Source organism: Protopterus annectens, chromosome 9.part0, assembly GCF_019279795.1.
Source record: "Protopterus annectens isolate FY-2018-M chromosome 9.part0, PAN1.0, whole genome shotgun sequence".
NCBI classification, from domain to species: Eukaryota; Metazoa; Chordata; order Ceratodontiformes; family Protopteridae; genus Protopterus; species Protopterus annectens.
This window is the reverse complement of record NC_056743.1, coordinates 1,639,396,627-1,639,540,805: the sequence shown is the minus strand read 5'-3', so window position 1 is coordinate 1,639,540,805 and position 144,179 is coordinate 1,639,396,627.

The window sequence follows — 144,179 nt, the reverse complement described above, 5'->3', positions numbered from 1 at the left end:
TATGATACACTCCTTGGCAGGAAAATCAGAACATCAAACAGATGCTTAACAAATGGAGAAAACACTGATGTGCTCCTTCTGCTGACGAGGCGACCACACCCCCTATATATTCAGGGGGCCAAATGTTGCCCCCATCCCATGTCTGAAACATCTGTGAACAATTCCTGATAGGGAAGAGGGGGATGAAAAGGAATCCCTGGATTCAGAAACAATTGTTGAATTCACTAGTGAAGTTCCTGTCTGAGTCGAGGAAGAAGAGGAACTACAAAGTCTACAGGATGTGCATGTTGGAGCCACATTGACTTCAGAAACCACTGAAACCTTCTCATCTGAAGTTTGGCCAGATGGAGCATCAAAATGGTGGATGTAATGAAACCCCAAGCTCTCAGAAACTCCCTGGTGGTAATGGAAGTCAGTGGAAAAAGATTGTGAAAGAAAGAAATGAGAGTTAAGGCCTTTGGAAGGGGCAGGGATGCAAGCATTGGCACCAACTGAATCTTGCAACCCAGAAAAACATGATCCTGAGAAGGAGCCAGAAAAGACTTTTTGAAATGTATAGTGAACCCCAGGCTCAGATGAAGGGAAATGACAAAATGAAGATTTTTGCAAAAGGGTCTCTGGATAGGATGCCTGACAACAGGGTATCTAAGTAAGGAAATATGTGGATTCCTCGAAGCCTGCAAAAAGCAATCACAGGAGCAAAGCATTTGGTGAACACCCATGGGGCAGTAGAAAGGGCAAAGCAGAGAACTGAAAATCCCAAGAAACAACAGAGAAACACAAAAATGCCCTGAAAAGATGATGGATCATAATATGAAGATAAGCATCTTTGAGATCCAGAGACATCATATAGGCCTGAGGGAGCAAGAGAGGAAACAGAACCTGAAGGGATAACATCTGTAAGGAAGGCACTTTTAGAAAAGTATTTAGATAACAAAGATCTTTAATAGGTCACCAAGTGCCCTCTTTTCTGGGCCCTAGAAACATTCTGGAGTAGAACCCTTTCCCTATTTGGGACACAGGCACCTCTTGAAAAGTACCCTGATTCAAAAGATTTTGAAAGACCTCTAGGAAAAAGGGAAGTAGTTCCAGAGAAGGCTGAGGAATGCCCATAAAAGGAGGATGGGATTTCCACACCATGAAGTGCCCCTGACGAATGATCAACAGAACCCAAGAAGTCTGAGTGATCTGAAGCCAAACAGAAAGAGAAAGAGAAGTGTGAAGAAAAAGAGCACTGTGGCTAGGAAGAGACAGATAGTCCCACAGCACCTGGTTTGTCTGGAAAGGAAGGCTTCGGAGTCCCTGAAAACTGGGCAGCCTTAGCAGGAGAATCTTGTTTGCCACTCTTTCTTCCTTTAGTAGAAGGGTGGGATTGTCTACAAACAAAAGCAGGTTTAGTGGGGTAATTTCTCTGAAATTTAGCAACAGGAAAAACAAACACATGTTTAAGCTCCCATAAGGCCTTACCCTTATCCTGAAAGGACTTAAACAATAGAGCAGCAGCTTCCTGAAACAAAAGTTTAGAATCCAGAGGAGCATTCATCAACTTAACTTTAATATTATCAGGTTGAGGCTGAAGCCTAAGCCAAGAATATCAACTAATTACTGAACCAAAAATAGCAGTCTTAGAAAAGGAATCTGCTGCATCATAACTACATTTAATAGAACGATGAACAACTTGAGAGGAAGTCCCTAGCAAGGAAACAACAGAAGTTTTATCCTCAGTCTGGAAAATCAGAAATAAGTTGACAGCCCTGAGAAAGAAGGGCCAACACAAACCTAGATCTGTGGGTCTGATAATTAATAGCCCTCAAAGCTAGGGCAGCAGAAGTATAAGCCTTCTTACCTGGCCTTTCCATAGTTCTGCTGTCCTTGTCGGAAGGCAATAACTTGGGTGAAGGAAGCGATTGAGACGATTTATCAGATGCCACAGACACTATAGAGGGGTCCATAGCAGGACATTTATATAGGAAAGAACAATCCTCAGGCACCCTATAAAACCAATCAGGCTTCTTAGGAGCAGGGAGCAAAGAATTGGGTGCATGAGAGGCATTGGAAAAAGCATCCAGCAAAGCAGCCAAAACAGGAGGAATAGCCACAGGTTTAGGAGATTCCAACTGCACCAACTCATAGTACTTCTTATGAATATCAGAGACCTGAGCACAATCCCATTTAAAAAAATCCGTCATCCTAGAAAGTGTGTCCTCAAAGAAAATTTCCTCAAAAGAAATATCTGGGCTAAAAGATTCCTCCTCCTCTGACCCAAAGTCCAAAGGAGAAGGAATTTGAGTAGAATAAGTCAGGGATTCATTATCAGAAATCGACTCATCCTCAGAAGAATCCTGTTCTCTAGGCCTTTTAAGGGGAGTAGAGTACCAAGAAAGAGCAGGAACCAAACCCCCTTGAGGAGGTTTTAAAAGCATTAAATCAGTAAATAGCCCCTGAGTGAAGGCCTGCCACTCACTTTGTGGATCCCTTTGAACAGAAGAAACATGTTTAATTTTTTGTTTTTTTTTAAAGGAACTTCTCCTTCAAAAAAAACGAAATGGCTCAGACCCAGGACAGCAGTCGAGAACTGTAGTAGGAATTTCTTTCCCTATTAAAGATTGAGGAACTCCCCTAGGCCCCTCAGAAAAAAATCAGCCATGGTTCCCCTGAGCATTTGAGATGGATGCCTGCAAAGCCTCTCTAGACGTGCTTCCAGCCAGACCCTTACTGCCTTCTGACTCGATCACTGTAGAGTAATCCAACAACTCAGCCGGGCAAGCCTTGGGGTTTGTAACAACCTCAGGAGAAACACCTGGCAGAGGCTGGACATTGGAAGATTCCAGTTGTACCTTTTTCACCTTCTTCTTCTTCCCTAATAGCTGACCCTCAGGGCGGGAGATTTCTTCCAGTGCATCTTTAGCAAGAAGCTTAAAATGCTGGCTCTCAAGATACAAGGAGAGGGAATAAAGTCTACTGAGAAGGGTTTTTGGAACAAATGCCTGACAAATAGAACAAGACATATGGTCATGAGAAGCTCCTATGCAAAACAGACACTTATCTTGATGGTCTTTATGGGGAATCTGTCTCTTACACTGGTGTTTACCCATCCTGGGTGACATTAACATCAAGGAGCACTAAAAAATAAGAAAAAATAAAAACCCAACAGGCCACTAATCTGCAACTACAAAGAAGTCAGCAAGCAGGTGTAGGTAGTCCCTGGAGAACAAAAATGCATTCAACTGGCAGAAACAGATGCAGGAAAACAGACTTACTGTGAAAAGATATGTTCAGAACTGGTGGCAAAGAAGTTCTGTTTATGGTAGCCCTGAACATTACCTTTATACCCCATGCTACACAAGGAGCATTTGGGTGACATTCGGCATACCTTTTAAAGGGTCTATATTACATCAACAAACAATTAAATGTTCGAATCTTTAAAGGTTGACCTTTACAGATCGAACATTGAAATGTTCAAAAATGTTTAAAAATAAAAAAAAAAAAAAAAAAAAAAAGTGACAAAAAAAAAACTAAAGGGTGTAAGCAGGAGGGCAAGCCTCCCTGCACCGCCCATACCCCCCCTACTTAAATATACCAACTCAAAGATCGCACTACAGTGTAGGAAATGGGAAATTTCCCATTTCCACACTGTAGTGCACTGATGTGCAATCTCGGAGTTGGTATATTTAAGTAGGGGGGTATGGGAGGTGCAGCCCCCCTGCTAAAACCCTTTTCTGTTACTTTTTTTTGTTTCATTTTATTTTATTACATCTTCGAACATTTAATTGTTCAATCTCTAAAGGTCGACCTTTAGAGATTCGAACATTTAATTGTTCGTTGATTTAATATAGACCCCTTTTAAACAAGCAGCAAGTAGTCTTTGGTAAACTGGCCAGACATTCAGGCTTCTGCAGCAGGGAATCCCATATGGTAAAGAATACTGCAGCACTGAATGCAAGGACACCATCCATTGATGTGAAAATGTAAGTTATTATGAAAGACTAAAATATCTTAACTTATACAATGTCTCTTATGGATATTTAAGAGGAGATCATATTCAGGTATATATGGCATTTAGAGACAACTATCTCTGGCAATATTTGGGGTTATCAAAAAGTAGTAAAGAATCATCGAACAACCTATGTAGAAGATTCTTTAGGAATGAAAAGTGTATTAACTGGTTCTCTGAGAGAGCACCTAATGCATGGAACAGACTACCAAACTACATTAAAACTAGTATTAAGTTAGATATGTTTAAGAACAGCCTGGACACATATTATGGGAATAACTGTTTTGTCATATTGGTAGGCCAGAAGGGCATTAATGCCCATGCTTGAAATATTTGTATGTATGTATGCATGTATATAGCTGTACTATTATCAATACAACTGTTGGAACATTTCTATTTTGTCTAGAGGAAGAAAGGCAATTCCCAAGAATGAGTCCAGCAAACATCCCAGGAAAATCATTCTGTGAGACAAGCTGTGAAAAGACTTTTTTTGTTTATTTACTTAGTCTTTATTATTTTACATTTGTTTACTGGGAAAGTCTGACTGGACAGAAAAGCCTATTTTTAGTGGAGGGCTGGGGAGAAAATGTCTGCTTAAATAAAACAAGCAATGCAATAAAAGTCCATACATATCAAAGTACAATATATAGCAATATGAAACAACAGGACTAGATAATGTAACAGACATAACATTTTTTTGTTAAGCTGTTAAAATGTCAGTTATTAACCTGGGACAGAAGAGGAGCACAACCATGTACTAGATAAGTAGGCTCTGAGAAGCTTTTTAAAGTCTGTTTTGCTATCTGTGGATCTAATGTTTACAGGCAAGGAATTACAGATTTTTTCAATTTTATTTGAGTAAAGGGAATCCATGGCAACATTTTTACTTTTGGTTATATTTCCTAATTATTTGTTACTGGAACGTAATAACCGGTTGTTTGAGTAATGACTTAGTATGTTTTGTAGAGATGGAATTCTTTCTGGTTGGTAAAGTATTTGATGGGCCATGGTAAGTTGGTTGAAGGTAAGCAGACTGAGTAATTCTAGCCAAGAGAGCTGCTTAAGGGCCAGGCAGTGATGGGATCTATAAGTTGAATCAATTGCAAACGTTGCAATTTTGTTATAACAGGTGTCAGGCTTACTTAGATCAGATTTCTTTAGGTTGACAAGAATGGGGGGCTGCATACAAGAGGGTAGAGACAAAATGGGTTCTTGCAATGATGGCCCTAGTATTATTGGTTAGGTATCTCTTACTCCTGTATATGGAACCAAGGTTCTTGTGTACTTTTTATTGTTTGTAAACAAAGCAAAGCTGTGACACCATAATGGAGGTTAAAAGCTAGTTTAATAGACTCAAGCAATAAAATCTATTAAAACTATGAAATCAGAGAGTAAAAATAAAGATAAAAAGAAAATAAGTACAGCTGAATAAGCGGTTTCAGCAGTTGCCGTCTTCAGATCTTATTTTCTTAGCAGAACTTATTGCTTTTAAAAGGTAATGATCTGTCAATCTCACAGTCATCTCAGAAGTCTCTGCCCCTTGAGCAAAGGTTTTAGGGACCATCCCATTCAGGCCATGCAATTTGTCAGCCTCTAAGTCAGCAATCCATCCAGTCTCAATAATTTCTGTTCTGTTGAACAGATCTCCTACTCTCAAACTTTCTTTAATAACTTCCAAACCATGAAAGAAAACTTGTGACCATGGTATTTGGTAGTATGTTGAGACAGAGCACTAGTTTTGTTGCATAATCTGATGTCACTCAAGTGATGCAGAATTTGTTCCTTGAAGGGTCTGTTGGTCTTGCCAACATAAAATCCATTACAAAGACAGCAGGTGGCAACATATATAACATTTTTAGTGTTACAGTCTGAAAACACTGTGAGCCTGCATGTTTTCAAGGTAATCGGATGCTTGAATAGATTGTCAGAATTAATCGAGCCGCAAGCTCTGCATTTTCTACAGAGAAATGTACCACATCTTGAAGTAATTGGTCTAACTCTAGATCCATGTTTATCCTGGCACAATAACCTCTTAAGGAAAGAGTAATCTGATTCCTTGGGCATGAGGGAAATCCCTGGGAAGGGGCAGGGACACCCATCATCAAGAATATCACCTTTTTGATTATATTTAGAATCCAGTTGTCTGAGACTGTCTTGTGACAAAAGAGAAGGTGATGCCTCAGGGATATGGACGATTTGCCAGGGGTGAGGGAGGTAGGGAACTTGAACAGATGGATAATCATGCTGACTGACAGGTCTGTCCTTGAACTTTGGAGGCTTTCCCTTTTCTTTTGGACCCTCCTTTCCACTATTTTTGAAATCCTAATTACTGTCTACTTGCTGCTTAATTAGTTTGTTGACAAAGCAGACTGAGGAAGAGGGGGAAGATATTATTTGAGCTGTAAAAGGAGGGTGGAAGAGTCATTCCTTGAATCAGTTTTCCTCATCACATTCTTAAGAACCTCAGTTGCAGAAGGCCAAAATGATTATCTAAAGAGAAGTTAAAATCTCAGATGTAACATTCTCAGGAAGAGTTTAAGAATGAAGCCAATCAAATTTCCTCGAAACTGATGTAGATGTAGTAGCTAAGACAGCAGCATCATAAGCATACTTTAAAGCATGCGTATAGTCACCTGAAAAACAGATGTCACAGAAGCATTTAATGAATTCTTTACCTCACAAGAAGGAAGGTTAGCAATTAATGTCTGTGTGTTCTCAAAAGACACAAACAAAACCTTTAACATTTAATGAAGTTTTTAGCTCACAAGAAGGAAGGTTACCAATTAATTTCTGCATGTTCTCAAAAGACACAAGCATTAACTTTAACATACAAGCTTCACATTTGAAAATCCTGAACATTAAAGTATAGAGAAATGCATTTTCCTCCCCAACTTATCCATTGCTTTCCCTTCTGTCAGAAAGACTGGGGTAGTAACTTGTTTAAGAGTAGCAGTTTTGAAAGAGAAATGATTGTGAGATCTGCTTCAGGACTAGAAAACACAAACTTGTGTTTTTCTAGCACATTGTATAACGTTAGATGTCTTAAGAATGGAAAATTGACAGGTAGGAAGACTTTATGTAATGAGAAAAATGTTCTCTAGAGCGGGCAAATCTGGGGGGAATAAGTGAATCTTTTGGCACATGTAGTTGTAACAAATCGTAATGCATTTTCTGTGCTATAAAAATTTCATTCTGGCCCCACTGAAAGACCTCTTTCATATTAGAAAAAATGTTTGTGAAAGAACTTTGTTCAGTGTGGAAATCTAAAGCCATACTTTCCTCAAAATCAGAATGTTCAGACTAAAAAGAAAGTCTTGAAGTACACCCTTCCTCAAGGACTGATTGCTCTTTTGACCTAAAATTCCTGTCAGAAAGAGAATGAACTATTTTCTTTTCTTGTCAGAGGCTTAAGAAGGTGAAAAAGCAATTTGTTCCTTGGTAAATCCCAGGAAATCTGTACAGTCTATTGAAACAGAAACAGGAGAATGGAAGTTTTTTCTACCAAGCACATTCTCCTGAAAAAAGCCTGCCCTTTAGACATGCTTGAATCAGTATCCCAGATCCCATCATGACCCAGTGAAGACACTTCACCTACTCTTTCCCCAGACAGAGGCAATTGCGGGTGTCCTTTGCCCACCACAGACATCCCTACAGCCACAAAGGATGCAACCAACCCCATCTTTGGTGGCTTCAAATTACACCAGGAGTGCCAGGAAAACAAGATGTGTTGTCTGAGGAACAAGTAGCCCCAGTAGAGTCACCCACAATGGCTGAGGTAAACAAGGAGACAGTCTAACCCTTAAAGACTTCTTGCAAAGTTTTTTTTTTTCTTTTTTGGTAGCAGGGAAGGTAGAAGTGCAGACACCACCTGCTTTTCTATCGAAAAGCCAGGAATGAAATGTGAAATGTGGGCAGCAGACATTAAATGAGTCAGTAAAGAGAACTGTGAAATGTGGGCAGCAAAACCTGAATGAGTCAGTAAGGAGAACAGAAGAGGACAACTTTTTCTGAGGTAGGTATACCACTCCTCACAAGCACCACATCCTGTCCCAAACACACCAAATCTTAAAAGCTGAAAAAGGTTTTGTCAAAAAATAAACTTTTTCTCACAATGAGTTTAGGCAGGCATCCACATTACAACTCTCTTCAGTACTTTAAGGCAATCGGCAAAATTTTGTTTCTTAGCAAAAGCACCATATAATGAAAGAAAAAAACACAAGTTTTTCTAAATAAAATTAATTTAAAATATGAAGACTTTCTTCACTGAGGACCACCTAATGGAGTGCTCATTTTGGCGACAAAGAAACTCTGAAGAAATTGGCAGCCCAACTGCCTTTTATATTATACAAATGATGGAGAAGGTATAGGTATCAGTGGTGAAATACAAAACAATACTGGAAATACTCATCAGATTATATGTCCTTTTGTTTGTACATATTCCAGTGATAGTCATATAGTGCAGGATATTGTTAAGAAAAACTGGGTTATTCTTATGCGTGAACAGGCTATGTTGGACACCTTTGGGGATCATCCTAATTTTGTATTTCGGAAAGGCAAGAATATTAAGAGTTTATTAGAAAAGTCCCTAGTCATTGAGGCTAAGGGGAATATGGCACCCTGTGGTACGTGCCACCAATGTAAGCACATGCTGAGAACATCAAGTATTAGTATTTGTGGTAAACAAAATTGTAGTTCAGGGGAAATACAATTGCCATACTCATGCGGTTGTTTACGTTGCTGTCTGTTCCCAGTGTTCAGCCTTTTATATAGGGAAGACACAGCGTAAACGTGCACAACGTATATATGAACATATTTACGAAATTTGTCAGCAGGATGTGAAAAATGCACTGTATAGACATTTAACGATGTTTCCAGACCATACTTTTAAATTTTTAGTGATCCAACAAGTGAAGTGTGAAGCTAGGGGGGGACCCTGGAAATTGCACCTTGAGGAGAAAGAAGCCTGGTGGCAAGTTTTTTTAAATGCTTATTCTCCACCAGGACTCAGTGATGCAACATGCATTTCTAGCAGGCTCAAATTAAAAGTCCTTGATAGATGAACTGAAGTTATTTATACAAGCATAATAATAAGGGTTTAGTATGTACACAAGTGTATATATAAATGTATATTTTTTTAAATGTATTTTTTTAAAAGGCATTCTATTTATATTTATATATAGATATATTTTTAATATGTTTTTATATGTCACTGTGGTTTAAATATGGTTGAACAGTATATGTTTCCTTAGTGTTCCTCAGTTTATAAGAGAAGTTTTTCTTCTTTAGGGCTGTTTTTCTTTAAATCTTTAAATATTTAATTGAATGTAATTTGTCTTTTAAATTATTTTATATGGGTATAAAAGTTTTAAAATGCATGGTTAATTTTGTCTGAAGAAGTCTGGTGATGCTCACCAGACAAAAGTACTTACCAGTAGTTAATACATTTGTTTTGGTGCTATTTCCTGATTTCCACCCTTGTGTGTTTTTTTGGACTGTTTAGCTTGTGGTATCATTTGAACTGTCTTCAATACTTTAAGGCAATCAGCAAAATTTTGTTTCTTAACAAAAGCACCATATAAAGAAAGAAAAAAACACAAGTTTTCTAAATAAAACTAATTTAAAATATAAAGACTTTCCCCACTGAGGACCACCTAATGGAGTGCTCACTTTGGCGACAAAGAAACTCTGAAGAAATGGGCAGTCCAACTGCCTTTTATATGGGGTCCTCCATGTGTTCCTAGCAATTGGAGCACCTGGAGGGGTCCCAAAGCTCTGTAAAGCTGGCAGGTGCAGCAGGGTAGGACCCTCATAGCTTAGGCTGCTGCATCAGTAATACTTGCGTTGAACATTGATAGTTCCTGTTTAACACTTCCTTGGCAAGAGCTTTTTACTGTTCGTGGAACCATTGAAGTGATCAAATATACGGTCTGCTAGAGTAGTTCTGAAACTCAGACTGTGAAGCAGGATTTGTTATAAATTTCCAAAGGGGATAATGGGGGGATTTCTAAAACATGGATTAGCTTACAGCAGCATACTATTACCAAGGTAATGATTTATTATGATGAAATATCTATCCTAGTCTCACACAGAAGTTGTAAGAGGAGCACAGGAAAAAAGGAATAGTGAGAATCAGTGGTAATATGTGCCAATGAATGTATAATTCAAAATCTAGTGTTAGAGAAAATAAACAGTTCTAGTTCACAGGAAAGCAGGGCACATGAGTGCATACATATTTTACCATTGCCAGGACTCAATTAACCAAATTGCTACATAAACTCACCAAACAAATACATGATAAAAAGATACCCCCTCCCCCACAAAGCATTATTAGTTATTAAAGCACTATGATGGAATGTGGTGCACATACATTCTAAAAATACAGAATACAAATTACACATCATTATTTAAAAATATAACCATTCTCACCTAGGAAAATAGATAACAGTAACAATGATCAAGACAAAATGTATTTGTATGAACTAAACACACTATACAAATGATGTGATACCATTCCTCCCATCCTTTAAAACCATTCTGAAAGACTTCTTAGCCAAAACCTGCTCTGTTCCTAATCAACACCAAGATAAAACTATAACCCTAAATGTGAATAAATACCAATTCATGTCTTACATCTCCTTACCCTACCTTCTTCACTCACTTCCTTACTTCTCGTAATTTTTCTCTTCTGGCTTTATTCACTCTAAATATACCATAAGCCTGCTTTTCTCTCACTTTGTATTGCAATTCCTGTTTGTATTATACTTAGTATCTTTAATTTATCTATAAACTAGCTAAAATGTATCTAGTTATTAAATCATTGTCATATAAGTTGTATCTATTCTTAACTAATGTTTTCATATTATATCTGACTTGGTATAATTATTTAAACCATATACTTTGGAGCTTTTCTTCCTGGGCCTCCACTGAAAAGGGGCTCTGATCCAGTCAGTCTTTCCCTATCATCAAATGTAAATAAATAAATGTGTGTATATGTGTCTGTGGTGTCTATATTAGAACACTGAAGTCGTGAAACTTCGAATGTTCTAATATCGACCCCTATTCAGCAAACACTGAAAATAGCGAAGCTGCAGAACACCAATTTTTTTCCTAGGGAAAGAATTTGGTTGGCCGTTTCTGTGGTTTCGCTATTTTCAGCACTGTGGTGGAAAGTTACGGGTCGGGTTCAGCTAAGTGTGTGATTGTGTGGACGTGAGGGTTAGGGCATGGGTTAGGTGAGTTAGGGTTAGGGTTAGGGCGTGGGTCAGGTAAGTGTGCAATTTGTATGGACGTTAGGGTTAGGGTGGGGTAGGTGAGTTAGGGTTAGGGCATGGGTGAGGTGAGTGTGCAATAGTGACAGACCTTAGGGTTAGGGCTTGGGTTAAGGTAAGCAGATAGATAGCAGTGTATGTATAGTTTAGTGTAGGGTTAGATGTAGGATTTTAAGTGTATGTGTGTGGATTGCTGTTTTTTAATGTGCTTGTGTTGTGTGTATGTATTTCGGAACAGCAAATTTTTTCCCTGGGAAAAAATTATCTGTTCTGCATATTCGATATTTTAAGCATTTGCTGAATAGGGGTCGATATTAGAACATTCGAAGTTTTAAAACGTCGGTGTTCTAATATAGACCCATGTGTGTGTGTGTGTGTGTGTGTGTGTGTGTGTGTGTGTGTGTGTGTTAGATTTTCAGTAACGGTGATAAGTACAGACCAGATGTCTTCAATCTGAAGATGTTGGATAAGCCTAAAATTATTTTCATTCTCTGCCATGGATAAGCAGTGTGATCAGTGGGTTAATTTTTTTGGTTTATTTTTTTCTAGCTGACTGACAAAGTGCTGGTTGTCATCCTTTGTTCTGAAAAAGACTGTTCAGCTGACACCTTTCAGCCAATCACGGCACAAAAATACCAAAGTCCATTTTATCATTTAAGTTACTATACTCTAATAAGCTTTCAGAAATAAAGTATTAGAAACACAATGTAAAAATAGAGTAAGGAGATTATCAGAAAAACATGACCTTAATTAACCCACTTTTATAAAAATACAAAGGCATAGTGCCTGTATGGACTTTGTCTGAGAGTAAGAAAGTTATAATCTATGGCGCAAAATAGTGAGGAAACTGAAAATTGTAAGCTAACATGGACAGTTTGTTTTCTTTTAGAGAGACTACCAGTTGAAATTTCAGATAAACCTGTCATACCATAAAATATCTAAGCAAATAATTATTTAAGAATAGTATAACCACTTCTACTTCAAGCATGAGCTAAGTACTGCTATCACACCTTCAGAAACCAGTTGGGAAACCTAAGATTTCTGAAGAAGAGCTGCACTAAAGGCTCATCATAGCTCTTGGAGCCCATTAGGTATCACGTTAACAATGGGAACTGCATATAAAACATATTAAATTTAATATATATGTACACATATAAATGTATATACAAAGGACATATGCACTTGAGACCAAATAAGTTTTGGCATAGAAGGAAGGATAACTGTAGCTCCATATTTTGGATATAAATCATTGAAAAAGGAAAATTATTTGTGGGTGCTATAGCATGAAATGAGCTTGGTGAATACATAAGAAATTTCTGTCTCCCTTCCTGTTGGGGATGGGAAACAACATGAAGGTTGATTTACAGTTCCTATCACAGTGCTGTTTTTTATGTGCTTAGATCAAATAATATTCTTAGTATAATATTTGTAATATATCAAAGTACAGTAGTTACTGTGTAAATGGGGCCCATATGAATTTATTAAACTGTTGATCTTTTTCTATTCATATGCACCTCTGCAATCCATTGTCCTACTACCCATGTATATTTCTGTGGACATACTAATTTCTTAGGTTGTAAAAATGATATTTATTTTGTGACCTTTCCATTTTTTGTCAGCCTTATATGTCTGGAGCTTTTTAGCCTTGCCACACAGCAGGCTAATGTAAGATAAGACAATGACCCTTTGTCTAGGTTTAAAATGTGCAGTTAAAGACAATACAATTCTCTTTCTATTTTTAAAGCATTGGCACTAATACACTAATTCCTGATTAATTTAACAGCTTCAGGGTCAGATTTTTTTAAGGAGGTGATGTGCAATCAGAATAATACTTTGCAGTTTGTTATTGCTCACTTTCTGAAGCATTGTTGGTTTAAAAAATAGTTTCATCCCCAGTTTTATTCCTCATGTTAAAGTTGCAAGTGATTTTGAGAATTATAGTATATAGTTTATTTTTAGTGGGCAGCCACGGTGGTGCAGTGGTTAGCATTGCTGCCTCACAGCAAGAGGTGTTCTGGTTCAATTCTCGGCTGAGGTGCCTTCCGTGTGGAGTCTGCATGTCCTCCCTGCAGTTGTGTGGGTTTCCTCCAGGTGCTCCAGTTCCTCCCACATCCCAAAGACATGCAGTAAGTGGATTGGACACTCTAAATTGGCCCTAGGCATGAGTGTGTGTGTGTGTGTGTGTGTGTGTGTGTGTGTGTGTGTGTGTGTGTGTGTGTGTGTGTGTGTGTGTGTGCCTTCTGTGGAAGGTTGGGTGCTGGGCTGGCAACCCAACACCATAAAACTCCACTGCCAATCATGAGCAGACAGGTGATCTGCTGTGGCAACCCCTAACTGGGAAAAAAACAAAAGAAGAAGTATATAGTTTATTTTTAGGTCTATTGTCTAATCAGTTTTTCTCTATAGCCATGCACACAAATATGATTTCATGATAAGCCTTGGACAATATTTTGCAAAATTATGTGAAGCATTCTGGGTAAGAAAAATCAATTTACACCTTCAGGACAGCAGATTTTTACATACGTTGTGGTTTCATTACTACGTCATTATTCATGTTGACAAGAATTTTAATATGCACTGTAAACTCATTTAAGGACCTGGGTATATGGATAGATCTCGCTATGAATTTTTCTAATCATATCAACCAGTTGGTTAATGATAGTTATAGAACTATAGTAAAGTGTAGGAAATCCAAACTTGAGTATGGAATAATAATAATATGGAAACCATATAAGAAAACAAGTATGAGTAAACTGGAAAGAGTACAGTGGAAATATATCAAGGACATCCATGGATGTGAACATTTAAGTTATTATGAAAGACTAAAATCTCTGAACTTATACAGTGCCTCTTACAGATATCTAAGAGGACACCTTATTCAGGTATATAGGACATTAAGAGACAACTACCTCTGAGAATGTTTTGGGTTATCAAAAAGTACTAGAGAATCATCAGACATCCTATGTAGAATATTCTATAGGAATGAGAAGTGTACTAATTGCTTCTCTGACAGAGCAGCTGATGCAAGGAACAGACTACCAAATTACATTAAAGCAAGTACTAGTTTAGATATTTTTAGGAACAGACGCGACAATTATTATGGGAACAAGTATTTTGTTATATTGGCAGGCTAGAAGGGCATTAATATCCATGCTTAAAATATTTGTATGTATGTATGCATGACTTAGATCACATCTTGTCTTTCTAGGGAGCAAAACTCCTACTGATTGATTTACCATGGCAAAATATATACATTCATTTAGGTAGTAAAGCATTGTAAGTTATGTCTTTCATGATGTCATGGCAGGAGTTTTAAGCACCAAAAAAACTTTAGGGTATAATCTTTGTCAAAAAATTGAATGCGAAAGCAACACGCATTTTGCTGTGTAAACTTCATAATGTTATACTCAAATTCATGTGTTTGTTACTTAGAATTTCTTCAAAAAGTTAGCAAAATATTTTAATCTAAAAAAAGCATGGACAGACGTAATATTAATTCACCAGGATGGAGAAACGTATATAATGTTGTTGTTTTTTTCCCAGTAAGGGGTCACCACAGCAGAACTCCAGTCCACTAATGATTGGCAGTTGATTTTTATGGTGCCAAGTTGCCAGCCTGACACCCAACCTTCAGCAAAGGCATGCCCATTCACACATGTCTTTTGGAGGCCACTCAACCACAGGGAGGACATGCAGACTCCACACAGAAGGCACTCCAGCCAAGAATCAAACAGGAGAACCTCTTGCTGTAAGGCATCAATCCTACCGCTGTACCACCACGGCTTTATATAATGCCCTTTGAAAAGTATTACACATAATCCCTTATATTACACACTGGATAGCCAGCTGGCTCACAAATAAGACCCAGGAACTTAGGACTGGTGAGACCTCTTCTAAGAGGCCACTCAACAGTGGAGACCTTCAAGGCTCTATGCTGGGCCCGCTCCTTTTTGGCATCTGTTTCTCAGACATCAAGGCTAATGCCAAAGGCCTCTTGTTGGACGAGTTTGCAGATGATTGATAATTGGCTGCAGTCATAGAATACCCCCAAGACACTAACATCTTACAAGAGGGCCTAGCACAGACAAATGACTGATGCTAAAGTAATAGCTTAAAACTCAATGCAAAGAAATATATTATAGCAGCATTTGGGAAGATGGCTACCCCACAGAACTACATTATCGATAAAATACCCCTAAGAGTTGACCCACTAGTCACGGATGTGGGAACACATGTAGACACTATTTGAAAATGTTAGAAAACAAATGGCAGGTTTTCCTTAGGCCAGATGTTTATCCTGGGTTAAACAAAACTATTTCTGTTAAGAGTTTATTAAAATACAAATATATATAATATGTTTGTTTTTGTTTTTCACATCATAATTGATAGTTATGGATTTACGATTCAAGTTTGCAAAGAATTTTCGCTTTATGGTTTTTAAGGAGTAAATTTGGAGCATTTGCACTTTAAATTGTTTGTAGTTTCTAATTAGATTATGATGTCATCAGTATTTAACTATGGAGATGGAATAGCAATGTATTTCTGAAGAAGTTCTGGAAGTAAAGGAATGAAAGCACTTAATCTGACTCCTGTTTTTATTACTTCAGCTGTGGACATTAGTGCTTTGTTTTAGTTTGTTGAGTTTATTATTGCTTTTGGTGTATTTTTGACATGTATCAGTAACCTGGCCTTCAAACAACATGTATCTAAGTTAGTAAGGAAATTTCTTCTATGTTGCTCAGCTTATAAGTAACTGCATAACATTTAGGTCCAGCAAGTCATTGTAGCACTATAATCAGCCCTCATCAGACCCATCATTAATTATAATGCTTCCTTTGGGATACACCTAACCAGACAAAAGCAGCAACTGGAATGTTTGCAAAGGTTGCTTACAAAAAGAATATAGGACATAAACATAATGTCCTATGCAGATCACTTCAAAGCCCTGCCTCTATACTCGGGTCTCCTACAGACTACACAGAGGTGATCTATGCCTGGCATACAAGGCATCCCTGAACCCCGCTCTGATGAACCTTTTGCACATCTGCAATAACAAAGAGCATCAAAACTACTAGGTCAAAATATCTAAATTTTGCTTGCAACATAAATAGGACATGCTGGAGAGACAGATATGTATCTTAGAGAATCCCCTTTCTGTGGAACAGGCTCCCCATTTATGTGAAATAAAGTCCCTCCATAACCCTATTTAAGCTTAACTTGGACCACTGCATGGTAAATTGAAAATTCCCCTCTGGTCTGGCACCTATGTCTTTGATGGAAAGAGGCAGTCAGCAAATCATGTTGGAACCAACAATGTCCCCTGTATAAAATTTTGAAATGCATAACTTGTGGGACACATTTTGGTTACAAGACTAGGCTTATTAAGGCCATAGTGATTGTTAGTCTGGCATACACCTATGAAGATTGCTCCCAGAACCCTAACTTCAACCATAAACCCCCCACCGGGTCTCTGTCTGTAACCTGATTGCTTATTCCCTGACCCCAACCTGATCATTCCCCTCCATCTCCCTAAACTTAAATTCCATGATCACTCCATAACCCTAAAACTCCCCTCCTCTCAATAACCCAAAGTTCCCCAATCTTTTCCTAAACCTAAAACTTCCTTCCCCTAAACATAAATTCCCTGATTGCTCACTAACCCTAAACCCTAACCCCTCTCCCTAAACTAAACTCAGTGATTGCTCCCTAACCTTAGAACTCCACTCTCTATCACTAAACTCAAATTACCCAATCAGTTTCTAAACTTATAACATCCTTCCCCTCCCTAAAACTATATTCACTGATTTCTCACTAATCCTAAAACTACACTCCCCTACCCTAATCAGAATTCCTCAGTCACTCCCAAACCTGATTGCTCTCTAACTTTAACTCTTCCCACTCCCTAAACCTAAACTCCCTGATTATCCCTAACCCTAAAACTCCAATCCACCTCCCTAAACCTGAATTCCCCAATAACTTTCTAAACCTAAAACTCCTCTCCGGCTCCCTAAACCTAAACTCCCTTCCAATTCCTAAACCTAAAACTCATCTCCTGCTCCCTAAACCTAAAGTCACAGATATCTCCCATAGCCGTAAATTCCCCTCCTGCTTCCTAAGCCTAAAATTCCTCTCCCACTCACTGGCTAACAACCCAAGCTCAACTTCTGCTACCTTCAACTGTCTTCCCACAGCTGCCATGCTTACATTTTTAAATGATGTGCCATTAACTAATCAGCTTTCTCCTAAGCTTATGTATCACAGTTCTTGGGATCACTTTGCAACACCCACATTCTCATATTGCCAGGTAATGCTCTTTTAAACCTGTCCACTGCTAGAATTTCTAACATTTTCATCTTAGTGTTTGTATCAGAATCTGACCTCAGCTTTATAATACATTTTAAATCATGCATCTGTGCTCTTACTGCATTGTCAACATTATCAGTCCAGTTGTTAAATCTGATAGCTCACACTTCAATACATTCCCTACCCTACATAATAGTTCCTTTCTCGTCAATGTAATCAGTCTTTTTATTGCCCATGAAGATTTTAATGCTGCCCCAGTCAGCTGTGAGGAAAGGGTATTAGCACTATTATCTCTCAACTGTCTAGATTTTGTAGAATGTCCAGATATTGTCCTTATATTTATGGACAGTTTATTATAAAATCTGTGGGTTTTTGGACCAAATTATTGAAGATTGAAATCTTTAAAAAATGGCAGAAATTAGACTTCTAGACTACATGTTAACTGGAAAAAGTTCGTTAATGCAAAACTTGTTATTCTAGCAACCTTCTAAATTTGTAAGAGCAATATTTAAAATTTGACCCGGATTTTGGGCTTTTGTCACTCTTCCATTATTTTTCTTTCAATAGAATTCATGGGCTAAGAGTTTGAGAGGTATCCATTCCACATTCTGATTTTTCCCAATTCTCCTTGGTGACATATTCTTCAAAACTGCTACAGATAGCTATCACAGAGCAATTCCCACCTTGTCTTGGGGGGGGGGGGCATCATCCAGACAGATGTTAAGGTGTTTGTTGGTCTCACAGGCATGTTAGCAATGAAGGCATTTTTTAATGAAAGACCTTATCCCACTTTCATCACCAAAGGGAACACCTATGCCTATTTGTCAGTTTGAGGTTTTACGCTCTGCATTATGCAGTCAAGAGAGGCTGCCATCTTGGGTGATCATACACAAATCGTCTGTAAACTGACCCCCACTTATGAAACCCATCTTGCCCCCGGGCAGTGACTGCAGGGGCAGCAGTAGCATGGCCCAACTAGGACCCAACAACTTCTCTAAGACTGGGAATTCCATCCTCCCAGCCTGTACCATCAGATGCCCAATCTACTAATCGAACTTGGGTCACCAGACCATAGTCTTGGCTTTATCCCTCTAAATCAATGGCGCAGGAGCTTTCACTATCTATCTACTTATCTGTTTACCTATCTATCACTATTTTGAAATGCAAAAAAGAAAAAAGAAAGTTAATCTCAGATTTTAGGACCAAAAATTTATCCTTCTTCTTCTTCTTTAAAACTGTAGCAAACTGCTTGATTCAGATTTTCAAATTTAACAAGTGACTTGTTACAGTTAAAATACCAGACACAAAGCACTTCAATGCTTCAGCCATGAGCACAAACATGGAACCGGCATTCAAAATGCTGATACTGTATTTGTAGTGCCAGCTAAAACTCCGAAATGCTTTGTGTGTACTACAACAAAATAGGAATCTGTCAGTTGTGCCACCTAACACCTTGCACCCAGGGAAGCTGCCCCCTTCAGTCCCACATAACTTTCGTAGTGCCAGCTAAAGCTCTGAAATGCTTTGTGTGTACTACCATAAAATAGGAATCTGCCAGTTGTACCACCTAACACCTTGCACCCAGGGAAGCTGCCCCCTTCAGTCCCACATAACTTTTGTAGTGCCAGCTAAAGCTCTGAAATGCTTTGTGTGTACTACCACAAAATGGGAATCTACCAGTTGTGCCACCTAACACCTTGCACCCAGGGAAGCTGCCCCCTTCAGTCCCACATAACTTTTGTAGTCCCAACTAAAGCTCAAAAATGCTTTGTGTGTACTACCACAAAATAGGAATCTGCCAGTTGTGCCACCTAACACCTTGACCCAGGAAAGCTGTCCCCTTCAGCCCCACATAACTTTTGTAGTCCCAGCTAAAGCTCCGAAATGCTTTGTGTGTACTACAACAAAATAGGAATCTGCCAGTTGTGCCACCTAACACCTTGCACCCAGGGAAGCTGCCCCTTTCAGTCCCACATAACTTTTGTAGTGCCAGCTAAAGCTCTGAAATGCTTTGTGTGTACTACAATAAAATAGGAATCTGCCAGTTGTACCACCTAACACCTTGCATCCAGGGAAGCTGCCCCCTTCAGTCCCACATAACTTTTGTAGTGCCAGCTAAAGCTCTGAAATGCTTTGTGTGTACTACCATAAAATAGGAATCTGCCAGTTGTGCCACCTAACACCTTGCACCCAGGGAAGCTGCCCCCTTCAGTCCCACATAACTTTTGTAGTCCCAGCTAAAGCTCCGAAATGCTTTGTGTGTACGAACAGAAAATGGGAATCTGCCAGTTGTGCCACCTAACACCTTGCACCCAGGGAAGCTGCCCCCTTCAGTCCCACATAACTTTTGTAGTCACAACTAAAGCTCAAAAATGCTTTGTGTGTACTACCACAAAATGGGAATCTGCCAGTTGTGCCACCTAACACCTTGCACCCAGGGAAGCTGCCCCCTTCAGCCCCACATAACTTTTGTAGTCCCAGCTAAAGCTCCGAAATGCTTTGTGTGTACTAGAACAAAATAGGAATCTGCCAGTTGTGCCACCTAACACCTTGCACCCAGGGAAGCTGCCCCCTTCAGTCCCACATAACTTTTGTAGTGCCAGCTAAAGCTCTGAAATGCTTTGTGTGTACTACCATAAAATAGGAATCTGCCAGTTGTACCACCTAACACCTTGCACCCAGGGAAGCTGCCCCCTTCAGTCCCACATAACTTTTGTAGTGCCAGCTAAAGCTCTGAAATGCTTTGTGTGTACTACCATAAAATAGGAATCTGCCAGTTGTACCACCTAACACCTTGCACCCAGGGAAGCTGCCCCCTTCAGTCCCACATAACTTTTGTAGTCCCAGCTAAAGCTCCAAAATGCTGTGTGTATACTACCACAAAATAGGAATCTGCCAGTTGTACCACCTAACACCTTGCACCCAGGATAGCTGCCCCTTCAGTCTCACATAACTTTTGTAGTCCCAGCTAAAGCTCTGAAATGCTTTGTGTGTACTACCATAAAATAGGAATCTGCCAGTTGTGCCACCTAACACCTTGCACCCAGGGAAGCTGCCCCTTTCAGTCCCGCTTAACTACCTCTCCATTTGTATTGTTGCAGTTATCTCTGGTTAAGTTTTAAGCTGGCAAAGTTTCAATGGATGAAAACAACAGCTGAGCCTTCAGTTTGATAAGAATTTTTTAAAAAGCATTTTTGAAAGAAGGTATTTCCCTCTTCAATGGAATGTGATGGACTTAATCCTGCATATGTATACCAACTCCACAGTCAAATAGATATGTGGAAAATGATAAAAAAATGAAGTTATTGCTGTTACAGATACAGAAACCATCTTATCAAAGATTTCCATTGCAAACATCATTATTAGCATATGGGAGGTAGGGAAGCCTCTATTTATTTGTTTTTCTGTTTGTTTGTCTATTCATTTGTTTATCTGTTATAGTTTGTAGGTTCATAGTCATATACAAGACTAATGACCAAAAGGGCATTTATAAACCTGACAATGCAATCCAACCCAGTTGTGTCCCTGTGTATCATGGGCATTTATTAGGAGGGGGTATGTTAGAAAGTTTCTACAGGTTATTTGGGGGGTATGCTAGTTTGGGCATTATTGTTTTTCTCTGTCAGAGACATGGGTGTCAGACCCAGGGTGAATTTCTGATTTCCCATCCACTGGTCAAGGTTACACATAAATAGTAATAGGGAAGGACTGTGCTTCAAATGAATGAAAAGCCTATTCCAGAGCAAGAGGATCTTCTAAGATGCAAATCTATTTCACCAAAATGTCTTATTAATGTTACCAGCAAAATTTAACTCCTTGGATCTAGTGGTTCTGATGCTGTTCACTTTGTGGATGTGTAAAAGGTCCATTAGAGCTGCAACCAAGTATGCTTTGTATGCCAGGCATAGATCGCCTCTCAGTAATCTGTAGGAGACAGAGTACAGAGGTAGTGCTTTAAGGTGATCCATATAGGACAATGTGATTATACACCGGATTCTCCTGGGAAGAAAGCATTGTGGGCATTCCAGCTGTTGCAGATGCTTGGTCAGGTATATGCTGAAGGGAATATTATACTCAATGATGGGTCTGCTAAGGGACAAAGAAAGTTGAATTATGACTTCCGCTGGCCTGGATGCTCTGCCTTTACTTATAAGTGGGTGATGCAGAATGATTTTCTTAATACCTTGGCCACATGTTGATCAATGGCCAGATTACAGTCTTCATATGTTCCCAGATCCCTAACTACTTTATGTGTCTTAACAATGGAATAGTTAGCCTGGGTGATAGTTTTTCCAAAGGCACTATGATGAATTTCTTGGCACTGATTTTAGTCCATGACTTTAGTGCCAATCATTTGTCTTTGTTAGACCATCATGAAAGATGTCTGTGTCATGGGGGGATTTTATGATAGCTCCCAAATTTTGATCATCTGCAGACTTAGTCAGCCAAAGGCCCTTGACATTAGCCTTTACCTCTGATAAGTAGATCTCAAATAGGAGTGGTCCCAACATGGAGCCCTGAGGTACCCCACTGGTGACCTGTCTCTTACTGGAGGTGGGCTCACCAGTCATGACTTCCTATGTCCTGTCTGTAAGCTAGCTGGAAATCCAGCAAATTATGTAGGGGTTTATCCCCAGTACAGTGAGTTTGTCAGGTATACCCAAGTGAGGCATTGTACTGAATGCCTTAGCCAGGTCCAGGTAGGCAGTATGTACCATTTTCCCCTCATCCATTTCCTTGATGATCTACTCAAATAAGTTCACCAGGTTTAGAAGGCATGATCTTCCATTGATAAAATCAAACTAGGCTGGGTCCAGTATCTGAAATTCGCCTGTACCTTTGTTGACGTTTCCATGATAATTCTTTTCATGGTTTTGCATATTGGGCTAGTCAGACTAATAGGTCTGTAGTTTCTGGGGTCAGTTGATGACCACCTTTGTGAAGTGGGATAACTATTTTGAGACTATGATTGAACATAACTCAAATGGTCCTATTAGGGAATGTTTTCAGCTATTAGGGAGGCGTGTCAAGATATTGCCATGACCCATTGAGGCTGTGTTTTTGGCCTTAACAAGCACCACCAGGACCTGCTAGTAGTCAGGGGGCCTATGCTAGTAGGTATTTCATGGAGGGAGGCAGGAGGAGAGTGGGGGTGAAATTTGAGCTGAATTTCTCATCCCACAAATCCATTATGTCACTCTGGTCAGTGAAGTTGGCACCATTGGCCATCTGTTCGGTATACTGATGTGTGTTACTTTTGAGATTTTGGACATCTCTGTAGAAGGACTTGTAGTTGTCTTAAGCTTGTGAGACTATCTTGACATCATAATTGGCTTTGTTGGACTTGATTAGTCCTTTTTGCTTCCTGTTTAGTTTAATTAGAGAACTCTCATCATTATAGAAGTTGTTCTTCCTGATTTAATTATGACTTTTTTCCTTTTGTTATATATCCTATTAAGGTTAGGATTCCACCAGTGCAGCTTGGTTTTAGAGTTTGTTTTGGGCTTACTTCCAATAGGTACAGCAACCTCTATACATCAATTTACATGATTGTACAGGGTGTCTGTAGACAATTCTGCATAGGTTGTTGTGAACTCATAGTTGGGAGGGGCATTGAATTTTGATAAACTATCACTTAATAGACTGCAATTTGCTTTAGAATATTTCCGAACTGTTACAGGGTTTGCTGGGGTTACAGAGTTGATTTTTATTTTGCTTTGTGCTCAGATCTCACCAGTGAGGGCATGACTGTGGGGAAGCACTCCCATATTGGTGAGTACCAGGTCTAGAATCTTTGAATCTGGTGGGTTTGTGCACTATCTGGTCAAGGGTATTTATGCTAATAAAGTCCAGTAATCACTGCACTTCCAAGTATGAAGCAATTTGTATTTCCCAGTCTTTAGAGGGGTAGTTAAAGTCTCCCATGAATAGAGCATTTTGTTTTTTTGTGAGTGACTCCAGGTCAAGGTATTAGCTATGGGAATATAAGGATATAGAGGGTGACTTACAGCTTGCTAGGATATAGTATGGGATTTTGCCTATGTAGAGTTATGCTTGTTGCTAATATAAATTGAAACATCTCTACCTTTTGTCTCTGGCAGTGCAACTGATGATCTAAATGTGTAGAAAGTACTGAAGACTTGCACTGCCAGAGTACTTTTTGTGGCTTTAAACCATGTCTCAGTAATGGCTCAGATATCTATATTCTCTAGAGTGGGGAGAGCTTGTAGGGTGTGGAGTTTCTTGCTTATGCTCCTAGCATTGTGCAGTAACACCATAAGGTTTGTTTGGGTTTTATTTGCTATGTTGGTAAGTAGTTATATACTTACTTACTTTGTACCCTAATATCCTAACAATGAGTATTACGTAAGTGTGCCAAAAATGTCTTCCGAGACTTTTAATCCATATTTTTATTTATTGCCACACTATGCATGACATCAATTGTCTATCACAGCTTTGTTTGTGTTATCAGTCACCACAGTTCATCCCGATTGATACACATAGCAAGAAAAACAGCACCCCACACACACACACACACACACACACACACACACGTGCGCATGCACGCATGCACACACACACACACACACACACACACACACACACACACACACACACACAAACTTTCAAGTTCTCTGGTCTCTGTTTGGATCCCGTGGATTAGTCACCACTGGCACTTATTTTGCCCAGCAAAGAGCTTCTCACAAGCTCAAGCTCCTCTTCTGTTCATAAGTCCATGGTCAGCAGGTACTTTTCAAATGGAGTAACAAACTACAACTGCCTTTATTGTGCAAAAGAATCACCATGAAGAACACATTAGATAGACAAAAAAAGGTGAAGCACTGCCTCAATATAGATCCCTTAGAGACGGACAATTTCAGAGGGGACAAAGACACAGAAGGTTCTAAGGTCAGCAGAGACTAAGCTGAAGACATGGACGTTGGCTGGAGTGAAACCACAAGAGTTGAAGAAAATATTCAGGGTTCTAGCACCTCAAGAAGAAGAGGAAATGGGTGGAGATGAAGAATGGCAATGCCTCAAAACAGTGTGTGTGAGGATTATAATAAATAATAAGAAACAAAAGAAGAAGGTACATAAGGAAAGCTGGTTTGGAATGCAGAAGTCCAGGAAGTCATCAAAAGAATGAAGAAGTGCAGGAAGTCATCAAAAGGATGAAGAAGTCAAGGAAAAGGTTGGTAATAGAAAAGATGGACCAGGCTACAAAGGCATACTTGTTGGCTAACAAAGGGGCTAAGACAACAGTTGCAATAACAAAGAACAAAGCATCAACAGCATTCTACCAGCTTCTGAAAAGTGACACAATAGATAGCAAAAAGAAACTCTATCAGGTTGCAAGGCAAAGACAGAAAGATAAATAATATAGTCATCAGGCACCATTCTTAAGGGATGTGAACAGCAACCTGCTTACCAGTCCACAAGACGTCAAATGCAGATGGAAGGACATGAAAGAAATGCTTCCAGCAGCTTCTGAATGAAAAAAGAAACTCAGAAGCTGTACTCCCCAGAAACAACCTATGATGAACAAAGAAGAGGAGCCCACTCTAAAAGAAGTAAGAACATCACTCAGGTAAAAAAAAAGTCAGGGAAGGCAGTAAGCTCAGATAAGGTTGCAGCAGATATGACCAAGATGTTGGGTGAGTAGGAAGAAATTTCTCATAGCAGTACAGAGAAAAAGGTGTATCTCAGATGACCTGGAGAATAAGCATAATAGTGCCAGTGTACAAGAACAAAGTGGGCATCCACAACTGTGAGAATTATGGAGGTATCAAACTTCTGCCGCACTGCATGAATGTTCTGTAGACAGTAACTGATCAATGAAAAGTCAGATCAGGATGCAGCACAACAACCTAATGTTTGCAGTACGCCAGCTAACTGAGAAGAAGATAGAGATGAGGAAAGAGTCCAATTGAGCATTCATAAACTTGGAGAAAGCATATGACAAGTTTTCTAGAAAGCTGATTTGGGCACTACTGTGATGGTTCAAGGTCCCAGAGACACTGGTAGAAGTAGTGCAGGCTATGTATAATGATCCAGTGAAAAATATACTGACAGTATTTGGACTAACATACAGAGTCCCAGTGGGAGTGGAAGTGCATTACAGTTCAAAGAGTCCACTCCTGTTCATATTGATGATGGGCTTCATCAGCAAACAGGTTTGAGTGGAGAGATCAATAAAGTTGCATATGGTGATGATGTAGCCTTACAGGCAGAATCTGAAAATAAATTCTGCAAAGGATATGGAATGGAATGCAAAACTGAAGGCACACAGGGTGACTCTGAGTACAGATAAAACAGTTATAATCATAGTGAATGGGGAAAATCATTAGAAGCCGAGAACTGAGGTAAAAAGTAAAATAGTGGAACAGGTTAACAACTTCAAGTATCTAAGACAGATGGTTGTGAAGAAGGTAGGCCTGAATGAGGAAGTCAAAAGGCATAATCAGAGGGGCTGCATCCACCAAGCACAGATATCAGGGGTAGTGTATGACAGAAAAATGCCAAAGAAGCTGAAAAGTAAGGTGTATAAAACAATGATTCAACCAGTACTGCTGTACAGTACAGAAACCTGGGCAGTGAAAGCAGAGCAGTTGAGAAAGTTAGAGGTAATGAAGATGGCATGCCTGAGATATGTAGTAGGATGCACCCTGTGGGAGAGACAAAGAAGTGAGGACATCAGAGCAGAAACCCAAGTAGCTCCAATTGCAAAGCAGAGAAAGTCAAAAGGAACAGATTACAGTGGTTTGAGGACCATGTGCAGGAAGACACAAGACAATCTGATGAAGAAGATTTGGGACAAAAATGAAAAATGCATGAGAAAAGAATGAACTCAAGCAAAGAGATGGCTGCAGTGCATGAGAGAAGACATGCAATAGTCAGGTATGACTGTCAAAGAAAGCAAGAGAGTGGCATTGAACAGAAACAGAGAAAGATGACAACAGTTGACAGAACACCACAACCCATGTAAAAAATGGGAATGAGGAGGTTGATGATAATGAGGGTAAAAGCAAGACAGTCATTCCCATGTCCAGACAGAGACCAGAGAAACCTATGATTCTGGAAAGGACATAACATGTATTTATCAGGTCCTGTCTGGACACTGGAACCACTGGGCTGAGTCCCTAGTTGAGTTATGGTGGCCTAATCCAACAAGCCTATGAGATGGGTCATGGTTTTAGGAAAGTACTCAGGCTATAAGTGTGCAACAATGACCACATAGCAGCCATTGCTAAGTCCTCTGATGGCAAGCTACATAAAAATGCATTAGATGTGGCCCAAGCCCTGAGTACACTTCCTGTTATGTGGCCAAAGTTCAACTTGCAGAAGTAAAACACTGTGTTATACAATCTGATAACCACTTTGATAAGTTAATCTATAAAATGTTATGACCATTCCTGAATGAGGAAAATTTCAAAAAGAGTTGACCATCTTCTTTAAATCTTTTTGAACAGTCAGGATTGAAATTTAGTTGTTTGTGTACATCCAGACAATGAAGCTGATATTCATCTTTATAAGTGTATCCTGGGGAAAAGACTGGTAAATGTAAAGGCAGGTTCAAATTAGTCCAAGTAGCCATCTGTGGTGTATGAATTAGAGAGGACAGAGCACAGAGGTTGAAATCCTTCTTTCTGAAGAAATTGCCACCAACAGAATAGGGTTTCATGATAAAAACTTGATAGAAACAGAACCTACTGGTTCAAAATTGATTCACAGCACAAAATTAAGATTTCAAGAAAGAGTCTGTTTCAATATTGCTAGGGGGGCTGGAATAAAAATTCATAGGCATGTATTAGGCTAATGGCCACTAGGGCCTTTTTAAGCCTAGATATGCATGCCAAATCTCTGACAAGTTCTGGTACCCTTGATAAGTGTAAGCAGGGGCATGGGAGATGAAACATTTACAAGCAGAGGCTTGGGAGATCAACCATTTACAGGCTGCCTATGTCCATTAAGGACACAGGTGCCAAAGCAGGGGTGAATTTCCTCTTCCCTATCCAATAGTCTAAGTTACAATTGAACTGGATTAGAGAGGAATTCTGCTTCACATGAATGGGGAGCCTGTTCCAGAAAAGGGGTATTCTCTGGGATTCCAGAAAAGGGGTAGTCTCTGGGAAGAGGCCTGTGAATTCCTTTGATAAATGAGTCACATGTTTTATGCAAAGCCAAAGAAAGAAGTATTTGTCTTATCAACCTGTCCATTATCACACTGGAATAGCATGGAATGTGTATTGCTAATAGAAAGCAGTGCATTGACTCAGCCCATTCCTATACTGTCATAGATTCTCTGCACATCTTCCTCCTTGCTTGTTTATGTACCATACCACTTCCATGTTGTCTGAGGATATGTCAACTGTACCCTGAAGAAGCAAGTTCTGAAATGCCTGCAACAATACAACTTCTCTCATCTCAAGAATGCTGATGTGCAAAAGGGACTTGTGTGAAGCCCATGTTCCATGGACCATCCTGTTTTGATAATGCCCCACAGACACACACTTCTGGATGGATGCATCCCTTGTCACTGTGGCATTCAGTTGTGGTTTTACAAATGGCACTTCTCCTGAAAGATCTTGTGGATTCATCCACCAAAGTAGACTCCTGCTGCAAGTTCTTGAAATGTTTATCCTGTAATCCATGGATTGCAATGCTTGATCCTTCTAGTTTTGAAGAGTCTATTGCAAAATCTACACATTTCAATAACTGTCAGGAAACATTTGAATTGAAAGCACTGTGAGTCTCAACAGTATGGCAGCTGTAGAAAACTGTGGTTCCTGTAATGGTTGCAATACTTCTCTGATCATTGACAAAATCTTTTCTTAGGGGTAATTTTGCTATCTGGTTCAGATTATCCAAATGTGGTCATATGAAGACTTAAGTGTTGAGAAAGATCTAGTTTGGACTAGGCCATGCTGACCATGATCCCCAAGGACAAACAATTTTGGAGCAAAGACTTGTCTTGTTAGTGGTAACCTCCCCATAGTGTGGTCTACTAGGAGACAATCATCTAGGTACAGAAAATTCCATACACCCAAAAGCCACGCTTGAGCTGTGACCGGGGCCATGCATTTGGTGAACACACAGGGTGCTGTGGAGTTCAAAAGGCACTGCCCAAACCTGATAATGATTGACTCCTACCTTGAAGTTGTGGTATTTTATGAAAATGTAGGTACCTTAAAGATCTAAAGAGCACAGCCAATCCCCTGATTGAAGACACAGCAGCATGGACTATGCCAAGGCCATCCAGAAAAACTCATTCTTCACAAATTGGTTCTGTTGACATAAGTCAAAAATTTTCCTAAGGTTCTGTCTTTTTGGGCACTAAAAAAAAACTGGAGCAAAACTTGGACACTCTCAGGTCTGGCAGAACCTGCAGATGACTCTTTTTATGGGAGTTTCTGGACCTCTTTTAAGGTCTCTTTCCTTTGTCAAGGTGGAATTGTTAGAGGGTTTAATGACAGCCTTGTGTGCACTTCCAAAAAGGGAATAAGTAGCCTCTAGCTATGATTGCCCATATTCATGTGTCCAAAATGATGTATAGCCATGCTGGAAGGTGTAGGGAGAGATGAGCCTTAACTGCTTCCAGACTGTGACAGTTTGGCAGCCCTACAGGATTCAATAGGGGGAAAATCTCCAAAAGGATCCTCTAAAATCATGGTGATTGCGATAACCTCTGCTACTCCATTGGCAGTTTGACTACAAGTCTCCTATGCTCTGGAAAACTCATGTTTTTCTGACCTGCTGTTGTCTATCCTGGGGTTATTGGGACTAATTAAACTGTAATTTCTTATCTACTTTCTGATTCCACTGCATTTTTGCTTAAGTGGGGAACTTCAACCCAACATCTGTGAGCATTTCCCCTCTTACTTATACTGCAACAGCTTCTCCTTAAACTGCTGTCCAAACAAGGTGGTGCCATCTAAAGGGGTATTGGCTAACAACATCATGAAGTTGGCCACAAAATTGTTAAGGTGCAGCTAGACTTATCTTCTTATCACTAGGCCTGAGCCCAGTGCCCTAGCTGCTTGTGGATTAGATGCATGGCTAGGAGATGGTAATTGTACTTGCTACTTAGGTTTCTAGTTGTGACCACTGGCCATGTGTTGGGAGCTGTTTGAGAGAGTTAACTGTTTTCTCTGCTATATCTCTCTGAAATCTCACCATGCACACCATGTAAAAATCATGGCAAAAATTAAGACGTGTAGCAACCAGGGGGATAAAGGTGCTCTCATCAACTAAACAAATAATGCAGAGTACAAATAAAATCTACCAAAGCCACATTTTAAGTAAATTTGGCCTCCTAGACCAAGGACACCACATAGCATTCTTTAGCTATGTTCATAGGTTCATAGGTAGTTACTAGGCTATCAGCCCTAGGGTCTATACAAGCCTAGCCAAAAAGTTACCCTGGCTTTCGCCACCCAAGAAAATTATTTTCTTGCGCCCATGTCAAGTAGAGCCACAGAGGTGATCCCGAGGAGAATTTCCTATTTCCCATCAAATCATCAAGATTTTTCTTGAAGAGTGCTAATGAGAAGCTTTGGTTGATATAGATAGGTAGTTTGTTCCAGAGTATGGGAAGTCACTGGGACAGGAATTTATCCCTCCAGCATGTTCTGTTTATTGTGGTGACAAGATTTTAGGTCCCTAGAGTGTGTAGCACAGAGGGATTGGAATTTCTTTAAGGGGAGCATGTCCAACAGCTCTGGGTTTGACATAGCTTTGTATGTTAGGCAGAGATTGCCTCTGAGTAGGCGATATGCGATGGACTAAAGCTGGAGATTTTTGAGACGGTCTGCGTAGGGCATCTGTTTGAGGCCAGTAACCCTCTTGGTGAGGTATTTTTGTGGCCTTTCCAGTTGTTGTAGATGTCTTGTGAGGTACATACCAAAAGGGGCATTGTATTCTATAATGTGTCTAATGAGTGACAAGTAGAGGGGAACAATGACCTCTTTTTTCCTGGATGAGAAACCTTTTGTGATGAGGTGCACCACATAGAAGAATTTCCTGACTACTGTGGCAATGTGATTATCAAAGGACAGACTACTGTCCACCAGTGTCCCAAGGTCTCTTATCACACTTTCGGTGTTAAGTAGGCTACCACCGATGTGGTAGCTCATGGGTACAGCGTTTTTACCAAAGGAGATGACAATGCACTTTTTGGCATTGAGCTTGAGGCCATGGTTTGATACCAAGCATCTGTCTCAGTGAGGCCCTTTTGTAGGATGTCCACATCATTAGGAGTTTCAATTATGGCTCCTACATTAGTCAAAAAGACCTTCTGTGCTAGCCTGTACTTCAGAAAAGTAGATACCAAACAGGAGAGGACACAGGACTGAACCCTGTGGTACTCCACTTGCCACTGGTCTGAAGTCAGATTTGGAGACTGCTACTTTTACAGTGTGGGTTCTGTCAGTGAGCCAGTTGGCAACCCATCTTGTGGAACTCTTATATCTGCCTGAATGCTTTATGTTTGAAAGCAGTTAAGGCAAGCTGAAGAAATAGTTTCAATTAAATATTTAACAATCAATTGGTTAATAGATTAATGAGTTTATGTGTTTGTATTTAAGGAGATGGGTTTGTTTGATGTATTGTCCCATTGAAGGCGAATTGCCGAGGTGCCAGGATATGTGAATTAAAGTGTTTGACTTTCCATCTCTGTGGTTGGCGTTCATTTTCTGCTACATGTTGGAGGTTTTTTTTGTGGCAAGTTTCTTCATTTTGGTGTTTTATTATGGCATAAGGATTTATACTTAGTATAGTGAGTTTATCTATAATTCCAGAGTGGGGGATGGTGCCAAAATCCTTGGCGAGATCTAGATAGGCTGTGTGAACCACCTTACTCTCATCTACGGCTTTGGTAACTGCTTCAAAGAAGTCAATCAGGTTTAGGAGACATGATCTGCCTTTTACAAACCCAAACTGGGTGGAGTCCAGAGTTTGGAGATTACCAATGTCTTTGTTTATAAGTTCCATGATGATACGTTCCATGGCCTTGCAGACCAGGCTCATTAGGCTAATGGGGTGGTAGTTCCTGGGGTCTGTGGTGGCTCCTCCTTTGTGGAGTGGGATAACCGTCGCTGTGCACCATTCAGTGGGCACAAAGTCTGAGGTGAGACTATGATTGAACATGGTGCTTAGGTGGGGTGCCAGTTCATTCTGTAGTTCATGTAGAACACAGCCTGGGATGTTGGCAGTTCCCATGGATGCTGTGTTCTTGGCTTTGGAGAGTGTGGTTTTTACCTGTACAACCATGATTACAGGAACTTTGCATTCTTCCAGTATAGAGATGGGCCCTTTAGGGGGTGAGTGGGGGTAAAGTTAGCACTGAACCTATCTGCCAGGATGTTGGCAATATCAGTTAGTTCTGTATATTTAGTGCCATTGTGCTGTAAATCAGAGCAGATCTGAGTGTTGCCATTGAGATTCTTGACGTAGCTATACAATACTTTGTGGTTGTCTTTAGAATCAGTGGTGATTTTGTTTTTATAACTGGCTTTGGAGGATTTTATGAGGGAACTCAGCTTCTTACTGAGGCTGACCAGGGAGTTCTTCAAGTCATGGGATTTTACTATTTTTTGTAACAGTTTCTTTCTTCTGTTGTAGAGTTTGTTTATGGCAGGGGACCACCAGATTGGCTTCCTTTTTTTTGGAGGATGGCATCTTGGTTCTATTAGGGATAGCATGAACCATGCACTCGTGTAAGTGCTTATAAAGTGCATTTGTGTAGGATTCAGCAGTCGTACCTCTATTGTCCATCTGCATGGGTGTCGTGAAGTTTGCCACTTCTGTCTTAAGAAGCGTGAAGTTGGCTTTGGAGAAAATTTTTACGGTGGTTTCCCTAATGGGGGATGGGGGTGGGATGTGGATGTCTAGGTTGATTAGCTTGTGATCGGATCTGGCCAATGAGGAATTGACCTCTGGTGTGGAACACCGGTTGCCCGTGTTGGTAATGAGCAGGTCTGGGATATTGCTGCCCCTGGTGTAGGTGTGGATAAGTTGATCCAAGGTGTTGGAATTCATGAATTTCGGAAAACGTTGAGCAAAAGAGTTGGTAGATGAGTAGTTTTCCCAGTTAAGGGTGGGGTAGTTGAAATCACCCATTATTAGGGTGTTGGGTTGTACTGTAATATTTTGCAGTGCATCAAGAAATGAGGAGTGGGAATCCTGGGGCATGGTGGGGGATCTGTAGCAAGTTACAATCTGGATTGCGGTCTTGCCCAGAGTTAGTTGCACATGGATAATCTCAGATGCATTTTGCTGAGCAACTAGCCTGGAAGGGTGGATATCCTTAATGAATATGGACACGCCTTCACCTTTAGTGTTTCGGTCCAGGTTGCATGGCCAAAAGGTGTGGTATGAATTATAGCCCGGTAATGCAGGGGTGCTCTCTGGAGCCTTGAACCAGGTCTCTGTCACTGCACAGATGTTGATGTTCTCCATTTTAAGGAGTGCCTCGAGTGAATCATTTTGAGGTTTAGATTTCTAGCATTGAGTAGTTTTACCATCAGATTTTGCTTGCTTGCACCTGTTACAGTGGTGAATTTGTCATTTGAACCTTGCCTAAAAAAGACACTATAGGGATGGCAAGAGCCTTAGCCAGTATCTGGAATCCCAAAGGCGACAGGTGCAGACCATCTCTGACAAAGTATTGTGGTCTGTCGATCATGTCATCCCTGGCAGACAGATACTGGATCCCCTTAGAATGACACCAGAAGCTTAGCCAGTTGTTGAAGTCAATCATTTTGTCCTTGTACTGTGGTACCATTCTGGGTGATGGCAGGATGCTACTCAGGGCTAGGGTCATACCTGCCTGGGTAACCTCAAAGGCAATACATAATTGTGTGCAGAGCTCATTGTTAATGGAGCCACATATACTGAAACAGAAGATATAGCAAACCTCCTGTCTGATAAACTCAGCTCCAACTTTACCCCTACTATCATTAGGGAACAGTTCCTCAATGTTCTCTCTTAGGCTAAGAACACTGCATCCATGTGCCCAGACAATATCCCAGGCTGCCTTCTGAATAGCATGAAACATGACCTATCAGACCCTCTGGAACTACAGTTTAACATAGCCTCCAAACAGGCTTCATGTATCATGAATGGAGAACAGCAACTATTATTCTTCTGCAAGTAGGTGGGCCATCTACAGACCCTGGACACTACAGACCCATAAGTCTCACTGGTCTCATACACAAAGCCATGAAAATAATTGTCATCGACATGATCAGTAATGATGTAGGAAATCTCTAAACATGGGACACAGCCCAGTTTGGATTCATCAAGGGGAGGCAATGCCTAATCAACCTGGTAGATTTCACTGAAAGGGTCACTTTAGCAATGGATGAGGGATAAATAGTTCACACTGCCTATCTTGACCTGATTAAGGCATTTGACACAATACCCAGCTCAGGCATTGTTAAACTCGAGAGATTAGAAATAAAATCTTATGTCATCCGATGGATAGCCAACTGGCTCACAGACAGGGTCCAGGAAGTTAGAATTGTGGAGTCCACCTCTATAAAGATGCCAGACACAAGTGGAGTCCCTCAGGCATCAGTCCTGGGACTGTGCTTCACAGTATTCTGTCTCCTACAGGCTGTTAAGGGGAGATATATGCCTGGCATACAAAGCATTGTGGGACCCCACCTTGATGGACTTCCTACATATCTGTAAAACAAACAGCACCAGAATTACCCATTCTAAAGACTTAAACCTTACCTGTGATATAAATAGGACCTGCTGGAGAGATGTATTTATCCCAGAGACAACCTCTTATCTGGAATAGGCTCCTTATTCATGTGAAGCAGAGTTCATTTCTATCCCAATTCAAGTGTAACATGAACAACTGGACAGTGAACAGGAAATTCATCCCTAATTTGGCACATATGTCTCTAATGAACACATGTAGCCTTTATATGTTTCTTTTACCAGACCCATGCTTGTAAATGTTTCATCTCCCAAGCCTTTACTTACACTTAACAAGAGTACCAGAACTTGTCAGCGATCTGGAATGCATGGGTAGGCTTAAAGGGCCCCAGTGGTCTTTAGCCTAGAACACACCTATGATCCTATGAGCCTGTATAGTATAGGACCCTCACAGAAAATGTACTGGATGTACACACTCACTTTGCTAGCCTATCCATTACCCTGGAGTATATGTTTGGTGGATGGATGGCCTGAAACATACCTCTCAACTCTACAGATTTTCAGAGAAGGTCCAGATTTTTGCCTCATATTTTTGATCTGTTGCTCATAAGATTTGTGATTTTCAAGATTTTAATGGCAAATCATTGAGGACTGAATTCACTAAATAATGACAGGCATTTGAGTTTCAGACATTGTATCCCTCTGAAATGTCATTATGACACAAGACCTTTTATTCTAGCAACTTTCTAAGTTTATAAGAGCAATATTTAAAATATGTCCCTATTTTTGGGGCTTTGTCAATTCATTATTTTTGGATTTGTCCAGATTATTTGTGATAAGAGGTTGAAAGCTATGACATTAGTATCCTCTATAACTTGTTTCTTGGTGGCTGCAACTACCACTAGGTAGCCCACAAGAGGACTATTCCTCCAGTGCACTCTGTTCTTGGGGGTCCACAACTGACTGTCTAGTTTCATGGGAATCAGTTCAGCCATTTCTGGTTCTTTCTAAGCCTGGAAACAAAACATATCTACCAACTTCTCTGACAGAGGAACTATCTAAACCTGAGAGGGGGAGAACTTGTGTAGGATATCTTCCTCTGGAGTTGTGAGATCTGCTAGCCAGGATCCCCCTTCTCTCATCTTTTCCAAGAAGTGCTAAATGAACCATCTTCTGAAGGGGACATATTTAAGCAAACCTATTATTTGTAGATATCCATTTGGCTGACATTCAAAACAGTTACTGAAAGATTGTTACTGTCCTATAATTACTGTTAGACTTGGAGAAGAAAAAAATTGAGTGCTGTGTTTTTGATCACTTTATCCCTTCCCTCTTGTCCGAATTTGTATGATCTCAGAGCTTGCATATAAGTAGTTTGAGGGTTGTCCTAGCATTGAGGGGTACAGGAGATTAACTCTGCAAAAAATAGAAACATCTGTTTCTTGTTTTGTAGCCTTGGGAGTGTTGCCCTTTTGATTTTGACCGTCACATGTTTTAGATGTTTTGATGTTGAATAATTGTGTGTCATTTAAATGAGATGCAATTGTTCACAATAAAACCAAATACTACTTCTGGCAGACAAAAAACAATAGGGGCTTTATCTTCTTGTCTCTCATAGCTTTTATGAGAGGCCAGCATTCTCTTCTCTTTACCAAAGTGTATGCAAATTAATCATTGTCTAACTGCATGTCTGATCTCATGTACAACACTGAAGGATTACACAAAACAGTTTTAATCCTTGTCTAAGTAAGATACAATCTGGGCAGGAAATGTTCTTGGTCTGTGTTTTGGTGGAGGTGGGAATGGAGGGCTTTGAACTGAGATTTCTGGGATCTCTTATCAAATCCATCTGAGAAAAACTGGAATAAATGAAGTACATCAGGCATTTAGGTAAGGCAGAAATTGAACATGTCCCTTTTTTCTCCTCCTTCGCATCACTATCTCATGTATTTGTAGAATGTACCTCATGACTCCGTCTTCTTGATATCCAAACCTGTCATAAAGTATCTGGACTTGCAGAAAATTAAATTATGAATTTTATTTTTTTTCAATTCTACTTTAGGCAGAGTGTTCTCAGCAATAACAACCTTGTCCTGCTGCACAACTACTCCATACGTTAGAACACAGAATACGGCTGTAAACTTGTCTACTTTTTCAGTGAGAGATGTACGACCAGCACAAGTGAATTAAAATATTTCTCATTGAGGTTTTGCTCATTATCTTTTTCTGAGAAGGGTTTCCTGTGCATTGCATTGTTGTAGTCAATTCCTCAAAATGGTTTCCTGGCAGGAAAGTTGACAAATTTCTAAGATATCACACAGCATTTCCCCGACTGAACATTCAGTGAGTTAGTAATCATAAACTTTCTAATAGATTTCTGAAAATTTCTATTTTATTTTCCAAAAACACAAAAACTGCTGAGAACTTGTGAAGTGTTTGGACTCTACAGCCATAGACATGCCCCTAGTTGTCAATGTTTCTAGTGGACTTTTCAATGTCTCTCTCCGTCTCTCTTTAATCCAGTTGTGTTTGACATGCGTATGTCAGTACTTTGACTACCAATAAAATAAAATTAAAACATAAAAATGATTTCTCTGTCTGTCCTTTAAAGCTCCTGTTTAGACTACTTGCACAATCTTTACCCCAGCAAGTAGTCACAACACATGCCATACCTAGTGCTACAGAGGAATGTTGAAACACAGTAGTCATTGTTCTTTGATATTAATCAAAGGCTACACCTTTATGGTCCAGTAACAAAGATAAGTAGCTGATTAGGTGTTTATTTCTCCCGTATAAAGAAAGGTATTTTTCAGCAACCTGTATAGCATCAGTAACTGAGGAAGCAAACCTCTAAATAACAAATCCCCGGCTTTACTAATCTTCTGTGCAGGACTAGCTTAGTCCTGCATTGAAGTGGCTGTTTAGGAGCAGGATGGCAGTGCGCCATGCATATTAATGAAGACGCACTGCCTGAGCCCCTAATCTTACACATAGCATGTAAAAGTGCAGGGGGTGTGTCTGAGAGCAGAGCTTTCAGAATATACATGCCCTTGCAATGAAGAACAGCAGAAAGGCCAGAGAAATGAGTGAGACCGCTCATAGGTGTCTGCATACCCCCAGCATCATCCCCCACATGTACAACAGCAATAGTAAATACAAACCAAACAAACCATTTTTTTTTTTATTATTAATCTGATTAAAGCTAACTGTAGGTGCACGGGTTTGTCCATCACTTAGCTACAGTTAATGCAGCTTAAATAGCTGAAGAGGATATATACAAATAGCAGTATAACAATACTGTAGTGGGCAGAGCATTTGCCTTATGAGCAGGCATTCCTGGTTCGAATCCCATTGCAACACATTGCATTTCCATGTCAGATCATGTTATGACCAATATTTTAGTTGCATACCCTATTAAAAACATATATTTGTGAACTGGAGTACTGCATTAATTGCAGATATGAGGTGCCAGTGTCAAAATCTTGCAAATTCCACAGATAATCACATGTGCCCCATACAGTATATGTACGCAGGAATCATGGATACAAATGGAAGGTAAAATGTGTAATGAATGATAACCCCATACAGCTTCCAAATCCCCCACCCTCCCAAGAACCATTAGATGGTACCATCTAAATCAGTGCAGTTGTAAGCGGGAGTAAGCACTAGTAAGCAAGTGTAAGCACCAATAAGCAGTAGTAAGCATATTGAAGCACCAGTAAGCGAGTTTAAACATGTTTACACGGGGGTAAGCAATGCACACACATGGTAAGCAATATTGAAACTAACTCTCTGTAAGCATCATTAACCGGAGGTTAGCAGTGCTTACCCTCGTGCAAATCCATGCAAACCTGCTTACAACTGCTCAACAGTGCCTTAATCACCCTGTATCCAACAGGCCTTGTTATACCCAGCAGCAAAATAAACATCCTTGCAGGTCTTCAACCCAGGACCCTATGCACTACAGTCACACTAGTTAACCACCAGACCATCACAGCAGTAGAAAAGAATGAGGTATCACAGAACAAATCCTCATTATAGTAAAGTCAATATGAACTTGTGAAAGGAATCAGTATACAGTCATATGTTCTATAACCCACTACATAACATAAATATGTGAACTGGAGTACAGCAGTAAGCCCAGATATGAGATGTAATTGTTATAGAGTGTTGAAGTCCCCAAAAAAACACAAGGACCCCTACAGTGTATGTACACATGAATCATGGCTATCAGACATATATATATATATATATATATATATATATATATATATATATATATATAAAAGATGTAATGAATAATAAATCAATGCTAAAAAGAAAATATAATGCAATGTCTATTGTAAGCAATGCTAAGCATTGCACAGGCCAGCTTAGGAGGTGTAAGCAATGTGTAGGCCTGCTAACTCAATGTGCCCAGTGGTATGCCCCTTTAAACAATGCCAGCCTTCAGTAAGCAGGTTTGCCCATAGCTTAGCCTTTTCAAAACCCGCCAATCATGGCAAAGTGTGGGAAATCAGCCCTACTTAAACCCAACAGGTGGGAATACATCTCATAACTGGTTGTAGCTTCCTCTTTCAGGCACCATGGCAGAAAGGGAAGAAGGTGGATGCTTCCGGGCACAGCGCTGGTGCAGCCAGGAGTCCAGAGTTATGGCAGGACTCCTTGTCAAAGACCATGAGCAGAGACTCTGCAGGGCCAGTAACAGGGTTCTCAATATAAGGTGGATGCCTGGGACCTTCTCGCCCGTGACCTCACCAGTGCCACTGGCATACCCCGAACTGGTGAGCAGGTCAGGCATCACTAAGCCGACCTAAAGTGGCGTAAGGGAGACCTCTTGGAGCAGTGGATCCAAGAGGCTAGAATGGCAGGGGCTGTCCCAGCTGTCTGTAAGTATCACTCCACTATGTGTGCAATAATTGCCAGCTCATGTGTATTATGGATAGGTATGGATTAATATCCATCTTATGTCCTCCACAACTATAAGTGAGTGGGCCAGGAACCAGGAGGCCTATGGATGTAGCCTAGAGAGGTTGTGATACAAGGCAGGTCAGGAATACTCTTGCATGTACTGTCATAGGAAATTAATGGAAAAGTATTAGTAAATTAATTGCCAGTATAAAACCTGTATTGTTTAAGGCAAGTACTACATACACTGGAGAATATGGCAGGAAGAGTCTCATATAGTTTGTATGTAAATAAAAGCATAATAGCCTAACAATAAAGGTCTAACTGCTGGACTGAATGTGTATACTCTGGTATCATATGGTAATGTAGATTTGCAATCACGTAATAGTACTGTTGTATTAAGCACAGTTACCCACACTGTGCACCATAAATAGAATGTATAGGAATGCTGGTATATGACTGGTGTAATCCCCAGTGGCCATTTAGCACAACTGAGAGACATATTGGCAGCCAACAAAATCTGAATAGCACATGCAACTGAGACGTGAACTGCTGTATTTTTAGCACACAAAGCCATGGTTCGAATCCCAGCAGTGGTAATAGTCTGCATACAGAATCATACCCCACAACTGTCCAGAATGTCCAGTAAAGTGGCCCATATCTGTTGCCTGTCCACCTGTCCTCCTGGGAAATCAGTGGGATGATCCCAGACATATAGGCAGCAAACAGGAAATACAACTGATTGACAGACATCTATGAGAACAAAGCTGGCACACTAGCAACTCCCCAAAACCTTATGAGACTAAGAAGCCACATATGTCACATTTACACCTCCATCTTGTAAAGCTGTGGCCAGAGTGTGTACAGTAACAGAGTGAGATGTATGTGCATAATAGTAATGTGGAATCTGGTACTGTGTGTGGCAACATTGAGGTAGTGCTAACAAACATTTCTCCCACAGGTCTGTCAGATACCAACAATGTGCCCAGTAATACAAGAATGATACCCTGTACTGGTACTGTTTACTCTGGTATTGCATGGCATTGTGACTGATGCAGTTACTCCGAATAATAAGGTATTACTCATCACTGTCACACCCTGTCCTACAAAATTTAACTGTCTAGGTAATCCTGTATAAGAGTGTTGTAATACAAGATCAAAATGCAAAACCACACGAGACCTATAAGACAGAAAGCAGATAGGAGATATACAGTAATATCTATATAGCACACACAACTTTAATGGACAGTGTTTTAGTTGTAACAGACACAGCCATGGTCTGAATCGTGGGAGTGGAAGTAGGCTGCATGCAGAATCATACCCCACAACTGTACAGATAAGACCAGAATGTCCAGTATATGGGCCCATATCTGCTGCCTGTCCCCCTAGGAAGTCTGTGGGATGATCCCAGATGTTTAGGCAGCAAACAGGGTATACAACTGATTATCACACATCTATGAGAACAAACCTGTCACTCTAGCAACTCTCAAAACTGTTATTAGAATAATAAGCCCAGTATGTCCTATCTACAGCCCCATGTTGTCAAGCTGTGACCAGAGTATTTACAGTAACAGAGTGAGATATATGTGCATAATACTAATGTGTAATCTGGCACTTTGTGTGGCAGCATTCAGGTAGTGCTAACAAACATTGCTCCCACAGGTGCGTCGGATACGAACACTGTGCCAAGAAATAAAACACTTGATACACTGTACTGGTACTGTTTACTCTGGTATTGTATGGAACTGTGATTGTTGCAGTTGCTCTGAATAATAAGGTATCACTGATCACTGTCACCCACACTGTGCTACACAATATAACTGAGTAGCAAAGCCTGTATAACAGTGTGGTAAGTCACTAAAGGTTGAAGAGGGCAATAGTGTAGGTATGTCCCGGTTCACCTGCATGCAGTCAAGACATGGCCAGAGTCTGTGCAGAACGAGATGGACAGGTATGTGCACAACAGCAACCTGGAATCTGGGAGTATGTGTAGAAACATTTAGTGTTAACAAACATTTCCTCCACAGGTATACCAGATAAGAGGTGTATACTGCAGGTAAAACCAGTTCATGTATAAAGATGACGACAGCCATATCACTGTCCAAACTAAGGCAATAGGGAAGTGTAGTAATACTTGTAAGGTACAGATAACACTGACTAGGAAAGTAATGTGAACTACAGGAATATACTAGATGTTAATTAATGTCTTTCTCCCCCCAACATATCTCTAACAATAAACTAAATACCCACCTCAACTGGTATGTAATGACTTCACTGTTCTGTTGGGATATATGTCCTCTTGGTTCATAATTATCTAAATCTGTTTCCATGCATGTGCTATGTTGAAATACTCTGACATTGGTGGCATGGTGCCATCCATGTACCTGCATGCTGTTGTTAATACCACTGTGTTCCCATATATGCATGTGTTCTGTTTGCTATGCAACTGTTCCATATCTGGTGTCTGGGTTAATGGGAAAATCTATGCATGCTGTTATACCTAACCCTGGAATGTGTTGACTACTACTAACCCACATATGTTGATAAAAATTAAATACTATAGCACATTTGGGAAGGCCGGTCCCAGCGGACACATCTATCCCACCTCAGCTGGCCATGGCACCGGGCACCAGCACATCTGGGGCCCAACCCGGGACCTCCTCGTCCATTGGTCCTACACCACTTTTGGGTGGAACTGTCTCAGGGGTGGGGCTCGCCCCCACAGGAGTGGGCGCAGACAGGAACCTGTCACTCATTGGCAGGTCCTCGTTGTGGTGCATAGCGAGCTCCGCAGGGAGGTCGGGGATCTACTACGCCAGCTCGAGGTCCATGTGTCACGAATAGAGGGTCGGCCTGGCTTTGCAACTCAGCCCCCAGCACAGCCACCTTTGGGGCTGTGAAGGTGCAGTTGTGACTGCCCATGGGTGGGGACCTCAGTCCCATTGTTTCCACTAGGGGGCTCATTGGCTTCCGATTTCCCAACACCCCTCCCTATCAAGGTGTTTACCCCACACATGTGTCATATACCGCCCCTGTATGCATCTTGTTTGTCTTGTCTGTTAACCTACCCAACCTTCCTCTCCAAATATACCTACTATCCCTCCCTAACATCCCACTCTCACCTGAAAAAAAAGGGTAATCTGTTCCCAAAAAAAAAAATGATGCCCCATACATAGCTATCCATTTCACACACTTGTCCACTGGACACATGTTATCTGGTCTAATTGGCATCACAACATATTATTGTTGTCCTCACCTCTCTCTCAGGGTTTGAGTGTCCAAATCTACCTTCAAATTCAGTGTATATGCACAGTTGTTGCTGTAGAAGAAATGGGCAGCTATGGACCTTCCCTGCACCCTTCCTGCGCATCCCTAGAGATTTTCCCTACTGTCTTTCCCTCTTTGTGCCCCTTTTTCACCATTTTCCTATCAACCCTTTTTTTCTTTTCTTTAAAAGAAATTACCATGGGGGTAAGCGAGAGTAAGCTCTTTTAAGCAGCAGTAAGTGGGTTTAACCCTGTTTGTGCAGGGGTAAGCAATGCCTATACAGGTTAAGCAATTTAGAAGCTAACTGTATATTAGAAACTGTAACCGGAAGTTAGCAGTGCTTTCCTCCACACAAACCCACACAAACCCGCTTACAGCTGTTTAAAAGTGCCTTAATAACTTTGTATCCAATGGCCCTTGTTCTGCCCAGCAACAAAATCAACAGCCTTAGCAAGATTCAAACCGAGTACCATACACACCCTAGCCAAAGTGATTTACCACTAAGCCATCTCAGATACACGTAGCCATGATGTTTTCACAAACATATCATCCAGCCCAGTCATTCAACAGCACAGGGAATGTATTTCAACATGTAGATGTATGTGAGTGTGTGTGTGTGTGTGTGTGTGTGTGTGTGTGTGTGTGTGTGTGTGTGTGTGTGTGTGTGTGTGTGTGTATTAATAGCTAAATAGATATAACATATCTATATATGTATATATATATATATATATATATATATATATATATATATATAAATATTATATATATATAAATATAAACATATATACATACATATGCATACATCTATAGCTATATATATATCTACATGTGTGTATATATATATACATATATATATATATATATATATATATATATATATATATATATATATGTATATACACAGCAATATATATATATATATATATATATATAGGTGTATATGGACATACATCTGTAGATAAAAATGGAAACATAACAAACACATATATGTCCACATGCACTGTCAATGGGTTTGAGAGGCCCCAAACAACATACGTCTTGTACGAATAGGTATCCCTCCACCACAGCCAAGCACGTCTGCTCTCCAAAACACTACCAACTGTTGCAGATCCCATAAGCAGGACCTGACACGACAATGGCACAAGATGTTAACAGTACTCCATTCCACCTGTATGATATCAGGCTGGTATAAGTAACATATCATGCAGTACAGTCTGTTTCTCATACGGAATGTACAATGTGGAAGCAATCAACAGCCCTAGGATACAAATACACAGACAAATATATGAAGATAGAGATATACATATATATATATATATATATATATATATATATATATATATATATATATATATATATAGATACAGATATATATGTAACTACACATACATACGCAGAGATATGTATAGGAAGATACATACGTAGAAAGTGCAAGCGATATTGAACAGCCACTATGCCTACAGTTACCACCTTACCAACTGGACACTGTATGAGCCATCCATACAAATGACAATCATTGCCTGCAATATATACCCACAAAGTGGTCAAAGGATATAACACCACACACAGGTTTGCATACATGGGAAAGCTTTACTTGTGTACTATTACAGTTGTATATGCCATGTCATATAGCTGTTTAGACACTGACATCCATATAAACAAAGTAATACAACTGTGAAACAGTTATACCAATACAGTAGTCTGGAAAGGTTTACATATGTTGCTGTCCAGGCTGAGGCCTTCAAGTAGTACAATAGTAAAGACAGACCAGGCCACAGGATACCAAACAATCAACAGTAAGTAATGTAGATGTATAGTTCAGCAGCCTCTATCTACACTCTGTACACAATCCCTAGGGGGTAAGGACCTCAGTTGACACAATGGAATGTATCTGTTACATAACAAGACATAAATGACAACATCACAATCACACTGACAAACAGAACAGTCTGTATGGCAGGAGACAGTAGGCCTGCATTTACCCAAGGCGGATTGTATGGTAATGTGTATCCAGATACCTTAAGGCAGCTTACCCCTGATACCCCCACATGTTGCAACAGCCTAGGTTATTTATGGAGCATCCCCCCCAGACTCAATACTACAGGGCCATATATCACTGTTACATACACTGGCATCTGGAATGCATAAGGGCATTCATGTTGTGTAGGTGAACCCCACACATATATGGCCCCAACTCCCCAGTATGTGTGGGGACACAACAGCAGTGGACTGATGTCAGGAATGGCAGCATGACATACTCACAGCCCACTACATAACCCCTGACAGCATGTCATATGTGCAAAGCCTGGTGTGTAGGTGGAGGACAGAGGCTGGAATACAGGCCTATATCTGTAAAACTGTTGTCATACACTAAACAATGTGCTGGTGTTACAGGATAGTCTACAACATACTCTTAGTCAGGAATATGAAGTTAGAAACAGAAATGGATGTAGCCATGTACTGATAGCACTCAACACACACACTGCCAGTGATATATCTGACACAAGACCTGTGTAGTGGACAGACAAAACATAATAGGCACATCTCTGGCCATCAGGAGGATAGGTCCACAGTTAAGAGCTATGCAGACAGACTGCATTCCAAGTTAAATTAGTATATACACACATGCCTTGTAACACTAGTGCTATACAATGCATACAACAACCCTCTATCTGTAGTTTTGGAACCTCCTACAAATATGTAGCTGGCCTGAGTGTGCAGGTTCTCCTGTAAAAGGTATTGCTACCTTTTGTCTGTAACACTGATTCCCACACACAGGAAGGATTTCCATCATACAGGAAAGGTAAAGGGATCACGGACACATGATGTAGGGATTTATAGTAGTTGGTTGCCATAACAGTAGTAACTGGAAGTACTACACAGCATGCTGCATGCAGGTAGCAAGTGGAGGACACTGATTGGTGCAGAGGCCATCACCTGATCATGTGCATCACCTGCAAATTCCATGCTGCAATCTATGCAAAGCAACTCATTCCATATGAGAGAGAGAGAGAGTGCGTATAAGAAAAAAAAAACAACAAACACTCTAGAAGAGTGTGTAGTCTCTGAACAGGTATGTGAAGCATATATTTATGTAATTGACCATAGTACTTGGTCCATAATAATGATATAGATGATGTGGAATGCTTTATATGTGCCTTCAGGTGTTGTTGCTGTAGTGATGTTCAGCTGAACAACTGATAAGGACAATAGAGTCCGTCCCTGTGGGTAGTGGACCATACCCCTCAACCGTGCAGAGCAGCACTGACTGATAAGATGTAAGCCATCATAGTGTGTTGTGTAATGGGAACTATGTATATTATGTGGCCAACAGCTGGTGGTGGAAGTAATGCCATTATGATGGATACGTGGGATCCACAGCCCACCCCTTGCAGGATACTCAGGTTAATCTGTATTGTAGCATGCAGAAATGCCATAGGTGTGTAATATGGTTGCCTGCAATCTGGCCTTACATATACCCCCCTAATGTCAGGCTGTGTCCATATGTGGCACCTGTCTCTGTTGTAGCAAGGCAGAACAGTGCAGCTGTGCAGGAAGGTGTAGTGAGATTGTGGACCTGATGTCTGAATGTACCCCACATATAGGTATGCATATGTGTACATATGTACACATATATAATATATAACAATATATATATATATATATATATATATATATATATATATATATATATATATATATATATATATATATATATATATATTTATACACATGTATGTCCACAAATATACAGGTACCCATGTGTAGACATATAGATGAAAACATATATACATCACATATATCTACACATATATAGATATATACCTATATGCACATGTCTACACATATACAAACATGCACACAAACATATATGTAAGTAAATACATGTCCCCTATATTACCACCACAGTGCTGCATGCTATGTGTGAGGAAACAGCACACATAACAATACACACAGATCTCTACAGCTGTCGGTGTGTGCAACATGGACGGGTATGTCACATGTGAACCCCTTGTTGGGATCACATTGCCCTTGTCTGTGAATTATGGAATGGGAATATTGGGAATTATGGCAGGTATTGTTGTGGAGGTGGTCAGGGTAGGTAGGTATAGAGGACAGCCTACAGGTGTGGTATGTGACACATGTGGTGGGTAAACACCCTGGATGGTGTGTGTGGTCTGTGATGTGGACGCCCCATGGGCCCCAATATGGACACAGTGGGAACAAGTCTCCCACCCACTGCTACTCACAACAGCAATCCATGTCCTGAAGGTGCCTGGCCTGGAGGCTGAGCAGGAGGAGCATGCTGGCCCTGTGAATGTGTACTGGGTGCTTCATAGTGATGTAGCACATCCCACATGTGTCTGTGGAGCCCGTTATGGAACAGACCCTGAACCTGACCACAGGGGACAGGAACATGTCTGTGTGCAACATTCCCTGGGTTGGTTCCACCTGATGGTATTGCTGGACCAGAACATGAGGAGGCCCCAGGGTGGGACACACATGTGATGTGGCTGGGTAACATGAGCAGATGAGTTCAGAAAGGTGGTTCTGCTGGCCAATAGTACATATACATGCTATTGTGTCACTGTTATAGAACATGCATTGACTGTAATAGTCTACACAATTCCAGAACATGTCCAACAGCATGCATAGATAACCACAATAACACAAAATGTCAGATGTGCAGCACACACTTAGTAGGCATACCACAGGCATATATGGAACCATTGTGGCCCTGACAATGGCATGCAGGTGAATAGTCTGTAACACGCCAGCAATGATAGTGTCCACACAGGGAATATGGCTACAAACACATTGCACAAAGAGTGGTACAGTACAATAACTGCCCCACTGGTAGGTATGCTGTAGCCATACCTACTGAGATGTGTGTATGGTATGTTGTCGCTGATATGGTGGGGGGGGGTGGCAGTGATGTGTATTAAGAACTGTGGTAACCTTGCTGCATGACCTGCTCACACCTGTGTCCATCTTTATGTCTTTCAGGCACAATGTCTCATGCAAAGCTGCCAGCCTACTCAGCAGTGAAAAATGACATCCTGCTGGATGCACTAATCCATCACTATGCAACCTTGATTGGCCAGGCTGCCCATGATCAGCAGGAGCAGACCGCCCTGTGAAATGACCTAGTCCACAGGGTCAATGATGTCGGACTGCACAACCACAGTTATGAGCAGGTCCAGCATCATTGTTCTGACCTGCTTCACAATGCCCGTCGGTGTGCTGCTGCAGTCCGGGGGGATCACCTCGCCACATGGGGGGCCATGCCATCCCTTCCCCCTGACATGTGCGGAGGAGCACTTGTCCAGCCTCGTGGCACCTGCCCATTTGGCTACACACCAACCGCCAGACACCTTTGTGGAGGTGGGTGCCACCCACACACTGGCTGAGGAGCATGCAGGTAAGACCACAGGGCACATCTGTAGACCACTGTTGTGTGTGCATCCTCATCAGTACAGGTAGATCATGCATATCTGACATGTCATAGATACATTTTGTTGCTGCATAATAGTGATAAACAGATGCCCATATGTGGTAGTATTGTGGAAATGTACTATTGATGTGTTGTAATACTACACCCACCCTGTAGCACTGCCAAAGTTGTGGCCACTGACTTTGCATCTCTCATCCTCTTATGTAGGTCCCTCCGGGATACCACCATGGCAGCAGCCTGTAGCTGGTGAGTATGGATTATGTAGATGCTTGCCAATACACCGGGCATGTAATGGCTATGGTATATGCCATACACACATCTAACACACCTACCCAGAATGCATGCTGTACATGTGCATGTATTGTTGTTGTGAAATGCACGGCATCACAGGGGTGACCATGATGGGGTTTTGGAAGGGTATGTCAGACACCTGCATGATAACTAACATCCTGTCATTGCAGAATGTGTCCACAGGGAGTAACATAATGGTGGAAGACATGGCCTACAGTAGGGACATGTTTGCAACAAAACCCATATACAGTGCAACACCAGTGTATATACCTGTAGGACAATGGCAACTGCCGCAAAGATACACTATGTCATAAGGCATTACAGTGATCTACATTTCACACTGAGCTATTCGGAGGAAGTTGGAGGAAGGGCTCTGAGCTAACGAATTTGAGATATATAACATTAAGTATCATGTTTTTTGCTTATTTCTGAGTTATTTATAGCACTTTTATTTTACTCACTGTGTGTGAGGTATTAAGTTGAATTTTCTACAATTGTTAAGCATCTGATTGGGTTTGTTTGTTCTGATTTCCTGCTAGGAGTGTATCACATAACTTGTTTGCATTTAAAAGCATTCTCTAGAGTCTCCTTGATCCTTTATCTGTTTAAATATTGCTGCAGTTTTTTCTACCTAACAGTGTTGGTAGTGTAGCATTGTCCATACTCAGGCTTGTGTTTTGGGCCTGGTTGTTTGTTAGTAGAGGCTGTGTGTCTCAGCACATGTCTCAGGTTATCATAGCTTAGCCAAAACCAGTATAGCATTTCAGTGAGAGTGAATTGTTTGTGGTCATTGGCTGACTGGGATTGCCTGGACTACACCTTGGAATAAGCACCTCATTGGTTCTTTCAAGCTTTTTTTAAAGTTGTTTCAGGTTTCAACTTTGTTACTTAAGAAATTAACTTGTGTCTGTTTCTGCCATTTCACACTGAGCTAATTGGAGGAAGTTGGAGGAAGGGCTCTGAGCTAACGAATTTGAGATATATAACATTAAGTATCATGTTTTTTGCTTATTTCTGAGTTATTTATAGCACTTTTATTTTACTCACTGTGTGTGAGGTATTAAGTAGAATTTTCTACAATTGTTAAGCATCTGGTTGGGTTTGTTTGTTCTGATTTCCTGCTAGGAGTGTATCATATAACTTGTTTGCATTTAAAAGCATTCTCTAGCGTCTCTTTGATCCTTTATCTGTTTAAATATTTCTGCAGTTTTTTCTACTTAAGTAGTGTTGATAGTGTAGCATTGTCCATACTCAGGCTTGTGTTTTGGGCCTGGTTATTTGTTAGTAGTGGCTGTGTGTCTGAGCACATGTCCCAAGTCACCATAGCATAGCCAAAGCCAGTATAGCATTTCAGTGAGAGTGAACTGTTTGTGGTCATTGGCTGACTGGGGTTGCCTGGACTATGCCTTGGAATGAGCACCTCATTGGTTCTTTCAAGCTGTTTTTAAAGTTGTTTCAGGTTTCAACTTTGTTACTTAAGAAGTTAACTTGTGACTGTTTCTGCCATTTCACACTGAGCTAATCGGTGGAAGTTGGAGGAAGGGCTCTGAGCTAACGAATCTGAGATATATAACTTTAAGTATCATGTTTTTTGCTTATTTCTGAGTTATTTATAGCACTTTTATTTTACTCACTGTCTATGAGATATTAAGTAGAACTTTCTACAATTGTTAAGCATCTGGTTGGGTTTGTTTGTTCTGATTTCCTGCTTGGAGTGTATCATATAACTTGCTTGCATTTAAAAGCATTCTCTAGAGTCTCCTTGATCCTTTATCTTTTTAAACATTTCTGCAGTTTTCTCTACCTAAGTAGTGCTGGTAGTGTAGCATTGTCCATACTCAGGCTTGTGTTTTGGGCCTGGTTGTTTGTTGGTAGAGGCTGTGTGTCTGAGCACATGTCCCAGGTCATCATAGCTTAGCCAAAGCCAGTATAGCATTTCAGTGAGAGTGAATGTTTGTGGTCATTGGCTGACTGGGGTTGCCTGGACTATGCCTTGGAATGAGCACCTCATTCGTTCTTTCAAGCTTTTTTTTTAAAGTTGTTCAGGTTTCAACTTTGTTACTTAAGAAGTTAACTTGTGACTGTTTCTGCCATTTCACACTGAGCTAATTGGAGGAAGTCAGAGGAAGGGCTCTGAGCTAATGAATCTGAGATATATAACAATAAGTATCCTGTTTTTTGCTTATTTCTGAGTTATTTATAACAATTTTATTTTACTCACTGTGTGTGAGGTATTAAGTAAAATTTTCAACAATTATTAAGCATCTGGTTGGGTTTGTTCGTTCTGATTTTAGTTTCCCACCCTCCATCCCTGTTGGTTCCCTTTTTTATACTTGGTGGCTTTATAGTTGCCCACCCCTACTGTAAATTTGATCTGGGACACTCCTCCCAGTCTAGTGTCATTACCTCATTCTACCTATTCCAGGGAGAACATTTGAGAAGGCCAGCCCAGTTAACTTCTGCTCTTCCTTTCCCCTTTCCACTTTACAAAAAAAAATTCTGAGCTTGTTTCCTGCCTTTCCTATATGTTGTCTAGTCCAGATCCAGATTTGCTGTATCCAGGACTGTTTGTAAGCTTCTGAGCCCCCAAGCCTTTCTGTGTTGGAAGGAAGCCTTCTAGCTTAATTTTGTTTCTTAGAACTAGCCAGTTTTCTAGTTTCAGCACTCATATCTGTTTCTTTGAGCTCAGCACTTGTTCAGAACTCATTGTAGGCACTAAATAAGCTGCAAATTACTACAGCACTCAACTTTCCTCACTTGTCTAGAGGAAAACAGTTTTTAGTACTTAATAAATAAGCACCTATCCAGGCATGTCTAAGGGTCAGCTCCCGATGTTTTCTCCTGTCTACCTGATGAATCTGGGCATCTTGGGGCAATGCAGCAATTGTCACATGTACACAGACAACCCTCTCCTCCTACCACTCAATACTACAACCTGTGAGAGATGCACTTATATAACCAAACTGAAAGCAAAGCTCTCTTTACCAAAGACTGGACTACACAGTCAAGAGGAGAAGGTAAACACTTGCACCACACCACATGCATAACATAGTGCCTCAAAACCTACACCACCAAAACACACACAGAGAAACAGAAAGCACACACCTACATTCATAAAGGCACTCAACAAAATCTACCTATGCAACAGGGACCTCCAAAGCAGAAATGTAAGCAACGTCCACCCCCCAACACAACCCAAATGACACATAGCCCACAAACTCAGTGTGCTACTCAACCACAGCCCATAAGGCATAACAACATACCTAACACTCTAATCATAGGTGACTCTATAGTCAGGCACACTGATGTTCCACTCACCAGGCTAAACAATGAGAAAGTCATCGTCAGCTGCCTGTCAGGTGCCAGGATCCGCCACATAATGCATGCACTCAGGTCACTCCACAGAAAGTACAAATATGACTCTGTCATTGTCAATGTTGGTGTGAATAACCTGAGACATACCTCCCTGGACTACATGAAAAGAGACATGGAGGAGATTTCTGATCTTGTAGCCCAGGCATGTATGACCCTAGCCCTGAGTAGCATTCTGCCATCACCCATAATGATACCACAGTACAAGGACAAAATGATTGACTTCAACAATTGGCTAAGCTTCTTGTGCCATTCTAAGGGGATCCAGTATCTGTCTGCCTGGGATGACATGATCGACAAACCACAATGCTTTGCCAGAGATGGCCTGCACCTGTCGCCCTTGGGATTCCGGATACTGGCTAAGGCTCTTGCCACCCCTATATTGCCTTTTTTAGGCAAGATTAAATGACAAATTCACTACCGTAACTGGTACAAGCAAGCAAAATCTGAGGGTAATGCTACTTAATGCTAGAAGTCTAAACCTCAAAATGCACTCACTCGAGGCACTCCTTAAAATGGAGAACATCGACATCTGTGCAGTGACAGAGACCTGGCTAAAGGCACCAGAGAGCACCCCTGCATTACCAGGTTATAATTCATACCACACCTTTCGGCCACCCAACTTGGATCGAAGCACTAAACATGGAGATATGTCAATATTCATTAAGGATATCCACACCTCCAGGCTAGTTGCTCAGCATAATGCATCTGAGATTATCCAAGGGCAACTAGCTCTGGGCAAGACCGCAATGCAAATTATAGCTTGCTACAGATCCCCACCATGCCCCAGGATTCCTACTCCTCATTTCTTATTACACTGGAAAATATTAGGGTAAAACTTAACACCCTAATAATGGGTGATTTCAACTACCCCACCATTAACTGGGAAAATTACTCATGTACCAACTCTTGTGCTCAACGTTTTTTGAAATTCATAAATTCTAATGCCTTGGACCAACTTATCCACACCCCCACCAGGGGCAGCAATATCCTAGACCTGGTCATTACCAACATGGGCAACCGGTGTTCCACACCAGAGGTCAATTTCTCATTGGTCAGATCTGACCACAAGCAAATCACCCTAGACATCCACATCCCAGCCCCCACCCCACATTAGGGAAACCCCCGTAAAAAAATTTCTCCAAAACCAACTTAACGCTGCTTAAGACAAAAGTGGCAAACTTCACGACACCTATGCTGACGGACAGTATTGATACGACTGCTGAATGCTATACAATTGCACTTTATAAGCACTTACATGAGTGCATGGATCGTGCAATCCATAACAGAACCAAGATGCTATCCTCCAAAAAAAGGAATCCAATCTGGTGGTCCCCTGCTATAAACAAACTCTACAACAGAAGAATAAAATCCCAAGATTGGAGGAACTCCATGGTCAGCCTCATTAAGAAGCTGAGATCCCTCATAAAATCCTCCAAACCTAGTTACGAAAACAAAATCGTCACTGATTCTAAAGACAACCACAAAGCATTCTATAGCTATGTCAAGAATCTCAGTGGCAACACTCCGATCTGCTCTGAGTTACAGCACAATGGCACTAAATATACAGAACCAACTGATATTGCCAACATCCTGGCAGATAGGTTCAGTGCTAACTTTACCCCTCTCTCATCCCCTAAAGGGCCCATCTCTATACCGGAAGAATGCAAAGTTCCTTTAATCACGGCTGCTCAAGTAAAAAACACACTCTCCAAAGCCAAGAACACAGCATCCATGGGACCTGACAACATCCCAGGCTGCATTCTACATGAACTACAGAACAAACTGGCACCCCACCTAAGTACCATGTTCAGTCATAGCCTCACCTCAAGCTTTGTGCCCACTGAATGGTGCACAGTAACAGTTATCCCACTCCACAAAGGGGGAGCCACCACGGACCCCAGGAACTACCGCCCCATTAGCCTGACAAGCCTGGTCTGCAAGGATATGAAGTGTATCATCATGGAACTTATAAACAATGACATTGGTAATCTACAAACTCTGGACCCTACCGAGTTCGGGTTTGTAAAATGCAGATCATGTCTCCTAAACCTGATAGACTTCTTTGAAGTGGTCACCAAAGCTGTAGGTGAGGGTAAGGTGGTACACAGCCTATCTAGATCTCGCCAAGGCTTTCAACACCATCCCCCACTCTGGAATTATAGACAAACTCACTAAACTAGGTATAAATCCCTATGTCACAAGATGGGTTGCCAACTGACTCACTGACCGAACCCACACTGTGAAAGTAGCAGATTCTAAATCCAACTTCAGACCAGTGACAAGTGGAGTATCACAGGGTTCAGTCCTAGGTCCTCTCTTGTTTGGGATCTACTTCTCTCAAGTACAGGCTAACACAGAAGGGCTTTGGCTAACAAAGTTTGCAGATTACTGCAAACTAGGAGCCATAATCAAATCTCATAACGATGTGGACATCCTACAAAAGGGCCTCACTGAGACAGATGCCTGGTATCAAAGCCATGGCCTCAAGCTCAATGCCAAAAAGTGCATTGTCATCCCTTTTGGTAAAAACTCTGTACCCATGAACTACGACATAGGCGGTAGTCTACTTAACACTGAAAGTGTGATAAGAGTCCTTGGGACACAGGTGGACAGTAGTCTCTCCTTTGATAATCACATCGCCACAGTATTTAAAAAATTCTTCTACATGGCACACCTCATCACAAAATGTTTCTCATCCAGGAAAAAAGAGGTCTTTGTTCCCCTCTATTCATCACTCATTAGACCCATTATAGAGTACGACGTCCCTTTTGGTATGTACCTCACAAGACAGCTGCAACAACTGGAAAGGCCACAGAAATACCTCACAAAGAGGATTACCAGCCTCAAACAGATGCCCTACGCAGACCGTCTCAAAAAACTCCAGCTTTGCTCTGTCACATATCGCCTACTCAGACACGATCGCTGCCTAACATACAAAGCTATGTCAAACCCAGAGCTGTTGGACATGCTCCACGTAAAGAAATCCCAGTCCCTCTGAGCTACACACTCTCGGGACCTAAACCTTGTCCCCACAATAAACAGAACATGCTGGAGGGATAGATTCCTGTCTCAGAGACTTCCCACACTCTGGAACAAACTACCTATCTATATCAAACAAAGCTCCTCATTAGCACTCTTCAAGAAAAATCTTGATGATTGGATGGGAGACAGGAAATTCACTTCGGGGATCACTTCTGTGGCTCTGCTTGACAGGTGCACAAGAAAATAGTTTTCCTGGGAGGCAAAAGCCAGGGTACCGTTTGGCTAGGCTTATATAGGCCCTAGGGCCAATAGCCTAGTACCTACCTATGAACCTATTATCAGCTGGGACTAGGCTGCAACATGTGGCATTCAGTATATGGGACACTGCAAAGTGACACACATGTATAGGTCTTACTTGTCATGCATCTGCAAAAAGGCTGAAGTAGGGGGGAGGGGTGTCAGCATGACACACCAGTGCACTGCAGCAGAGATCCTAAGGAGGCTATTAATATCTGTATCTGCACTTAGTCAGGTTCAGAATGTGTGGCAGCCATAACCCTCCCCCCCCCCACAGCAATAGTGACTGCAGTGTGTGAACACCAAGGGATGTGCACATGAGTAGACCTTGTAATCATGCAGAATAGGAGGACATGTGTAGGGCAGACTGAACATACACTGGCAAATGCAGATGGCCCACACTGGTATACTGTTACCAGGAGTAGTGACTGCTGTAGTACACACCACAAGAGGTGTGCACACATATGCCCACACAGTGTGTATGCATCGCGGTCAGCATCAACATACCTAACACATTCCGTAGACACTACATGTGAAAGTACAGAACATATCTCACATATCGGGGTCATGTACTACTAAGAGAACATGCAATGTGGTCCCATGGCAGCTCAAGGATGGGTGTGTCATATCAATAAGGGGTGTATACACCCCCATAGCCATGGTATGCCCTGATAGTTGTCAGTGTAAGAGTATTGGATTGGTCATACATGGTCCGCTGGTGTTGACAGCTGTGCATCAGACATCAGGCATTCACAAATGACATCTGTCCACATATCATACCAGGTATGTGTTGCTGGAAAACATAGGGGCTGTAAGCATTAAAGCTGACATAACCAACACAGTAGTAAACATTCAGCAATGGGCTGTACACCTGTGAGGTGTAGTGCACAGTACATGGGAGGGTGCAGAACAAGTGCACAGAAATACTGTGTTCATGGGCACAATGGTATCCAGGGGAAGGGGCATCACCTAGTGACACAGCACATGCATCACACATATGTATACTGTTGCTAGCATGGATTGAATATAGCTGCACTGCATGCTGTTGGGTACCATATGTTATGCATGCTGACAGAGGGGTAATAGGAGGACTGTGTGTACCATCATTGTGCAACCTCACCTGTATGTGTGTGTGTGTGTGTGTGCATACTGGTGGGTAGTTAATTTGTCTGTAGGGTCACTCTGGTGAATTAGAGGGAGGTTGATGCATGTAGGATGCTTGTGTGCATGTGTGTGTGTTTGTGTGGCTGGCCATGTCTGCACATGTGTGATTGTGGGGTGTTCATACAGCAGTACCTCCCTCTAGGATCATGCAGTACATGTACATGGATTGCCACATTACACAACAGGAATACTTGTCATGTGTGTAATCACAGGACAGCTGATAGTATGATACGGTCTGTAGCATGGAACAGGCATTGAGAGGAAATGTAGATACCAGGTAAATCCTTAATATCACATTCAACAGAGAGGTCACCTACAATTTACTTATGCAGCACTACAGATGCATTGGAGAAGTACTAGTCAACACCAGGGAGAGTATCCACATATTACAGTTGTTACATGATAGGCTGAATGAGCAGCATATCTGGCATGTACTGAGCATTACATACACATGACACACCAGTGCATGATATTATGGATAGAACATTGTAGCCCACACATATAAGGGACATGTTGATGATGTCCAGACATACACAGGGTGAATACCGAATGACAGCAGTGAGGCCATCTAAAACAACTACACACAGGTCAGGCAGGTTATGTAGTAACAGGTCTTGTGTTGTGACCACTTGTGTAGGCATTTAGAGGACTGATATGTTAATGAGTGGTATCAATGAGTATATGTTAACAAGTGTGATGCAGGATGGGGTACCACATGGATGTATATGTGGGACTGTCTGTAAAACCATGGACAGGTAGGTATTACGGAGGTGTGTGTGTGTGTGTGTGTGTGTGTGTGTGTGTGTGTGTACTGTTAGGCAATGCTGTACAGCTTTAAAGTGCATTTATTGTTTTGCCCCACAGGTTGCAAGGTGGTCAGGGTCCCTCCTGCATGCAATCTAATGTTGGTGTCCATACAGACACCAAAGATAATGATAGTACTGTTGAGGCACAGGTGGGGTTGTCAGGGGCTGACACTGCACCATCACTTGACATCCCCCTTTTAGCCACCCCAACCCCACACACAGTTTCTGTGCCTATACATACCCTATCACCAGTAGCCATAGTGGAGGGACAGTTGGTGTTTGGTGGCAGTTCACAGGAAAGTGTGGAAACCATGCCTACTGTGTCCGGTCGCAGCAGGCATAGCCAGATGTCCAGCAGGGCACCAGATAGGCAGATGTCCCAAGGTGCTCGTAGTAGGGCCACTGGACATCATGCTCCTGGCAGAGGTGACATAGCTGGTACCAGCAGGCACATGTTTCAGGCTGTCATGGTGGCGCAGGCATGTATGGAACATTACACCAGACAGGGCTTGAGGCTGCAGAGGGCTGCTCTCACATCTGTAAGCGACAACATCCGTGAACTGTCTGGAGCCATCCTTGCTTATACCGAGCTCATGGATAGATGGTAAGATGATGGACCTCATCAGCCATAGTGTGTCCATGCTTCAACGTGTGGTGGGGATGCAGTGAAGACCGTGTGGACATAGGCCAGCAGCACCAACAGCTGGTAGTCAACGTGGACATGCTAGGACACCAAGGGGCTCCCATAGTGGCAGTACCAGCCCCGGCAGTATGGGGGGGTGCTGTACAAACCACACCACAGCAGGCCATGTGCACATGGTCCTGGCCAGTCCCAGGAGGGGCCTGGTACCAGCAGACATTTGTCATCAGCAGGTGAGAGTAGCACATCGAGGCCTGTACCTGGACATGTCCATGGAACTCCTGGCAGGCGCAGTCCATGTGCCCATGGCCAGTGGCAGTGAACTGCACACCCTGCCAGGTATGGTCTGCAGCTGTCCATAAACACCTGTGTAGGGCAGCCAAATGGCAGAACTGTGTGCATGCATACCCACACACTATGCAAACACAACTAGGGCAACCCCATAACTACACACACCACAGCACCATCCCCAACTCACTGCAGTACACCCCTCACCTACACACATGTTGTCAAATGTATGGCACACCATCAGCCTCTGGCAACCTGACATCACACCCTGTGCATATGATGATACCTGTGCCATGCCCCTGTCATCCATACCATCACTGCAGGAAAAGGTTAATATGGTTCTGATGCACACGGTGACTGTACTACAGTGTACAACAGTACTGTAGTGTAACATGTTGTAAGGAGTAAAGTGTAATCCATAAATGGCAGGTAGTGTAGCCATCCAGCAATGTTGCATTATAACTGTTAGTAACACTGGTTGATTGTGATCCCTACAACGTTTATCTATCTGTGTTGTAGGTGTATATGTGTCAGCACGAGGATGATCTGCAGTCATATTTCACAACGAGGTATGGCACTGTGGTGACACCATGGCTGTGACATATCTGGGATACAGTTGAACACATGTCACGTCAGTTGTAAGCTGCTCAGAACTGCCTTAACCACTCCATATCCGACAGACCTTGTTCTGGCCAGCAACAAAATAAACAGCCCTTGCAAGTCTCGAACCCAGGACTCTGTACACTAATGTCACAGCATTTAACCACTATGCCATGACTACTGTGAAAACAGCTGTTGCTTTAACAATATAGCTGTCAATACACATATTGAGTAGTATTGAACAATTGCCTTTACTTCCAAAATTGTGTCATACTTGTTATTAATATGACTGTTGCATCGCATATGTTGTTTTATCATAATGTACACATAGCAGATACATATGGTGTATGTGTACATGGTGTACATCTGGGAGGGTATACACAACTGTGAGGTTTACACATGACAGGAATATAGTAGGTAGATATTTGTCTACATGTACATACACATGTATACTGATACATATGTCTGTATACACATCTGTATAGTGCAACATATATATGGTCATGTGTCCATCTCTTCGTATGTACATATATATATATATATATATATATATATATATATATATATATATATATATACACACACACACACACACATATATATATATATATATATATATATATATATATATATATATATATATATATATATATATATATATATATATATATATATATATATATATATATGTAGCTATAAATGTATGCACATCCTATGTCTATAGATATCCCTATTTATGTGGGTATATATGTAGATATCTATAATACATGCGCATACATATCTATTCTGATATATCTATTACTGTCGATATATATGTAGATATCTGTATGTATATGTGCATATGTATCTCTAGCTGTATATGTGTAGACATATATTGTTCTGTTTATGTATGTATCTGAGGGTTTATATGTATGTATATATATATATATATATATATATATATATATATATATATATATATATATATATATATATACACACATATATACATATACATATCCATCTATGTATGTCAATATGTATATGTGTATATATCTATATAGATATATGTACAATTATATATACATATATGTTCACCATATGTCCTGAACATGGAGTGGAGCCCTACCTCACCCCCAATAATCCCAACCCCTTAGTGCAAGAGGATGTCAGTTATTTATTGCAAGTATATTTGTAGACTATTGCTACTGTGATAGGGATAATCTTCACAGACATGGTGTGTGTGAGAGGTCACATCTGCCTTTAAACATGTGCGCCATTGGCTACTGACAGAAATCCTAAGGACAGCATAGTACAGTACCCCTGCTAGCAAAGTAATGTTCCTGTGGACTACAGCAGAGATATGGCCAATATATGTGGACAGTCTCACACACTCTGGTCAGTCCAGGGGTATACACAGAACCCCTTAGTGCAAGACATGTGGACCAAGCCTGACAATGCAGATGTTAGCCATGTCGATGGGTATATCATGTACATACTGGTATACATTTGCCCCCATAGGTTATGCATTCATACACCCCTGTCTGTCATGACACATAATAACTGCTGGTACAGAGGTGCCATTGCCACATACTACCCACTAGTTAGTGACATAAATCTGTACAGCATCCCATTGCTTTGTCTGACATACATGACTGTTATGGTGGCCTGACAGCAGTCCATCTGGCAAGTATCCGGACATGGCATCTCACTGGGTAAGTAAACTAAGCTGCTAGGCATGTAACAAAGCACTGTGCAGGCTACAGGCAGACCACCTCAACACTGGCCTACATTTCCTATGGGGGAACACACATGTACCTGCATATACAGCAGGCTCTACAGGCATGTCACAGCACGGAGTAACAGACACCTGTGTGAAAGTGCATAACCACAACCAATGTGAACAATATGGTAAGCTAGCATAATACTACAGTATATATGGACTATCTGATCAACACCATCCTCATATGCGCCGCTCACACACCAACCCCACATATACTGGGCCACTACACAGTGTGGTCCGATACCTGTCTGTTGTATGGGACATATGTGTGTTTGGCCCTACAAACATGTAAGCCAATAGGTCAACATACAGTGGAGCAGCATGTACCATCAGATAGAACAGGACCAAGAACAATGACATCTGCCACAGTCTGTACACGGGCCAAGGTACATATTCACAATACACACACTGTCGACAATCACCATAAGTACACAGACCTCAGTACTGTACACACAACCACAGAATGCCCAGGTAATGTCCTCAAATATAACCCCTACTGTACATAACATGTGTAGCAGTCTAATATTTCACTAGCTTATTATCAGATATGATGTCAATAAATATGGTGTACAGAACATATGCACCTCTTACTGCATGCCATATGTACAAAGGTTGACAGCGATGTGGCTGGAGGCAAAACACAGGGCCAATATTGACATGTTGCTGTAATAACCTCATACATTTACTGTTGTAACACGATTTGCTGCAACATATGTCCTATGAGGGATAAGAAGTCAGTAACTCTCACGGCTGTCACATTCTACTAACTACAATCCTTACACTACCTTCTGCAGTTCTGGGTAACACAAGAAACAAAAGGCACCCCACACTGCCCAGTCTGCAAATGACCTTACAGATGGGGGTTTCTTCATAAACATAGCACTGACATGACAGGTATTACAACATGTAGGGCAACCATATCCACACACACCCTGTTAAACCAACATTACTCCAAATGCAGTATATCAGCACTTACAGTCTGTAGTGAAGTCAGGCACATCCCCCTCCAGTGTGTTGGCCTATTACCACAGTGTATGTTGTTACAGGTAATTCCCCAATCCATCTGTGATGCTGTTTTCCAAACAACAGATCTAGTTCCTGCTCACAGTGAATGAAAAGGCCCAACACCAACATGATTTTCCTAGATATTGGAGTGTGTTTCCATGCAATTGGCTATGGGAATGTTACCACAGCTGTTCCACATGCAATCAGCTAGAGGAGGCCTCAATTCATGCAGAGGCCATCAGCTGATCATGATCATCACAATACACCTGCAGCTACCTAAGCAAAGCAGGTGTAAGTCTCCCCATCCACCAGAGAGGGAGTCAGAGAGGCAGACAGAGGCAAAGATAAGTCAGGGAGGGGTGGGAGAGTAAAACTTAAGCATGTTTGTGTCATACACCTACCAATACAGGGTATCAAACCCCTGACTGACTATGCGCTGCTATCGCATGTCTATGCAGTTATTGGATGCACCACAAAAGTTACATGTTGAGGAGTCCTCCAAACATATATGTGATGGTGAGTGACATCTGCAACAGTGATATGGTAGCTAAACAGTAGGTGTAGTACACGTGCCTGTCAGCATGAATAAGTCTCAGCGTCAACACAGCCACACTCTCACAGGGAGCCACACACATTGACACACTTGGAAGGGTCAGGAATACAACTCATCACTAGTTAGTTTGCCACAATACAGTAATGTGCAGGTATCACATGCACAACAGGGGTTACCTGGAGGTTATATGGGCAAAGGGTATGTGGAGGTGCCTGACATCAGACAGCATGCTTCAGATTGCCAGTGGGGGTTGTAGTGAGTGTGAATGTGGTCATAAGAATCATACACCACACACACAGACACAGGGTGCCAGTACTGACATGCATGGGTGCATTGCTTCATGGGTGTGTAGAGGTCAACTGTGCCAGATGACTATACAAGGCAAGGTGATGGGTATACCTTGGCATCAGGCCACACAACAATGGTCTGCAGTGTGGCTCAGGAGTGTAGTGTCTGGATCTGCCCACACAGGTTGGTATTGTATTCACCATCCAGTCACCTGGGTAACTATTGTGTGTGGCCATCGCTGTGCATTGCTTGCCATGTATGTGCTCCTTAGTCCATTACATGGATGGTGTCTGGGATGTGCACACGTCCCACATGCATGTACAGTAACATGTGGAGATGTACCTGGGGTGACTGGCCTATGTTGTGTACACAGATTGTTATAATCAGATGTGCCAGTCCTCGCCTCATGTGGCGGGAACTGTTAATGGACAGCAGGTTGACCCTGCACCTACACTGATAGCATGATACAGGTATTCCCTGGTGTCAGTGGCATCTGTCCATACAGGGCATGTGTTTCAGGCATGGTATGTCCTTTGTGGGTCACATTTGATGGCACCACAGATGTTGCAGGTGTCCAGTGGGGAACATAGGGAAGATGCACTGTCTGCATGTATGTGCCTATTGAACTGATGGACAGGGTACCATGCCCTCTGTAGCTTACTGCACTCACACCATGATTACTATCAGTGGGCAATATGCAGGGTACTACCAACATAGCGATTGTTGCCTAGGCAAGTGTGTGTGTGTGTATGAGACATGGGTTGAGAGTGCTCTCTGGGTAATACAAGGGTTGTTAACTTTGTTCATCTGGCCTTGATGTCATATGTAGGGGTATGGATTAGCACCCTAGCTTATCAGCTATTTCACATCTGTTATCCCTGTACAGTGGACATTGTGACATATACTAGGGCCACCATATAAGAGACTAGCAAAACCCACTCCACAATGAGTCCTTTTGTTACACACTCACAGCCACCTCCACACAGGATACAAATGACAAACACAAACACACATCTGCTATGACTGGGATTAGAACTCCTACCCAACTAGTTGATTATATTACAGCACTACGCAGTTATAGGACACGTCACAGTGATTATTTGAGTATGCCTTCCCCAAAGTTGTATTTCACAGTGAGTGACATTAGCAGGATTGCCAAAGTAGGGACATTTGAATTGTAGTATGTTTGACTAGCCTAAAAAGCATTGCGCTCAACACAGACATAGAAACACACCCACACCTTCCATGTTTGGGAATAGAACCCCTACCAGGGTTCTATATCAAACTATAGCATTATGCTGTAATAGGACATGCCACGGTGATTAATGGAGTATTCCTTCCCCAAAGGTGTATTTCACAGTGAATGACATCATCAGGGTTGCCAAAATAGGGCATTTGAATTGTAGTGTATGTGATTAGCCTAAAAATCATTGCTTCCTACAGAGACATACAAACAACCACACCTGCAGAAATAGAACCCCTACCAGAGTTCAATATCACACTACAGCATTACACTATAATAGGACACGCCATGAAGATTAATGGAGCACTCCTTCCCCAAAGATGTATTTCACAGTGAATGACATCAGCAGGCTTGCCAAAGTAGGGCATTTGAATTGTAGTGTGTGTGACTAGCCTAAAAAGCATTGGTCTCTACGCAGACAGGGACACACACACAGTTGTTATGTCTGGGATTAGAACCCCTACCTAACTAGTTTATCACACTACAGTAGTATGCAGTTATAGGACGCGCCATGGAGCTTACAGGGCTACAGCTTTCCTAAAGATATAAGCAGCCTTGCCAAAGTAGGGCATTTGAATTGTAGTGAGTGTGACTAGCCTTAAAAGGCATTGTTTTCTACACAGACACATGCACACACACAGTTGCCATGTCTGGGATTAGAAGTCCTAACTCACTAATTTATCACACTACAGCAGTATGCGGTTACAGGACCCGCCACAGAGATTATTGGGCTACACCTTTCCCAAAGGTGCATTTCAAAGTGAATGACCTCAGCAGGCTTGTCATAGTAGGGCTATGGGGAGGGCCGTGTGTGTGCATGGGTCATAACCCATTCATCTAGAGGTTGACACACCACATGCGGGCACACGCAGGGTTATATTCCACAGATACATGTATACAGCTGATAGATGACTACTTCCTTGTACAGTCATGTTGCACAGCTAGCACTTGCACCACATAGTCTGTAATGCTGACAGATACCAGTGGCTAATGTCTACAATGAGTGACAGTTACACCTCATGTGGTTGTAGCCATTTGGTTGTGTGCTGGGTGGGACAGGCCTTATAATGGATGGCTCCTTGTCACAGTCACTCTGTTCAACACATCTATATACGTCTACTTTTGGCTTATTATAGTGTGTTGTCCTTAGATATATGTCTGTATTCCTATCCACTGTGTGTGTGAAGCATGACTGGTGCATACTGAGGAGTGTCTGCACTAACATCTGCAACTGCCAGATAGGTATGGTCCACTGTTGTTTGCAGACATGGGCTTCATTTGTTTAGGTGTGCGAGCATGCCCAGTATGATCTTTCAGTATGTTGTTGTCTGACATTGCCTTCATTTCTCTAAGTGTGTGAGCATGCCCAGTATGCCCTTCTGTATTGAATGTGTGGATCGATTCCAGGTAGTTTGTAATCCAATGCAGACCTTTATGTTTTATATCTACAGGTAGCAAACTGTTTCTGCAGGGTATCCATTGATCATTTGGCAATATGGGGACAAACTGTGCAGGAGTTAGTGTGCACTGTAGGCAATTGTGTCTGTGCTACTTCAGCTACATGGCACTGCTGTTAGCAGAGATATTCGGACATGTGTACTGTTATACACTGTTATGTTTTCTGTCCTCATGTACTGTCAGGTGGACATTCCTGCTCACAGTGATGTCTTGGGGGACAAGGGTGACTGCAGCTGTGTCCAGTATAGTGGGCAGACACCTACATATTCATGGTAAGTTATGCCATTCTGGAGGGGGAACTGCAGACACTTGCTGCTGGGTCTGTGTATCCAGTTCAGCACCTTGGTACAGTACTGGCAGAGGATCCCATACTTGTACATCCATCGACATGACAGTATGGGCTTATCTTCCTGTGGTAATACCTCACAGCTGTACAGATTTTCACAGGTTACCCTGAGGCAGTGGCCATGAGTCAGGACATCACCCCGATTGTGGAGTACGGGCAGGTATGTACCCACCCATTTATGTGTTTGCAGCCAGGGATAGTGTGTACACACAGCTCTGTGTTGGACCTTAAACATTCCATGCTGCCCATGCCCCCAAACCCCTGCCCTCTGTTATTCTATCCTCTTCCATACATTATGCATAAATTCTCTGATACTTTGCCTAATGTTATCATCCCATCACAGCTGTGTGTTGGTCCAGAGTTCATGTAGTGGGACATGGTGGACATGTTACTGTGGTTTGTCTGCATGGCCTTGCATATAGCTTATGTGGAGTGTGTTAAGTTGTTATTTGGGTGTCCATAACATAACATGCATTAGCAGTACGTGTGAGACACAGGCCCTTGGCAGAGGCCTGTGGGCCATTAGGTGCTGATGCAGGCCAGATGTGGCAGGCCATTACATTCTATCAGTCCTACAGTCTCAGACCGCCATACAGTATATTCCCCTGGGGTGACAGGATAGGTGTGCTAGGTGTTCATGCCAATACCTTCTATCACTCTTGATCAGGTGGTGTGAATGCTGGTAGGGTGCTACCTATGGCTAGGGACACACCTGCATGGCACACCTGCACTGCATGCTGCATTCTTTCACTATTGCCATATACAGGTAGGGTCATATTGTACCAATTCCCCACAGCAGGGTTACGACCAGAGAGGTGCCTGTGGGTGGTGTTTGTGTGAGCTGGGTGTGTGTGCTATGGACACTACTTGCATCTGACACACAGATATGCATGGGGCATTCCAGTTATGCTGGCATGTGCAGGTACATCAGCTGTTTCCCAATACATCAGTCCTACCTCCTATGTGATCTGCAAGTGTTCAAGTAGACAACACCGGTATCCCCTACTACAGGACCAGATAATGTGATGCACACCTGTATGTACAATTCCAAGGGTGCCTCCATTTCACAGTGACACAGTATATACTGTATGTCTGGGGTACTTTCCCCTGTATACTGCTTGTATATCAGGCCAAACAGCCATGCCATTCAGTCTTTCAGATGGTGACACATATTACTGCCATACATTTACAGTGGCTTACTGCTAGCATGGGTTATACTGATGGGAATTGTCTTTGGCACTGCAGTTATGAGGACTTGTCCCTGTCATCAGCAGTAGTGGGCAATGGCCACCAGATCTTACCTCAACATGAATACATATTAACCACTCTCTTATATTACGATACACACACCAACCTAACACACACATACCTGCATATTGTGAAAAATGTTACAACCTATCCTGCTACCTTGGCCACCACTGTGCATCTGTGCTCCACTGGTATTATACCTACACATACATGTTACTACATTTCTACATAGGGTTGTGGGGGAAGGGCACACCTGACTGTTAAGATGTGTGTACATCAGAATGGGGGGGCATACCAGACCATTACTTCATTTCTAAATAGGTTTGGAGGGGCACACCTGATTGTTACTACATTTATTCGTAGGGTTGGGAGGAGCACACCTGACCGTCTCTACATTCCTACACAGGATTGGGGGAGGGGGACACACCTGACTATTTCTACATCTCTTCACAGGATTGGAAAGGGCACATCTGACTGCTTCTACATTTCTACACAGGATTGTGGGTGCACACCTGACTGTTTCTACATTTCTACACAGGATTGGGGGGTACACCTGACTGTTTCTACATTTCTACACAGGATGGAGGGGGCACACCTGACTGTTAAAACATTTCTACATAGGATTGGGGGGGGGCACACCTGACTGTTTCTACTTTTCTACATAGGATGGGGAGGGCACACCTGACACTTGCACACATTTGCTATGACTGTACTGGTATGTCAGGTACTCCATTTCATTCTGTATTCTAGCCTATCATGCTGACTTGAGGCATATCAGTATACTACAGGTCTTAGCTTTGATTGACCTACATATTAGTTTTTGACTTCCTACCCTTCAAAACTAACATCCCACTGCCTGACCTGCTGCAGTCTGTCTGTGTAGGCCTGGAGGGGAAGGTTACCAATAGGCATCATTCAGAGGTCATATCACAACCTTTGTTTGTGTTTGTCTACACCTGTCCTGCTGGCTGAGACTGCTGTTGGGTATGTGAACCTCTCTAACAGGCATGTGTGAGTCATATGGACACACATGTGGCCGAGCACATTTCCTGCAGTGGGTTTTGTCACCCTGTGTAGTACTGGCTACTATGTTGACACCAGTATTTGTTACAGATCTCATCGTGCCACTCTAGGTGTCTACTGACTGCTGGCATACCATTCAGCCACCCGATTCCCTTGCATGCTCACATCCATACCATAGATACCGGTAAAACCACATTCTACTCCATTCGGCAATTGGTAGGTTGAGTGAGTTACCTTGTGGGTGTGCCAGTACTGAGGGTGGTGCTGCAGGGCTGCCTATGTTGGATGCACATAGTACACTCCATACACATGGTAGAGCATAGGTAGAGTCATGTTCAGCATCCCTTTTACTGTATGTGCGAGTCAGAGAGAGGTGTCATTCCATGAGCCCCTCCTGTATCAGTGTATGTGCTATGCGTTGCCTCTTTGCCAAGGCCAGGGCATACTGGGCACTCCTCCTTCTGCCTACTGGGGCAAGCTCAGGTTGTTCCTCCGCTGAGTTACTCTTTGCCTGTGCAGGCATTGGCAATGGTGGGGGGCTGTGTGGCCCTGCCCCATGCTGTTCCTGCTGCAGCTGTTTCTGCAGGATCATATTGTGTAGCATGGCACATACGATGACAATTTGGGTACATGTAGCCGGTGAGCACTGCAAGAATCCATCGGATGTGTCCAGGCACTGGAGCCATGATATGAGCATCCCAAACACATGCTCTATTATAATTCTGGTCTGTGCGTGTGCCTCATTATGGTGTTCTTGTTCAGGTGTGTGTGCATTTCTGATAGGTGTCATCAGCCATGGCTCCAGTGCGTACCCAGCATCCCCCACTAGGTGACCATAAGGGATGTCCCCACTGGTAAATCTCTGGTACAGCCGTGTCAGATGGCAGATGTGGGAATTGTGATAGCTTCCAGGGCAGCCAGCAGATACATTCATTATTATGGTCTGGGCATCGCACATGACCTGGCAGTTGATGGAGAGGAAGACCTTGCAGTTGATGTAGATCCTACCCCGCTCACAGGGTAGAGCTTTGATGCATATGTGCGTGCAGTCTATGGAACCCACTACCTCAGGGTATTCTGCTATTTGGTGGAACAGGTGCATATTGCTAGCCAACGCCTCACAGAAGATGGGGAAATATACATGCTCACCAGCATGTGCTGACATGGCATCCAGGAACTGGTGGAGTACCCTGGATGCTGATGCCGGTGAGATCCCCATGATATCCCCAGTTGTCCTTTGGAAGGTACCTGTAGCTAGTATTCTTAGGCCTACACATACCTTGGTATCCACTGGGATGGGTTCCCCTCTGTTAGTACTGTGTGTCAGGTGTGGCCGACACAGTTCGACAATTTGTTGCAAGAGGTTCCTGTCCACCCTATAGTGCTCCACTATATCCAGATCATGTAGCCTCTGGTAGGTTACCCGACGTCTGTACACTCTTCTCTGTCTCCTCACTGTGGGTTGGTCAACAGCATTCACATCCTCACCACCCTCAGACTCTTCCACATGTTGTTGTATGATAGCTATTGCAGCCCCTATCATTTTGTTGTTTTGTTTGATTAAACTTCCCTGCTTGTATACACCGGTGGTGTAGAGTATGGGAAAAACAGAGGGATAGGTGTTTGCATGGTTTATAGTAGTGTTCTGGGCTGGGCTGGTCTGCTGCCTGGTAATTGGCTAATTCTGATACATTTCACCTGCCAGCTATTCTAGTTCTCCCTGATTACCTTCAAACTGCAGTTTTCCCTTCCCATTGCCTTCCTGTTTAAGCCCGGGGATGCGCCGCGCAAACACAGTGCTCAAATGTGCACAGAGCTGCTATTTCTTGGTTTACTTTTTTTTCCTTTTAAACATGGTGTATGGTGTGCACACCCATTTAGGCAATTTAAAGAGTGCTAGGCAGCCACAGACACACCCCTTGCTTAGTTGTGCTAAGCTAGGAGCTAACCCAAGCCACAGGGCTCCAGTCCACTTACAGTATGCGTGACACCCCCCCCCTGTGATGTCAGCTAACTCCTAGGCTTGCACCAAGCTATTCCTGCTCTTACACTGTTGGGAACTGCCGAGCATTCAAGGGAAATCTGGGATTCACTATCATTACCATCACTTGCATAGGATTACCTGCTAATGCATAGTTACATGTCCCACATTGAGCCTCTCTCCTTAGCAACTTTTTTTTTTCAAGTGTTTTCCATGCCAATGGCCTTATTGTTGGCCATTGGCATGCTTTCTACATGATATCCACCTTTTATTTGGATCTGTCATGGCTCCGTTTTGTAATTTGCAGAAATGTACTCCATTACTGGCGGAGTACATTTCTGCAGATTACACTAGTCCTGCACGGCCAGCTTCCAGCTTCCTGGATCACAAATTCACCTCATTTGCATGGATTTCTCCTGCAAATGGGTAATTTGCATACAGGGGATCAAGTCCATGCAAGACTAGTGCAGGAGCACTCTTGCAAACCCCTACAGGCTATTCCTAGATCGCACAGCAGACATATTACCTGATTGGGCTCCTGCGCTAGTCCTGCACGCCGTGCAGGGATTGCAGAATCCGGCGGAAAGTCATCCTATTCAGTCTGAGGCAGTTAAAAAAAGATAGTTTCAGGAAATTCATAAATCTTCTTCTAGGGTGGGGTTAATATAGTAAGAATAAAGCTTAAGTCTTCATTTTTATGTTTTTTTCTTTCTCATATACATACATACATATATACATATATATATATATATTTTTTTTTTTTTTTTTTTAAAGAGATCATTAGTGTTATCTGAGTCATTACTTTATAGTAATATTTGATAAACAGGTCAGGAATGTAAAGCATCTTGTTAATTCTGCAATGCTGACCTTTCCATCTATCATAAATAGGTATTTAAAATACTGCTTTTAAAACATTATTCTACTCTAAACTACACATGCATGCTTTTACACTAACAGACAAATTTATTTATTTTATTTTATTTATTTTACATTTGTTGACCGGGCTAGTCTAGCTGGATACATGTCTATTTTCAGTAGAGGCCCAGGGAGAAAAGCTCCAAGAAATCATACATAGTTAAAACAGAAGTTATTACAGATATTATAAAACAGCAAGTATTACAAAAGCTAATTATAATAAAAAATATTTTTTTTATCCCCCCTCCCCCACCCACAGGTACATACAAATTGCAAAACACTTAGTGATTACATGATCAGGTGCAAGATACATATATGTTGTATAATAGTATTTTAAAGAATATGTAAATGGAAGAAAAGAAAGGATGTAGGGTGAGGTATAGAGGATAGGAAAATAATTAGTCTGGGTTAGTACAGGAGCATAGCCAGTGTTTATTGAAGTATAGTTTTAGGTTCTTTTTAAAAAGTGAGAGAGAAGGCTGAGAAGTGATTTCTGAGGGTAGTTTATTCCATATTTTTCCAACAGCGTTCGAGAATAAGGATTCACCTGCTGAGTTGTTGGGTTTAGTAGTATTGATCAGTAGTTTGTTTGAGGAGCGTAGATTTTTGAGATTATTATAAGGTGTAATTAGGGTAGAGAGTATTGGGGTGTTGCTAGGTTGATACAAGGTCTTGTGGATTATTGTAAGCTGGTGAAGTTGGAGCTGGTTAAGTAGTTCTAGCCAGTTTAGATGTCGTAGATTTAGGCAGTGATGGGTTCTAAAAGGAGAGCCTGTTGCAAATCTAGCAATATTGTTATAGGATGTTGCTAGTTTATTGAGGTTGTTTTTAGAGAGATTGGTGTATATAGGAGAAGCATAGAGGAGAGTGGAGGTTAGGTGAGTTGTGGCTATAGTGGTCCTAGCTTCAGGTGTAGGATAGGGTTTAATTCTGTAAAGGGATCCTAGTTTTTTGTTAACTAATTTTATTGTGGTGTTTATATGAGTGTCAAAGTTAAGATTGTTGTCTATTGTTATTCCTAGCAGTTTAGTGGTTGGTTCAGGAGTGATAAGAGTACCGTTGTTAGAAGTGAGATTGAAATGGAAAGAGGTGGACTTTCGGGTTGGTGTAAAGAGTAGTAGTTTAGTTTTCTTGGAGTTTAAGAGGAGGCAGCAGTGTGAGAACCATTGTTCTACAGTGTTGAAAGCTTTTTGAGTAAGATTATGAAGTTCAGTTTGAGAGGAGGCTGAGCAGATTATGGTAGAGTCGTCTGCATATTGAATACCGGTGGAGTAAGGAATAGCATAACTCAGGTCATTAATATAAATGGAATATAGGAGTAGGCCCAGTATTGAGCCCTGTGGGACCCCAAGGGAGATAGAGAGGTGATTCGATAGTTTATTTTTCCAGAGTACAGCCTGCTGGCGGTTTTCAAAGTAGGATCTGAACCAGCTCATAGATAGAGGATCGAGTGAAAGAGAGTTCAGTGTATGGAGGAGTAGTTGGTGATTAACCATGTCAAAAGCTTTAGATAAGTCAATGAAAACTGCAGATGAGAGAAGATTTTTGTTGCGGTTGTTGTTAATGCAGTTAGTGAATGACAGCAGAGCAGTGGTAGTGCTGTGGGTAGGTCTGAAACCATGTTGACAGTTGGCAAGTAGGTTGTTCTGGAGAAGGTGGTTAAGAAGTTGTTTATAGATACACTTTTCCATAATTTTTGCAATAGGGGATAGTTTATAGGGCGAAAGTTAGAGAAGTCATTGGAGTTCCCCCCTTTGTGTAGTGGGATGATATGAGAAATTTTCCAGATAGATGGGACAGTTCCTTCACTTATAGATCTATTTATCAGAATGGAGATGGGATAGTTCATTTTGTCTAGTAGGATGGCTTTTTTTGTAATATTTCTATGTTCTCTAAAGGTTTGTCGATCTGCTAGATTCTTAGTTGAACACCATTTTGCCCAGGATTTGTTTCTAAGAAGGATTTTTTGTTTAGTATTGTTGGTGAGCCAAGGCGGCTTAGCTTTGGTTCTTATAGAGCGAGTTGGTGCATGGTGGTCAAGGATGGTTAAGAATGTTGAATTGAAGTATTCAACTGCTTCATTTAGAGGGAGTGATTTTAATGGTGACCAGTTACATTGTCTTAGTTCTGTTAGGAAAGGTTCTTGGTTAAATTGCTTTTTAGAGCGTATTGTTTTGAAGGTGTTAGGGAATATTATGTTGGTTTTCTGTCTGATAATGTAAGTTAGAGAATGGTCACTTAGGTCGTCTGGAAGGGTTCCTGTTATGTAGGCTTGATGAGGGGTATTAGTAAGTATCCAATCCAGGGTACTTTCTTTGTTATGGAGTGTGTTAGTTCTGGTAGGGCAGTTTATATGTTGTGAGAATCCATATAGGTTGATATGGGTGGCGGGAGTTGTACTAGTACAGGAATTCCAATCAATATTAACGTCCCCAAGGACTATGGTTTCTTGAGGGAGATTAATAGAAACCCAGTTAAGGATATACTCAAGTGTATTAATGTTATTTCCTGGGGGAAGATAAAGACAGGTGATATTTATGGCTTTGCATGTGCTGACCTGAAGTTTGGAGATAATTACTTCTGCTCTATTATCCAAAGGGAGGTTCAGTTTTATAGTGCTGACTTGTAGTTCTCCTTTATAAAGGATTGCTACCCCTCCTCCCTTTTTGGTAGTATGGTCAAGTCTGATTATATTATAGCCAGGTGGGGTGATTTCATTGTCTTTAATGGTAGGTTTTAGCCATGTTTCTGATAAACATAGGATGTCAAATTGGTGAGTATGTAGGAGGGCATGAACTTGAGCAATTTTATTGCAAATACTACGTATATTAAGATGTGCTATAGAGAGTGAGTTGGGTAGTTTGGTAGGTGAAAGGGTCCTAGTTTTGTTATGGATACAGTTTGTAGTGGTAAGGGGAATATTAGGGCTAGGGTTGGGATGAATGTCTCCATCCAGTAATGTCTGGGGAGGAGTAAAGTGTTTGGGCTGGAGAGGCTTAACATCATAGTTAAGTAGTTTTCTAGTTTTTAAGTTGGTGAGCTTAATGTGTGCTAGTCTGTGATATTTCGCTAATAGGTAGTTAGGTTTAAAGATGAGGTTTAGGAAGTTTGGGGAGAAAGATAATGTTGGTGTTGATGTGTGTTTGTATGGTAAGGGAAGGGTAGAGTAGAGTGGTTGTTCATAGGAAGTAAGGAGATAGGTGGTGGCTAGTGGAGGAAGGAGTGAGACCCAAATGCACACACATACCTACACACAGAGACAGAGATACATACAGGCGCACACATACACACACAATATACACTCTCATATGTAGTTTGTGTCGCACTTCATCAGATTATTTTCTAATTCCAGGGCTCATACACATTCCACCAGTTGAAACCTAAGGCTGCTTTTTACATGAACCAGTACTGTCATTTGCCATGCTGGTCTGCAGAACCTGTATAATATATGCAACTGCTGATTGATTATATATATATATATATATATATATATATATATATATATATATATATATATATGTGTGTGTGTGTGTGTGTATGTATAAATATATATATATATATATATATATATATATATATATATATATATGTATATGGATCTACTTCAGATGTTCGACATTCCAAAATGCCAACTTTCATATGGCCGAGACCATATGATCGGCATTTGGAAATGTCGAACATCTCCTACATAACATAAAACACACAAAAACACTTCACTAACTGCGTTTAGCAATGGGGCAAGCCCCCCTGCACCCCCCTACAGTGCAGAAAAGGCAAATCTCCCAGTTCCAAGCTGTATAGGGATCTCCACTATTCATATTCAACATTTCAAAATGTCGATCATATGGTCTCAGCCGTATGAATGTCTGCGTTTTAAAATTTCAAACATCTCAAGTAGACCTATATATATATATATATATATATATATATATACATATATATTTATATATATATATATATATATATATATATATATATATATGGATTCACTTCAGAAGCTCGAATTTACAAAATCTCGAACTGCAAATAACTGTAAGCAAAAGATCGAGTTTCGTAAACTCGAACTTCTGAAGCAAAACCAAAAAAAAAGACAAACTTTGCTTTTGCAGGGGGGCTTTGGCTGTGCCCCCCACACCCCCCCCACTTAAATATACCAACTCCAAGATTGCGCTACAGTGGGGAAATGGGAAATCTCCCGTCTTGCGCTGTATTTGGAAGCGCAAAATGGGAGATTTCTCATTTCCTGTCAACACCGCAAAAAAAAAAAACATTATGTACACACTGAGCGTACAAGAATCTTTGCCTCTGTGTGCACGCAATGTATTAAGGTAAGTAAACTCTTATTTTTACACACTACACATATTCGATTCACTGAAATCTTGATCATATGGTCTTGACCATATGTAATTCGAGATTTCAGTAATTCGATTATGTGAAGTGTACCCATATATATATATATATATATATATATATATTTATATATATATATATATATATATATATATATATATATATATATATATATATAGGGTCTATTTTATATAATCGAACATACAAAACTTTGACTCCCATATGTTTGACAACATATGATCGAAGTTCGAAAGTTCGAATATATAATAAAAAACAAAAAAACAAAAAAAAAACTTACCTTAATGGTGCAGGCAGGGGGGCAAGCCCCCTGCACCGCACACTCCTCTACTTAAATATGCCAACTCCGAGATCGCACTTCAGTGCAGAAAAGGGAAATTCTCCCATTCTGCACTGAATGGTGCCGTTATGCTTAACCTTTGAACACTTGAAATGTCGATCATATGACGTTCGACATTTCAAGCGTTTGAGGTTCTAATAGGAACCCAATATATATATAAAATGAACTATGTCAGTGCTATTTCCCCCCGATTGACTTAACTCTCTTGGCTATACTATCGCTACCCTTTATTTCTTCTTCCATGTAACTCTACCTTTTTCAAAACACACTTTATTTTTTTTTTTTGCATTTTATCTTTCATTCCATTGTGCCTCTATACTCTTTTAGCATTCTTATTACTACTCTACCCTTTCTTCTTACATAAACTGGCAGTTTATTGTGTTCTGGTATTGGACTTTTCAGTCAAATGATTATGCTTTTGAGATCCTTATTACTTATTTGTTATTAGACTCCTAACAATCTTGTGTGCCTAGCAATTATAATCACAAGTAGTCTTGTACACTGCATTTTACTTTCACGTGCTATAATGTTATTTCTATTTGCCATGCATGCTTTTCCTGCTTTGTTATTCTATGTATGTCTCTTGTCTTAGTAATCTGTACACTAAAGTTACTTTATTGTATGTATTTACTGTGGGGCTTTTCTCCCTGGGTCTCCACTGAAAAATGGCACTGTCCCAGCTGGGTTAACCTGGTCAATGAATGTCAAATGTCAAATGGAGCTAGATAGTCTGCTATCATGGCAGTATTTTTTACCACAGTTCTCCACCTCTGCTCCAAAATGTAAAACACTGCTTCTAACAATATGGAACATATAGTCAAAATGTGTAAGACCTATTAGTGAGTTCAACTAGGAAGCTCACACCTTATTAATAACTGTTAATAACTGTCTTTTCATACTTGAAAAAGGTTGTTTTTGATTAATTAATGTGATTCAAAATTAATTATCATGGATGTGTTTTAAAAAATGCTCAACAATGAATGTGTAACACATACCATTTCAATGTGGAATAGTATGGACATGGAATTTTTAAGACTCAGAATGAGGAGTGGTCTTTTGTTTACACTGAGCATACTTTTCTAAAGGGCAGCTGCTTACACAGTTGATACACATACATCTACAGCTGAACAGACCTTAGCAACATAACACTGGCACATATGTAGAGCTCTGCACAGATAAAAGAGGCATCACAACAGGCAGGCAGATGAAATAGGCAGCAACTTTTCCATATAATGACTGACATAATATAGCTTCACCCCACACTTTCCTTGTTGAAGATGTTTTCTGCATGGCGGCAAGGAATGCCTTCTACACACTGCATATGGCAGAATAACATGCCAAACTGAGGAAGTCTGCAATTATTGTATGATATCATTGTTATATTTCCTGAGTAATTCCTGTGTACAACTTTACCAAGTATCGACATTGTCTTTAATTGTTTTTAATTACTTTATATGTAATATTGTGAAGCTTTTCTCCCCAGGCCTCCACTGAAAATGGGCTCTTTCCCGGTCAACAAATGGAATAAATAAATAAATAAATAAATAAATATATAGAGGCAGGGTTCATTACAACAGGTATAGGATGCATATGTGTACAGCCTTGATTCCTCATTTCTTAATGACTGCAGTAATTACTATTTTCAACTGCTGCTCTTCTTTCTTATCCAAAAATTACTTTGGTATTGTCACTTCAAGATCATACTCAGCCAAAAAAATCATACTTGGATGCAACTTTCAAGATCATATTCTGTCAAAAAATCTCCTCCTTGGATGCATCTTTCATGAAATGTGATGTTATATGACATCTGTGTTAAAAATATATTGAAAATTGTTAAGTGGCAATATCATTTTCAATTTGCAATACATTTTTGAACACATACTATAAAATTTAGATGTTTAATTCTTTTTCAAACGGTTCCTGAAACTTAGCAATAATACATTTTCTTTGTATTTTAGCTCATTAACTTTTAAACTAAACATGAATTGCATTGTTTCTTATCATTTTGAGCTAAATTGTAGTCTGACCTATCAATACCTACATTATGTAATGTTCCAATGTTTAAATGCCTACTGGGAAGTTCTCCTTGTGTAGTAAAGGTGCTGTTGGTTTTATTTTGCTATGTTTTTCTGTGAGTATTTAATATGATGAACACTCAGTTCGTCAGCATTTTGTGGTGCTATGATATTTAATCAAATAAATAAAATCTGGGAAGACATTTGGGAATTAGACTAGCAGAATCAAGGCTAGATTGTTTTCTATGATTTGTATCCCACTTGCATATTTACCACTCTAACATCATGGACATGGTGTACTTTCCTTTCCATTCAAGTTGCATGCTTGGACTGCTGGCCTCACTTACTTTTGACGACATAGCCACTGCATTTTTACTGAGTTTCCCAGACTGATAAATGTAAGCAGTCTCCCCTGAGGAACAGGTACTCGTCTTTCTTTTCTGATTACTAACGGCAGCCAGAAATACACTTTTAGGTGTACAAAATACTTTCAGCCATTTGAAATAAACAGTCAACATACTCATAAATACATTTATTTATTTATTTATGTATTACAGTTTGATGACCAGGGTAGTCCACTGAGCCAGCAAGAACCCATTTTCAGTGGAGGCCCGGAGAGAAAAGCTCCACAGAATATTGATACACAGAATATTGACCATTATACAAATGTCATAAAGTAGTAGCATAATAGAAGCATACATAAGGTAATATACAATTGGATAAGAAGGAGACGTGTCATTTCTAAATTCTAGGTAATTATTTACAAAATGAGATAATATAGTCAAGTTCTTATTTACAAAGTAAAGGTACTAAGGAATGTATATAAAACAACACCCCCCCCAAGGTCAGAGAGAGGAGAGGTGGGAGAGGTAGAGGATGTTTTATAGTAGGGAAAGGGGTGAGTTTTTAGGAGGAGTTTGTGTGATACAGGGTAGGAGAGAGAGTGGAGGCAATGTTAGAAGTCTGAGGACAGAGACAAAAAGGAGTGGTGGGAGAGCTAGAGGATGTGTTATATTGGAGGAAGAAGTGGGTTTTAGGTGGAGTTCATGAGGTGCATGGTAGGAGAGGAAGTAGAGGCAAAGGGTAAGAGAGCACTGTGGTAGATGGTAAGCTGGTAATGAATTGGGAGATGGTATTAAGGAGTTATGTGGTAGGAGTACAGGAACATTCCCACTTTCAGAAAAGGTGTGATTGGAGAAGGGTTTTGAATTTTGAGTGGCTTTGAATATTTCGAAGGGGGGGGCAGGTAGAGCAACTTAGAGGTACAGCAGGTAGAACATTGTTCATAAATGGTCCTGTAAACTAAATATTTAATAATTTCCAGCATCCACCTAGAAACTTGTGTGGATATAATGGTGCTTGCCTTGGCATCTTCTATTCCATTTTTAGGGTATACAACACTTGCAGACATTTTTAGTCTATATTCCTATCATAGGTCAGCAGATTACTCTTGTAGCTTGTGTTTTTATTTTAACAATGTAGCTTGTGTTTTTATTTTAACAATGTAAGGAAGACACAGCTTGTTCTCACCTTGTAAGTAACTATGACTTGTAAGTGGTTATTAGGCATGTCAACAAGTAAGGAGACCTGCCTAGTTTCCCATTTCCACCAGAGCATTGTCTGATTAAGTAACTTGCTTAGAGACACATAGTAGGCAAATGGAGGCCACTGAAATCAAACTATGGACTACAGGAAGTAGCCTGTTAACAGCTCATAGCTTTAATCCTCTATGCTAACTGCCAGAGTAAAAGCTTCTTCCTGTTTGCACAGCAGAGGATGTTTTTGATTCACTGACCTCTAGGTTATGAGCTCAGTACACTTCCATTATGAAACTGCTCTGTAAGACAGCTGTTTTCCTTGGGCCTATATCACATTGTCAAACTCTTAAAAGTTCGAACGTCATATGGTCGACACCATATGATAGAACTTTTAAAACTTTGAACATTTCCACAGTGATCTCTGTATAGTTCAGAATGGGAAGATTTCCCTTTTCTGCACTGTAGTGTGATCTCAGAGTTGGTATACTTAAAGAGCGGGGGGGGGGGCAGGGGGGCTTGCCCCTCCACCCCCCGCTTAAACCGTTCAGGTAGTTTTTTTCTTTGGTTTATTTTTTTATTACATTTTCAAACTTTTAAAAGTTTGATCATATGGTGTCAACCATATGATGTTCGAACTGTTAAAAGTTCAATTATGTAATATAGACGCAGTTTACTCTGAAAATTTGCATCTTTAGCTGAAGAAATGTTGTCATACTCTATCAGTATTTCCTGCTGTTGTTGAGTTTGACCTGCCCCTCATCATAAATCTTAGTACTGGTAACAGTTTTTCATAGAGTTTCATAAATACTCCAAGACTATTTAGTTTTAATGACCATTTACACCTTGCCAGTAACCTCTCTCAGGCCATACCTCAGTTCTCCTGGAGAGTCATTGTAGTCAGCCCTCATTACATCTGTGAATACCCATCCAGTTATCTAGGTTATGTTTAAAGGAAGATAGCGAGTTGCACTACTTAACATACAGGAGAAGGTTATTCCAGAGGTTTGGGAGGTGCTGAGTTGTAAATCAGCCCCTCCACTGTGCTTTATTTATCTTTTTGTGAAGGTTTAGGTCTTTGGTTTTAGTACTAGTGGCGCCATTAGACTTATGGACATTTAGGAAGTCCAAGGCAAATGGGTCTCTTTCAGTGCAGTAGGTAAGACGGTGAGCTCCCCCTCAAGCCCCATGATCATCTTAGTTAGGAAATCTGCAGTCTTTCTAACTGTCTGATATGTTTATTGAGCTATATCCGAAAAGGGACACTATACCCAGTAAGTGGACTGAATATGAGGGAGGGGTTACATCTTTAGACCTTGAAGATATTCCCCTTGCAATGAGTTGCACTAAATAAAATGATTTCCTGACAACCATTGTCACATGATGGCTAAAACAGAGGGAGTTTTCAACCCAGGTTCCTAGGTACCTAACGGCATTTTCATATTTTAGTAATGTATTTTCTATACACTATGATGAAGAGATGGGTTGTCTTCCGAAAATGATAATACGACACTTTTGTATCATTTAATTTGAGCCCATTTTTAGTACATCATCAGTTTGCTAGGAAAATTCATGCTGGAAGGTTTGGGTGTCGGATGGTAACTTAACAGCAACTCCCAGTTTGCATGCTTTGTTAGTCAAAGGTCTTGACTCTTTGCTTGGGGTTCTGAGGAGTGAAAGACAAAAAGGAGAGGTCTCAGCACCAAGACCTGCTGGATATCACTGGTCACTTTCATACATTCTGGTGAGATTCCTGCAGCCTATTTGTTAGTCCTGTCTTTCACCCAGTTTGCTATCCATTTTGTCACAAACGGCTCTGTTTTTGACACATTTAGCTTCTGTATGATGTTAGTATGGGCAACGGTGTCAAATGTCTTGTCCAGGTCAAGATATACCATGTGGGTCCCGTATATAAAAAAGACTTAAGAGAATTATTAATTAAGGATAAAGAAAGAAATGAGAATCAGAATAAGACTGTTCAAGATGTACACTTCACAAAGTCAAACTGCTGTGGTCAAGTTTAATATAGGTGATTATGATCAGGTCACCGATCTTAATATACTTATTATGTGTTTGATCCATGGATGCTAAGAAATTCACCTCAAGGGCGAATCTCGAGAGATGAATCTTGGCATCCATGTCAAGAAGACATAATTTCAAGTTACACTCAGCAATCTGATCATAATTCTTTGTAGTGCATGGATATTTGTATGCTCAATGTAGTAGAAGTAACAGGAAAAAAAAAACAGGGCGCATTTTGTTGACTTTGAACAAGTGATGTAGATGGGAGACACTTTACGTCTATACGTATTCCCTGGGTAAGGGAAGCAGCTGGTTCCCAAATACATTTTTCTTAGTGTAATGTAGAGAGGAGAAAGAAATGGAGTTGCAATTAAGCTATTTCTTATTCTACTGGTGTTATTTATGCTTAGATATGAGTTAAATAACACCCTTGTTTAGTGGTACTATAGGAGCAGATGCAATGTTAGCAGCTTAGGGGGTGCTTAGAAGTTGTTAAGCACCCTGCTAAGCATTGTTAAGATCAGGTCTTGTATTGTAGTAGTACTGAACCAGGATGTCATTTTACTGATATATGAGTGTAAAAATGACACTCCATGCCCTACAAGATTCCTGATATCATAGTTAATGAGGTCAGTTATAATATGCCCCATGGCATTAGTGATGACACTTATAAGATTGGTACATATGTAATTACCTGGGTCAGTTGTAAGAGTTCCATTATAGATGGACATAATGACTGCACTGTGCAACTTATCAATGATATAACCAGTAGCTAAGCATAGGTTTAAAAGTTTAAGGAATGGGTTTAGAAGTGTATTTTAACATTATTAGTTAAGCAACTAGGTATGATATCAGGACTCATGCACAAATTTTGTTTTGGCCTTGGTTAGTACTTTCAATAAATGATCTTTATAGATAATTGGGGGAGTAAGGAATTAAGGTCTTAAGGAGCTTTGACTAGACGTCATGGGGTGAAGGTGGCAATTATTTTTTTCACAGCAATGTTGGCAATGTCTATTGGATCAGAACTGAAGATGTCATTTTGAATATGTTCACAGTGATGTGGGGCATTGTTTCTTAGTTTTATAAAGTTAAAGTTAGTTAAAGAAGGATTTATAACCATTTTTGGCTTCAGAGGCCCACCTTAGGTCATGGACTTCTTTAGTGGGCTCTATTATCTTTCATTTTTGTAATGCTTTTCATACCTTTCTTGTGAGAAATTATTGTAGATCTGCTATATAGCTTAAGGATTTATTTTGTTGTAGAGTTTATTTATGGTAGTGGACCACCAGGGTGGCTTATTTTTGAATTTCCAGTGATTCTTGTCTCTGGTAAAGAATGATAGATTTATGGATTTTTAAGTGTATGTAGAATTCCTTAATGAATGTTGAGGCAGCATCAAGGCTAGGGGTGGTGTTACTCTATCGGCTTTTGGGAGTTTAAAAGAGAAGGTCACAAGACAACAGTCAGACTTCACTGGGAAAAGAGGTACAAGAGGAGCACTGTAAGAGGCAGCCATATATGTAAGAATCAGGTCAAGAATGACATGTTCTATAGTAGGTTTGTTTACCAACTGCTCAAGTGAGGTTCTCTTTATTAAGTCTATGAATTTCTAGGCATATCTTACACTGATGCTTTTCAAATGCAGTAATGCATCAAGATCGGGAAATTGATTAGATTTGTGGCATTGAGGAGAGCCACCTTAATGTGCTCCAGTTTTGGGACTGATATGTTATTTATGTTGGAATGGTCATCAACAGGACACTGCCTAAAAGCCAATCAAGAGGGTCAGCAAAGGCTTTAACTAGTACGCAGAAGCCTTGAAATGAGTGATGCTGGCCATCTTTAGTGAAGCAAGCTTAACAGTCGAGCATCTCACCATATACTGGATCCCAATGGAATGACACCAAATATTTAACCAGTTATTGAAAACAACTGTCTTTTCTTTGTATCTAGGCATCATTCAAGGTAAAGGAAGGATACCACTCAGGACTACTGTCTTACCTATATCTGTAACATGCATGGAAAGTTCTGACATGTCTCTGCATATCCCTCAGGGTTTTACATCTCAAGTCATTCACTCTCTCATGGAAAGCTACCACACCATAGTCATATCTGTCAGGAGATAGGGTCCTTAGGGTCCTTGTAATGTCAGAACTTCTGGCACCTGTAAGACAACTCACTCTAACTTTCTCCTTATCTGCCCTTGTGAGTAATGAGTCAAAGTGCCTGACAAGAGTCACTAGTACTAAAACATTTATGTTGTTGCTGCTGCTGTTCAGAGTATAGATTTGGAGTACTTTTGCTCAGACTGACTGCTTATGGTAGGTATGCATGAAGTGAATGAATTGTATGTTTTTTGTTAAGACTTAATGTTTCTACCTCTAGGAGTCTTTGGGAGTGATTTTATTCAGCCTCAGCACAAGATATTTTGGTGTGATTAGTGAAGGATTGTGGAAGAGATGTGTGAAGCTCACAAAGAAATTCTTAGTGAAAGGGAAGCCGCCAGATTAATAACATGTTTCACAGATGGAATTACTAGTGTATCTCTGAGCATTAGCCCAATAGTACACTGTTTTGGAAGCAGGCAACAGAGTTTGGGGTCATTTCCTTAACATGAATGCCCTGAAAGTGATCTTCAGTCAAAGCATTTACATAGTCTATGATTCCTTCTGTAGTATTATCTAAAATTTCAGGCAAAGAAAGTCTAGAGAATCTACAAGCATCATAATGACAACTGGAAACTCTACTATATGTGATAATAATAGGCTGGCAATATATACAGCGCATTTCTGAATTATTGTTGCTGCCATGGTAGACAAACTGTTTTACTCACCAAATGGTATTAATAATTGTTTATGATCAGTAATCAGCTTGAACTGTATTCCTCAGAGATGCTTATGGAATTTCTTCACTACAAAAAGTGAGGCAAGTGCCTCATTCATGATGTAAAATACTTTTTCTCAGTATGAAAAAAAAAACTTGCTATCTTCCTTTTTGATGCATAACAAATTGGCCCTGACAGGGTGCCTAGAGAGGAGTTGTGGTATTCTATGAGGAAGTCGGGAGTGTCAGAGAAGTATGTAAGAGTGGTACAGGATATGTACAAGGGTAGTATGACAGCGGTGAGGTCTGTGGTGGAAGTGACAGATGCGTTTAAGGTGGAGGTGGGATTACATCAAGGATCAGCTCTGAGCCCTTTCTTATTTGCAATGGTGATGGACAGGTTGATAGACAAAATCAGACAGGAGTCCCCCATGGACTATGATGTTTGCAGATGACATTGTGATCTGTAGTGAGAGTAGGGAACAGGTGGAAGAGACCCAGGAGAGGTGGAGATATGCTCTAGAGAGAAGAGGAATGAAGGTCAGCAGGACTAAGACAGAATATATGTGTGTGAATGAGAGGGAGGATAGAGGAATGGTGAGGATGCAGGGAGTAGAGGTGGCGAAGGTGGATGAGTTTAAAAACTTGGGATCAACAGTTCAGAGTAATGGTGAGTGTGGAAGAGAGGTGAAGAAGAGAGTACATGCAGGATGGAGTGGGTGGAGAAGAGTGTCAGGAGTGATTTGTGACAGACGAGTACCAGTAAGAGAGAAGGGAAGGTCAACAAGAGGGTAGTGAGATCAATTATTTTATATGGGTTGGAGACAGTGACACTGACAAAAAGGCAGGAGTCAGAGCTGGACATGGCAGAGTTAAAGATGTTAAGATTTGCACTGGGTGTGACAAGGGTGGACAGGTTTAGGAATAAGTATATTAGAGGGTCAGCCCAGGTTGGAAGGTTTGGAGACAAAGCCAGAGTGGCAAGATTACGTTGGTTTGGACATGTGCTGAGGAGGGATGCAGAGTATATTGGGAAAAAGATGCTAAGGATGAAGCTGCCAGGTAACAGGAAAAGAGCAAGGCCTAAGATAAGGTTTATGGATGTGGTGAGAGGGGACATGCAGGTGGTTGGTGTGACAGAGCAAGACGCAGAGGACAGGGAGAAATGGAAACAGATGATCTGCTGTGGAGACCCCTAATGGGATCAGCCGAAAGAAGAAGAAGAACAAATTGGCCCTTCATCTAATGAAGGCATGACATGTTAAAGAACTGCAACCTTGGTCACAAAGTGAGACATCCAATGTAAGTGTTATGGGTAAGTACATAAGCACCTTATCACAAAGTAGCATTATCTTTCATCAGCCTGTTCATTGATGTTAGCACTATACTTTTGTTAGGCATGAACAGCCAGGTCTATATTAAATACTCGAAAGACGACAATGTAGACTCTGGCATTGTCGACATGAGAATAGCGAAACTGCAGAACATCGAACAAGTAAACTGAAATCTCTGTATGGGGAGATTTGCATTTACTTCAATGTAGTGCAGTCTCGAGTTGGTATATTTAAATAGTGGGGGGGTGTTGGGCGCAGACCCCCATGGGGAGGGTGCAGGGGACCTTGCCCCCCTGCCTACACCATTTTGTTTTTTTTTTTTTTTTTGCTGTTTTTATTTTTATTTTTTTGTGAACATTTGATGTTTTAACAGTTCAGTCACTAAAGGTCAAACTTTAGTGACTTGGACTGTTAAATATTTGATGTTCTAATGTAGACCCAAACAGCCAGTAATTATAAATCTAGCCAATATACCTTTAACTCCATTGCACGCAGAGGGACACCTCATAGGTGGCTTTCCTCTTTTCAGTTAACAAACCTGCATGTGAATTTCCACCACCAGGTAAAACAGGCTTGGCTAAATCACTAAAAATATTTTTCCCTTCCTTTATGACAGCTCAAAAAATGAAGTGCCACAGGATTTTTCACGTTGGCACTTACAGCGATTTTAAGGTATAACACATTAGTACCAAAAGGTTTTCATCAGGAATGGAATGCAGCAATAAATTTGTTTAAGTTAGTGTTTATAATCTGCAAATTATACATTTGGTGTAATTGTTTTAATAAAAGTGATGTTTTATATAATGCTTGTGTAATTAATTCATTTAATAATTGATTAACTGATTATGTATCCCTACAGTAGGGAAGTGTGTAAATGTTAGATCTTTAGAATGTGAAAAGCGGAGGTACCAGATTATGCGTCATTTATAAATGTGGTACACTTACAAGTCTGGCTTGTTGGGTTTTCACTGTTTAGAAGAATATTCCAAAATATCAATGACATGAATGGGTGGAGAGTACAGATCAGCTGGGACTCCTAAATGCTGGTTTGCCCAAGGATGAGACAATTTTGTTTGTGTCTTTCGGCTTTTCCCAGTTAGGAGTCGCCACAACGGAACTCCGGTCCACTAATGATTGGCAGTAGATTTTCACGTGCTGGCTTGCCGGGCCGAATGCACAACCTTCAATGAAGGAATGCCCATTCACGCATGTCGACACACTGAGAGTGGAACGGTCAACGTCTAACTGTGAGGTGACAACGCTACCGCAGCGCCACCACCGCGGTTCCAAGGATGAGACAATAATATATTTGTATACAGTTGTGGCATAGTCCATGGAACATGGATGGAGACAGTCTCACAAGGACTCTAGGTATGCAGCATGTGGTTAAAGGTCTACCAATGATCCCCAGATGGTCTCAAAATGTAACATGAACTCAGCAAATTAGAGATGAAGCTAGAAATGTGGTGCCTGGAAGTGGATGACAGAGTGAACAGGTTGAGGTGCAAAGTGATTAAGAGCAGTGAGAGGTCAAGGCTACAAAGTGAGAAAAGGAGCACCAAGATGAGAAGGGAATGTGTTTCCCAGGGGTGCATGTTTAGCATGGGTAAAACCCAGCTGTAGATGTCAAGCTCATTACTGGATTACTTCCTCAGTATAAACAAGGGATGGCTTTAATAGTTTTATTCTGACATTTGAATATGTGTGTAATTAACTCCAAACTGACCAGGAACAAAGTACAAATTGACATGTACTGATACTTTGAAGGTGTTTTGGATTTTCAGGGGAGCCAATTTTTGAAAATTCAGATGAAGAAATTGTCAGCATAGAGGAATTTCCATTGAGACTATCATAGCTACAAGATGACTTGGAGGAGAAAGGGGCTGTTCATCTAAGAGGAACTTGATCCCACTATAGAGACAAATGATGAGTGTGAGCAGAGTACAGATTTAAATGATAAAATAAATATGTTCTGTGTCTGTAGTCCCTAGGCATGATGGATCAACCCAAACTGTATTAATTGGATAACATAATCAGGGTATATCAAATAAAAGCTTCAGTTGTTTAGCCACCATATTATGTGAAAGGGTAAATCTTGGCTCAGGCACCTGGTAAGTGATTATTTCTCGTAATTTATACATGGAAGCATACCTCCAGAATTTCACAGAATGTCTAGATTTTTTGTGTAATATTTGTGGTGCCTCCCTCATAAAATTTGTGGTTTACTGTTAGTTGTTAAATAACAGCAGATATTGAGTTTCAGACTTCATATCCTTCAGAAAATACACGATAATGCGAAATCTGTTTTTCTACAACTTTCTCCCGGGAGCTTAGTAAAGTCTGTGCAGACTTCTTGCAAAGCCTACAAGCAGCAGCAGTAACTGCACATTCATGCTGCTCATTGCACTTGCACATATACAAGCACAGTTTCATGGCCAGCAAGTGCTGCTGCTAGGAAGCTGCAGTGCAGCACGGATGCCGAAACAAGAAGCACTCAAGTTTGTTTATGAGCAAACCTGCTTAGTGAGATTATGTGGACAGGCAAAATGACACCAGGGGTGAAAATAATGCAATGACAGCAGTAAAAACAAAGTGAAGAAAAGTGTACTGGTGCAATGTACACTAAAAGAATTATTTGCAAATTGAAATAATGGAGCAGGGAACATCAAGGGCAAATACAATGAAACATACACTCGGCAGGGAAAGCATGCTGATGAAAATGGTCACAGACATGAATGACAGGAATGAAGAAAGAGGAAGAGGGCATGTTAAATATGGCACTGTACCGAAGACAGGATATGTAAAGGTATATACACTTCCAAGACAAGTCAGTAGCACAAAATTAAGCATGTATGTAGATAGCAGAGCACATACTGCTGGCTGCACCTCCTGTGTGAGTATATGCATATCACCACACGTTAGTATACATGTGATGGTTACACAAGGTTACATGTCAATGGATACTAATGATTGTGATATACATCATCACTGACATTCTCACTGGAGAGGACCTTTAGTAAGGACAGTATATGCAATATGGGGTATGAGCATAGACTGAAGATCTGCAAAATGACTTGCTTGAATATGACTGACATGTCAGTGACCATACCTCTCAACCAGTCATGGACACAAAGCAACGGACTCCTGGACAAATGTAGACAAAAACAGGCACAATCATGGATACTTTTAAAATATTATGACATTTAATCTACACCATTGACAACGTATGTGAGTGTAACTTATTATATGTGTCTGCAAGAACAGACATGTATAACTGTAATGATTGTCAGTATGCTATAATGGAAATTCATCACCCCTTCCCCCAAAAATGGCCACTTTTTGGAGGGGTTAAGGGGGACAATGTTAAACCTGGAGTTGAAATCAGGGGCAATCCTGGCCAGTTGACAGGTAGACTTGATACATAAGCTACAATCCACACCTGCAAGAACCAACCCCATGCCATCAATGTTGTCACTGAGCTGTGTATTTACTGGGCAAAACACAAAAAGACGTATCACACAAACATCTAGTAGAGCACCTTGAAGGGAAGTCTGCACTCTCAAATCCTAATGGGTATGTACCCCAAAGAAAAGCTCCGCATGGCTGACAAGATGTGTGGCAGCTCCCTTTGACAAATGTGATACACTTAATTAAAGCATCCTTGGCTGAAATAGGTATCGACCATATAGATAACAACACTTACAGACAACACACTATTTTGAGAAGATTCCCTACACACAGTTGTGTATTGCATGCATCTGCCACATGTGATAGCAATGGATATTATAAATGAATAAAGCATCTGCAATTGATGTGTGCATTTAGAAGTGATCCATTATAACGAATGTTACAGCAGTATGTGAGGCTGATAGCAATACATCAACTATGCCCATGTGCATAGAAAGCACAGCAGTGCAAAGTCTAGTATCAATGAGTGTGGAAGCTGTCACTGTGATATTGCATATATACCAAACAATGCACAGAGCACCCTGCATAAGTATATGTCAACACTCAGCACATGTGCCACACAATGACTATCCCCCTGAAATTACCAGCAAAAATGTAATATTGCAATGAAATCCTGACATGCATCCATATAATTTCATACAAATTATGAAGTGGTAATACTGATGTGATGTAGTGGTACAGCAGTGATACAGTACAGTCAAACTATGGCTGTACCTATGCTACAGTTGGACAGCAGGCTGTATATTACCTCCAAATAAAATGTTTGATCTGAATCGCATGTGACACAGTGGAACTGTTAGCACATTTGTACAACTCTTTCTATTTCACAGCATAACAACAACATCAGTTGTACATCAGATGCCTATATGTTTATCAGTGGAAATGTGTGTGTGTGGTTCCTGAGCACATGACAACTGAGGTGGATGCAACTCATGCAGAAAAGTTAATGACAAAAATGCTGACAGTCACACAATACTGAATTCCCGAAGGTTGCAAGTGAATCCCAACATGTCATATGTTTGTCTATACGTATAACAGCATTACAACATGTGGATGAACCTAGCTGTATGTGCCCATGTAATCAGTATGATGTAATATTGCTGCGTCAGATCACATTTATAAATGCTAGGTATGCGCATGCACACCTGTGCCATACTGCATCTGTCACTGTGATGGTTGCATGACAACTGTGTAGAATGTTGATATACTGCAGTACAAGAACACATTCCTTAGTCAGGCAGTAGTAATCATAGCATCATCCAATGTCAACAGTCCTCAGGAGGCATATTACAATAGCTTTTATGGAAGGAACCTATAACCAAATGTCAGCAGCAGCCACCAATATTGTTCAAATTACAGACTGGAATACACCGTTGTAGGGATACAGTGCACCCACACCTTAACATAGCCCATGTGGATGACAACACCATTAACATGTGCAATGTTCAGAGGGTCATAGGACAATTCTAGGCTACCGACCAAGAGTACATAAAATCCTAGCCATTATTATGCCATTTAAACAAAAATCACTATATCTATGTGATGGAAGATAGTACGGGGTATGTGTATCTCCGTGTATGTGTTTTACTTAATACAGCCTGCCTCTGTCCATATATAACATGTGCATGACCCAATGACAAAACTAGCAATCACATATCCAGTGGTCTGGAGATGGCTTGCAGAGAGTCATTGAGGGCTCTGCTTCACTATGTGTGCATGCATCTTTGAGATAATAACATCATCAGTGTTCTGCAGAACAAATGCAAAGTGGACACAGAGGAAAAGGAGATGTTGGATTCAGAGGGCTTCCAAACCAAACTAATTCCCAACCCTTTTACTCCAATCCAAGCTCAATTACCTCACTCCTACCTCCCCTCCATTAACCTTCTCACTTCCTCCTTCATCTGAATTGCAACTTTCTCCTCTACTTTTTTTCACCCTCCCCTCTTTCATTTTCTATCCCCTGCTTCTACTCAACCTAATCACCAACACCCTGTGCTAACGCATCAGCTTACCACCTACTTCATCCAGACCATCCTCACTTTTTCATCCTTCACCTTTCCTTTTCCTCTACTTCCAACAATCTCTTCTCCACTTCTAATAACAAATCATGATCTCTATTCCTACTCTGTTAGCATGACCTACTCTTCAAATCTCCTTTGCTCCCATCACTCTATTTATTCTCATCTCGACCCAATCATGCTTCCTATAAATTATCCTATGTACCACATTTTGTTAAATTTCCTATGTAAATCTATCACTTGCAGACAGTACTGTGAATCTTCAGTGTAAAAACGTTAAATATGTTAGATATGCTTATAATTGTGTGTTTATCTTCCCTTGTACAAATGTTTGAATATGCCTTTTGCAATTTGACTTTTCTCGTCAACTTTGTAAAATCTATATATTTGTTTGGATACATTGTATATACCTGTTTTCTTTTTTCACTGTATTGGAGATTTTCTCCCCGGGCCTCCACTGAAAATGTGCTTCTCGTCCAGTCAGACGTTCTCAGTAACCAAATGTCAAAAAAATAAATGTAAAAAGTTTTCCAGTGTGGGAGTCAAATGAAAAGAAATTCAAAACAAAATACAATGACCATAGCATACCACCAACCACACACACACCAGTTGATTGAGGCCAGATTTAAATACCACACCTATGCAGGTATAGAAGCTGTATTCCATACAACATAAGACTAGCACCACCACAGATCTCTGATTTCAACAGTGTTAGACTGCAGTTTATATTGCATGACATCACCTGTGTATGCTGAGAAGAATATATTTGGGTAGCTGTGTCTGATATAGTTGTGGACTCATATCCTGGTGTAAAATTGTCTCCAGATTATCACAGTGTAACAGGTAACATATACTGTTATGAGGCTTGTTTGTAAAGCCTGGACTTGTGTTATGACTGTGTTTGCAATTTGCAAAAGTACATATACATGCATCGTGGAAACCTAGGTCAAAAAAGCTATCATGAATGCATATTGCAAAACTGAGACAGACATGTACCTGTTTCTAAGGGTATTGTGTAGATGGCACGCACATGCACACACACACACACACACACACACACACACACACACACACACACACCCACACACACACACACACACTTTGGAAGCTGCAGTACTGCAGTGATGGAGTTATGTGTCTTCATATTCAGATGAAGGTATGTCCACATTAATACAACTTACTGACAATATCAGTGGGATATGCTCATGGATGTTCACTGTTCAGTGTCACTATAAATGCATACCAAATGTAACAATGCAGTTATGCTCTGTAAAGCTGGAGTCTATTTGACAATGACCCAAGCCCTGTTATATCACTTGGAGATGCATTCCTGTAGGGCACATATGAATATAAGAAAGTATGTGCTCAGTGAAGCATGCATGCCACTGCCTTTCACGTGTGTTTATGAAGGCATTTCCATGTAGTGGAGGATTACAGCATAGTAACCAGAATTAGAAGTGCTAAACACCTGTTTGCATAGTGCTTCACCAAGAAACTGATTTGTGTGGATGATGGCAAAGTATTAGTGCATGCGTGCTTCTATTTTCAGGAATTCAGCTTGGACTTGTACAGTAGCAGTGTCCACTGGTGCCTACTGCCATACTGTGCACAAATAGGGGCATATAGTAACTGACCTGTTTGGAGTTACCTGCAAAATGTATATCTGTTTGCTGTGAATGTTTCTTGTGTCAGGCTTGCAAGACGTTATCAGAGAAATTGCTGGCAGATACAACTATGTGCATGCTGTAGTCTGTCTTTGAAGTGTTGCTGCCAAAGTCGTGCCTTCTCTGTTAGCACAGCATTAAGCACTGAGCAAATGCAAGTTTCTGTTTAACTTTAATTTGGTTCACCTCCTTTCATGTTAACAGGCTCAGCTATTCTGTGTGGCCATTGGCTTTTTGACCAGTACTGAGTGTGGAAAATACACCTGCTGCCTAGCTTTCTCTATGGCAAAAGGTGTAAGAGCAGTGAGTTCCTGGTCAGAACACAGGCAAGCCAGGGTTCAAATCCAGATGGCATAAGCTAAGTAAATGTGATCAGGACTGCACGTGACAGTCATTGACTACACTAAAGTGTCTGTCTTTCCCAGCTTGTATCAATGATGCCTGCATCAGTACACTTGTACAACTAGTAGATGTGTTTCAGACCACACTGCAACTCACAGGCTAATTGTTTGTGCAGATGTCTACAAATTTCCAGGGGTGGTACATCTTTTGAAATGATTATGGCGAATGAGCAGACATACTAACTATTTGTGTAGGACTGGATATCCTGGAAAGTATGTGCAGTATGTTTCTTCATAGTAAGAACAGTTTCCACATCATATTAGATGAACATTTCATTCATCATCACCTGAACATGACACAAAGGGAATCCTACAGCAGATTTTGAAACCTTGCACACTGCAGGAGCACTGATGACCTATTGAATCAAGGTAACATGTTTGTATTATCCATCAGTAGAGTCATGTGAGTATGCAGAAACCATGGGATGACTTGTACATCCATCAGTCTTATAGATACGCAACATTAAAGATGGGTGGGAGTGAAGGGGTACCCAGAGAGACAGACATAATAATAACAATGTGTAGTGCACTGTAACATTCATTGACACATTTTTGGTCTGTTCTAATTATTAAGCTGCAATGCTGTGTAGCATGAAGTGACTGACAGAGGGGTAAAGGAGGGTTAGTGGAGGGGCAACAGGCTTATAACAAGCAGAGCAAAGATGTATAGATACGGCATAGTTGTGGGGATGGATGCCAATATAAATAATATTTTTTGGTCAGCATCTAATATGTCTCCATGAGAATTTATAACTGTGACAAATGTTAAGATGTGGGTGATTAAACACATCATAGTTTCATAGTTTCATAGTTTGCTACTAGGCTATCTGCCCTGGGGCATTTATAAGCCTAGCCATAGTGATGTGGCTTTCGCCACCCCATGTAATAGTACAAAAGTGTACAGTATAGATTTAGAATTAGTTTACTGTGCCTCTGTCTAGTAGTGACACAGAGATGACCCCTGGGGTAAACCTACGATCTCCCATCCACTCGTCAAGATTTCTCTTGAAGAGAGTCAGTGAGGGGCTCTGCCTAACATGAACTGGGATTCTGTTCCAGAGTATGGGAAGCCTCTGAGTTATGAATCTGTCCCTCCAGCATGTCCTATTCATATTTGTGCTGAGGTTTAAATCTTTAGCTCTCGTGGTTCTGATGGATTTGGATTTTTTGAGGTGGAGCATGTCCATCAATTCCTGATTGGACATGGCCTTGTACGTCAGGCACAGATCACCTCTGAGCAGGTGGTATGCTACTGAATAGAGCTGGAGTTTCTTTAGTCTGGCAGCATATGACATATGTTGGAGACCCTTGATCCTCTTGGTGAGGTACTTTTGGGGTCTCTCTAGCTGTTTCAAGTGCCGGGTGAGTTACATACCAAATGGGGCATTGTACTCAATCATGGGCCTGATAAGGGAGGAGTATAGGGGTACAATGACCTCCTTTGATCTGGATGTGAATCCCTTCATGATAAGGTGGGCAAGGTAGAAAGTCTTTCTAACCACTTTGGCAACGTGGGTGTCAAATGAGAGGTCACTAGTGACTTGGTTCCCCAGGTCTCTGATTACTTTTTCCGTACTCAGTGGGTTACTGTCTATGTGATAATTTGTGGTTACTTTGTTTTTCCCAAAGGGGATGACTATACATTTTTTTGGTATTTAGTTTAAGGCCATGACTCCGGCACCAGTTGTTCGTTTCAGTGAGGCCTTTCTGTAGGATGTATGGGTCAGCTGGTGTATCGACTATGGTGCCTAGTTTGCAGTCATCAGCAAACTTTGTCAGCCACAACCCTCCCATGTTTGCTTTCACATCTGAGAAATAAATGCTGAACAAGAGGGGTCCCAGGACAGAGCCCTGTGGGACACCACTTGTGACTGGCTTTGAGTCTGACATGGCTCCAGTGATTTTGACTTTATGGGTTCTATCCTTTAGCCAGTTTGCCACCCATCTTGTGACATATGGATTTACATTTAAGCTGTTGAGCTTGTCTATGATGCCAGAGTGGGGTATTGTGTCGAAAGCTTTAGCCGAGTCCAGATAGGTTGTATGGACTGCTTTGCCCTCATCAATGGCTCTAGTGACTGTTTCGAAAAAGTCAACCAGGTTCAAAAGGCAGGATCTGCCCTTTACAAAGCCGAACTGGGTGGGATCAAGTGTCTGTAAGTTCCCAATGTCTCTGTTTATGAGTTCCATAATGATTCTTTCCATAGCTTTGCAGACCAGGTTGGTTAAGCTTATGGGGTGGTAGTTACCAGGGTCTGTAGAGGTGCCTCGTTTGTGGAGTGGGACTACTGTTGCTGTATGCCAGTGTTCAGGTACATATCCTGTAGTAAGGCTAAGGTTAAATAGCATTTTTACATGCGGGTTTAGCTCCTCTTGGAGTTCACATAGCACGCAACCCGGGATACTGTCAGGTCCCATTGATGCTGTGTTTTTAGCTTTGCTGAGGGCGGTTCTCACCTGGACATCTGAGATGACAAGGAGGTTACATTCAGCTGGGATAAGTATTTCTTCTTTTGGGGGTGAGGGAGGGGAGAAATTTGCACTGAACCTGTCTGCCAGAATGTTGGCAATATCTGTGGGTTCAGTGTATTTTTTGTCATTGTGAACTAACTCTGAACATATCTGAGGGTTTCTGCCCAGGTTTCTAACATAGCTGAAGAAGGCCTTGTGGTTATCTTTAGTGTCCATAGCAATTTTTCTCTCAAAGTTGGCCTTGGATGTTTTTATGAGAGAACATAGCTTTCTAATAGTGCTGATCAGAGATGCCTTCTCTTTATGGGATTTTTCTCTGTCATGCAGTAGCTTCCTTCTTTTGTTATACAATTTGTTTATGGCTGGGGTCAACCAGACAGGATGCCTGCCCTTGGTGGAGAGGGTCTTGGTTTTATTTGGGATTGCATGATCCATGCATTCTTGGAGATGTCCGTAGAAAGCATTTGTGAAGGATTCTGCATTGTGGGATGTGGTTTCCACTGGTCCAGTGGGCTTAAAGGATACCATCTCAGTTTTAAGAAGTGTAAAGTCGGCTTTTGAGAAGTTTTTCACTGTAGTCTTTTGTGTTGGGGGTGGAGGTGGGATATGTATATCCAGGGTGATTAGTTTGTGGTCAGATCTCACTAGTGAGGGGTATACTTCTGGTGTGGAGCACTTTGTCCCCATGTTTGTGATGATCAGGTCTAGTATATTATATCCCCTAGTGGGAGAGGTGACTAGCTGTTCCATTGCATTTGAATTTATGAATTCCAGGAACCTTTGGGCTAGGGTGTTTGGGCTAGAATAATGCACCCAGTCTATGTTAGGGTAGTTGAAGTCTCCCAATATGATGGTGTTTGGTGAGACATTCATATCCTCCAATGTCTTCATGAAGGCTGAGTAGGGTTCCTGAGATTGGGAGGGTGGTCTGTAACATGCTACCAGTTGTATAGCAGTTTTGCCTACGGTTAGTTGCACCTGGATGGTCTCTGATGCTTCATGTATTGCCACTAACCTGGAGGTGTGGGTGTCCTTGATGAATATGGACACTCCCCCTCCCTTTTTGGTTTGGCCCAAGTTTTGGGGCCAAAAAGCATGATATGAGGTATAGCCTGGTAGTGCTGGGGTGCTCTCAAGAGCCTTGAACCAGGTTTCAGTTACTGCACAGTCATCGATGTTCTCCATACTGAGGAGTGCTTCAAGAGCCTGCATCTTGAGATTTAGACTTCTGGCGTTGAGCAGCATTACCTTTAATTTTTTTCCATTTTTGTTTTCTAAGGAGGTGGGTTTTTCTTTTGAGCCTTGCCTAAAAAAGGCACTATGGGGGAGGCAAGAGCCTTAGCCAATATCCGGAAGCCCAGTGGTGACAGATGCAAGCCGTCCCTTGGGAAGCAGCGTGTCTTGTCCAGCATGTCATCCCAAGCAGACAGACATTGGATCCCCCTAGAATGACACCAGTATTTGAGCCAATTATTAAAGCTGATCATCTTGTCTTTGTATTGTGGCATCATTCTTGGTGAGGGCAAGATGCTGCTCAGGGTCAGGGTCATACCAGCCTGGGCTACATAATCAGAAAGCTCCTCTATGTCTCTTTTCATGTAGTCCAGGGAGGTACGTCTCAGTTCATTCACACCGGCATGGACAATGACGGAGTCATATTTGTACTTGCTTTGGAGTGACCTGAGTGCATGTGTTATGTGGCAGATCCTAGCTCCCGATAAGCAGCTCACCGTTACCCTCTCCTTCTTCAGCCTGGTAAGCGGAACGTCAGTGTGTCTGACTATAGAGTCACCTATTACTAGTGTATCAGGCATGGTGTTTGGCCTTAAGGGCTGTGATTGTTTGACACACTGATTTATTGAAGTATGCGTTGCATGTGTTATGTTTTAAGGTGGTGGATTTTTGGGTGTCTGCTTTGGGAGCCTCTGTTGTTTTGGTAAGTTTTTTGTTAGAGCCTCCGAGTATGTCTTTGTGTTATTATGTGTTTGGTTTGCAGTTGTGGTAGGTCTATGTGGGACTGGGTTTGGTATGTGTGTGGTTACCTTCTCCTCCTGTCTGGTCTTACCAGTCCTGAGTTGAGAGAGTTCAGCCTCCAGTTTGGCTATATAGTTACATCTCTCACATGTATTTGTTTTTGTTGGGAGGAATAGGAGAGGGTTGTCTGTGTACATGAGACAATCGTAGCATTGTCTCAAGATTCCCAGATTAACCAGCTGAACCGGAGAGGATGCTAGTAATCTACCACTCGACATGCTAGAATATCATAAGGGAGTGCTGTGCCTTTAAGGGAAGTGGGTACTCACAGGGAAGGTGGGTGGATGTATTTCTTACTTTAGTTAGCGAGTGCTTACTTAGAAGAGAGGTTTTGAGAACAAGTGCTAGGCTTATAATAAAGCGATTAGACTGATTATTATAAGAGTAGAGCTTTCTTAAGGGAAAATTTGAAGAGCAGACTTCAAAAGAGCTAGAAATGGTCCAAAACAACCAATTACTACAATCTCTTGTGCTGAGGTCACTCCTTCGGGGACAGATAGGCTGCTCAAGGCTCCCCACTCCCACTGGTGAGCAAAGAAACTTCCTTCTATCCAAGTAAGGCAATGGACAACACAGGAACTACACCACAGCCCAGAATACAGCAAAGCCTGTATACTGGTCTAAACTAGTCGAGGAGAGGTGGAAAAACAAGGATTTTTTCTGTTTTTTTTGTTTTTGAGATAGAAAGCAGGAAACTAATAAATGAGTTACACAGGCTAGCACACTTTAGTGGGCAGCCTCAACAGTTAAATTTAACAAACAAACAAACAACTTTCGACCAATTTTCGACTAAATGAAACTTTAAGTGCAGATAATATATAATGCAACAAACAGTTAAACAAACAGTTTAAGCTTGTTCAAGGTTAGCAAGAGAAGATATTTCAGGTAAAAAACAGCAAAAAATACTTAAATCAGGAAAGTAGTCACTTTTCTCAGTTCTCTGCTGCTAGGACGACTCTGCAGGACCACGAGGAGCTGTTGCTGAGTAGTATAGCCAGAAAAAAACACTCAGAGGCGGATTTTAAACATGGAACTTCAAAAGAGCTAGAAATGGTCCAAAACAACCAATTACTACAAGCTCTTGTGCTGAGGTCACTCTTTCAGGGACAGGTAGGCTGCTCAAGGCTCCGCACTCCCACTGGTGAGCAAAGAAACTTCCTTCTATCCAAGTAAGGCAATGGACAACACAGGAACTACACCACAGCCCAGAATACAGCAAAGCCTGTATAGTGGTCTAAACTAGTCGAGGAGGCGGGAAAACAAGGATTTTTTTTGTTTTTTTTTTGTTTTTGAGATAGAAAGCACACAGAAAAGCAGGAAACAGTAATAAATCAGTTACACAGGCTAGCACACTTTAGAGGGCAGCCTCAACAGTTAAATTTAACAAACAAACAAACAACTTTCGACCAATTTTTGACTAAATGAAACTTTAAGTGCAGATAATATATAATGCAACAAACAGTTAAAAAAACAGATTAAGCTTGTTCAAGGTAAGCAAGAGAAGGTATTTCAGGTAAAAAAACAGCAAAAAATACTTAAATCAGGAAAGTAGTCGCTTTTCTCAGTTCTCTGCTGCTAGGACAATGCTGCAGGACCACGAGGAGCTGTTGTTGAGTAGTATAGCCAGAAAAAAATGCTCAGAGGCAGATTTTAAACAGGGGACTTCAAAAGAGCTAGAAATGGTCCAAAACAACCAATTACTACAAGCTCTTGTGCTGAGGTCACTCCTTCAGGGACAGATAGGCTGCTCAAGGCTCCCCACTCCCACTGGTGAGCAAAGAAACTTCCTTCTATCCAAGTAAGGCAATGGACAACACAGGAACTACACCACAGCCCAGAATACAGCAAAACCTGTATACTGGTCTAAACTAGTTGAGGAGAGGCGGGAAAACAAGGATTTTTTTTGTTTTTTTTTTTTGTTTTTGAGATAGAAAGCACACAGAAAAGCAGGAAACAGTAATAAACCAGTTACACAGGCTAGCACACTTTAGTGGGCAGCCTCAACAGTTAAATTTAACAAACAAACAAACAACTTTCGACCAATTTTTGACTAAATGAAACTTTAAGTGCAGATAATATATAATGCAACAAACAGTTTAAGCTTGTTCAAGGTAAGCAAGAGAAGGTATTTCAGGTAAAAAACAGCAAAAAATACTTAAATCAGGAAAGTACTCGCTTTTCTCAGTTCTCTGCTGCTAGGACCACTCTGCAGGACCACGAGGAGCTGTTGCTGAGTAGTATAGTCAGAAAAAAATGCTCAGAGGCAGATTTTAAACAGGGAACTTCAAAAGAGCTAGAAATGGTCCAAAACAGCCAATTACTACAAGCTCTTGTGCTGAGGTCACTCCTTCAGGGACAGATAGGCTGCTCAAGGCTCCCCACTCCCACTGGTGAGCAAAGAAACTTCCTTCTATCCAAGTAAGGCAATGGACAACACAGGAACTACACCACAGCCCAGAAAACATCAAAGCCTGTATACTGGTCTAAACTAGTCGAGGAGAGGCGGGATAACAAGGATATTTTTTTTGTTTTTTTTGTTTTTGAGATAGAAAGCACACAGAAAAGCAGGAAACAGTAATAAATCAGTTACACAGGCTAGCACACTTTAGTGGGCAGCCTCAACAGTTAAATTTAACAAACAAACAAACAAACAACTTTTGACCAATTTTCAACTAAATGAAACTTTAAGTGCAGATAATATATAATGCAACAAACAGTTAAACAAACAGTTTAAGCTTGTTCAAGGTTAGCAAGAGAAGGTATTTCATGTAAAAAACAGCAAAAAATACTTAAATCAGGAAAGTAGTCGCTTTTCTCAGTTCTCTGCTGCTCGGACCACTCTGCAGGACCACGAGGAGCTGTTGCTGAGTAGTATAGCCAGAAAAAAACACTCAGAGGCGGATTTTAAACAGGGAACTTCAAAAGAGCTAGAAATGGTCCAAAACAACCAATTACTACAAGCTCTTGTGCTGAGGTCACTCCTTCAGGGACAGATAGGCTGCTCAAGGCTCCCCACTCCCACTGGTGAGCAAAGAAACTTCCTTCTATCCAAGTAAGGCAATGGACAACACAGGAACTACACCACAGCCCAGAATACAGCAAAGCCTGTATACTGGTCTAAACTAGTCGAGGAGAGGCGGGAAAACAAGGATTTTTTTTGTTTTTATTGTTTTTGAGATAGAAAGCACACAGAAAAGCAGGAAACAGTAATAAATCAGTTACACAGGCTAGCACACTTTAGTGGGCAGCCTCAACAGTTAAATTTAACAAACAAACAAACAACTTTCGACCAATTTTCGACTAAATGAAACTTTAAGTGCAGATAATATATAATGCAACAAACAGTTAAAAAAAAACAGATTAAGCTTGTTCAAGGTAAGCAAGAGAAGGTATTTCAGGTAAAAAAACAGCAAAAAATACTTAAATCAGGAAAGTAGTCACTTTTCTCAGTTCTCTGCTGCTAGGACCACGCTGCAGGACCACGAGGAGCTGTTGTTGAGTAGTATAGCCAGAAAAAAATGCTCAGAGGCAGATTTTAAACAGGGGACTTCAAAAGAGCTAGAAATGGTCCAAAACAACCAATTACTACAAGCTCTTGTGCTGAGGTCACTCCTTCAGGGACAGATAGGCTGCTCAAGGCTCCCCACTCCCACTGGTGAGCAAAGAAACTTCCTTCTATCCAAGTAAGGCAATGGACAACACAGGAACTACACCACAGCCCAGAATACAGCAAAGCCTGTATACTGGTCTAAACTAGTTGAGGAGAGGTGGGAAAACAAGGATTTTTTTTTTTTTTTTGTTTTTGAGATAGAAAGCACACAGAAAAGCAGGAAACAGTAATAAATCAGTTACACAGGCTAGCACACTTTAGTGGGCAGCCTCAACAGTTAAATTTAACAAACAAACAAACAAACAACTTTCGACCAATTTTCGACTAAATGAAACTTTAAGTGCAGATAATATATAATGCAACAAACAGTTTAAGCTTGTTCAAGGTAAGCAAGAGAAGGTATTTCAGGTAAAAAACAGCAAAAAATACTTAAATCAGGAAAGTAGTCACTTTTCTCAGTTCTCTGCTGCTAGGACCACTCTGCAGGACCACGAGGAGCTGTTGCTGAGTAGTATAGCCAGAAAAAAAATGCTCAGAGGCAGATTTTAAACAGGGAACTTCAAAAGAGCTAGAAATGGTCCAAAACAACCAATTACTACAAGCTCTTGTGCTGAGGTCACTCCTTCAGGGACAGATAGGCTGCTCAAGGCTCCCCACTCCCACTGGTGAGCAAAGAAACTTCCTTCTATCCAAGTAAGGCAATGGACAACACAGGAACTACACCACAGCCCAGAAAACAGCAAAGCCTGTATACTGGTCTAAACTAGTCGAGGAGAGGCGGGAAAACAAGGATTTTTTTTGTTTTTTTTTGTTTTTGAGATAGAAAGCACACAGAAAAGCAGGAAACAGTAATAAATCAGTTACACAGGCTAGCACACTTTAGTGGGCAGCCTCAACAGTTAAATTTAACAAACAAACAAACAAACAACTTTCGACCAATTTTCGACTAAATGAAACTTTAAGTGCAGATAATATATAATGCAACAAACAGTTAAACAAACAGTTTAAGCTTGTTCAAGGTAAGCAAGAGAAGATATTTCAGGTAAAAAACAGCAAAAAATACTTAAATCAGGAAAGTAGTCGCTTTTCTCAGTTCTCTGTTGCTAGGGCCACTCTGCAGGATCACGAGTAGCTGTTGCTGAGTGGTATTGCCAGAAAAAAATGATCAGAGGCGGATTTTCAACAGGGAACTTCAAAAGAGCAAGAAATGGTCCAAAACAACCAATTACTACAAGCTCTTGTGCTGAGGTCACTCCTTCAGGGACAGATAGGCTGCTCAAGGCTCTCCACTCCCACTGGTGAGCAAAGAAACTTCCTTCTATCCAAGTAAGGCAATGGACAACACAGGAACTACACCACAGCCCAGAATACAGCAAAGCCTGTATACTGGTCTAAACTAGTCGAGGAGAGGCGGGAAAACAAGGATATTCTTTTGTTTTTTTTTTGTTTTTGAGATAGAAAGCACGCAGAAAAGCAGGAAACAGTAATAAATCAGTTACACAGGCTAGCACACTTTAGTGGGCAGCCTCAACAGTTAAATTTAACAAACAAACAAACAACTTTCGACCAATTTTCGACTAAATGAAACTTTAAGTGCAGATAATATATAATGCAACAAACAGTTAAAAAAACAGTTTAAGCTTGTTCAAGGTAAGCAAGAGAAGGTATTTCAGGTAAAAAACAGTAAAAAATACTTAAATCAGGAAAGTAGTCGCTTTTCTCAGTTCTCTGCTGCAAGGACCACTCTGCAAGACCACGAGGAGCTGTTGTTGAGTAGTATCATAGTATTATAACATCACACTATGAAATGATGTGAGAGACATCTGAAACTGAACCCTTGATGCTATGGGCAAAAAGAAAGCTTGAAGTCAGGTGATTTATGCTAACACTCCACACAGAAAGTTACACTTTGTTACATCCAGCAATATGCACAACTGTCAGACTAATGGTTTCAAACTAGTGGCTTTATTTTGTTTTAACCTATGTTCCCATAGGACAGCATGTTTAAACACCATTTCATGGAAATAACCGGACTAGTGCAGCTGATGGCAAAAACTCACCAGACATGAAGAGCCATGGAACGCCGCTTGGGACTGGTGCACAATGCCAAACTCCATGAAAATGCAGAGCCAAAAAGTGAAGGCTTTTTTATGGGCCTTGTTTGTGGTGTGTAATTCTATTTTTTTTACCAGATTATAGGTGTGAAAAATAGGATAAATAAGAAATGGTGTGGCAAGCAGGAAGAACAACAAAGGGGAAGCAATTGATGAATTTTATAGGAGGGAATTACAAAAGAACCACATGTAGAGAACATCTGATGAATTTAGACAGTCACAACACAGATGGGTAACAAAACACATTGATGTTGTATAGTCAACTGGACCAAATCATGTTTACTGAGAAGACACATATGTGAGCTGGAGAGCTACGTATGGGATATATATATATATTTTTTTGGGGGGGGGGAGGCAGGTGCACATTTTGGGGCGGATTTTAAAATGAAAGGAATGTTGGGGAAGTGACATAACAATGTAAGGGTCAGATAGGCTGGGTAGGTGAGGAAGCAGGTGCAGACAAACAGGAACAAGAAGACAGACATAGGGATGGTGATGGACACAAAAGGTTGGGACACCATGCTTGGAGTTAGGAAGTGGATATTGGAGGCATGTCCATCAAATGTGGGAACAGTGAGAATCTAGTCCTCACCTTCAGAACTGTCATTACTGTCTCCCTCCTCAGTTCCCTGTGAGACTGTTTGACGTGGGAGTCTCTTTTCAATTTTAATGAGCAACCTCTCAAGGTGTCTGATGTGGGCACCAAGACCAGTCTGTATTACATCACGCACCATTCGTAGCAGCTGTTGGTGGGTGACATAATCACTGCTTCCAGCAACAGTCCTGTTATTTATTTATTTATTTATTTATTTCCTTTATTTAATCCTTGGAATAGCCGCATATTCCATATATGCTTTCAAAGATATTACAGATTATTTATTTATTTTATTATTTTATTTTACATTTGTTGACTGGGCTAGGCTAAATGGATATATGTCCATTTTAAGTAGAGGCCCGGGAAGATAAGCTCCAAGACAGAAAATTATAAAACAACAAATAACAAATAACAGCAATAGTCATATATACAAAGCATATTACAGGTTAACACAGAATATTTAGCAAGGACAAAAATCATAACAGTGCAAAAAACAGGTACAATACAACATACAGGTACAGTACATAATAAAGAAAAAAAAAGAAGGCAGGTTAATTATATTTAATACAGAATTCCCTCAATAATAGGTATCCACAGAGGTTGGAAATAGTGTAATTTAGAGGGAGATGGTATTTATAGTCAGTAAGGAAGGTATAAGACTTCATGAGTAGTATGTGGTAGGCAGAGCCAAATCTGAAGTGATAGATGACTAGACAGGTTTAGTACACAGGCATAACCAGTGTGTTCTGAGGAAAAGTTTCGGTCTGTTTTTGAAGAGTGATAAAGAGGGACATGAAGAAAGGTTACTGGGGAAAAGATTCTGGGATTTTCCAACAGCATTGGAGAAGAGAGAGTCCCCAGCCTTGTTAGGTTTAGAGCTGTGTACAAGAAGCTTGCAAGATTAACTTAACAACATGGGATTAAAGCCAATATTGTTTCATTTCATATGTAAAAATGATACTTGCTGTATGTCAATCCATAGCTGCTTGTGAGAATTGAACCACATAATCTCAATACACTATTATACTTGCCTAATTCAATTACCAAGAGCTATAGAAGAAAGCATGTATGCTTGCTGTTACATTTAAGATATGCATGTTGAAATTAATACTGATCTATGGAATCACAATATATTATTACAATCAGGGTCAGTGGTGCTGTATACATACCCCTTACCTCTCTGAGTCACTGCAAACTCATAACACAAGCCTCCCTGTTTGCCAAGATTTCCTCAGCAGCTGTAAAATAGAAAATTAAAGAAGAGACATAAAAGCATTATGTATACCAGTCTTGTCTATTTATAGCATTCCATATAATTTAAAGTAGTTTGATGTGTATACTTACACATCTCAGTGGGTGTTAACATTTCCAAACCCATCCAACCACAGATAGAGTTGTGCCTGCTTGCGCTTCTTAAGGTCACAGTAATGGTACTTACACTGCTCCCCAGTGTGTGGTAGATCAGTTGCACTAGAGACCAGCTTGGCTAAGCTGTACCAGGCCTCAGCCTTATACTGAGACCCAGTATAGTCCCCCTGCAGCAGTTTATGGCTGCATCCCTTCAAGAGGTGTGCAACACATTTTTTTGACTCTTCCACATCCCACCTCTTTGCCCTGAAATTGGCACTTTCCCATCTTATGCCATGTCTGCAAAGTTCCTCCAACAATAATTCTAAAGTTTTCCTGCCAATTTGTTATATTGTGTTTTTCAACCTGTGCACTAACACGCATAACCATGCCAACCACGCTGGCATGATGCTAAGTGAAGAGAAACATTGCCAAATGAAGAGGAAGGGAGTTTATGAAACAGCAATGCCGATGTCAGAATTGGCATTGATTTATGACATGTGTACTGCTACACCTGGTCACACTTTGTCCACTGGTCAACACTGAAATGATAAATGACTTGGCTTTATTTTTCTCTCTCTCTGTTTGCTTTATTTTTCTTTTAGTTTCAAAATGTTTACATCACAGACACCACTGAAACAACTGTAGTTGCAAACTTTGGCAGGATGAGTGGAATGACTTGACATGTACTTTGTGGAGACTTGCATACTGTCAAAATTATTTTTTATAATGTGGGGTTCAAACCTACGTTAAAAGGATTGCATACATTTCCACACAGGTGATTATTCCTCATTGTCACTGAAGATGTGTTTGCCAACAATGGTCATTACAGATATGCAGCTTAAATAATGACTGATGCTATACTTCAATTAGGCCTGTATGTGTGAGTCATTAAAAGGTCCTGGCTTTTGTATTCTCGGGTGTGATGCAGGACTAACGTCTGACAATATACTGGAAATGGGTAGATTTGCATGACTTTAGTAATAGAGTTTGGAGTTATGATACATACCTCGCAACACATTCTGTTTTATAGTAATATGTGGGTTATGAGAGGGGTGTAGACGATTGTCAGTAAACTACTGTGTCCATTATAGATATGCAACTGTATTTTTTATTACACAATCATCATTGTCATGCTAAAGTAGTTACACACATAATACATGTGATTCCTACAAAAGTGTGTGCATGCAAGCAGTAATAATACATTTCTGTCAATCAACCTGAAATAAATAGCTATCAGTATGTAGTATTACCTTTATAATCAAATTTTTGTGAAAAATGACAGGGAGACACCCTTATTAAAAAAAGTAAAGTGTGCTGGATTTAAACCCTGGCTCACCTGTGTTCTGACCATGAACTCACTGCACTTACACCTGGTGTCACAGGGAAAGCTAGGCAGCGTATGCATTTTCCACACCCAGTGCTTTTCAGACTGCTAATGGGTGTGCATCACCACCGAGCTTGTTTGCATGAAGGAATATGAACCAAGTAAAATTTTGACTTGTTTCCTTAAGTAGTGAACCATGTTTGTGCATAGGTAGGTAACACACAAATGTAAAGGGCAATATAAAACATATATTACTTGCGTAAATACTCATTATGACCCTTTCTCAGTAAAAATAACTTCTGTGGGACTCCAACCCTGCTTTACCTATCTTCTCTCTTTTTTAGCTCAACATATTTATTACCTTGTGCCACAGAAACAGTGTGGTAACAGGTGGAATTTCTGCAGTCATTACCATCCATGTCACTGACCAGTGCACAATGCCGCTAAGCATATTTGCTCTCTAGAAGGTGACTGGAACTAAATTTTTAGTTTTAAGTGGCTAACCATGTTTGTGCTATGCCATGTGCTGCACAAATGGAAAAAGAAAAAACAACAAAAAAAGGACATAAAAGTTAAACACTTAGCTCTGGATTTTCTTTGTGCCGGTCCCAAGCCCAGATAAATGTGGAGGGTTACATCAGGAAGGCAAAACTTCTGCCAAATGACATATGCGGAAAAGAGGAAGGCCAAAGATAAGGTTTATGGATGTGGTGAGAGAGGACATACAGGTGGCTGATGTGACAGAGCAAGATGCAGAGGACGGAAAGAAATGGGAACAGATGATCTGCTGTGGCAACCCCTAATGGGAACAGATGAAAGAAGAAGTGTATTGCACTCATATACATCACAGTTTTAGTGGGTTATTTCTCATCGCAGTAGCGATCAAATAATGTGCATACAACCAATTAAAATTTCATATCCAGTAATAAACAGTTCATACAGTTGAACATTTTCAGTTGAATATTTGATGCAATGAGTGATCACACATTATTTATGAATATGTTTGGAATAATGCAGCTCTACCTTCTCTTTGTATCCTGGAAATCATTCTCTTACCTTTGGTTTACTATTACACATATTTATTTATTTATTTATTTCCTTTATTTAATCCTTGGAATAGCCGCATATTCCATATATGCTTTCAAAGATATTACAGATTATTTATTTATTTTATTATTTTATTTTACATTTGTTGACTGGGCTAGGCTAAATGGATATATGTCCATTTTAAGTAGAGGCCCGGGAAGATAAGCTCCAAGACAGAAAATTATAAAACAACAAATAACAAATAACAGCAATAGTCATATATACAAAGCATATTACAGGTTAACACAGAATATTTAGCAAGGACAAAAATCATAACAGTGCAAAAACAGGTACAATACAACATACAGGTACAGTACATAATAAAGAAAAAAAAAAGAAGGCAGGTTAATTATATTTAATACAGAATTCCCTCAATAATAGGTATCCACAGAGGTTGGAAATAGTGTAATTTAGAGGGAGATGGTATTTATAGTCAGTAAGGAAGGTATAAGACTTCATGAGTAGTATGTGGTAGGCAGAGCCAAATCTGAAGTGATAGATGACTAGACAGGTTTAGTACACAGGCATAACCAGTGTGTTCTGAGGAAAAGTTTCGGTCTGTTTTGAAGAGTGATAAAGAGGGACATGAAGAAAGGTTACTGGGGAAAAGATTCTGGGATTTTCCAACAGCATTGGAGAAGAGAGAGTCCCCAGCCTTGTTAGGTTTAGAGCTGTGTACAAGAAGCTTGCAAGATTAACTTAACAACATGGGATTAAAGCCAATATTGTTTCATTTCATATGTAAAAATGATACTTGCTGTATGTCAATCCATAGCTGCTTGTGAGAATTGAACCACATAATCTCAATACACTATTATACTTGCCTAATTCAATTACCAAGAGCTATAGAAGAAAGCATGTATGCTTGCTGTTACATTTAAGATATGCATGTTGAAATTAATACTGATCTATGGAATCACAATATATTATTACAATCAGGGTCAGTGGTGCTGTATACATACCCCTTACCTCTCTGAGTCACTGCAAACTCATAGCACAAGCCTCCCTGTTTGCCAAGATTTCCTCAGCAGCTGTAAAATAGAAAATTAAAGAAGAGACATAAAAGCATTATGTATACCAGTCTTGTCTATTTATAGCATTCCATATAATTTAAAGTAGTTTGATGTGTATACTTACACATCTCAGTGGGTGTTAACATTTCCAAACCCATCCAACCACAGATAGAGTTGTGCCTGCTTGCGCTTCTTAAGGTCACAGTAATGGTACTTACACTGCTCCCCAGTGTGTGGTAGATCAGTTGCACTAGAGACCAGCTTGGCTAAGCTGTACCAGGCCTCAGCCTTATACTGAGACCCAGTATAGTCCCCCTGCAGCAGTTTATGGCTGCATCCCTTCAAGAGGTGTGCAACACATTTTTTTGACTCTTCCACATCCCACCTCTTTGCCCTGAAATTGGCACTTTCCCATCTTATGCCATGTCTGCAAAGTTCCTCCAACAATAATTCTAAAGTTTTCCTGCCAATTTGTTATATTGTGTTTTTCAACCTGTGCACTAACACGCATAACCATGCCAACCACGCTGGCATGATGCTAAGTGAAGAGAAACATTGCCAAATGAAGAGGAAGGGAGTTTATGAAACAGCAATGCCGATGTCAGAATTGGCATTGATTTATGACATGTGTACTGCTACACCTGGTCACACTTTGTCCACTGGTCAACACTGAAATGATAAATGACTTGGCTTTATTTTTCTCTCTCTCTGTTTGCTTTATTTTTCTTTTAGTTTCAAAATGTTTACATCACAGACACCACTGAAACAACTGTAGTTGCAAACTTTGGCAGGATGAGTGGAATGACTTGACATGTACTTTGTGGAGACTTGCATACTGTCAAAATTATTTTTTATAATGTGGGGTTCAAACCTACGTTAAAAGGATTGCATACATTTCCACACAGGTGATTATTCCTCATTGTCACTGAAGATGTGTTTGCCAACAATGGTCATTACAGATATGCAGCTTAAATAATGACTGATGCTATACTTCAATTAGGCCTGTATGTGTGAGTCATTAAAAGGTCCTGGCTTTTGTATTCTCGGGTGTGATGCAGGACTAACGTCTGACAATATACTGGAAATGGGTAGATTTGCATGACTTTAGTAATAGAGTTTGGAGTTATGATACATACCTCGCAACACATTCTGTTTTATAGTAATATGTGGGTTATGAGAGGGGTGTAGACGATTGTCAGTAAACTACTGTGTCCATTATAGATATGCAACTGTATTTTTTATTACACAATCATCATTGTCATGCTAAAGTAGTTACACACATAATACATGTGATTCCTACAAAAGTGTGTGCATGCAAGCAGTAATAATACATTTCTGTCAATCAACCTGAAATAAATAGCTATCAGTATGTAGTATTACCTTTATAATCAAATTTTTGTGAAAAATGACAGGGAGACACCCTTATTAAAAAAAGTAAAGTGTGCTGGATTTAAACCCTGGCTCACCTGTGTTCTGACCATGAACTCACTGCACTTACACCTGGTGTCACAGGGAAAGCTAGGCAGCGTATGCATTTTCCACACCCAGTGCTTTTCAGACTGCTAATGGGTGTGCATCACCACCGAGCTTGTTTGCATGAAGGAATATGAACCAAGTAAAATTTTGACTTGTTTCCTTAAGTAGTGAACCATGTTTGTGCATAGGTAGGTAACACACAAATGTAAAGGGCAATATAAAACATATATTACTTGCGTAAATACTCATTATGACCCTTTCTCAGTAAAATAACTTCTGTGGGACTCCAACCCTGCTTTACCTATCTTCTCTCTTTTTTAGCTCAACATATTTATTACCTTGTGCCACAGAAACAGTGTGGTAACAGGTGGAATTTCTGCAGTCATTACCATCCATGTCACTGACCAGTGCACAATGCCGCTAAGCATATTTGCTCTCTAGAAGGTGACTGGAACTAAATTTTTAGTTTTAAGTGGCTAACCATGTTTGTGCTATGCCATGTGCTGCACAAATGGAAAAAAAAAAAACAAAAAAAGGACATAAAAGTTAAACACTTAGCTCTGGATTTTCTTTGTGCCGGTCCCAAGCCCAGATAAATGTGGAGGGTTACATCAGGAAGGCAAAACTTCTGCCAAATGACATATGCGGAAAAGAGGAAGGCCAAAGATAAGGTTTATGGATGTGGTGAGAGAGGACATACAGGTGGCTGATGTGACAGAGCAAGATGCAGAGGACGGAAAGAAATGGGAACAGATGATCTGCTGTGGCAACCCCTAATGGGAACAGATGAAAGAAGAAGTGTATTGCACTCATATACATCACAGTTTTAGTGGGTTATTTCTCATCGCAGTAGCGATCAAATAATGTGCATACAACCAATTAAAATTTCATATCCAGTAATAAACAGTTCATACAGTTGAACATTTTCAGTTGAATATTTGATGCAATGAGTGATCACACATTATTTATGAATATGTTTGGAATAATGCAGCTCTACCTTCTCTTTGTATCCTGGAAATCATTCTCTTACCTTTGGTTTACTATTACACATGCAATCTCTAGTGCATATTCTGTCATATTTCTTTCAAGGTGTGTTACAAATACATGATGGAAGTATACATGCAGGGTGTTTGATTTTGTTTAAAAGCTCACTGCAGTTGGTTTCACAGTTTGTAAGTGTATCCTCACTGACACATCAACCTCAGGGAAGGGTGACTGCACATTACTGTGTTTTGCTTCAGTCAGAGTAATCATTCACAGTTGGAAGCCATTAGCACCTAGAAGTGGTGTAGAGACTACACTATGTTTACATTTGATAATTGAAGTCAAAAGTTTGGTATTCAGCAGTTCTAAGTAGTTCACACCTCATTTGCATCTTCAAATGGCTGAATTTACACTAAAAGGTAACCATGAAAATATGGAACTTGAAGGGGAGGGGACTATTTTCAATCATGTTTATTGAGGGAGTGTTGGGATAAGTCCACTTTTTGGAATGCTTTTTCTATAGGGGGGTACTTAAGTTACATGGACCAGTTTATTTGGTAAACTGCATAATTATATATTACAGATGGCAGCCATGTCAGATACTGATTGCATTAATGGACAACTTATACACACTCTACTTAGCTACAGTTACAAGTACCAGTTAGGCAGGTATCTGCCATTCATTCATGTTCTTACACATGTATTTTTCTATTACAGTTTCAACATTTATCTTGATAGTTCTGAAGTTACAACTGTTGCCATATGGGGCTGATTCTGTCTGATACTAGCAGTTTACTACCATTGCATGGGGAAGTAAAGGTTATGAGCATTGTCTGGCATCAATTTTACTGTATGTATGTGCATAGGATGAAAGGTATTCCCCTTAGGTAGTCAGCATCTCTGCTATCCACTGACCCTTCATCAAAGTCAGAGCATGTTGTGCACACCTATATCTAACTACACCTGCAGAGGCTGAGGTTTCCCCCATCTGACTCCTCACATACATGTGGATGTGGTGACGTTGCCAGTGCTGGTGGAATGTTTGCTCCTAACCCTTGGTGTTCATACTGCACCTGTTTTTGCAGATTGATATTGCATAAGATAGCACAGACTGTGATCATTTCAGCACAAGTACTGGGGTTGTTCTACAGAGCACCCCCCCCCCATATATCTAGGCACCGAAACCATGACTTCAACAGCACAAATTCACACTCTATGATATTTCCTGTTTGGGTATGTGCCTCATTATAGTGTTCCTGTGTGTGTGTGTGTGTGTGTGTGTGTGTGTGTGTGTGTGTGTGTGTGTGTGTGTGTGTGTGTGTGTGTGTGTGTGTTCATTTCTGGTGGGTGCCATCAGCCATTATTTGAGTGCATACTCTGCACCCCCCAGTAAATGGCCTTGTAGGACATCACCCCTTGAAAACCTCTAGTATTGCTGTGAGGTGTGTCAGATATGGGAGTTGTGGTAATTGCCTGGGTTGCCAGCACACACATTCGGGATGATTCCCCTAGCATTATACATGACCTGGCAGTTAATGGAGTGAAACCCTTGTCTGTTGATGTAGACTCTTCCCTGTTCCCCTGTGGTACACTGATCTCAATGTGTGTGCAGTCTGTCACAGCTAGGACTTCAGGGAAGTATGCTATGGGGTAGAACACCTGTATAGTTCTAGCTCTGTTCTCTGGGGCAGGGGGGAATAGATGTATATATGGCAGAACAGGGAAAATGTTAAACACATTAAATGTTTATGTTATGTCTAATCTGGGATATGCTTATTTTTTAATCATATGATTGGATAATTCTTTAATTGATCCCACTAATATTTTTTATGTCAATAAGATGATACTTCCAGAGTCTAGTTAGATACTATAAACTACTACAGTAAACAGTAACTGTATGTTTAAACTGGAATATGATATGGTATTGACTATCCCTGGATTCAGAAAAGCTTAACAAGATAGGGAAGCCTTTATGGTTCACAGACAATCCTACTACTAAGGTTATCCCATAAAGGGAGCCTTAGCAAAAAGGGTAATCAAGTGGGCAGAGCTCTGTGATAGTGAGGCTGCCTGGGGTAGTGACAAATGACAATTTATCTTGTGCTGGAAATGTATGTGAATCCCAACTTGCCTAGCTGAGTAAAACTTTTCTCTTGAAGGAAACAGTGACCAATGCAAAAAACACAGCAGTCACTCATTAACTTCTATGGGAATACTTTCCATGCAGGTGAATTCAGTAAAGACATGGGTGTGGGGGGCAATGTTACTGAGGCTGTGTATGTGTGCAGATGTGTGTTTCGCTGCAAGGGCATGAATGAAGCTGCATGAATGTGTGTGTGTGTGTGTGTGTGTGTGTGTGTGTGTGTGTGTGTGTGTGTGTGTGTGTGTGTGTGTGTGTGTGTGTGTTGTGGTGCATGTATGTGGATGAATGAGTGAATGTGGGTGTGTGTGGGTGAGGGATGCCTGGGAATGTGCATGTATGTGTGTGTTTGTATGTTTCTACTCTTGGATGGTTGGCAAAATATGTGTGTGTGTGTGTGTGTGTGTGTGTGTGTGTGTGTGTGTGTGTGTGTGTGTGTGTGTGTGTGTGTGTGTGTGTGTGTGTGTGTGTGTTTGTGTGTGTGTTGTGGTGTATGTATGTGGATGAATGTGCAGTCACCCTTCCCTGAATGAGTGAATGTGGGTGCGTGTGGGTGAGGGATGCCTGGGAATGTGCATGTATGTGTGTGTTTGTATGTTTCTACTCTTGGATGGGTGGCAAAATATGTCTGTGTGTGTGTGTGTGTGTGTGTGTGTGTGTGTGTGTGTGTGTGTGTGTGTGTGTGTGTGTGTGTGTGAGTGTGTGTGTGCATGTGTGTAGTGGTGCTTTTGCCTATCTGATGTATGGGTTGTTAGACAGAACACTAACATAGTCCGGTCTGACAACACAAACATTTGATTCAGAAATATGGTAATGAGTCAGTAATGAGGTCTTTTTGATTGCCTCCATTCCTGTCTGAGTGCTAAATGACCGACCCATGTTGGGAAATTAGCATGAGATGTTTTCTGAGTCTTAGGATATATAACTGAATACCTCTATAAATGAAAAAATATACAGGTTTGTAAGGCTTTTCACACATATTTGATTAAAATGATGAGGTGTTTTCATGAATTATTTAGCTTTTGTAAAATATTGTGAAATATTCAATATAAATGAAATGAATACTATGGCTGTGCTCCCAAATGCTGGAATGTAAGCTAAACAGTATAATTACTAAAAAAAGTAACTAAGCAAATGAGGTACTGATACAAAAAATAAAACTTTTAGCCATGGTGGTGCAGCGGTAGTGTTGTCGCCTCACAGCAAGAAGTTCTCCTGTTTGATTCTCGGCTGGAGCGCCTTCTGTGCAGAGTCTGCATGTCCTCCCTGTGGTCGAGTGGCATTCAAAAGACATGCTTAGAATGGACGTGCCTTCACTGAAGGTTGGGCATCAAGCTGTCACCTCGGCACCGTAAAAATCTACTGCCAATCATTAGCGGACCGGAGTTCCGCTGTGGCAACCCCTAACTGGGAAAAGCTGAAAGAAGAACAAGAATAAGTTAAAACTTGACCGTGAAATTGCAATTTGATGAAGTATTAATCATAGGATTGGGCATGCAGAGGAGAAACATATGTTACATGAATTTGTATTTAGTAATATATAAATCTTCATTGAAAAAATACTATTTACTGTGAAAATTACTTGGTTCTGTGAAATTATCACTAATGTGGTGCAGGGTTTATAACAACTAAATGAAATGCCAAAATGCACACACATCAAATCATTTTTAATCAATGTTGACATACCGCTTAACACTTAAAAGTAAACAAAGCAAAAAAAATGAAAATGAAAAATAACATAAACAAAAATAAAACAGCTTTATTTTCTACTCTTGTACCACACACAATGCAATTACATTCAAACCAGACCTGCCTGAACAACAGTGGAGTTATGGAAAGGGTTTTTGTAAATCAAGGTGTAGGGTTAGATTTACCCACCATCGCCTTAAAAATTCGAGCTAACCCTAACCCTTTTCACTGCCCCCAACTTAAACCCCTATACCTTACCTTACCCTACAAAATCCCTTTCCGTAAAACTACCACTACACAAGACCCTCTAATACACAACCCACATGCATCAACACGGGTCCATGTCATATGGTCGACTGTTCATTTGACTGAAAGTTCATTTGACTGAAAGTTCATTTGATCGACAAGCATTTTAGGTGGGGGGCTTTGCCCCCCACACCCCCCGATGTGGGGGGCTGTGCCCCCCACACCCCCCTAACTATATATATCAACTCCAGGGTCGCACAACATTGGGGAAGGGGGCAAATGCTTGTCGATCAAATGAACTTTCAGTCAAATGAACAGTCGACCATATGACATGGACCCATCAACACACACATACACACACACACACACACACGCATGCACGCACACACACACGCACGCACGCACGCACGCACACACACACACACACACACACACACACACACACACACACACACACACACACACTCACACACATCTCATTCGTTTGCCAGGGTTGTGCTCTCATCCCAATGAACTTTTTTCAAACCCAGACAGAGAGATCACAAACTACACAAACTAGTGCATAGAACACAAATGGCAACACAAAATGCATTTATCAAAACAGATATGATAAAAATAAGTAACAGAATACATGTAAGATATTTAAAATATTTAACATGAAGAGGAAGGAGAGAAGGGAAGATTGCAAGAAGAGTTGGTACTAATGGGAAACTTAGAGTGATCAGGACGATTTATACAAGACAATGAGCTAAGTAGAAAAAAAACAGATGCAGCGAAGCAACAAAAATGTATTTATTTATGACTGGTTGCAAAAAATAATTAAAAATCAGAAGTTTGGGCGTGTGCTGGGTTATGTATACAGCTGGTAAAGGTCTTATGTTGAGGGATTGTCAACAAAACCTTTACAGCTTGCTGATACAGTGAAACTGTATTTGAGAGCAGTTCTAAATTCTGGATAGATATTAAGGTCTTTCATTTTAGGAGGAGCAGATTTCCAAGACTAAACTCAGAAGTTGTGTTCAATTTGCTGAAGCTTTGTGAAAGGAGACTGGAATGATAGGGAACTGGAGGAAAAAATCCCAGCTGGTGTAGTCTTCTTTGTTATAAATTTGTCAGAAAGAAAAGAATAGGACTGGACTCAATTATAAGTAGCTAAAGAGGAAACCAACAGCAAATTAATCTCTGCTTAATACAAACCCTTTTTGCCTTTGATAGAACACAGCAGCATATATCTTGAGTGTACCTTATTATGATGAATGTTCCTCATTTTGAGTCTTAAAAAGTCTATATTCCTCACAGTTTCACATTGAAAGGGTCTGTTATTCATTCAGTAATAAGAATATTTTTTTAACTGATATCCATGTCAAATAATACTGCATCATATTACTTCATCAAAATAGCTTTTCATAAATGTAAACTGCCACATTTTGACCATTTTGTGAGCTTCCTACTTGAAGTTGTTTGCAAGGTTCTAGTTGGTATTCCATATTTGCCCATTTGTTTCAGATTATGAGAGGTAGTGGTCCACATTTGTAGATGATAGGTAGAACTATGCAGAGAAGTGTCATTCTGTTTAAGGAATGTGGTTAATAAAGTATTGGAGTTAACAGTGGTTTGTAAGAAAGTCAGATTTTTGGGAGAGGTGAATGCAGTTAGGGTCAGTCCATACACCGATCCAGAAATCAATGTACTTTTTCCTATGGTACTGCTCCCTTCTGGGGATAAGAAATGAGAGATTTTCTTGGCCGAAGAGCAAGTTGTTTAGTTTTGTTTTGGTTTGGTCAATGTGACATTGAATGTTAAGTCTTTCATCAGTCCAAAATGTTAATAGTTTTGATGGTTTAGTCATCTTCAATTACTATGTGTCACTGTGATGAGGCTGATTTGGATTCTTAAGAAGTACCAGAGATCATAGCTTTTATTTTGCTGGTATTAAGTAATGTGGTTATTTTAAAGCTGGAGAGACAAGGTGGCCATATCTTGCTCAAACACTGGTTTATTATATAAAGGTTTGAGTAAGAGCTGCAAAGATCCATAACATCTGTATAATGTAGCAGGGCATTATGTGACAAACTGGAGTATAGATGATTAACACAAACTGACAATATTTGCCTGAAATCCTTCTTCTTTAAGTCAGAAGTATTCCGAGGAAAAATAACTAAGTTTAAATATGACTTGTCTGTTACTGAAGTAGTTACCAGTCTATAGCAGTTGGACTGAAGCATGAATTAATGAGGGCAGTAAAGATAACTGTCTAGGTACTGAGTAAAATGCTCGACACAGCACTATAAAGATTGCTCCTGTAAGGTTCCCTTGGCCATATTCATTATTATGGGGTCTGTAAGTATCTAAATTGAGGACATTGTGTTCCTGTGACTGACTAGAAACCATGTTAGAATGGATAAAGCATATTGTACTTTGTTCAGGAATTTTGAAAGATGTAAAAAGCTTCTGCCAATTTAGTTTCCTCAAGTCTTTTGAGTTTTAATACCATGACAGGAATGGACTCCATTCCTACATTAGGCTATAATTAAAGTTCATCAAATTAGTATTGTTTCAATCTTTGATGTTAGCCAAAGGTGCTCTTCGCACACCTGCAATGTGCCCAGAACTGATTCCTTCTGCAATTTGTACAAAGTTACATGTATAGGTAGCATATCTAAATAAGATTGTAGATTCTTTTTTATCAGACCCAGTGTTAGCAAATGGATGATATTACCTCCTCAACAACAGTCTCCTGATCTTTGGTGAAAGTTATACTACTGCAGTGTATTCATTTCTTTTTAGCTCCCCAACTCACCATGAAGTTCTGCCCTTCCATCCACTCTGTAGATCGGTTTGGTGGTCATATGGCCCTTTCATCCCCCTGGTGTAAAATTTGAGTACTCTATGAGATGGAAACAAGCAACAACAGGCAAGTGCCCCAAACTTTTCAACACAAACTTTATGAACTAGAAAACAAGTTATTTAAAGTCAGCGGCTTGTGATGTGACAATTTATATTTAGGTACAAACATTAAGAACAAGCTTGTTCCAAATGGACTCAGAGTTTTCAAGTTTCCAAATGGGTTAAAAGCTGGAAGTTTGGAAACCAATGAACTTTTGAATATGTTTGATAGATTTGGACGTGAACTTGTCATTTATTATTAAAGTTAACAATGTGAATATCAACAAGTGCTTGGATGAATTAACCACACTAGATGATGAGATTGTGAATGATTTGTTATTTGACAGCAATGTGACTAAATACAATAATCCTTTTAAAACAGTAGAAAATTATGTTAAAGGAAATTTGGAAAGGAAAAAGAAAAAGATGGCTAGGGATGACAATGCATATTGTAATAAAACTGCTTACCCTTTACCTAATGCCTATTATGATGTGCATGAAGGTAGAAGTAGAGAAAATAGAAACCAGAATGAATCAGAATACGAGTATGGTTACAGAATGGGGAATTCACAGGAGGGTGAACCAGATGATTATGATAGGAATTACCCCCCCCCCCCGAGGAGATCAGAAAGGATAGAAAACAGAAACAGACAAAAAGTTTTTTTTCCACAACCCCACACCCCAAGAGGGGGGGAGGCAGGGGGAGGGGTACACGGTTCAGCAGCTAGACTCCCAAGAAGAGACTGGGGGAAATAATTCTTAATAAATTGTTATTTGTATTGAAGCCAGGGTACTGTCCTACAGAAGTTAATATTTTTAACTATAGACTAGAACTTTTTTCTCTGTTTGAATAAGGCTTTAAGTTTGTGCCTTCACATAGTTTAAATGTGGTAGATGTTATTACTGAAGTAAAGTTCTTCACTAGAAGGTTAAACCTCAAAGTATTTTTAAGGAACAAACATTAGATAAGGAAAACAACTCTGGGGCAAATTTAAGAAAGAAGAGCTGTTTCAACCCCCCCCCCCTCCACCCAGTGATTTCAGCATTTGAAGGGGCTTGTTGAACAGACATTTATTCTTCACTAAGTACTGAAAATAAGAAAGATAATAAATACTGTAATATAACTAAGGAAGAGATGGACCTTATAAAAATGATTCGGGAAGATGAAGAATTAAGGGTGATGAAACCAGATAAAGGTGGGGGGTAGTCTTATTTATTAAAATGGACTATGTTAACAACATGTTTGAAATTTTTTTATGATACAAACAACTTTCAAGAGGCATCAAGAAATGAGATTTATATTGCACATGTGAAAATTCAACTATTATTATAAGACTCGCTTTTTCAAAATGTCATATCAGAAGAATACATGAATGTTTAAAGTCAGATAATGTATTACTCCCAGTAGTGTTTGGGATACCGAAAGTCCACAAATGTGTGACCCAACCCCCATTTAGAGTCATTATTTCTGCACAAAATGGACCAACTTGTTAATTAAGGGTATTTGTAGAGTGTTGAAAAATGCAATAGCACCCTTAATTATTTGTTAAAAGGCTCTTGGGATCTGCTATCCAAAACTGAACAAGGTTGGTATACAGACCGGTGTTGCTTCTCTACAATAGATGTTAAGGATTTATTTACTTCTCTTCCCCACCAAGAGGGATTAGAATTATTTCATGAGGCAATCCAAGAGAGATTAGAATTATTTCATGAGGCAATCTGTAAGCCTACCAACTTGGATGAGACAATAATTAATTTTATAATGTTAGTTATGGAGGTTATTTTGGACAACAATTATTTTAACTTTAAAGGGGTTTATTTCAAACAATTGAAAGGGGTAGCGATGGGTGCAAGCTGTGCACACATCTTTGCGAACTTGGTCCTTCATGCTTGGGAGGCTAGGCATGTGTTAAATAGTGTATTTTCTACTAATTGGATTGGTTATTTCCATTTTTTTGATGATATGCTTATTACATGGAAGGACAAGAACCAACACAATGTGTAATTTTTAGACTACCTAAACAGTATTTTAGCATATTTTGAATTTACAGGAAACACCAATGACAACTCTATTGATTATTTGGACATTACACCAGCTAAGGACACTGTGAGAAAAAAGTTTACCACAACAATTTATAGGAAAGAAACATTTTCTAACAACTATTTAGACTTCCATAGTTGCCATCATAGTCATATTAAAAGGAACATACTTAAAGGACAGCTGGTTAGGGCCACCCGTATGTGTTCAGAAATCGAACTGTTTGAAATTGAAGTAAACAAAATAAGGAGTATGTTTCTACAAAGAGGATACCCAGAAAAATTAGTGAAAGGTTTGTGTGGACAGATAAAAACAGGATGGGGGACCAACTACAAACCTCTGTTGGGTGGGACCAGTGGACTGGAGAATGGAGAGGACACCCCAGGAAACAGTACAAACTTTAACAGGGGGATGGTGATTCCCTACACTTCTAACAGTAATAACATCAAGGATATTATTCTGAAAAACTGGGTGATATTTAAAGGGAATTCTGAGATTTTGAATTGTGTACGTAACGAACCACATTTTATTAACAAAACAGGGAGAAACTGTAAATCTCTTTTTGAACAACATATAGGTAGGTACATCACAGTCAAGGGCACCACAAGTTGTGATGTCTGTAGACAGTGTGAGCATATTTGGAAAGGAAGGACTATTATACTTCAAGGTATACAGTTTCTGGTTAACCTACATAGGGGAAATTGCAATACCAAGGGACTAGTTTATATAGCGGTCTGTGAAGGATGTGGGCAGTATTATGTAGGTAATAAAGAGAGACGACTAAAAAAGAGACTATACGAACATTTGTATGCAGTACAGAAGGCAAATACTAACAATGCATTGTTTAGACATACAATCGAATGCCCCAACTATACTGGATTTAAATTCAGAATTTTAGAGGTTTTGTCTGTTGACCCTAGAGGGGAATGATGGGAACTATTGCTAGAAATAAAACAATTCCAATGGCAAGTAAGATTAAATGCTGTCCAACCCCCAGGTTTAAATGATAACATTTCCATACTCCGTATTCTAATGAAGAGAGCATTAGAATTGTGATTTCTCAAGTTGTTACTTAGACCAGGCATTAGGGGCTAATTGAGTATTCATTTAAGAAGTAAGGGTGTGGTATAGTTCTCTACCATTTTTTGATTCCCTGACATGGTTTTAAAATGTATTGTTTCTGTTTGAAACTGAGCCTTATATACTCACATCTATATTTTTAGCAGTCACATACAAGCATGAACTTTTATTAATGGTACATGTGTAAACCATATATTTTAGAATGTATTCAGCATTCAAATTAAAATACATTTTTATTTTTCAATAGGTGCATATATGTATGTATGTATATATAATTCTGTTGTTATGAGATACAAGAATTGTTTGGGGTATATAAAAGTAACATGACAATCTTATTTTAAAGTTTTTATAGCAGCATATATATCTTTAAAAGTTGATGAGTTGACAATATTAGTTAATTGGGTAGGGTTTATAAGGAAGTTGTATTTATACTATGTTTGTTCTGATGAAGTCCTAGTATTAAGTGTGGAGGGATGAAAGTGCTTGACGGAGGTGATTACAAAATTTTTTTGGGATTTTATGACTATGCTGAATTTTTTAACTCAGACGTGTGAAGGTCTCAAACTGAGGTTTTTTCTTTATTCTTTGAGATGGAGCCATTATTCCTGTGTTATAGACCAGAGTTTCACATTGAAGCCCTAGCTTCCATGTGCTGAAGCATCCAAGGGGTTGAGTGCAATTAGCTGGTGCAATGTGCACACACACACACCTCCATACATATGCAAACGGTGTTCCTTCCCCCATTGTAGAAAGCACCTCTGTGTCAGCCCCGGTATTCACTACAGTATATACCACTGAGAGTGCAGCCAGCTACACACCCTTCTCCTCTCCCCAAAGAGAGGTCAGTCTACTTGGCCACTTTGTCCTAAATTCCCTCACACCAGCTCTAATACTTGCCCAAGCCACTAATCCAGTTGAGGTCACCTGACTCACAGGTAGGAATTTAGTTTTCCATGCTAGTAGAGTTTGCTTTTATTTATTTTATTTTTTATTTATTTTACATTTGTTAACCGGGAGAGTCCGACTGGATACATGTCCATTTTCAGCTGAGGCCCGGGGAGAAAAGCTCCAGATACATAACAGACATATGAACATTGTTAATGCAAAAAAAGGAAGATAGTTGAGTTCTAAATACAATATAAAGATACATCACATCTTGGGAAAAAAATAGCAGCATATAAAAAAAAAAACATAGGTCAGTTACAAAGGTGAGGCGCCTTGTTAAAAAGCGGTTAAGGATAGTGAGGTAAGAGAAGGGTAAATGATAGTGGTTAATCAGGTTTGGAACAGGGACATTGCCAGAGAGTATTGAGATGGGGTTTAAGCTTTTTTTTGAATTGTAGGAGTGAAGGTTCTGAGGTGAGCATGGTCGGTAGGGAGTTCCACATTCTACCTACAAAGTTTGAGAATAGAGAATCCCCAGCAGAATTATTGGCTTTGGTAGTTTGAGCTAAGATCTTATTGGAGGAGCGTAAAGATTGCAGGTTAATATAGGGGTGAATGATGTTTTTCAGAGCTGGTGTTTTCTCTGGGTGATACAGTATCTGGTGAGCCGTTTTGAGTTGGTTGAAATGGAGTTGGCTGGAAAACTCTAACCACCCTAGTTGCTTCAAGTTAGTGCAGTGGTGCGTTCTAAAGGTGGAATTTGTGGCAAATCTAGCCATGTGATTGTAACAAGAAGCAAGTTTGTTAAGGGTTGTCTTGTTTAGGTTTGTAAAAAGGGGGGAGGCATAGAAAAGAGTTGATAGTAGGTGTGTGCTGGCAATTGTAATTTTAGCGTGAGGAGTGAGAAAGTGTTTTACTTTATAGAGAGCCAAGCTTTTATTGACGGTTTTGATGGTTAGATTGAAATGGGTGTCAAATTTAAGGGAGTTATCAATGGTAACACCTAATAGCTTTGTGTGAGCTTCTGGTGATATAGTGATTCCATAGAGAAGGTGGGGGGAAGAGTCTTGTTAGTGGGTGAGAAAGTAAGTAGTTTTGTTTTGTTGGGGTTGAGAACTAGTTGACGACTTGAGAACCATTTTTCTATTAGGTTGAAGGTGTCTTGGGTTGAAGCAGTGAGGTCTGCCAGGTTGGAGGCAGTGCTGATGATAGTCGAATCATCTGCATATTGAATGCATGTGGCATGGGGGTGATTGTGGGCAGGTCATTAACAAAGATGGTGAAGAGAAGAGGGCCAAGAATAGATCCTTGGGGAACTCCAAGTGTAACAGGTAGGCATGTGGATAATTTGTCCTGCCATAGAACAGCCTGTTGCCTATTGGACAGGTAGGATTGGAACCATTTCAGTGTGGAATTGCTGAGTGATAGTTTTTTTAATGTATGGAGGAGTTGAATGTGGTTCACCATATCAAAGGCCTTGGAGAGGTCTAAGAAAATAGCAGATGATAGTTTATTATTGTTTCTGAAGTTATTGATGGTATTAGAAAAGGATAGTAGGGCTGATGTGGTACTGTGATTTGGCCTGAAGCCATGTTGGGAGTTGGCTAGAATTTTATTTTTGGTGAGGTGTTCCATCAGTTGTTTGTGGACACACTTTTCCATAATTTTGGCCAGGGTTGAGAGTATAGCTATAGGTCTGTAGTTGGTTAGCTCTAGTGAGCTACCACCTTTATGGAGAGAAATAATGTGGGACATTTTCCATATGGAGGGGATGAAGGCTTCTGACAAGGTACGGTTTATGATTATGGAGACGGGATAGGAAATGGCCTCAGCTGCTTTTTGCAGAAACTAAGCTGGGAGAAGGTCAGCTGCTAGCTTAGTGGGTTTTAGTTTTTTAAGAAGAGATGTTATAGAGGATATGGGTACTGGATCGAAGGTAAATAGATGATCTGATGTAGTTGTAGTATTCTGCTGGCATGGGTAGTGGAGTGGGCTGGTTGTTTGTTTGAATTGTGTGGCCAGGGATTGTATAGTTTCTGTGAAGAAACTATTGAATGTGTTAGCAATGTTTACAGGGCACTGTATTTTGTAAGTTGTTGGAGTGGGGGTGGTTGCCTGGCCTGGGTGCAGGAGCTTGTTTAAGCCTGCCCAGAATTTTTGTGGATTATTAAGGTGTTTGGGTTGGAGGTGGAGGAAGAAGTTTTTTTTATTATTTAAGATCATTCTTTTAGTTTCATTTCTAAGTTGCCGGAAGGTTTGGTGGGAGTGTGGGTCTTTAGAGGTACGCCATGTGACCCACATCTTGTTTCTAGATAGGATTTTGGATTTTGTTTCCTTAGAGAGCCATGGTGCGTTTTTTTTTTTTAATTTTAGATGTAGGAGTTATTGTGATGAAATCCATTACATTAGTTAGACAAGATGTAATAAAGATGTTCAGGTTCCATTGCACACAGAGTTAAAGCCCTGACTATTTCCTAGGGGATATGGAATGGATTACCTGCTGAAGTGCTGGATTAGCAGACTGGAGAGTGATGGAAATAAGACCCCAGCTGTGGCACTTCCACAATAGGGAGAAGGTATTTGTGGAGTTCCACTAAAAAGATCCACCACAGCAAATGCTCCTGTAACCTGAGACTGAGTGAGTATGAGCCCACCAAGAGTGTGCATGCAATTTAAAAGGATATTGCACATGTGCAGGAGTGTGCACTTACACTATGCCCAGCACAGCCAGTATTGCTCTGTTCTCTGGCCAACAATAGGGAACTTATTAGGTGCATAAAAATACCTTAACCCCCACCAGTGGCTAATGGCCACAGTCCACTGCTCTTCCTTTCATCTTCCTGGGTCATCAAACACCAGGGGTCAGGAAAAATGAATGAGTGGATAAAAAACAGGCATTTGATGGTCACAAAGAGGGATGGAGAAGGAAGTTTGGAAGGAATATGGTTAAAAGAGTACATCCATTTGATATTTGCAGTGGAGGGGAAAGAGGCAAAAATGATACTAAAAGTATTGCTCAAGATTGAGTATGCTTTTTTACCATCATTTCTTTCCTTACGTTCTAACTTTTGTTTGCTTGTCACAGTGTGAAACAAATGGATAAATCCTTGACCAGCCAGGATTGGTTACTCACTGAGGCCTTGACTGAGACAACTGGGAAGGATGGATGAGGTCATTGCCAGTTTGGTTATCCTGGAGGGGTGCCGCAGGAATCACCATAGTAAGTTGTCCTAGTGACATCCAGGTCACCCCAGGTACTGGAATCAAATTAGATTACATTGAAAAAGAACTGCGATTCAAACAAAGCACATGGGGGAGACAGAATAAGTACCAATGACCTGGGAACACTTCAGGAAGAACTTACACTGCCATTATATCTATTATTCACTAGGTCCTATACATATAGGGAGATTCCTCAAGATTGGAGACATGCACTTATTAAGCCCATCTTTAAGGGAAAGGGGAGTAGGACAAACCCAGAGTCATACAGACCCTTGAGTCTACTTTCATGTTGTGGAACATTAATGGAGAAGGTAATATTGGACAAGTTATTGTCAGAACTGGATAGGTTGGGACTTGAGACCATATATCAGCATGCATATGTTGAAAATAGATCTATTACTATGTGTAACATGATGTTCTATAACAATATAATAACAGCTATGAATGAAAAATTGTGCTGTGATGTGATTTATATAGATTTAACTTCAGCATTTTACGGGGTCATACACAAAACACTGATCAATAAATTAGTACAACTAGGTATTGATGTACTGTTGATAAGATGAATAGCTGCATGGCTTACATATATGGCATGGCAAGTATCATACAGCAACTGGACAGGTGAAATCCTTGGTTACAGTCAGGGTATCCCACAGGGCTCTGTCCTAGGCCCTTACTTGTTTAGATTGTATGTTTCAGACCTTACTTTTTCAGTCTATATGCTAACGACCTAAAATTGGGTAAACTGATTACAAGTGTTACAGATAAGGCATGTCTGCAAAATAATTTGACTAAATTGACCATTTGGGCACAGGAGAATAATATGTTGATAAATACATCAAAAACTAATCATATGAGATTTGGGAGACATAAATTGAAAGGTGAATATTTAATACAGCACACAGTGATTGAAACTGTAGACTCATTTAAGGACCTGGGTATATGGGTAGATTCAGCTATGAGTTTTTCTAATCATATCAACCAATTGGCTAATGATAGTTACAGAACTATAGGGTATATGAAAAGATTTATAAAATCTAGGAAATCAAACATAATGAAGTTGTTCTTTGTTATTTACATTAGACCCAAACTTGAGTATGGAATAACAATATGGAAACCCGACAGGAAAACAAGTATGAATAAACTGGAAAGAGTACAGTGGAAATATACCAAGGGCATCCATGGATGTGAAAATCTAAGTTATTATAAAAGACTAAAATATCTGAACTTGTACAGTGTCTCTTACAGATATCTAAGAGGACACCTTATTCAGGTATATAGGGCATTTAGGGACAACTACCTCTGGGAATGTTTGGGTTATTGAAAAGTACTAGAGAATCATCAGACAGCCTATGTAGAACATTATATATGAATGAGAAGTGTACTAACTGGTTCTCTGACAGAGTAGCTGATGCAAGGAACAGACTACCAAATTACATTAAAGTAAGTACTAGTTAAGATATTTTTAATAACAGCCTGGACATTTATTATGGGAACAAGTGTTGATGTATTGACCAGCTAGAAGGGCATTAATGCTCGTGCTTGAAACATTTGCATGTATGCATGTATGTATGTATGTATGTATGTATGCTGGTGACATCCATTGGAAGCTGAGAGATGCACCAAGACGCATTAGGTCAAAAGCACAGATGACTTGCCAAACCATGCCTCACAGTACAGCGGACATCAAAGCATGTGTGATTAAATGGGCCCAGCACTGCAACCACACCTCAGGACAGCAGGTGGATGGCATCTGTGGAGTATCAAAAGCAGAGCATTAAGCAATGTCTTGGATGATGGCCAGCACATGTTCTGGAGAACACAAGATTAATAATCTGTACTTGTTTCTGCCATTTATCTATAAAGTATTTACAAATGTAATAACGCATTTAATCTGAATAGCTGAATATTGTTTTCTCAAGGAATTACTGGAACTACAGCAATTAAGCTGTAATTTCCTTGCTTTTTACTTTGCATGTTATTATTTTTAAATTGCAGTGCTACCTATTAGACAAAACAACATGCTTTTAACAACTGATACCTGGTATAATGGTATTATAATGTAAACAGAAACTGTTTTCTGTCCTGAATGTGGCTCCCTAAGGATACCTTCCAGTTTATACTTCCTTTAATTTCCATCTTTATATTTTTAAGTCTATTAATGACAAGTCCTTTTAAAAAATCTATTTGACTGCAGTGCAGTGAATGTATTTAATATCAGGATAGGATTTTAGGTTCAAGCCTAGGAATAGATTCTGATTTCAGTGAGTAGATTTTGCTGTCAGCGTGTTGCTTTATTAGTTGCAATGTTTCTTTATTTAATCCATATTACATTTATAACAGACAGCACAATGCCCTTAGGAAATGTGATGTCTTTATAAAATTTTAAATGAGTTATGTTTTATGTTAGCATTTTGTCACCATTGGTAAACCATTTGATGGTAGATGTTTAGTACTCTGGATTATGTTAAACATGGTATTGCATCATCGAATGCAAAACCTACCTCTACAAGTGAAAAACTTTGGCAGTCATTCGTGACAAGTTTAACATAAATCTGACTGCAAAGCTATTACGAAACATACAGCTTGGCTTTGTTTTACTGTTTTACTAAAACCAAAGTAAAAAAATAAGGAAAGCAAAAGCTGTAAAAGAAGCATGTACTTTTCTTGTTTGTTTGTATTCATGGTATGACAAAGCAATAATGCATTCTGTTATAATCTCCTATTATTCTAGAGTATAAATTCATTCTCTTATAATCCCCTGTTATTCTCGAGTATAAATACGTTCTCTTATAATCCCTTGTTATTCTCGAGTATAAATTAAACTGCATTAGCCTGTTTTGACTTTGGCACTTAAATCTTTTTTTCAATTCAGAGGTTATGAGCTTACTCAAACAATGAATCATGGATTTCAGCTGATGTATGTGTACAAGCCGACAGATATTGTACTCCCATTCAGTTCTTACATATATAAAGGGAAACACTTAAAGGCTTACTTTATAATAGGATATATTTTCTATTGTAGGAACAACAGGGCAGTCCCTAGAACTGTTTGTAACCGGTACAAAATAAATGATTTGTACTTTTAACCAATGCAGGCACTATGCAAAACAGCATCAGAACAAACTAGAAACCGGGAAGCTACTAAGCTAGACAAGGCTAACCATTTCAGCCATGCCCCTCGTGGGATATAACCCCAAAATATATTTTACAGCAGAATGATAAGCAACATATGCTGTAATACCTCAGTGTGTGCCATTACCAAAAAATTTAACAAAGGAATGAAGTAAAGTGAACATTATTTATTCTGACCAATAATGGCATGTATACATTTCTGTTTGTACTCAGGAAAGCAGTTCAGCTTTCAGCAGGTCACAAAGGCCTACACATACAAGTTAATAGCAGTTACTGGGGAACAGACAACCTGAACATTGTCACCCTGACTGGAGAGCAAATGTTCTCCAGTAGGGTATTAATGTACAGGTAATGCCCACTCAAAAACAAGTTAACCACTTCACGGCAGCATATTAAGGTGCTATGAAACTCGGACATTGAAAAAACAAATTGCTCTAATTTTGTATGCTCTGTAAGCAGTACTTTGCTGTTTAGTGAGTATAAAATTAAAATAAAAAGTAAATTAATGGAAAAAAGACAAGTGTGTGTATGTGTGAATTAATGTGTGTATGTTTCTGTCTGCATATTTGCATGCATGAAAGCATAAGTGAGAGAGAGCACTGACTGCAGGTTTAACATAATGGTTAAGGTTTCACCTTATAGAGACAAGGTACAGGGTCTAATTCTTACCTCAGATTACTGGATAGGCTTAAAACAGCCCTTCAGGGCAGTAAGCCTGCTATGAACCTATATGGTCATTGATAAGTACTTGGCCAGCTGCTCTTGTGGGTCATTTTAAGCCTAGCCAATTTCCTTTCAAATGTTAGAATGAAACAATGTATCATGTCTCTGAGGTAAACACCTTAACAATTATGCCTGCTCCCAACATATTTATTGTTGATACAGGCAGTCCATAAACACTGAAGTGTGAAACTCTTAATTTCTGGCATTATTAACTGATTTTAATCCTCAGTGATTTATCAGGAAATAAGTACCCAGAGCAGCATTATGAGCAAAGTGAAGGACACCAAATAGAGTGATATGTTAATAATACCCTCCCAGAGGTGTAGAGGCCCTCTGCCTGGGGCCTGGTCCTCAGAACAACCCTGGATCTTCATTATTTACACAAAAACACATACTCTGGAGGGAATTATTGCTTCCTTGAATCATACATATCAGAAAAAAAACTAGGTATGGAAAGGAAAGACAGGTACCTTATTCAGCATATGTATTTTATATCATTCAACTTAATGATAAGAAAATTAATACAGAGCATGTGGATGAATATTTGTGAATCATACACACCACATGGCATGTACAGTTGTTATTTAGTGGACAAAGAAAACAGCACTACATGTCAACAGATAGAATGTCTGCATTACTATCATTCTAACTACTAGTTAATGTAGAATGATTAAGCAATAACTGATGATGTTGGTGTGGTATATTAAGATTTATCCATGGTTGGTGTGGTTTAATCATGAGGGCAAGCCTGAGTGATTAAATAAAGCCAACCATGGGTAAATCTTAATATACCACACCACAGCATCGGTTATTGCTATTATACAATGAGATTATTTAAGAAAAAAATGCTTACTTTTCTTAAAAAATGTCTTTGTATAAGGGCGCCATGCTGTCATATATCCTGTCGCCTTTTTTGATGTACTGCGCATGCGTATGGGACTTGCATTTCCATGCATACCCAACACATCAGTGCTTTGTAAAGGAAGCAATGGAAAAATAAGATCTCCATTGCTTTGTTTTTCTTTTCTTTTTTTAAATTAAAAAAAAAAAAATGTTTCAGACAGTTTAGGGGTAGGCGAGAGACAGAATGGAGGAAATACAAGGAAAATCAGGTACGTGTCTTTAGTTTTGAATAACATACCATATTTTCCTAGTATTTTCTCTGTCCTGTCTTTCTGCTATGTCTGGAGACTGGAATTCAGTTTTTATTTATTTAATTTTTGGTAACAAAAAAAAAAGGTTAAAAGTTAGTGTATACTAATGGGAAAATGTCCGGGTGACCAGACCTTTTTCCGTTGGTATATGCTGGGATTTACAATGGGCATGCTGATTGGGCTAACCAATCAGCATGCTTGTTTTGGAGTATTAATGGCCAGTCATTGTATAATACAGCAATAAGCCATGGCTGGGTATGGATAATGCTGGATTTACCCACGGTTGGTGTGGTTTGGTCATGAGGGAGAAGCCTGAGTGGGAACAAACAAAGCCAACCGTGGGTAATTTAGGATTGTCCACACCCAGCCATGGGTTATTGGTATTATACAATGGCATTATTTAAGAAAAAAACACTTACTTTTCTTAAATAATGTCGTTGTATAATGGCACCATGATGATCTTCCCCATTTTCCCCAATATCATGAGGCTTTCTTGATGTACTGCTTATGCATATGGGACTTATGTTCACATGGTTATGCAGTACATCAGTGTTGTGTAAAGGAAGCATTGGACAAAGGAAGATCTCTATTGCTTTTTTTCATTTTTAATTAAAAAAATAAAATCCAGAGACTTCAAACGTACAGGAGAGATGGGACAGAGAAAATATAAGGATAATCAGGTAAGTTTCTCTAGTTTTGCATAACATACCTGATTATCCTTGCATTTTTCTCTGTCCTATCTCTCTGATTCTTTTGAAGTCTCCAGTTTTTATTTTTGTAAGTTTATTTATTTTTTTTTAAATTAAAGAAAAGTAGAATTTCCATAGCATGTATTAATAGAAGAAAGTCTGTGTGACTGGACTTTATTCCATTAGTATATGCTCAATTTACAACATGCACGCTGGTTGGGCTGACCAATCAGCATGCTTGGTTCTGAATGTTAATGGACAGTCTTTGTATAATATGCAATACGTTATTTCAGTTGTCTGTGAAAGGGCCACAATGATCACAAACACCTATGATACATATCAACAGCTGAAAAGGGCAAATTAATTTTATGAAAGCACAAATAAGTAACTGGACTGTTATTTCACAGCAGGATTTATTAATCAATGGGGTACATCACGTCTGTGCTCCAAACCTGACCATGAGAAAGCAGTCAAGACCTGTATTAATAAAGATGCAATCATATCGGCAGAAATAACTGATCCTGACAAAACCATGAGAAAAGGGCAAAGTATTAAAACTGGAGACAGTAGAGTGTGAAAAATGATTATTCGCTGTACACCAGGAAAAAGAGATGCACATTTATCCCAGCAATTAGGGAATGTTGACAGGCAGGTAAAAGATTTGGGTTGTTGTACTCAGGTATCTTCAGAATATTTTTTTTCCTGGGGGTCAAATTCAGTTTTTGATGTAGAGCAGACTAAGAAGGAAATATAAACACTTGTCCAAAAAAAAGTGAGCAATCAAACAAAGGGGGACTCTGCTTCTCATTCTTCTGATAATAAAGCTTATAGAGAGACGCTGCCAGTAAAACCTTTTCCAATGTTCCAAAGCAAAATGCTTGAGAAACAGGAAAAAGCCCAGGAGTTGACTAAAAGAACTGGAAGTACCTTGGACTTGAACCAGATTCTGGAGTTGGGAGATTCAGGTGAACAGGAAGAAGACCAGCAACATTGAAATTAGCAAATAAATGTGAGACTATAAAGCATCACTCATTATAAAAGTTAAGTTTTGTCAGCTCATTACTTCCTGTTTAAAATGGTTGAGTTGATGTGTCTTGGCATGCAGACATATAAGCAACTAATAATGCAGGCTTTTGAAAATTTCTTCAAGTCAGAAAGGTAGGAATGAGTTCTGTGAAATGTGGGGATGGTATTGTGACATCTGTTGTGCCATATGTAAAAAGAAAGCTTATCTCCAACATAATGCTACATCTATTAGCCATCAGTCAAATTCACCACTATGTCTGGCTAAAAATACCTTCCAGCATTTGGCGGAAAACATAAATGACATGGCTGGACAAAAAGTTGGATACCTTCCTCAATATCATTATAAAACACCATTACTATTACAATATATACAAATATTAAGAGGAAATGCTGCAAGATCAGTTATAGCACCACCTCAGGAGAAGGTGAAGTTCCTCTATAAGGGGAAATTAACATCTGGCAGAAATACACATTCATCTGGTGAGACTTGATAAAGGAGATTGTGAGAAAACCTGGTCTTTCAAAAAATATGAAATGGGTCATGATTAACTGGTACCCTATTCTTTAAAGTATTAAGGAATGAAAGGAAAGGCAGGATGTTGTGTCAGGAAATATGTAACAAATAGGATTCATTGTGTGGTGTATGATGAAGGTAATGGCACCACATAAAGTGAAATAGGTCAAGAGAAGGAGAAAGAAAATTAGGGGGTACAGAAAACAGGCGAGATAGGGATGGAATTTACTGGAAAAAATTGACAAAGGAACCAAGATAATGGGAGCAAATAATTAGAAATGGAAAGGTAACAGAATGGGAAGAAGCCAAGAACACATTTGGACTGCAGGCTAGAGACAGCCTTCCCTCTCAAGTATTGATATCAATGTATATGCAAAGGGAAAGGAAAGGGGGGTCCTAAGTGAAAGACCAGTGTTGGCAGAGTTTGTAATTGAATCTAGAACAGAAGCTGCCATTAAAAAAGGATAATTAGTAGGGCATATAATATATTACATGATAACAGGAATCAATCAGAGGAGGTTAGAATGGATTGAGAAGAGAGACTGCATAAGCAATATACAAAAAAAAAAACAATTGGGTATATGTATGGCTTCCAAATATACATCAAACTCTAGAATATTTAGGGGGTTTTGCTTGTAAGTATCTGCATAGGTATTTTATACCTCAAACAGACTCCAAAGAATTTTTCCTCAGGTAGACTGTAAATTTTGGAGATGTGATTGGGAAGAAAGAAGTAATTGAAAACATAGTTTGAGAATGCAATCAGATGGCAGACTTTAAAATTTCCTGCAGACTACTCTGTCAGAAATATTAGGTGATTAAATGGGAGTAACTAAGGGAATCATTTTTTGATCTGTAATACAGGATCTGAATTGCCTAGACATGGTAAGTAAGGCCTTGCTGAATTTAATTCTGGTAGCTGCCAAAAAGCAATTACTAGAAAATGTGTATTAGAAGTATTGAATATAGTAACAGAGACAAAAGAACTGGAAGTGGGACCTTGAAATAGGAGCAAATTACATAGGAAAAAATGGGAACCATGGGAACAATACATGAAGAATAATGTTTTGAAGAAGGAATGAGGTTTAATGGAAGGCAAGAATTGAATGAGCCATGTAATGTTCAATTGACAATGATTCTATAGAAGATTATACATGATATGCAATGCTTGCAGCTGAAAATATGTCAGTATAGATTGTTTTCATTTATATAAAAGTATGATTGCCTATGTCATAAGTGATAATTCAATAAACATGTTTTTGGTTAAATGAAGCGAGAGCAGAAGTAGGAAGTTGGGAAATGTGACGGAGGCACAATATGCATAGGCTGCCATGTTTTTCATATAAGGGTAAGAAGCTGCTAAAGGGCAAAAAAATGGCAGGGGGATAAAAATGGTAATTTTAAAGGGACAGTCCAAATTCCCTGAACCAGATTTTAGCATCCTGAAATTAAAGATAGAGAAATGTATGTATTGACATCTATTTATTGTGAAAGGCTGACTGGACAAGAACCCATTTGCAGAGGAGGCCCAGGAAGAAAAGCTCCACAGAATACAAATTACAATACTAGGTCAATATCACTCACAATAAAATATACAATGGTAAGAGAGGAATATAAATAAATAAAATAAATCGATAAAAATGTATACATTTAATACATTTGGGATGAATAAGCATTAAAGAAAAAGAGAGAAATGTGTAACTTAAGTGCAAAATGAATATGAAAAGAAAAGAAAAAAACAGTAGTTTTAGTGGGAGAAGGTAAAGGTTTCTTTCTGCAGAAAGAGAATGAAACATCTCAGGCTATGGATAGGACACTGTTTGTACTCTGAGTGAAATATAGTACAGAAATAGAAGAATACTTGAAAAGTAATGTGAAGATCAGAGGCAGTACATAGTACGGTAGTGATTGAACTGATCGCTGAAGAGTGATCTCCTTACAATGTGGATTACCAATGCCATTGGCATAATGTAAACAAGGGCAGATACCAAAATACTTATGCCATATTGCTAGGGTATACTAAGGGAAGGTCAACAAGATAGTGTTTGGCAGCATACAGCACCTGAAATCATCAAGACAGTATGACAATTCCTTTTTGAGGCATGAGATACAATGCTGCCAGTCCCAACAGCATGAAAACTGAAGTGAAATTTCAACCAGCAGCACTGAGTTGCAAACTACAGTTCTAAAGCTTTAATGTACTTTTGTTGGGGTCTTCACTACCATGCATCCTCAACATGAAGGGCTGTGCCCCCACATCTGCTACTTACATGTACTGGCTTAAAGATTACTATACCACAGTACAAAGGGAATACTCCAGTGTTTTGCTATTTTGGACGTAGCATGTATTCTCCATAAGTTAAACATAACAATTCATACATCCAAGGATCACAGTTATATCCTTAGACTGGTTGCCCTTTCATTCGACAGTACAAAGAAGGCTGGTAGCTAAGCTGGATAAGGTAAAAGTATAAGAGTACATGGTCACATTTTATTTCTTTGCATTATTTTTTTTATTTTGACAACTAGGCAAGCAAACTGACCCTTTTCATCCTTGACCCAGGCACCATGGTGTAGGACACAACAGAAAATTATTCATAGACTAAAGAATACACAGAGTTGTACATGGTGCACTAACAAAGTACAGACAATACATTTGTATATTATTTACAACTTGAAATGCAAATACTATTATTATTTACAGTATCTGTAGTTAAGGTGGGCTTTTAACTAATGGTCATTTGTTAAAAGTATATCTTTATAAGAAAGATGTGATGACACTGTAAGGTGCAAGGACGAGTGATTGTCATGGAAACAAGATAAAATGTGTGGAAAGCTGGCAATAGGACTGAACTGAGAGTAGTAAGAGAGCTACAGTCAAAGGAAGAGTACGTCAGTAGTGAAATATAGCAAAAGTCAGTCTTTTTGGCCAAAATGAGGTGTAGTATCTGAAACCTGTGTTGTTAAATTTGTTTGCATAAAAATGGTATCATTCATGTTGTATTTTACAGGTCACAAAAAGAGGAGCAAAATTAGTAGGAAGAAGAAACTGTATTAATAAAGACTTAAGAAAGGACACACTGTGGGTAGCAGATGGTAATGAGATTCAGTGCCCCTAGGTGCATGGAGCTACACCTGAGCGGAAATAAACATGGATTGTTATACACGCTGGTATTTGTAATTTAAAGTCAAAGAACAAGAAAGAAAGTTTACAGTAGCTGTAACTGCAGCAATGAACTACCAGGAATATAGTGAGTAAAGCATTATCCCTGGAGAGCAGAATGCTGTGTATTTCTAGGAGCATACACTTCATAAACAAGATGCTAATTAACCCACTCTACAGATTATTGGTGAGACCTCGATTGGAGTGGTGTGCTTACTTTTGAGAGATACTACTACATCATGACGAAACTAAACTGGATGAAGCTTAATCCAGATAAAGCTAACTGACTAAAGCTTCATCCAGGTGGACAACACATGCGCACACACACACACACACACACACACACACACACACACACACACACACACACACACACACACACACACACACACACACACACACACACACACATACATTCACATGCACACACACACACACACACACACACACACACACACACACACACACACACACACACACATACATATGGACACATGCATGCGTACACACACACACATGGACACACACGCACGCATGCATACACACACACACGCACACACTCACACGTGTACACACACACACACACACACACACACACACACAAACAAAAAAAACTAATGCTTTTACAGGGAGGAGATAAGGCAAGACCTCTTGCAGCCTACACATTCCCTTTACTTACACATACTCCATCCATAGTTGTACAATTGTCAAGACTGAATTGTTTAAACAGATTTTAAAGCTGTTAGTCCATCAGAGGAACACTTTGGAAGTGGCAACTGTCTGTGAGGCAGTGTTATGTGTTGTACAGCTTTCAGAGTAAAACCATTTACTCTACTAATAATGAAAATAGGAGTGCATTATGTTAAGAATGTATATTCAAAATGGAAAAGAGAGAAGACAGCTGGTTTACTCTACTTAATTTTTTACTATTTGTTCACTGTCCTCTAAATAAGGGATTGTGGGTTCATGTCCCATTTGGGGTGATATAATCTTGACACAAGTAGAGTCTTTTTTTTTTTTTTTTAGTTGGGAATTGGTTAAGTTGTTTACTTCACAGACGCAAGGTACAGGGTTTGATCCTCAGCTTTGAGGGAAGATGGCTAGGCTTAAAATGGCCCAGAAAGGCAACTAACCTATGAAGTTATATTACAGGATTGGGAGTTGGCATAACATTTAAGGTGGTTACCTTACAAACAAAAGCTGTATAGTTTGATTCTCAAATGGGATAAATGACTAAGCTTAAAATGGTCCACAAAGGCAGTTATCCTTGTACTAACCTATGAACCCATGCTCTGTAAATGCATCTTTGAAATGTTTAATAGTTTCTAAACTCTTGATGTCATTAGGCAGGTGGTTCCAGGTAGCAGATCCCAGTCTAGAAAAGACTCTCTTACTTGAAACAGTTTTAAATGGAGTACATGCTAACAAAAAAAATTGTCTTGTGTACTTCTGAGTACATACGTGCTGTCTTGTTATGATAGCTTCATTGGCCATGTTTTAGAACCTTGCAAGTCAGATTAGGTACAAGAAAAGTTGCCCAATGAGACCCTGAAAGTCAACTGGATAGTTTAGCAATTTGCAGTGGTGCATCTGGGGCAAGCTGTGCACCAATATACACCAACCTGGTCTTATGTAGTTGGGATAAACATTTTGTTTTGGTTAGTCCCTTCTCTACCCAATGGCATGCTTGTTTAAGATTCCTGGATGATTTAGATGTAACAATTTTTGAGGAACTTTCTTGGGGCATTTTTGGGAGAAAAATTTATAGAAAACCCACTCTCTCTAGTAGCTATCTAGACTATCATAGTTGTCACCCGAAATATGTCAAACAAAATATTTTTAAAAGACAGCTGGTTAGAGCTGCTTGAATGTGTTCTGACATTGAACATTTCAATACTGAGGTGGAATTAGTGACAAATATGTTTTTAGAAAGGGAATACCCAAATGTCTTTTTAAAAAAAACATTGTATTTGAAGTTACACGACAGTGGGGAAAGAGATATATGCTACTTCTTGTTCAAGATAATCTCCAACAACTTGAGACATATGGTCATCTCAACATCTAAGAACACACGCACTGCAAAGTTTGCACACTCTTTAGTAGTCACTTATGGTAGTTGTGTGAAAAATACTCAGGATACTATTAAAAGAAACTAGAGTATTTTAAGACTGATGGGTCTTTTGTGTTTAAAATGAGGAAGAATTTAAAATATTTATTTGAGCATTAATACAACACATATCATGAAAGAGAAAGAAATGGTACAAGGAAGTGTGATGCATGCCACCAATGAACTTATATGTTGGAGAAGACGGAAATTTCTGTTGGCAACCCGCCTGTTAATATATTCTTAGGGGAAGGTAATTGCACCACAAGGGAGTAGTGTACATTGTTATTTGCTAAAAATGTTTATGTTATTATGTAGGAAAAACTGAGTATCCGTTCTGTAAAAGAATTTAGGATCATGTATATGCTATGAAACAAAGGGAACACTAACAATGTACTGTGTAGGCATGCTCAAAATTGTGAAGGTTTTGGCAAGTTTCTTTTTGGCATTATTGAAACTGTACCTATTGACATTAGAGGAGGTTCCTGGGAGACAAAATAAGAAATGAGAGAGTTACTGTGCCAACTTAGACTAGATGCTGCCAGTGATAAAGGTCTCAATGAGTATATTTCCATTGGATTAGTATTAAAATTAAAACTGCTCATCTCTAACTCTTGTGAGTCTTAAACCAATTAAATACAATATCTGTTTGTATTTGTATTAATCATGCTTACATTCGGTGTTGACACAAATGTTAAATATTTTAATATGGTCCATTTTATCATTTAATTATCTTTATTTTGGATATGTATATGTTGCATTTCAATTTATTACATTGCATTTAATTTTAAATGTTCAGTTAGTCTACATTTTAATTAATTAATAATCATGTGATTTTTTTAAAACTGTTTGAGAGTATTTAAAGGAAGATGGTTTTAATATAAATGGTTCTGATGAAGTCCAATATGTTTTAGGCCAAACGTGCTTAACCGTTTCTTTAATAATAAAGTCTGGTTACTTGCTTTATATGTTTACCCTGGTGGTTCAGTGGTTTTTATACTTATGGACTGCTTATGAATCATACATCTTGAGTTTCTATAAGTCAATTGTTACACTCTTTTGGACTGAGCTTCTTTGGGAAGTATGCCACTGTGTGAACCTTAGCTTTTTATATCACAGTCTACAGAAGACTCTGTTACCTAAAACAGTTTTAATGGAGTACTTTCTAAATAAAAAAATGCTTCTCCTGTGTACTTCTGAGTACATAAGGGCTGTCTTGCTATGGCAGTTTCACTCCTAAAGAGGTTCACTGACCGTGTTTTAGAACCTTGCAAGTTAGGTTAGTTAGAAGAAAAGTGGCCCAATGAGAAACTGAAAGTCAGCTGGATATTTTAGCAATTTGCACTGGTGCATGTGAGTGAGGTAGAGACAATTGAGTTAAGTCTGCATAAAGAAAAGCGTAAAAGTATTGGAAAGAGTAAAACAATAAGAGGAGTGCATTTTGCAGTGAATGAGAGAAACATTTTGGGGGTTAAATTCAGAAAAAAAGCAAGAAAAAGTTGGGAAAGCGTGGAACGAAGCAATAGAGTAAATATATGGCAGTAATGTGGAATATCTTTCAAATGTCATATTGGAAAAATGTATTTAATATACTGTTATGTAAAAGGTAAGCAGGTGTGGCAGGTATGCATTTCCAGTGAAAAAAGAAAAGTAGGTTTTTGTTTGTAATTCATTTGTTCTGGGTAATCTATGATTTTTGAATATTCAGTTTAGCATTATCTGGTATCAGTGTTAAACCTTGTTAAAAGGCAAGCTTTGTACTATAAGAAAAATATAGGGTTAGGTTTAATAAACACATTGGTTTATTTGGCATCTTCAGTAATTGTGGGTATTTGATAAGATATGGCAGGGAAAAAATATGGTAGGGAACATCTGAGTAAAAGATATGAGATTATTTGAATAGAAATTGGCACTAACAAAAGAAAAAAAGAAACATAAGTGAGGTAGATGAATACGTGAATAAAATTAGACTGTATAAAACAGAGTTGGAGACGGGGAATTAATTACACAAAGAAGAAATGGTGCAAAAAGATAATGTAGTAAAAGTATTATGTTAAACCTTTGAAAGATTAACTGAAAATATACCAGTCAACCTGCAGACATTTAAAATATAATATTAAAACTGAGGGAAAGAGGCTCTTGAAAAATAAATGCATGCAGCCAAAAATCTGGGCAAATAATTACTATAATATTTAAATACTCAGTAACATATAACACATCCCATGTAACGTAGGATTGTGGGATGCTGCAAGTAACAAAAATGAAACAAATACAGTGGCATATTATCAAACACATGGTGCACAATTTGTAGAATGTAAGGAATGGTATGAATGATATTGTAAAATTCTACCTCACCTGTAACCTAAAAAATGAACAACTAATACTCAAAATGAAGTAAAACATGCTTTTTCTGATAGTTGTTAAAACCTTTTACCTTGGATTAGATAAATGTATGGAGCATGTAGAGGCTTCCTTATAAGTTAAAGAAGGGAATATTTTACATTTTCTAAGTGCTGTTGTGTGAGATTGGAAAAGGAAACAATGAAATACTGGGGACAGCCTGTTTTCATCACATTTAATTAAGAACTGTAAAATGATTTGTAGAAAGTGCAATACATTTACAGTCTGACTGTCCACTATGTATTTATCTGTACACCTGAAAAGGGGGATGTAACATGAGTCCTCTTCTTTAAATTATTGGTGCTACTACTATGCTGACCATGTACTCTGGTTTTGTATTTACTAAACAGCTTCAACATCATGTGTAAGGGGGACAGAACATTTTGTGAAGGTTAAATGAAGCCTGAAAATCAAAACACACCTCCAAAAACAGGTACATCATGCAAAAGTATATATATAGCCTAAAAATAGATACATACCTCCGAAAGAGGTACATTTGAGAAATCTGAAGGATTCAGTCATATCTGAGAAACAACACACTGTTTTATGGTGAATGTTGATAACTTATCTGTTAAAAGGAAAATAAGCTATCAGCTAAATGAAAGACTACAGTATATGTAAACTAGAGTAGACAGTGAAACACGAGTTAATAGAGTATGGGAGGATCCATGTGTTCAGGAAAAAAAATCATGACAATATCAATATGACAGTTTTTAAAAAAGTGGATTTTAGAAAGATATTATATGGAAAATTACCCTTTTTTTGACATGACTCTGAAAGTAAGGTCTAATTTCTCCTGTGGACCTGGACAGACTACCTCTCATGCATGATATAGGTAAGTAGGTTTACTAACTACTTTGTGTGCTTTCCAGAAGTGAGCAACTGCCAGCACTGTGAACCCACTGAATGTCTACCTTCCTCATCATATCCAAATGTACTTAGGGAGGTAGAGCATATGTAGAAAAATTACATGAACCACCACTGATGAATGCCTAAAAGATGGTTCCTCCTGGCCAACCCTCACCCAGGTGATGGGAAATAAATAAGACAATTGGCTATGAGGGGTCTGAGGATTGCCAGGCAATAGTGACAAAATGTGGAAAGAATCAATTGTTTTTACTTACACTAATGATATGGTTTGAGTGATGATGGATGATGGGTTTATACACTTTATTAAAAATATATTATATCATTTACTGCTTGAAGAATATTTATAATTAAATAATATATATATATATATATATATATGTATATATATATATATATATATATATATATATATATATATATAGAGAGAGAGAGAGAGTGCTTAGATGAAGATTTAGTTAAACAGATTCCAGTCAATCAGTACTAGTGCTATATTTGGTGAACTTTTCACACATGCATTTTTACCCTTTTCCTCTTGCCATCTCAAATAAACTGAAATCAAAGGGCAGACATTTTTGTTAACCAGTAACACAGAACAAGTAAAAGAGAGACAATGTGGGAAGCAGGATAGTTACTGCAATTCTACTCATTAGCTGTGGCTTTCACTGAGCCCTCCTGTACTTGTAAACATAAGCATAGCCATACAGTATACCCAGGATGTTTGAGAAACAACTATAGTGGTGTGTCTGAGCAAAGCAGGCTCTACCACACATCACAGGAATTACAGGCCCATCAACCTAACTAGTCTAATTTATAAGGCTATGAAATGTATTTTAAGTGACCTCTTAAGCTATCATATAAAAGATCTCAAACAACTAGACCCACAATAGTCTGGATTTGACAAGGACAAATCATGTCTATTCAAGGTGATAAGCTTTTATGAGAAGATTACAGAGCTAGTAAACACTTGCTACTCAGTCTACTGAGCATATCTTGATCTGTCCAAGGCTTTAAACATCTTAACTCATGTTTAGATAGTATACAAGCTAAAAGAAGTAAAGGTAGAACCCTATTGCGATTCACAAACTGGCTGAAGGATAGAACTCACTCAAATAAGATTGCAGGTGCCACTTCAGAATTTAAGTAAGGAACCATCAGAGTACCATGGTGCTCCACTCGCTCTAGTGAGCTAAATCTCACCACAACAATAAATAGAACATGCTGGAGGGATAGATTCCTGCCACACAGACTCCCCATGCTATGCAATAAACTTTCTAACTACATTAGGCAGAGCCCCTCACTAACACTCTTCAAGAGAAACCTTGATGAGTGGATGGGCAACAGAAAATACACCCCTGGGATCAGTTCATTGGCTCTTCTTGACAGAGGCTCAGTTAATTAATCAATGGGGCGGTGAAAGCTGACACACTCTGGCTAGGCTTATAAATGCCCTCAGGCAGATGGCCTAGTACCTACCTATGAACCTATGAATCTAAGTAGTGGAACCCTTTTTTTGGTATATACTTGTTTAACCTTCATACCAAAATCCCTGTCCTATGGCTATTCAAGCTTTTAAATAACTGCAAACCATATGCCATCACCTATTCTCCCACTATTACAGAAGAACTGTATAAAGAACTAGTCCTTAACAAATCAATGGTACACAGAGAAATGGCTCAGACTCATTGCAAAAAAAGTGCAGCATTGTCAATTTTGGGAAACAGCCCTCATCTGCACCTTATAGAATACTTAGTACTTCATTTTATATGCTTGTGCTAGTCTAGGATCTTGGTTCCATGGTTATTGTTACTCTCTTTTGATCACAGCATTGTAAAATCAGGTAGGAAAGCTTCTGTGCAGCTCAGCTGATTTCTAAGGTTATATCCTTGGGTACCTTGTTGACAAACCAGACCTGATGAAGGTAAGCTTCACTGTAAAGAAATGAGAAACAAGTTCACATTTTTGAATGAGAGTACCACTGTGTCGCAAGAAAACCCATGCTTCTCAAAAATATTGAATAGTGCTGTTTATCAACTAGACAGCAGAAATCTCCTTAGACTAATGGTCTCTTTTCTTTCATGTGATTTCTGAACAGTAACTCTAGTAGATGGAAATGGTGCCCACAGCATTCCAACCTTCATATGGCACTTGCTGTAAACTGTAACTCATAAACACACCAAGTTTGCATGCAAAATGATGGACTGGTTGAACATGATACTAGGTGAACAGAAAGCTGACCAGGAAGCCCAAAATCATAGAGAACTGAACCTTTAATGTAAAAACACAAAGTAAAATCATGGTTAAGCACTTTTGTCTGTGAACAGTCCTCTTCAGAAACATGAATTACAAAGACTGCAGTGCTGCTTAAAAGCTAAAATGAACTAGAAATACACCCCCAGCAAAAACCAAATACATGCTTCAGGTCCTAAAAACCAGCAAAAGTTTTAAAGTGACTTGAACTTGCAAAGAAAAACACAAGAAAAGAAAAAAAGCTAATAGTTAATAACAGATGCTATAAAATACTGTAAAGTTCTGTAAAATAAATCTGTAAAATAAATTAAATCTTTTTTGCTCTTCTTTTAAGTTTAATCAATATTGAAATATGGTCATTAAGACCGGGTGGAGTTTAAGTTGCCAGTACATCTCACAGTGTAGCAATTTGTTCTCCCAGTCTCCAACAAGCAGCTGCTTCCACTTGTTCCATTCCTAGAAAAGAAAATTTCTTAAAATTCTTACATATACAAGCATGTCTGGCCAGTGCACTTTTCTTGTCTTTCTTGGCTATACTATAAAGGTGTTGATATAGCCTTCTTTTAAATGCATTCTTAATCTTGCCTATATAAAAAAGCAGGATATGAAGTCCATCTGGCCAGGTAAGCAATCTTTTTCTGAAAGGCAACTGAACTTACCATGAGCCTTCATGGCTCTAATCTTGTCCAACAAATCAGCCACAAATATTGTTTCAATAAATGAGCAGTGATGACAACAGCCACATTTTGTCGTCACCCACAAGTCGTCATACATACCATATTTTGGTTTCTCCAATAAGCATTTTATATTGGGCTTATTTTTGAAGGTAAAGGATGGGTGTTAGGAAAGTACATTCTTGACCCCTCATCACATTGCAGAATACAGCAATTTCTCTGCAACACTATTTGTATGTCCTTAGCATCGAGGGAATAATGCAGCATCATGTTGGTGTGTCCTGCAAACTCCTTACCTTCCCCTTCACATTGTTTTAAGGTCACCAGAACTCAAGACGTATTTCATAATTGGGGAATACCTATTATGTCCTTCCACCCATATCACCTCATGTAGGTTGTCAAATAAAGATTCAGAGTAACCTCTATCAAGAAACATACATTTAAGTGTATCAAAATGTTGTGAACACATTGTCATCAGAGATCAAGCAGGAAATTTTCTGGTGAAATGGATGGCAGCTGGTGAAAAACAGAAAAGAATTGCAGAAGGTCAGAGATTACAACAGGTCAAAGATAATGGCTGGATTATTAAAACAGACCTAGCACTTCTATATGGCAAATGAATATGAACTAACGGTGAACAAATGCCCTATGTTTGCAAGAAGATGTGGTCAGTAATAAGTTGTAACTCCTGCACTAAAGGAGGATACAAAACTGTGAAATGCTTCCTCCTGTAGCAGTGTAAACACACACACACACACACACACACACACACACACACACACACACACACACACACACACACACACACACACACACACACACACACACACACACACACACACACACACACACACACACACACACACACACACACACACACACACACACACACACACACATTCCAAGATCAGAGTAAACACACACATAGACAAACTCCAGGATCAGAGTAAAATAATACAAATAAATGAAAGAGAATGCCATGGAACACACACACGGATGCATGCACGCACACACACAATACCAGGAACTAAACTCTTTAATTAAATTAGCACTTTCTTTCATTTTACAACCCCATGGACTTTATGAGAATAGGAAGTCCTCTGTCTCTCACTGTTTA